The sequence below is a fragment of the Pelecanus crispus genome, chromosome 15 (assembly GCF_030463565.1).
Source record: "Pelecanus crispus isolate bPelCri1 chromosome 15, bPelCri1.pri, whole genome shotgun sequence".
In the NCBI taxonomy this organism is placed as follows: Eukaryota; Metazoa; Chordata; class Aves; order Pelecaniformes; family Pelecanidae; genus Pelecanus; species Pelecanus crispus.
This window is the reverse complement of record NC_134657.1, coordinates 1,485,198-1,622,063: the sequence shown is the minus strand read 5'-3', so window position 1 is coordinate 1,622,063 and position 136,866 is coordinate 1,485,198. Positions and strand designations below refer to the sequence as shown.

At 52.9% G+C, this 136,866-nt stretch overlaps 7 protein-coding genes across 10 annotated transcripts; 4 read left to right on the top strand and 3 right to left on the bottom strand.

Annotated features, from left to right (window-relative positions):
* Positions 1-45,768: 45,768 nt before the first annotated feature.
* PPIH (peptidylprolyl isomerase H) lies at positions 45,769-63,134 on the top strand. Of its 3 annotated transcripts, none has more exons than XM_075721676.1 (10): positions 45,769-45,846; positions 46,366-46,430; positions 47,046-47,069; positions 47,574-47,618; positions 48,056-48,098; positions 48,259-48,351; positions 50,447-50,534; positions 51,337-51,377; positions 52,678-52,766; positions 63,102-63,134. In XM_075721676.1, the coding sequence occupies exons 1-9, from the start codon at positions 45,781-45,783 to the stop codon at positions 52,744-52,746; spliced, it is 534 nt and encodes a 177-aa protein (XP_075577791.1). In that variant the 5' UTR covers positions 45,769-45,780; the 3' UTR covers positions 52,747-52,766; positions 63,102-63,134. The 3 variants fall into 3 exon arrangements, with proteins under 3 accessions (XP_075577791.1, XP_075577789.1, XP_075577792.1); XM_075721674.1 differs by lacking the exon at positions 63,102-63,134 and adding an exon at positions 54,373-54,500; XM_075721677.1 differs by lacking the exons at positions 51,337-51,377; positions 63,102-63,134 and having other exon boundaries at positions 52,678-52,749.
* YBX1 (Y-box binding protein 1) lies at positions 58,951-69,144 on the top strand. The gene is made up of 8 exons (XM_075721661.1): positions 58,951-59,107; positions 59,461-59,524; positions 63,102-63,135; positions 65,502-65,591; positions 65,817-66,119; positions 66,534-66,616; positions 66,724-66,989; positions 68,775-69,144. Exons 1-7 carry the CDS (start codon positions 58,951-58,953, stop codon positions 66,956-66,958), a joined length of 966 nt encoding a protein of 321 aa, XP_075577776.1. The 3' UTR covers positions 66,959-66,989; positions 68,775-69,144.
* Positions 69,145-71,521: 2,377 nt separating this feature from the next.
* On the bottom strand, positions 71,522-74,287 carry LOC104027867 (claudin-16). The gene is made up of 5 exons (XM_009478732.1): positions 74,174-74,287; positions 73,743-73,845; positions 72,534-72,698; positions 72,190-72,381; positions 71,522-71,613 (listed from the first exon to the last, which is right to left on the bottom strand). Exons 1-5 carry the CDS (start codon positions 74,285-74,287, stop codon positions 71,522-71,524), a joined length of 666 nt encoding a protein of 221 aa, XP_009477007.1.
* A 4,813-nt stretch (positions 74,288-79,100) lies between these two features.
* Positions 79,101-83,193, bottom strand: CLDN19 (claudin 19). Its single transcript, XM_075721670.1, has 5 exons — positions 82,971-83,193; positions 81,347-81,511; positions 81,120-81,207; positions 80,525-80,671; positions 79,101-79,152 (listed from the first exon to the last, which is right to left on the bottom strand). Exons 1-5 carry the CDS (start codon positions 83,191-83,193, stop codon positions 79,101-79,103), a joined length of 675 nt encoding a protein of 224 aa, XP_075577785.1.
* A 2,603-nt stretch (positions 83,194-85,796) lies between these two features.
* On the bottom strand, positions 85,797-93,343 carry P3H1 (prolyl 3-hydroxylase 1). The gene is made up of 15 exons (XM_075721651.1): positions 92,822-93,343; positions 92,192-92,344; positions 91,791-91,980; positions 91,164-91,295; positions 89,473-89,612; positions 88,648-88,737; positions 88,487-88,539; positions 87,991-88,112; positions 87,702-87,829; positions 87,500-87,595; positions 87,218-87,368; positions 86,593-86,710; positions 86,308-86,383; positions 86,001-86,141; positions 85,797-85,922 (listed from the first exon to the last, which is right to left on the bottom strand). The coding sequence occupies exons 1-15, from the start codon at positions 93,341-93,343 to the stop codon at positions 85,797-85,799; spliced, it is 2,238 nt and encodes a 745-aa protein (XP_075577766.1).
* Positions 93,344-93,572: 229 nt separating this feature from the next.
* Positions 93,573-96,923, top strand: C15H1orf50 (chromosome 15 C1orf50 homolog). The gene is made up of 4 exons (XM_075721673.1): positions 93,573-93,707; positions 94,598-94,684; positions 95,801-95,932; positions 96,429-96,923. Exons 1-4 carry the CDS (start codon positions 93,573-93,575, stop codon positions 96,609-96,611), a joined length of 537 nt encoding a protein of 178 aa, XP_075577788.1. The 3' UTR covers positions 96,612-96,923.
* A 4,388-nt stretch (positions 96,924-101,311) lies between these two features.
* On the top strand, positions 101,312-129,954 carry CDC42 (cell division cycle 42). Of its 2 annotated transcripts, none has more exons than XM_075721671.1 (6): positions 101,312-101,349; positions 114,757-114,898; positions 119,757-119,829; positions 122,377-122,486; positions 122,594-122,791; positions 128,537-129,954. In XM_075721671.1, exons 2-6 carry the CDS (start codon positions 114,794-114,796, stop codon positions 128,624-128,626), a joined length of 576 nt encoding a protein of 191 aa, XP_075577786.1. In that variant the 5' UTR covers positions 101,312-101,349; positions 114,757-114,793; the 3' UTR covers positions 128,627-129,954. The 2 variants fall into 2 exon arrangements, with proteins under 2 accessions (XP_075577786.1, XP_075577787.1); XM_075721672.1 differs by lacking the exon at positions 101,312-101,349 and adding an exon at positions 101,830-101,866.
* Positions 129,955-136,866: the final 6,912 nt, after the last annotated feature.

Sequence of the window (136,866 nt, the reverse complement as noted above, 5' to 3'; positions counted from 1 at the left end):
TGCCCTCTAGGGAAACAAGAAATGTCATCTCTTGATGAAGAGGGCTGTCTCCCAGCACATCAAGAAAGGCGAAGCACCAGCAGTCCCAACTCTCTCATCCTGTCCTCATAGGAGAGGTGCTCCAGCCCCCTGACCGTCTTTGTGGTCCTCCTCTGGACCCGCCTGAGCAGCTCCTTGTCTTTCTTATGCTGGGGACCCCAGAGCTGAACGCAGTACTCCAGGTGGGCTCTCACCAGAGACGAGTAGAGGGGCAGAATCACCTCCTTCCACCACGCTGCTTTTGCTGCAGCCCACGAGACGGTTGGCTTTCTGCGCTGCGAGCGCACATTGCCGCCTCATGTGCAGCTTTTCATCCGCCAGTACCCCCACGTCCTTCCCCGCAGGGCTGCTCTCAAGACACTCATCCCCCAGCCTCTCGCCATGTTTGGGATTGCCCCGACCCAGGTGCAGCGCCTGGCGTTTGGCCTTGTTGAGCTTCAGGACGTTCTCACGGGCCCAGCTGCCTAGCCTGAAAAGGTCCCTCTGGATGGCATCCCTTCCCTCTACGCTATCAGCCACACCACTCAGCTGGGCGTCACCCGCGCACGTCCTGCGGGCGCGCTCAGTCTCACTGTCCGCGTCCCCGAGCAAGAGCTTAAATAACACTCGTCCCAGTACGGACCCCTGAGGGACACCACTCGTCACTGGCCTCCGCCCACACACACATCGAGCTGTTGACCGCAGCTCTTGCAGTGCGACCATCCATGCGATTCCGGATCCACCTGTCCTGGTTTCAGCTGGCACAGAGTTAATTCCCTTCCAAGGAGCTGGCACAGTGCTCTCTTTTGGATTTAGCGTGACAATAGCCTGGATAACACGCTGATGCTTTAGTTGTTGCTCAGCAGTGCTTACACTAGGCAAGGACTTTTCAGCTTCTCATGCCCTGCCAGCGAGAAGCTGGCAGGGGGCACAGCCAAGACAGCCGACCCAAACTGCCCAAAGGGACGCTCCAGACCATATGACGGCACGCTCAGTATAGAAGCTGGGGGGCAGCGATCGCTGCTTGGGGACTGGCTGGGCAAAAACCCCCCAAAATCTCCTGCAATTCCAACAAAAGCAGGACAGAACTGGTCAGTGCTCACCTCGCCTCTTTTCCTACTTTGTCGGCCTCGCGGGTAAAGGCGTCACTCACCTTTTGGTCCTGGGCGGTCTTGTTCTGCACATCTCCCAGCTGCTGACGGAGTGAAAGCTTTTCACTTTGCAGCTGCGCCAGTTGTTCCTGCAGCCCTTCTGCCTTCTTGATGGCATCTTTTCTCTCTTGATCTTCCTTAAGGTGTTGAGCATGCTGCTCCTTTGCCTGCCTCCGGGCCTGACGTAACTCTCTTTCGGCCGTATCTAAAGACCATGCCTTTTCCCAGAGGGCTTCTTTCAGATGCTCCACTTCCCTTTCCAGCCTGCTAGCTTTTCTTTCGGCTTCGCTCAGCTGCTGAGACAAGCGCGCGTTGCTTTCTTGCATCTTTGACATGCACTCATACACACAAAGCCATCGGTCATAGTCTCTCTGAAACGTTTGCGCATCGACACTTTGTGATGGCTGATGGCTTCCAGGGCTCACGTGGGGAGGGGATGAATCCGACCCTGCTGTCGGCATTCGGGCTCTGACGTCTTCCGCCTGTTCAAAGTTAAAGAACACAAACTGACAAAACTTGGGAAAGGAGCTCAAAACAGGAGATAGCGGCAGCATTTCGTATAACCAGAAGAGGACTGTCACCAACTTGACGTCACATTAGAACAGAGTTTGCCACAGCTCTGCAGTAGACGGCCTTCGTGGAAAAGCCTTATTTTGCTTTAGCGTGCAATAGAGTCCTAGAACGAAGACTCTAAATTAAACTCTTTGCTTTTACATACCTTCCCCCCAGAGCTTTGGCTCTCCCTGAGGGCTTCTAGGCGCAGCTCATCCCGGCCCTCCGGACAGAGCTCATCGCCACCGCCACCGCTGCTCCCAGAGGACACGGGCCCCTCCCGTGCCCTCCTGCTCCGCAGGAAACGCCAGATCCTCTTCATGGCCCGCCGGAAAAGGGCACTGCACCACCTCGCCTCGCCTCTCCCCGGGGGAGCAGTGGCAGGCAGGACTTGGTGGGCGCTGCCGGGAGCCTGCTGCGAACTCAGGAGCCGAGCCCTGAGGAGCGGCAGGGCACAGGCAGCTGCCTACGGGCTGAGCTGCCACCAGCAGCACCGGCACCACCAGCAGCAGTAGCACCAGCACCAGCAGCACCACCAGCACAGTGCCAGCAGCACCACCAGCACCAGCAGCACGACCACCACCAGCAGCACCACCAGCACCAGCAGTGGTAGCACCACCACCACCACCACCAGCACCACCAGCACAGTGCCAGCAGCACCACCAGCACCAGCAGCGGTAGCACCAGCACCACCACCAGCAGCACCACCAGCACCAGCAGCACCACCAGCACCAGCAGCAGTAGCACCAGCACCAGCACCAACACCAGCACCAGCAGCACACTGCCAGCACAGCACCAGCAGCACCAGCAGGTACTGTGTGTGCAGGGCCTGTGCCAGCAGCCCACGTCTAGTGAACGCCTGTGCTGACATCATGAACGGCTCCGTGATGTCATAAGGCGCTGGGGGCTGCACGCGGCTGGGGACACGGCGCAGGGGCCCGCGTGCTCACAACCTCTCTGCGCTCACATGGCCAAGGGAAACAGCCCCTGGCGCGCTGTGTCCAGGGGCACGGGGTTGCCCAAGGCCACCTCTCCAAGGCTCCCACCTCCTGGCACGCTCTGCGGACCCAGCGTCCTCCGCTCCTCTCCCGGCTCCTCCGCAGCGCTCGCCTGCGTGGGAGACGGATGGGCCGGGCAGAGCAGGCTCTCGCCAGCAAGGCTCCCTGGAAGCACAGGCCACGCTGGCTGGACACCCCCATGTGCCTTTTTGGGGCACCTTCCTGGGCTCTCGGTGTGCGTTTTGGGGCAGCCTGGACCCCTTGCGCTGCCTCCCTCCGCACCCCTGGAGCCCTGGCTGTGCCTTTGAGGGCACCTCAAGCGCCCCGGGGCCATTTCAGGACGCCCCTACGTCTTGCTTTGCTTGCTGCGCTGCCCAGTCCCCCTGAGCGTGCCTTTCGGTGCACCCTGGAGCCCTCTGTTTGTCTGTCAGAGGGCCGCCCCACACCGCTCAGTGTCCATTTTGGGGTGCCCTGAGACCCTTGGTCAGCCTTTTGGGCTTCCCCTGCACGGGTCATTTTGATGCTGCCTTTTGATGCTCCCGTCACCCGTGGCTGTGCCTTTCGGGGTGCCCCAGTTCCCTGCCTGGGACTCTCAGTGACATACAGGGCAACTCAATTGGTGTGCCATTCGGGATGCCGAGAGCCCCTAAGGATGCCTTTCTGAGCAGCCCAAGGCCCCTCACTGCGCGTTTAACTTGAAACATTCTGATACGGATTTTGTGGCCCTCAGCGTGGCAGATGAACGTATGCTGGTGAAACCCACGCAGCCTGATGTGGAGAATGGCTGCTGTGTGAGAGAATACGTGCAGCTCGTTCAGACGCTTGGCAGCCATGCCAAGGACCAATATTCCCTGCTGCTGGAAGGGAAGAGTTTGCCCGTGGCTATCAATTGCCTCCCCGTCTTCTTGCTTCAGAAAGATTAAAACTGTGACAGAAACAACCCGTCTCTTCAGCTACGTGTGAGGATGCACACCGAACAGCTCTCTTGGTTTCCTTCAGCAGACCCCTACGCCAAGGAAACATTTCTATGCGTTTACCGGGGCGGCTGGCTCCTTAGGGACTCTGTTTCTCCAAGACCAGCAAGATTGCTTGTGATTATGCTTTCGCATAGCCAGCCTGGACAGCACTGGCTAGCTATTTTCCTGGCACAGCAGAAGGGCGTGGAGTTTTGCGATGGTCACAAAACCATACGAGTGTGACTCTCTGTCATCCCCAGAGCGGAGCGCCCGCAGCCTTCCCCTTCCCCTGCCGGCACTCGGGAAGCCTGGGTTCCGCTCAGAGGGCACAGCCGTGCCCTTCCTTCCCCTCTTGGGAGCACTCAGAGCATCTCCATTCCCCACCGGGTCCATTCACCTCTCCTCTATGACCCTGGCTGCAGGCTCTGAGCCCCCCCTTTCCCCTCACTTCCTGCACACATCCCCTTCGGTCCCATCCGTGGCATTCAGGTGCCCCCCTTCCCCTCCTGGGGGGCTCACAGGCCCTTCCTTCCCTCCAGGCACGCTTAGATGGCCTCCTCAATTCCCATCCCCGTGTGCTCGCATGCTCTTCCTGCGCCTTGCTGGGCACTGCCCTCCCCTCCTCTCCCCTGCCCGCATGCCCGCATCTCCTCTCCTCCCTCCGCGCTGCTCAGCTCCCACTTTGGGCAAGACCGGGCTCAGCTGCGTGTGCACGCTCACTCCGAGGGGTGCTGGGCACGGGTGGCACTCTGCACACGGGTTGCTTTTGCCTGAGGATGGGCCAGCGCACGGGATCGTCAACTGCCCGTCCTTTGCAAACCCATGCCAACGAGCGTCCCTCCGGGCACAGGTTGGTCACCACAGCTGGGAGCAGGCCCCCGGCATCTTTATTTGGCAAGTCCAGGTGCAACACGGCCTTTGGAAAGGCCCCACTCCGCTAGGGGCTCTGCTGCTGCAGAGGAGGCAGCACGGGCAGCAAGAGTGGGAGCTCCAGCACCAACACGCCTTCGCTGGGCCCCGCCACGGCCAACCTTGGGGCTTCGCCGGGCCCCTCAGGCTTTGCCCCTCACTGCTGGGGTGCAGGTCTGCGTGGTGCGGCTTGGCCGTACCGCGCACACGTCCCACGTGCTGCGGGACTGGCCTCGTGCTTTTCGCTGGGGTCGTGGAGCGGCATCTTCTTCACAGCGCTAAGCGGGAAGCAAAAGCTGTTCGGCTGGAGGTACAGAGAGGAGGGCAGAGAGCTCCTGTCCACCAGCTCTGGTCCGGGAGGCTTTCTGTGCTCTCTGAGGCAGCCCCCGCTCCACAGGACCTGGCCCGTCAGCTCGGGCCGTCTCTCGAGTGAGAAAGAGACAGCAGTGGGAATTCTTCCGATGGGAGAACAGCCCTGAACACTGCCCCACGCTCTCTGCCTGGTCATTACAGCCTGCCCGCAGGGCTAGGGAAGACTCCAAAGAAGAAAGCCCATGTTCTTCTTTGTCTCGAGCAGGGCTTTGCTTTTGCTCTCCCTTCACGCAAAAGTTGCTCTCTGGCAAAGCTGTCCACGGCAGTATCCTTCTGGGGCCATTTTTCTGCTTCCTAAGCTGCGGGAGGAATAAAGGGCAGGGAGAGGGGTGGGCACACATCAGGGCCTGAGTGAGGAAGGACGAGGAAAGCAGCCCCACCTTCTTCATCAGCAGCTCATGGCGATAGCACTCCGACACGCTGTCCCAAATCTTTGCGATCTCTGCGGAAGAAGAGATCTGCCAAGCCAGCAGATGCAGGCATCATCCGACACCACTGCCTCCTCCCTGAAATCACCCATGCAGGAACTGGCCTGCAGAGCTGAGTGTTAGCTGTGTCCCCATGAGAAGACCTCCCGTGCTGGGGTCAGAGGCTGAAGTCTGGATTTGCGGCCTCCTTGTCAGTGTGCGGTGGAGACGGAGAGGATGGGGATGAGCTGGGAGCCGGGACTCAGCAAATGAAAGAGGGTCCCACGTGCAATCAGCCAAAGGTAAAGCGTTAAGTGTTACACGCGTGCACGCAAGGGCTCTTCCCTCCCGGGAGATGCAGTGGGAGCCAGCGGGGGACACGGGGAAGGGAGACTGCAGAGGGAGTCCCGTCACGGTCTGCATCATGCTGCACGTACTCCCTGAGCACCTTCAACAGCCACAGGACCCTCCTCTACAGAAGTCCTGCCCCTCAGCGCATCAGCAGCTCCCCCTCCATTTGGTGCCATCACAAAACTCTTACCTAAGAGTGGCTTCCACTATCTACCCGCAAAAGAGGTGAGCAGTTGAGCTTTTGTGCTACCGTCGACCACCCCCTGGATGCGCCTTTCCGTGCACCCCAAGGCATCCTGGGGGCTCTGGGGGCATCCTGAGCCCATGATGTGCATTTTGGCGTGCCTTGAACCCTCGGCGTGCCTCTCGCTGCATGCCCACACCCCTGGGTGCGCCTTTTTGTGATCCCCAGATGCCTGGCTGTGCCTCTTGAGAATCACAGGATCAGTTAGGTTGGAGAAGACCCTTAAGATCGTCGCGTCCAACCGGAAACCTGACGCTGCCAAGTCCACCACTGGACCGCGTCCCTAAGCACCACACCTACACATCTCTTAAATACCTCCAGGGACGGGGACTCAACCCCTTCCCTGGGCAGCCTGTTCCAAATCTTGATAACCCTTCTGGGGAAGAAATTTGTCCTAATTTGTCCTAATATCCAACGTAGACCTCCCCTGGCGCAACTTGAGGATGTTCCCTCTCCTCCTATCACTTGTTACTTGGGAAAGGAGACTGACACCCACCTCGCTGCCACCTCCTTTCAGGTACTTGTAGAGAGCGAGAAGGTCTCCCCCAGCCTCCTTTTCTCCAGGCTGAACAACCCCCGTTCCCTCAGCTGCTCCTCATAGGGCTTTGGGCCCGGCCACCCAGCCAGTTCTTTGCCCAGCAAAGAGTGCGCCCGTCCACGCCATGAGCAGGCAGTTTCCCCAGGAGAATGCTGGGCGAAATGGTGTCAAAGGCCTTACTAAAGTCTAGGTAGACAACAGCCACAGCCTTTCCCTCGTCCACCAACGGGGTCACCTTGTCGCAGAAGGAGATGAGGGTAGTGAAGCAGGACCTGCCTTTCACCAAGGAGAAAGACAAAGGAGAAGAAAAGCCTCAGCTCAAGGCCATCTCCGCTCAGGAGGCTCCTCCTTTCCTCTTACAAGGATTTGAATTAGAACCCGCGTTGCCTATCGTTGCGCTTTCCTGCTTCGGGTTGCCTACCGTTAGATGCTTTCCAAGTTCAGGTTGCTGTTTACCGTCACTAAAGTGTTTAATTGATCGTTTGCTGTCGCTTCACCTTAATTTAGCCCAAGGGAATCACAGAACCCCCACCATCCTCTCTGGAAAGCCCACTTCGCGTCGTGACACCAGCCACTACACCTTGCTGAGCCTGACGCTGCGGTGGCTCACGAAGGGAAGGCGACGGGAAAGCACGGGAGATCGGCGTAGACAAAGACTTTTCACAAACTTTTCCCGACCACGTGTCGTCTACCGCTTTAATAATTGTTCCTCCGAGCATCATGCTTGGTCAGCGTTGCCCTGGGAGGGGACAGCCTCCCAGGCATTTACACTTGGCGGACGAGCAGGAATTGTCCAGGGAGAATCCTCAGCAGATCCAGTTTCACGTTCACCAGTGACTGGGAGAGAAAAAGCAAGATCCGATGTTACTTCGACAGCAGACCTAGCCCACCAAGTCCATGGACAGCAACCAACTGTGGCCGGACACTGTAAAGGCCTGGAGAGATTGAAGCCCACCAGAGGAAACAAAGGATGAAAGGCACACGCGCAAAGGAAGAGCAAAGACTTTCCATGTTTGACCATCGGGCAAGTAGCTTTCCAAAGCCCGCGAAGGAAAGCCCAGAGGCTGCGCACATCAACTAAACCCACGGAAAAACCATCTGGCAAATGGCATCTGCCTACGCTTCAGACCCCGCAGGCCTCTTTGCCTGCAAGTGCCCCGTTTTCCTAGGAAGTTCAAAACTGGGCTTCGATGGAGCACAAGTTTTTCCACCAGCTTCTGCATTCCTCCTGACCAAAAGACAGGATCGTCTGTCTTTGAACAGGCAAAGCTTCTCTGTCGAAGCCAGGCCAAGGAAATCTCCCAGCACAGCACAGAGCCATCCTTCCCGGGTGGACAGAGAGAGAGAGAACTTGTCCTGCCAAAACACGTCCTCTCTACGCCCACCGTATTCAGACAAAGCCTCAAAAGCAAATCAGCCATTTGGGACCTCGGGACTCCAGAGGAACGCTTGCCATGCCGTAGCTTCGGTTCTTCTCTGCAGAACTGGCCACGTGTTTTGGGTTTCCACCTAACAGGGCCTGCTCTATGCCGCGCAGCAGAAGCAAGGAACTTCTTTCTCCTCGTTCCACGTGGCCAGGAATTACATAGAAAAGACTTCCACTCGTTCGGTATCACAGCCAAAACCCAAGCGCAATCCCTAACCCGCCTGACCATTCAAGAATCACATCCGGAGCCGCTTACCTGAGCCCGACGGCTTTCTGCTCTCTCCCCTGCTCTGGCTCAGACTCTTTTCCTTGCTACTGAAGAGTCCGTGCTGCTGCTTCTGGGGGCTTCTAGCACTGGCTTCTGCTAGCATCTCATCAGCCCTGTGAAAAAGGCAGGAGCGTGCAAGAACGACTGTTGCTCATACTGGCACAAAGTTGTGCCCCAAGCGTCACAGTGCACGGTTGCACTTATGCGTGTAGACTGCCGAGCCACCCGAGCGTACTGCTTCTCAGGCTGCCAAGCAACCAGCCTCTCTTGTGGCTTTGTAGGACCTTTGCTAGAGGGTAGTAAGGACTCGGGGCTCTTTCCCTCCTCCCAGCGTAAACTCAAACCGAAGACGCGCCGTCGTAACGGCAGCCAAATGGAGTATTTTTGCCTCACGGGCTCCTGTTCTGTCCCCTCTGCCTTTTCAAGCGTGTCTATCCGAAGATGGAGGGTAAGAGCAGCAGCAACGAAGCTCCTCTTTTCCACCAGACGTGCAGGAAGAGGAGGTGGCCACAGAAAAGCCTTAAAGGAAAACTAACTAAAAAGCATCCTCCAGGCAGGCCTGGTGAGTTTTGTTACTTCAGGGTCAGTAAAGGGAAAGGAAAAGAGGTCTCCGTAATGGGAGAGCCCAAGCTGTACTCTTGGCAGAAGTACACTGCCTCGAAGGTGCACACACCGTGCTGACCAGATCCAAGAAAGGGTCGTGGGACGGAAAAGCCGCCACGAAAAGGGCCACATGGTATTACGTGGGGAAATAAAGACGACGTTTGGACTTACTTTTGTGATTTGTTTGCGAGGCATCTTCTAATTTCCATGCTCACCAAATGACGCTTTTCGGAGCTTTTGATTTCTGCCTGCGCACCGGCCAGTTGCAGCGTGCTCTCCTCCTGCACGCGCCGTGCTCTCTCCAGCTCCAATTCCAGAGTTCTAATTCTCTGCTCCAGAAGTTTTCTCCCAGCGGCCTCGGTGGCGTTGCTCTCTTCTATTCTGGCTTGAGCGGCTGCCTGTGTCTAAAGCAGAAGATGCAACTTCAAGAAACAGGAAGAAAAAGACAATGCCCACCCCTCTCAAAACACCTGCTCCTTCTGCCCTTTTTATATGAAAGCTAGCGTTAAGGAGCCTACAAGGCTATCCGGACGAGGATGAGGAAAAGGCTGCATATATTTCACGCACGTGGGTCCCACCACACACACAGAAGCACTTTGACGCAGCCTTTGGCAGCTCCCCAGCTTCCCCACACGAAAGCCAAACCCACAGCGCTAACACAGCCGGCCAGATGCCCAAGACAAAACACCTAAAACCCGTGACCGCAACCACAAACGAACGCAACGCCCACACAGATACAAACGGTACATAACCTGACCTGCAAAGGCACGCTCAGATACTGCTTCTCTCTCATTTCTTCTTGCGCTCGCTGCTCCCACAGTTTTCCATAAAGTGCTGCCGTGGTGTCTCCCAGCCCAGGAGTCACCAAGCGATGGGACAGAAGAGCCACCAGCCCTCGCAGCTCCCGGTTTGTAGCTTCGAGCTGCAGAGATTCTGAGGACTCCAACTCCAGCTGTACGGAGAGTTTGCGCACCTGTATGCGGGGAAAAAACATTCGGCCTTGAGCAGAGGGGTCTAAAATCCCTGTGAAACTCAATCAAGCGTATGGCTTCCTACATACTAACTCCCACGTTTACGGACTCTGTCTACCTTGGCCTTAGCCTTGTCCAAGTCCTCTTGCAAGCGGGAGTTTTCTTGCTTCAGGTAATCGCATTGGCGCATAGAACATTTCAGCGAAGTTTCTGCTGTCCACTGCTTCCCGAAAGCATCGGCGAGCTCTCCTTGCAGCTGTGCCACTGCCCTCTAGGGAAACAAGAAATGTCATCTCTTGATGAAGAGGGCTGTCTCCCAGCACATCAAGAAAGGCGAAGCACCAGCAGTCCCAACTCTCTCATCCTGTCCTCATAGGAGAGGTGCTCCAGCCCCCTGACCGTCTTTGTGGTCCTCCTCTGGACCCGCCTGAGCAGCTCCTTGTCTTTCTTATGCTGGGGACCCCAGAGCTGAACGCAGTACTCCAGGTGGGCTCTCACCAGAGACGAGTAGAGGGGCAGAATCACCTCCTTCCACCACGCTGCTTTTGCTGCAGCCCACGAGACGGTTGGCTTTCTGCGCTGCGAGCGCACATTGCCGCCTCATGTGCAGCTTTTCATCCGCCAGTACCCCCACGTCCTTCCCCGCAGGGCTGCTCTCAAGACACTCATCCCCCAGCCTCTCGCCATGTTTGGGATTGCCCCGACCCAGGTGCAGCGCCTGGCGTTTGGCCTTGTTGAGCTTCAGGACGTTCTCACGGGCCCAGCTGCCTAGCCTGAAAAGGTCCCTCTGGATGGCATCCCTTCCCTCTATGCTATCAGCCACACCACTCAGCTGGGCGTCACCCGCGCACGTCCTGCGGGCGCGCTCAGTCTCACTGTCCGCGTCCCCGAGCAAGAGCTTAAATAACACTCGTCCCAGTACGGACCCCTGAGGGACACCACTCGTCACTGGCCTCCGCCCACACACACATCGAGCTGTTGACCGCAGCTCTTGCAGTGCGACCATCCATGCGATTCCGGATCCACCTGTCCTGGTTTCAGCTGGCACAGAGTTAATTCCCTTCCAAGGAGCTGGCACAGTGCTCTCTTTTGGATTTAGCGTGACAATAGCCTGGATAACACGCTGATGCTTTAGTTGTTGCTCAGCAGTGCTTACACTAGGCAAGGACTTTTCAGCTTCTCATGCCCTGCCAGCGAGAAGCTGGCAGGGGGCACAGCCAAGACAGCCGACCCAAACTGCCCAAAGGGACGCTCCAGACCATATGACGGCACGCTCAGTATAGAAGCTGGGGGCAGCGATCGCTGCTTGGGGACTGGCTGGGCAAAAACCCCCCAAAATCTCCTGCAATTCCAACAAAAGCAGGACAGAACTGGTCAGTGCTCACCTCGCCTCTTTTCCTACTTTGTCGGCCTCGCGGGTAAAGGCGTCACTCACCTTTTGGTCCTGGGCGGTCTTGTTCTGCACATCTCCCAGCTGCTGACGGAGTGAAAGCTTTTCACTTTGCAGCTGCGCCAGTTGTTCCTGCAGCCCTTCTGCCTTCTTGATGGCATCTTTTCTCTCTTGATCTTCCTTAAGGTGTTGAGCATGCTGCTCCTTTGCCTGCCTCCGGGCCTGACGTAACTCTCTTTCGGCCGTATCTAAAGACCATGCCTTTTCCCAGAGGGCTTCTTTCAGATGCTCCACTTCCCTTTCCAGCCTGCTAGCTTTTCTTTCGGCTTCGCTCAGCTGCTGAGACAAGCGCGCGTTGCTTTCTTGCATCTTTGACATGCACTCATACACACAAAGCCATCGGTCATAGTCTCTCTGAAACGTTTGCGCATCGACACTTTGTGATGGCTGATGGCTTCCAGGGCTCACGTGGGGAGGGGATGAATCCGACCCTGCTGTCGGCATTCGGGCTCCGACGTCTTCCGCCTGTTCAAAGTTAAAGAACACAAACTGACAAAACTTGGGAAAGGAGCTCAAAACAGGAGATAGCGGCAGCATTTCGTATAACCAGAAGAGGACTGTCACCAACTTGACGTCACATTAGAACAGAGTTTGCCACAGCTCTGCAGTAGACGGCCTTCGTGGAAAAGCCTTATTTTGCTTTAGCGTGCAATAGAGTCCTAGAACGAAGACTCTAAATTAAACTCTTTGCTTTTACATACCTTCCCCCCAGAGCTTTGGCTCTCCCTGAGGGCTTCTAGGCGCAGCTCATCCCGGCCCTCCGGACAGAGCTCATCGCCACCGCCACCGCTGCTCCCAGAGGACACGGGCCCCTCCCGTGCCCTCCTGCTCCGCAGGAAACGCCAGATCCTCTTCATGGCCCGCCGGAAAAGGGCACTGCACCACCTCGCCTCGCCTCTCCCCGGGGGAGCAGTGGCAGGCAGGACTTGGTGGGCGCTGCCGGGAGCCTGCTGCGAACTCAGGAGCCGAGCCCTGAGGAGCGGCAGGGCACAGGCAGCTGCCTACGGGCTGAGCTGCCACCAGCAGCACCGGCACCACCAGCAGCAGTAGCACCAGCACCAGCAGCACCACCAGCACAGTGCCAGCAGCACCACCAGCACCAGCAGCACGACCACCACCAGCAGCACCACCAGCACCAGCAGTGGTAGCACCACCACCACCACCACCAGCACCACCAGCACAGTGCCAGCAGCACCACCAGCACCAGCAGCGGTAGCACCAGCACCACCACCAGCAGCACCACCAGCACCAGCAGCACCACCAGCACCAGCAGCAGTAGCACCAGCACCAGCACCAACACCAGCACCAGCAGCACACTGCCAGCACAGCACCAGCAGCACCAGCAGGTACTGTGTGTGCAGGGCCTGTGCCAGCAGCCCACGTCTAGTGAACGCCTGTGCTGACATCATGAACGGCTCCGTGATGTCATAAGGCGCTGGGGGCTGCACGCGGCTGGGGACACGGCGCAGGGGCCCGCGTGCTCACAACCTCTCTGCGCTCACATGGCCAAGGGAAACAGCCCCTGGCGCGCTGTGTCCAGGGGCACGGGGTTGCCCAAGGCCACCTCTCCAAGGCTCCCACCTCCTGGCACGCTCTGCGGACCCAGCGTCCTCCGCTCCTCTCCCGGCTCCTCCGCAGCGCTCGCCTGCGTGGGAGACGGATGGGCCGGGCAGAGCAGGCTCTCGCCAGCAAGGCTCCCTGGAAGCACAGGCCACGCTGGCTGGACACCCCCATGTGCCTTTTTGGGGCACCTTCCTGGGCTCTCGGTGTGCGTTTTTGGGCAGCCTGGACCCCTTGCGCTGCCTCCCTCCGCACCCCTGGAGCCCTGGCTGTGCCTTTGAGGGCACCTCAAGCGCCCCGGGGCCATTTCAGGACGCCCCTACGTCTTGCTTTGCTTGCTGCGCTGCCCAGTCCCCCTGAGCGTGCCTTTCGGTGCACCCTGGAGCCCTCTGTTTGTCTGTCAGAGGGCCGCCCCACACCGCTCAGTGTCCATTTTGGGGTGCCCTGAGACCCTTGGTCAGCCTTTTGGGCTTCCCCTGCACGGGTCATTTTGATGCTGCCTTTTGATGCTCCCGTCACCCGTGGCTGTGCCTTTCGGGGTGCCCCAGTTCCCTGCCTGGGACTCTCAGTGACATACAGGGCAACTCAATTGGTGTGCCATTCGGGATGCCGAGAGCCCCTAAGGATGCCTTTCTGAGCAGCCCAAGGCCCCTCGCTGCGCGTTTAACTTGAAACATTCTGATACGGATTTTGTGGCCCTCAGCGTGGCAGATGAACGTATGCTGGTGAAACCCACGCAGCCTGATGTGGAGAATGGCTGCTGTGTGAGAGAATACGTGCAGCTCGTTCAGACGCTTGGCAGCCATGCCAAGGACCAATATTCCCTGCTGCTGGAAGGGAAGAGTTTGCCCGTGGCTATCAATTGCCTCCCCGTCTTCTTGCTTCAGAAAGATTAAAACTGTGACAGAAACAACCCGTCTCTTCAGCTACGTGTGAGGATGCACACCGAACAGCTCTCTTGGTTTCCTTCAGCAGACCCCTACGCCAAGGAAACATTTCTATGCGTTTACCGGGGCGGCTGGCTCCTTAGGGACTCTGTTTCTCCAAGACCAGCAAGATTGCTTGTGATTATGCTTTCGCATAGCCAGCCTGGACAGCACTGGCTAGCTATTTTCCTGGCACAGCAGAAGGGCGTGGAGTTTTGCGATGGTCACAAAACCATACGAGTGTGACTCTCTGTCATCCCCAGAGCGGAGCGCCCGCAGCCTTCCCCTTCCCCTGCCGGCACTCGGGAAGCCTGGGTTCCGCTCAGAGGGCACAGCCGTGCCCTTCCTTCCCCTCTTGGGAGCACTCAGAGCATCTCCATTCCCCACCGGGTCCATTCACCTCTCCTCTATGACCCTGGCTGCAGGCTCTGAGCCCCCCCTTTCCCCTCACTTCCTGCACACATCCCCTTCGGTCCCATCCGTGGCATTCAGGTGCCCCCCTTCCCCTCCTGGGGGGCTCACAGGCCCTTCCTTCCCTCCAGGCACGCTTAGATGGCCTCCTCAATTCCCATCCCCGTGTGCTCGCATGCTCTTCCTGCGCCTTGCTGGGCACTGCCCTCCCCTCCTCTCCCCTGCCCGCATGCCCGCATCTCCTCTCCTCCCTCCGCGCTGCTCAGCTCCCACTTTGGGCAAGACCGGGCTCAGCTGCGTGTGCACGCTCACTCCGAGGGGTGCTGGGCACGGGTGGCACTCTGCACACGGGTTGCTTTTGCCTGAGGATGGGCCAGCGCACGGGATCGTCAACTGCCCGTCCTTTGCAAACCCATGCCAACGAGCGTCCCTCCGGGCACAGGTTGGTCACCACAGCTGGGAGCAGGCCCCCGGCATCTTTATTTGGCAAGTCCAGGTGCAACACGGCCTTTGGAAAGGCCCCACTCCGCTAGGGGCTCTGCTGCTGCAGAGGAGGCAGCACGGGCAGCAAGAGTGGGAGCTCCAGCACCAACACGCCTTCGCTGGGCCCCGCCACGGCCAACCTTGGGGCTTCGCCGGGCCCCTCAGGCTTTGCCCCTCACTGCTGGGGTGCAGGTCTGCGTGGTGCGGCTTGGCCGTACCGCGCACACGTCCCACGTGCTGCGGGACTGGCCTCGTGCTTTTCGCTGGGGTCGTGGAGCGGCATCTTCTTCACAGCGCTAAGCGGGAAGCAAAAGCTGTTCGGCTGGAGGTACAGAGAGGAGGGCAGAGAGCTCCTGTCCACCAGCTCTGGTCCGGGAGGCTTTCTGTGCTCTCTGAGGCAGCCCCCGCTCCACAGGACCTGGCCCGTCAGCTCGGGCCGTCTCTCGAGTGAGAAAGAGACAGCAGTGGGAATTCTTCCGATGGGAGAACAGCCCTGAACACTGCCCCACGCTCTCTGCCTGGTCATTACAGCCTGCCCGCAGGGCTAGGGAAGACTCCAAAGAAGAAAGCCCATGTTCTTCTTTGTCTCGAGCAGGGCTTTGCTTTTGCTCTCCCTTCACGCAAAAGTTGCTCTCTGGCAAAGCTGTCCACGGCAGTATCCTTCTGGGGCCATTTTTCTGCTTCCTAAGCTGCGGGAGGAATAAAGGGCAGGGAGAGGGGTGGGCACACATCAGGGCCTGAGTGAGGAAGGACGAGGAAAGCAGCCCCACCTTCTTCATCAGCAGCTCATGGCGATAGCACTCCGACACGCTGTCCCAAATCTTTGCGATCTCTGCGGAAGAAGAGATCTGCCAAGCCAGCAGATGCAGGCATCATCCGACACCACTGCCTCCTCCCTGAAATCACCCATGCAGGAACTGGCCTGCAGAGCTGAGTGTTAGCTGTGTCCCCATGAGAAGACCTCCCGTGCTGGGGTCAGAGGCTGAAGTCTGGATTTGCGGCCTCCTTGTCAGTGTGCGGTGGAGACGGAGAGGATGGGGATGAGCTGGGAGCCGGGACTCAGCAAATGAAAGAGGGTCCCACGTGCAATCAGCCAAAGGTAAAGCGTTAAGTGTTACACGCGTGCACGCAAGGGCTCTTCCCTCCCGGGAGATGCAGTGGGAGCCAGCGGGGGACACGGGGAAGGGAGACTGCAGAGGGAGTCCCGTCACGGTCTGCATCATGCTGCACGTACTCCCTGAGCACCTTCAACAGCCACAGGACCCTCCTCTACAGAAGTCCTGCCCCTCAGCGCATCAGCAGCTCCCCCTCCATTTGGTGCCATCACAAAACTCTTACCTAAGAGTGGCTTCCACTATCTACCCGCAAAAGAGGTGAGCAGTTGAGCTTTTGTGCTACCGTCGACCACCCCCTGGATGCGCCTTTCCGTGCACCCCAAGGCATCCTGGGGGCTCTGGGGGCATCCTGAGCCCATGATGTGCATTTTGGCGTGCCTTGAACCCTCGGCGTGCCTCTCGCTGCATGCCCACACCCCTGGGTGCGCCTTTTTGTGATCCCCAGATGCCTGGCTGTGCCTCTTGAGAATCACAGGATCAGTTAGGTTGGAGAAGACCCTTAAGATCGTCGCGTCCAACCGGAAACCTGACGCTGCCAAGTCCACCACTGGACCGCGTCCCTAAGCACCACACCTACACATCTCTTAAATACCTCCAGGGACGGGGACTCAACCCCTTCCCTGGGCAGCCTGTTCCAAATCTTGATAACCCTTCTGGGGAAGAAATTTGTCCTAATTTGTCCTAATATCCAACGTAGACCTCCCCTGGCGCAACTTGAGGATGTTCCCTCTCCTCCTATCACTTGTTACTTGGGAAAGGAGACTGACACCCACCTCGCTGCCACCTCCTTTCAGGTACTTGTAGAGAGCGAGAAGGTCTCCCCCAGCCTCCTTTTCTCCAGGCTGAACAACCCCCGTTCCCTCAGCTGCTCCTCATAGGGCTTTGGGCCCGGCCACCCAGCCAGTTCTTTGCCCAGCAAAGAGTGCGCCCGTCCACGCCATGAGCAGGCAGTTTCCCCAGGAGAATGCTGGGCGAAATGGTGTCAAAGGCCTTACTAAAGTCTAGGTAGACAACAGCCACAGCCTTTCCCTCGTCCACCAACGGGGTCACCTTGTCGCAGAAGGAGATGAGGGTAGTGAAGCAGGACCTGCCTTTCACCAAGGAGAAAGACAAAGGAGAAGAAAAGCCTCAGCTCAAGGCCATCTCCGCTCAGGAGGCTCCTCCTTTCCTCTTACAAGGATTTGAATTAGAACCCGCGTTGCCTATCGTTGCGCTTTCCTGCTTCGGGTTGCCTACCGTTAGATGCTTTCCAAGTTCAGGTTGCTGTTTACCGTCACTAAAGTGTTTAATTGATCGTTTGCTGTCGCTTCACCTTAATTTAGCCCAAGGGAATCACAGAACCCCCACCATCCTCTCTGGAAAGCCCACTTCGCGTCGTGACACCAGCCACTACACCTTGCTGAGCCCGACGCTGCGGTGGCTCACGAAGGGAAGGCGACGGGAAAGCACGGGAGATCGGCGTAGACAAAGACTTTTCACAAACTTTTCCCGACCACGTGTCGTCTACCGCTTTAATAATTGTTCCTCCGAGCATCATGCTTGGTCAGCGTTGCCCTGGGAGGGGACAGCCTCCCAGGCATTTACACTTGGCGGAAGAGCAGGAATTGTCCAGGGAGAATCCTCAGCAGATCCAGTTTCACGTTCACCAGTGACTGGGAGAGAAAAAGCAAGATCCGATGTTACTTCGACAGCAGACCTAGCCCACCAAGTCCATGGACAGCAACCAACTGTGGCCGGACACTGTAAAGGCCTGGAGAGATTGAAGCCCACCAGAGGAAACAAAGGATGAAAGGCACACGCGCAAAGGAAGAGCAAAGACTTTCCATGTTTGACCATCGGGCAAGTAGCTTTCCAAAGCCCGCGAAGGAAAGCCCAGAGGCTGCGCACATCAACTAAACCCACGGAAAAACCATCTGGCAAATGGCATCTGCCTACGCTTCAGACCCCGCAGGCCTCTTTGCCTGCAAGTGCCCCGTTTTCCTAGGAAGTTCAAAACTGGGCTTCGATGGAGCACAAGTTTTTCCACCAGCTTCTGCATTCCTCCTGACCAAAAGACAGGATCGTCTGTCTTTGAACAGGCAAAGCTTCTCTGTCGAAGCCAGGCCAAGGAAATCTCCCAGCACAGCACAGAGCCATCCTTCCCGGGTGGACAGAGAGAGAGAGAACTTGTCCTGCCAAAACACGTCCTCTCTACGCCCACCGTATTCAGACAAAGCCTCAAAAGCAAATCAGCCATTTGGGACCTCGGGACTCCAGAGGAACGCTTGCCATGCCGTAGCTTCGGTTCTTCTCTGCAGAACTGGCCACGTGTTTTGGGTTTCCACCTAACAGGGCCTGCTCTATGCCGCGCAGCAGAAGCAAGGAATTTCTTTCTCCTCGTTCCACGTGGCCAGGAATTACATAGAAAAGACTTCCACTCGTTCGGTATCACAGCCAAAACCCAAGCGCAATCCCTAACCCGCCTGACCATTCAAGAATCACATCCGGAGCCGCTTACCTGAGCCCGACGGCTTTCTGCTCTCTCCCCTGCTCTGGCTCAGACTCTTTTCCTTGCTACTGAAGAGTCCGTGCTGCTGCTTCTGGGGGCTTCTAGCACTGGCTTCTGCTAGCATCTCATCAGCCCTGTGAAAAAGGCAGGAGCGTGCAAGAACGACTGTTGCTCATACTGGCACAAAGTTGTGCCCCAAGCGTCACAGTGCACGGTTGCACTTATGCGTGTAGACTGCCGAGCCACCCGAGCGTACTGCTTCTCAGGCTGCCAAGCAACCAGCCTCTCTTGTGGCTTTGTAGGACCTTTGCTAGAGGGTAGTAAGGACTCGGGGCTCTTTCCCTCCTCCCAGTGTAAACTCAAACCGAAGACGCGCCGTCATATGGAGTATTTTTGTACTAAAATGGAGTATTTTGTACTAAAATGGAGTATTTTTGTAATAAATGGAGTATTTTTGCCTCACGGGCTCCTGTTCTGTCCCCTCTGCCTTTTCAAGCGTGTCTATCCGAAGATGGAGGGTAAGAGCAGCAGCAACGAAGCTCCTCTTTTCCACCAGACGTGCAGGAAGAGGAGGTGGCCACAGAAAAGCCTTAAAGGAAAACTAACTAAAAAGCATCCTCCAGGCAGGCCTGGTGAGTTTTGTTACTTCAGGGTCAGTAAAGGGAAAGGAAAAGAGGTCTCCGTAATGGGAGAGCCCAAGCTGTACTCTTGGCAGAAGTACGCTGCCTCAAAGGTGCACACACCGTGCTGACCAGATCCAAGAAAGGGTCGTGGGACGGAAAAGCCGCCACGAAAAGGGCCACATGGTATTACGTGGGGAAATAAAGACGAAGTTTGGACTTACTTTTGTAATTTGTTTGCGAGGCATCTTCTAATTTCCATGCTCACCAAATAACGCTTTTCGGAGCTTTTGATTTCTGCCTGCGCACCGGCCAGTTGCAGCGTGATCTCCTCCTGCACGCGCCGTGCTCTCTCCAGCTCCAATTCCAGAGTTCTAATTCTCTGCTCCAGAAGTTTTCTCCCAGCGGCCTCGGTGGCGTTGCTCTCTTCTATTCTGGCTTGAGCGGCTGCCTGTGTCTAAAGCAGAAGATGCAACTTCAAGAAACAGGAAGAAAAAGACAATGCCCACCCCTCTCAAAACACCTGCTCCTTCTGCCCTTTTTATATGAAAGCTAGCGTTAAGGAGCCTACAAGGCTATCCGGACGAGGATGAGGAAAAGGCTGCATATATTTCACGCACGTGGGTCCCACCACACACACAGAAGCACTTTGACGCAGCCTTTGGCAGCTCCCCAGCTTCCCCACACGAAAGCCAAACCCACAGCGCTAACACAGCCGGCCAGATGCCCAAGACAAAACACCTAAAACCCGTGACCGCAACCACAAACGAACGCAACGCCCACACAGATACAAACGGTACATAACCTGACCTGCAAAGGCACGCTCAGATACTGCTTCTCTCTCATTTCTTCTTGCGCTCGCTGCTCCCACAGTTTTCCATGAAGCGCTGCCGTGGTGTCTCCCAGCCCAGGAGTCACCAAGCGATGGGACAGAAGAGCCACCAGCCCTCGCAGCTCCCGGTTTGTAGCTTCGAGCTGCAGAGATTTTGGGGACTCCAACTCCAGCTGTACGGAGAGTTCGCGCACCTGTATGCGGGGAAAAAACATTCGGCCTTGAGCAGAGGGGTCTAAAATCCCTGTGAAACTCAATCAAGTGTATGGCTTCCTACATACTAACTCCCACGTTTACGGACTCTGTCTACCTTGGCCTTAGCCTTGTCCAAGTCCTCTTGCAAGCGGGAGTTTTCTTGCTTCAGGTAATCGCATTGGCGCATAGAACATTTCAGCGAAGTTTCTGCTGTCCACTGCTTCCCGAAAGCATCGGCGAGCTCTCCTTGCAGCTGTGCCACTGCCCTCTAGGGAAACAAGAAATGTCATCTCTTGATGAAGAGGGCTGTCTCCCAGCACATCAAGAAAGGCGAAGCACCAGCAGTCCCAACTCTCTCATCCTGTCCTCATAGGAGAGGTGCTCCAGCCCCCTGACCGTCTTTGTGGTCCTCCTCTGGACCCGCCTGAGCAGCTCCTTGTCTTTCTTATGCTGGGGACCCCAGAGCTGAACGCAGTACTCCAGGTGGGCTCTCACCAGAGACGAGTAGAGGGGCAGAATCACCTCCTTCCACCACGCTGCTTTTGCTGCAGCCCACGAGACGGTTGGCTTTCTGCGCTGCGAGCGCACATTGCCGCCTCATGTGCAGCTTTTCATCCGCCAGTACCCCCATGTCCTTCCCCGCAGGGCTGCTCTCAAGACACTCATCCCCCAGCCTCTCGCCATGTTTGGGATTGCCCCGACCCAGGTGCAGCGCCTGGCGTTTGGCCTTGTTGAGCTTCAGGACGTTCTCACGGGCCCAGCTGCCTAGCCTGAAAAGGTCCCTCTGGATGGCATCCCTTCCCTCTACGCTATCAGCCACACCACTCAGCTGGGCGTCACCCGCGCACATCCTGTGGGCGCGCTCAGTCTCACTGTCCGCGTCCCCGAGCAAGAGCTTAAATAACACTCGTCCCAGTACGGACCCCTGAGGGACACCACTCGTCACTGGCCTCCGCCCACACACACATCGAGCTGTTGACCGCAGCTCTTGCAGTGCGACCATCCATGCGATTCCGGATCCACCTGTCCTGGTTTCAGCTGGCACAGAGTTAATTCCCTTCCAAGGAGCTGGCACAGTGCTCTCTTTTGGATTTAGCGTGACAATAGCCTGGATAACACGCTGATGCTTTAGTTGTTGCTCAGCAGTGCTTACACTAGGCAAGGACTTTTCAGCTTCTCATGCCCTGCCAGCGAGAAGCTGGCAGGGGGCACAGCCAAGACAGCCGACCCAAACTGCCCAAAGGGACGCTCCAGACCATGTGACGGCACGCTCAGTATAGAAGCTGGGGGGCAGCGATCGCTGCTTGGGGACTGGCTGGGCAAAAACCCCCCAAAATCTCCTGCAATTCCAACAAAAGCAGGACAGAACTGGTCAGTGCTCACCTCACCTCTTTTCCTACTTTGTCGGCCTCGCGGGTAAAGGCGTCACTCACCTTTTGGTCCTGGGCGGTCTTGTTCTGCACATCTCCCAGCTGCTGACGGAGTGAAAGCTTTTCACTTTGCAGCTGCGCCAGTTGTTCCTGCAGCCCTTCTGCCTTCTTGATGGCATCTTTTCTCTCTTGATCTTCCTTAAGGTGTTGAGCATGCTGCTCCTTTGCCTGCCTCCGGGCCTGACGTAACTCTCTTTCGGCCGTATCTAAAGACCATGCCTTTTCCCAGAGGGCTTCTTTCAGATGCTCCACTTCCCTTTCCAGCCTGCTAGCTTTTCTTTCGGCTTTGCTCAGCTGCTGAGACAAGCGCGCGTTGCTTTCTTGCATCTTTGACATGCACTCATACACACAAAGCCATCGGTCATAGTCTCTCTGAAACGTTTGCGCATCGACACTTTGTGATGGCTGATGGCTTCCAGGGCTCACGTGGGGAGGGGATGAATCCGACCCTGCTGTCGGCATTCGGGCTCTGACGTCTTCCGCCTGTTCAAAGTTAAAGAACACAAACTGACAAAACTTGGGAAAGGAGCTCAAAACAGGAGATAGCGGCAGCATTTCGTATAACCAGAAGAGGACTGTCACCAACTTGACGTCACATTAGAACAGAGTTTGCCACAGCTCTGCAGTAGACGGCCTTCGTGGAAAAGCCTTATTTTGCTTTAGCGTGCAATAGAGTCCTAGAACGAAGACTCTAAATTAAACTCTTTGCTTTTACATACCTTCCCCCCAGAGCTTTGGCTCTCCCTGAGGGCTTCTAGGCGCAGCTCATCCCGGCCCTCCGGACAGAGCTCATCGCCACCGCCACCGCTGCTCCCAGAGGACACGGGCCCCTCCCGTGCCCTCCTGCTCCGCAGGAAACGCCAGATCCTCTTCATGGCCCGCCGGAAAAGGGCACTGCACCACCTCGCCTCGCCTCTCCCCGGGGGAGCAGTGGCAGGCAGGACTTGGTGGGCGCTGCCGGGAGCCTGCTGCGAACTCAGGAGCCGAGCCCTGAGGAGCGGCAGGGCACAGGCAGCTGCCTACGGGCTGAGCTGCCACCAGCAGCACCGGCACCACCAGCAGCAGTAGCACCAGCACCAGCAGCACCACCAGCACAGTGCCAGCAGCACCACCAGCACCAGCAGCACGACCACCACCAGCAGCACCACCAGCACCAGCAGTGGTAGCACCACCACCACCACCACCAGCACCACCAGCACAGTGCCAGCAGCACCACCAGCACCAGCAGCGGTAGCACCAGCACCACCACCAGCAGCACCACCAGCACCAGCAGCACCACCAGCACCAGCAGCAGTAGCACCAGCACCAGCACCAACACCAGCACCAGCAGCACACTGCCAGCACAGCACCAGCAGCACCAGCAGGTACTGTGTGTGCAGGGCCTGTGCCAGCAGCCCACGTCTAGTGAACGCCTGTGCTGACATCATGAACGGCTCCGTGATGTCATAAGGCGCTGGGGGCTGCACGCGGCTGGGGACACGGCGCAGGGGCCCGCGTGCTCACAACCTCTCTGCGCTCACATGGCCAAGGGAAACAGCCCCTGGCGCGCTGTGTCCAGGGGCACGGGGTTGCCCAAGGCCACCTCTCCAAGGCTCCCACCTCCTGGCACGCTCTGCGGACCCAGCGTCCTCCGCTCCTCTCCCGGCTCCTCCGCAGCGCTCGCCTGCGTGGGAGACGGATGGGCCGGGCAGAGCAGGCTCTCGCCAGCAAGGCTCCCTGGAAGCACAGGCCACGCTGGCTGGACACCCCCATGTGCCTTTTTGGGGCACCTTCCTGGGCTCTCGGTGTGCGTTTTTGGGCAGCCTGGACCCCTTGCGCTGCCTCCCTCCGCACCCCTGGAGCCCTGGCTGTGCCTTTGAGGGCACCTCAAGCGCCCCGGGGCCATTTCAGGACGCCCCTACGTCTTGCTTTGCTTGCTGCGCTGCCCAGTCCCCCTGAGCGTGCCTTTCGGTGCACCCTGGAGCCCTCTGTTTGTCTGTCAGAGGGCCGCCCCACACCGCTCAGTGTCCATTTTGGGGTGCCCTGAGACCCTTGGTCAGCCTTTTGGGCTTCCCCTGCACGGGTCATTTTGATGCTGCCTTTTGATGCTCCCGTCACCCGTGGCTGTGCCTTTCGGGGTGCCCCAGTTCCCTGCCTGGGACTCTCAGTGACATACAGGGCAACTCAATTGGTGTGCCATTCGGGATGCCGAGAGCCCCTAAGGATGCCTTTCTGAGCAGCCCAAGGCCCCTCGCTGCGCGTTTAACTTGAAACATTCTGATACGGATTTTGTGGCCCTCAGCGTGGCAGATGAACGTATGCTGGTGAAACCCACGCAGCCTGATGTGGAGAATGGCTGCTGTGTGAGAGAATACGTGCAGCTCGTTCAGACGCTTGGCAGCCATGCCAAGGACCAATATTCCCTGCTGCTGGAAGGGAAGAGTTTGCCCGTGGCTATCAATTGCCTCCCCGTCTTCTTGCTTCAGAAAGATTAAAACTGTGACAGAAACAACCCGTCTCTTCAGCTACGTGTGAGGATGCACACCGAACAGCTCTCTTGGTTTCCTTCAGCAGACCCCTACGCCAAGGAAACATTTCTATGCGTTTACCGGGGCGGCTGGCTCCTTAGGGACTCTGTTTCTCCAAGACCAGCAAGATTGCTTGTGATTATGCTTTCGCATAGCCAGCCTGGACAGCACTGGCTAGCTATTTTCCTGGCACAGCAGAAGGGCGTGGAGTTTTGCGATGGTCACAAAACCATACGAGTGTGACTCTCTGTCATCCCCAGAGCGGAGCGCCCGCAGCCTTCCCCTTCCCCTGCCGGCACTCGGGAAGCCTGGGTTCCGCTCAGAGGGCACAGCCGTGCCCTTCCTTCCCCTCTTGGGAGCACTCAGAGCATCTCCATTCCCCACCGGGTCCATTCACCTCTCCTCTATGACCCTGGCTGCAGGCTCTGAGCCCCCCCTTTCCCCTCACTTCCTGCACACATCCCCTTCGGTCCCATCCGTGGCATTCAGGTGCCCCCCTTCCCCTCCTGGGGGGCTCACAGGCCCTTCCTTCCCTCCAGGCACGCTTAGATGGCCTCCTCAATTCCCATCCCCGTGTGCTCGCATGCTCTTCCTGCGCCTTGCTGGGCACTGCCCTCCCCTCCTCTCCCCTGCCCGCATGCCCGCATCTCCTCTCCTCCCTCCGCGCTGCTCAGCTCCCACTTTGGGCAAGACCGGGCTCAGCTGCGTGTGCACGCTCACTCCGAGGGGTGCTGGGCACGGGTGGCACTCTGCACACGGGTTGCTTTTGCCTGAGGATGGGCCAGCGCACGGGATCGTCAACTGCCCGTCCTTTGCAAACCCATGCCAACGAGCGTCCCTCCGGGCACAGGTTGGTCACCACAGCTGGGAGCAGGCCCCCGGCATCTTTATTTGGCAAGTCCAGGTGCAACACGGCCTTTGGAAAGGCCCCACTCCGCTAGGGGCTCTGCTGCTGCAGAGGAGGCAGCACGGGCAGCAAGAGTGGGAGCTCCAGCACCAACACGCCTTCGCTGGGCCCCGCCACGGCCAACCTTGGGGCTTCGCCGGGCCCCTCAGGCTTTGCCCCTCACTGCTGGGGTGCAGGTCTGCGTGGTGCGGCTTGGCCGTACCGCGCACACGTCCCACGTGCTGCGGGACTGGCCTCGTGCTTTTCGCTGGGGTCGTGGAGCGGCATCTTCTTCACAGCGCTAAGCGGGAAGCAAAAGCTGTTCGGCTGGAGGTACAGAGAGGAGGGCAGAGAGCTCCTGTCCACCAGCTCTGGTCCGGGAGGCTTTCTGTGCTCTCTGAGGCAGCCCCCGCTCCACAGGACCTGGCCCGTCAGCTCGGGCCGTCTCTCGAGTGAGAAAGAGACAGCAGTGGGAATTCTTCCGATGGGAGAACAGCCCTGAACACTGCCCCACGCTCTCTGCCTGGTCATTACAGCCTGCCCGCAGGGCTAGGGAAGACTCCAAAGAAGAAAGCCCATGTTCTTCTTTGTCTCGAGCAGGGCTTTGCTTTTGCTCTCCCTTCACGCAAAAGTTGCTCTCTGGCAAAGCTGTCCACGGCAGTATCCTTCTGGGGCCATTTTTCTGCTTCCTAAGCTGCGGGAGGAATAAAGGGCAGGGAGAGGGGTGGGCACACATCAGGGCCTGAGTGAGGAAGGACGAGGAAAGCAGCCCCACCTTCTTCATCAGCAGCTCATGGCGATAGCACTCCGACACGCTGTCCCAAATCTTTGCGATCTCTGCGGAAGAAGAGATCTGCCAAGCCAGCAGATGCAGGCATCATCCGACACCACTGCCTCCTCCCTGAAATCACCCATGCAGGAACTGGCCTGCAGAGCTGAGTGTTAGCTGTGTCCCCATGAGAAGACCTCCCGTGCTGGGGTCAGAGGCTGAAGTCTGGATTTGCGGCCTCCTTGTCAGTGTGCGGTGGAGACGGAGAGGATGGGGATGAGCTGGGAGCCGGGACTCAGCAAATGAAAGAGGGTCCCACGTGCAATCAGCCAAAGGTAAAGCGTTAAGTGTTACACGCGTGCACGCAAGGGCTCTTCCCTCCCGGGAGATGCAGTGGGAGCCAGCGGGGGACACGGGGAAGGGAGACTGCAGAGGGAGTCCCGTCACGGTCTGCATCATGCTGCACGTACTCCCTGAGCACCTTCAACAGCCACAGGACCCTCCTCTACAGAAGTCCTGCCCCTCAGCGCATCAGCAGCTCCCCCTCCATTTGGTGCCATCACAAAACTCTTACCTAAGAGTGGCTTCCACTATCTACCCGCAAAAGAGGTGAGCAGTTGAGCTTTTGTGCTACCGTCGACCACCCCCTGGATGCGCCTTTCCGTGCACCCCAAGGCATCCTGGGGGCTCTGGGGGCATCCTGAGCCCATGATGTGCATTTTGGCGTGCCTTGAACCCTCGGCGTGCCTCTCGCTGCATGCCCACACCCCTGGGTGCGCCTTTTTGTGATCCCCAGATGCCTGGCTGTGCCTCTTGAGAATCACAGGATCAGTTAGGTTGGAGAAGACCCTTAAGATCGTCGCGTCCAACCGGAAACCTGACGCTGCCAAGTCCACCACTGGACCGCGTCCCTAAGCACCACACCTACACATCTCTTAAATACCTCCAGGGACGGGGACTCAACCCCTTCCCTGGGCAGCCTGTTCCAAATCTTGATAACCCTTCTGGGGAAGAAATTTGTCCTAATTTGTCCTAATATCCAACGTAGACCTCCCCTGGCGCAACTTGAGGATGTTCCCTCTCCTCCTATCACTTGTTACTTGGGAAAGGAGACTGACACCCACCTCGCTGCCACCTCCTTTCAGGTACTTGTAGAGAGCGAGAAGGTCTCCCCCAGCCTCCTTTTCTCCAGGCTGAACAACCCCCGTTCCCTCAGCTGCTCCTCATAGGGCTTTGGGCCCGGCCACCCAGCCAGTTCTTTGCCCAGCAAAGAGTGCGCCCGTCCACGCCATGAGCAGGCAGTTTCCCCAGGAGAATGCTGGGCGAAATGGTGTCAAAGGCCTTACTAAAGTCTAGGTAGACAACAGCCACAGCCTTTCCCTCGTCCACCAACGGGGTCACCTTGTCGCAGAAGGAGATGAGGGTAGTGAAGCAGGACCTGCCTTTCACCAAGGAGAAAGACAAAGGAGAAGAAAAGCCTCAGCTCAAGGCCATCTCCGCTCAGGAGGCTCCTCCTTTCCTCTTACAAGGATTTGAATTAGAACCCACGTTGCCTATCGTTGCGCTTTCCTGCTTCGGGTTGCCTACCGTTAGATGCTTTCCAAGTTCAGGTTGCTGTTTACCGTCACTAAAGTGTTTAATCGATCGCTTGCTGTCGCTTCACCTTAATTTAGCCCAAGGGAATCACAGAACCCCCACCATCCTCTCTGGACAGCCCACTTCGCGTCGTGACACCAGCCACTACACCTTGCTGAGCCCGACGCTGCGGTGGCTCACGAAGGGAAGGCGACGGGAAAGCACGGGAGATCGGCGTAGACAAAGACTTTTCACAAACTTTTCCCGACCACGTGTCGTCTACCGCTTTAATAATTGTTCCTCCGAGCATCATGCTTGGTCAGCGTTGCCCTGGGAGGGGACAGCCTCCCAGGCATTTACACTTGGCGGACGAGCAGGAATTGTCCAGGGAGAATCCTCAGCAGATCCAGTTTCACGTTCACCAGTGACTGGGAGAGAAAAAGCAAGATCCGATGTTACTTCGACAGCAGACCTAGCCCACCAAGTCCATGGACAGCAACCAACTGTGGCCGGACACTGTAAAGGCCTGGAGAGATTGAAGCCCACCAGAGGAAACAAAGGATGAAAGGCACACGCGCAAAGGAAGAGCAAAGACTTTCCATGTTTGACCATCGGGCAAGTAGCTTTCCAAAGCCCGCGAAGGAAAGCCCAGAGGCTGCGCACATCAACTAAACCCACGGAAAAACCATCTGGCAAATGGCATCTGCCTACGCTTCAGACCCCGCAGGCCTCTTTGCCTGCAAGTGCCCCGTTTTCCTAGGAAGTTCAAAACTGGGCTTCGATGGAGCACAAGTTTTTCCACCAGCTTCTGCATTCCTCCTGACCAAAAGACAGGATCGTCTGTCTTTGAACAGGCAAAGCTTCTCTGTCGAAGCCAGGCCAAGGAAATCTCCCAGCACAGCACAGAGCCATCCTTCCCGGGTGGACAGAGAGAGAGAGAACTTGTCCTGCCAAAACACGTCCTCTCTACGCCCACCGTATTCAGACAAAGCCTCAAAAGCAAATCAGCCATTTGGGACCTCGGGACTCCAGAGGAACGCTTGCCATGCCGTAGCTTCGGTTCTTCTCTGCAGAACTGGCCACGTGTTTTGGGTTTCCACCTAACAGGGCCTGCTCTATGCCGCGCAGCAGAAGCAAGGAATTTCTTTCTCCTCGTTCCACGTGGCCAGGAATTACATAGAAAAGACTTCCACTCGTTCGGTATCACAGCCAAAACCCAAGCGCAATCCCTAACCCGCCTGACCATTCAAGAATCACATCCGGAGCCGCTTACCTGAGCCCGACGGCTTTCTGCTCTCTCCCCTGCTCTGGCTCAGACTCTTTTCCTTGCTACTGAAGAGTCCGTGCTGCTGCTTCTGGGGGCTTCTAGCACTGGCTTCTGCTAGCATCTCATCAGCCCTGTGAAAAAGGCAGGAGCGTGCAAGAACGACTGTTGCTCATACTGGCACAAAGTTGTGCCCCAAGCGTCACAGTGCACGGTTGCACTTATGCGTGTAGACTGCCGAGCCACCCGAGCGTACTGCTTCTCAGGCTGCCAAGCAACCAGCCTCTCTTGTGGCTTTGTAGGACCTTTGCTAGAGGGTAGTAAGGACTCGGGGCTCTTTCCCTCCTCCCAGTGTAAACTCAAACCGAAGACGCGCCGTCAAATGGAGTATTTTTGTACTAAAATGGAGTATTTTGTACTAAAATGGAGTATTTTTGTAATAAATGGAGTATTTTTGCCTCACGGGCTCCTGTTCTGTCCCCTCTGCCTTTTCAAGCGTGTCTATCCGAAGATGGAGGGTAAGAGCAGCAGCAACGAAGCTCCTCTTTTCCACCAGACGTGCAGGAAGAGGAGGTGGCCACAGAAAAGCCTTAAAGGAAAACTAACTAAAAAGCATCCTCCAGGCAGGCCTGGTGAGTTTTGTTACTTCAGGGTCAGTAAAGGGAAAGGAAAAGAGGTCTCCGTAATGGGAGAGCCCAAGCTGTACTCTTGGCAGAAGTACGCTGCCTCAAAGGTGCACACACCGTGCTGACCAGATCCAAGAAAGGGTCGTGGGACGGAAAAGCCGCCACGAAAAGGGCCACATGGTATTACGTGGGGAAATAAAGACGAAGTTTGGACTTACTTTTGTAATTTGTTTGCGAGGCATCTTCTAATTTCCATGCTCACCAAATAACGCTTTTCGGAGCTTTTGATTTCTGCCTGCGCACCGGCCAGTTGCAGCGTGATCTCCTCCTGCACGCGCCGTGCTCTCTCCAGCTCCAATTCCAGAGTTCTAATTCTCTGCTCCAGAAGTTTTCTCCCAGCGGCCTCGGTGGCGTTGCTCTCTTCTATTCTGGCTTGAGCGGCTGCCTGTGTCTAAAGCAGAAGATGCAACTTCAAGAAACAGGAAGAAAAAGACAATGCCCACCCCTCTCAAAACACCTGCTCCTTCTGCCCTTTTTATATGAAAGCTAGCGTTAAGGAGCCTACAAGGCTATCCGGACGAGGATGAGGAAAAGGCTGCATATATTTCACGCACGTGGGTCCCACCACACACACAGAAGCACTTTGACGCAGCCTTTGGCAGCTCCCCAGCTTCCCCACACGAAAGCCAAACCCACAGCGCTAACACAGCCGGCCAGATGCCCAAGACAAAACACCTAAAACCCGTGACCGCAACCACAAACGAACGCAACGCCCACACAGATACAAACGGTACATAACCTGACCTGCAAAGGCACGCTCAGATACTGCTTCTCTCTCATTTCTTCTTGCGCTCGCTGCTCCCACAGTTTTCCATGAAGCGCTGCCGTGGTGTCTCCCAGCCCAGGAGTCACCAAGCGATGGGACAGAAGAGCCACCAGCCCTCGCAGCTCCCGGTTTGTAGCTTCGAGCTGCAGAGATTTTGGGGACTCCAACTCCAGCTGTACGGAGAGTTCGCGCACCTGTATGCGGGGAAAAAACATTCGGCCTTGAGCAGAGGGGTCTAAAATCCCTGTGAAACTCAATCAAGTGTATGGCTTCCTACATACTAACTCCCACGTTTACGGACTCTGTCTACCTTGGCCTTAGCCTTGTCCAAGTCCTCTTGCAAGCGGGAGTTTTCTTGCTTCAGGTAATCGCATTGGCGCATAGAACATTTCAGCGAAGTTTCTGCTGTCCACTGCTTCCCGAAAGCATCGGCGAGCTCTCCTTGCAGCTGTGCCACTGCCCTCTAGGGAAACAAGAAATGTCATCTCTTGATGAAGAGGGCTGTCTCCCAGCACATCAAGAAAGGCGAAGCACCAGCAGTCCCAACTCTCTCATCCTGTCCTCATAGGAGAGGTGCTCCAGCCCCCTGACCGTCTTTGTGGTCCTCCTCTGGACCCGCCTGAGCAGCTCCTTGTCTTTCTTATGCTGGGGACCCCAGAGCTGAACGCAGTACTCCAGGTGGGCTCTCACCAGAGACGAGTAGAGGGGCAGAATCACCTCCTTCCACCACGCTGCTTTTGCTGCAGCCCACGAGACGGTTGGCTTTCTGCGCTGCGAGCGCACATTGCCGCCTCATGTGCAGCTTTTCATCCGCCAGTACCCCCATGTCCTTCCCCGCAGGGCTGCTCTCAAGACACTCATCCCCCAGCCTCTCGCCATGTTTGGGATTGCCCCGACCCAGGTGCAGCGCCTGGCGTTTGGCCTTGTTGAGCTTCAGGACGTTCTCACGGGCCCAGCTGCCTAGCCTGAAAAGGTCCCTCTGGATGGCATCCCTTCCCTCTACGCTATCAGCCACACCACTCAGCTGGGCGTCACCCGCGCACATCCTGTGGGCGCGCTCAGTCTCACTGTCCGCGTCCCCGAGCAAGAGCTTAAATAACACTCGTCCCAGTACGGACCCCTGAGGGACACCACTCGTCACTGGCCTCCGCCCACACACACATCGAGCTGTTGACCGCAGCTCTTGCAGTGCGACCATCCATGCGATTCCGGATCCACCTGTCCTGGTTTCAGCTGGCACAGAGTTAATTCCCTTCCAAGGAGCTGGCACAGTGCTCTCTTTTGGATTTAGCGTGACAATAGCCTGGATAACACGCTGATGCTTTAGTTGTTGCTCAGCAGTGCTTACACTAGGCAAGGACTTTTCAGCTTCTCATGCCCTGCCAGCGAGAAGCTGGCAGGGGGCACAGCCAAGACAGCCGACCCAAACTGCCCAAAGGGACGCTCCAGACCATGTGACGGCACGCTCAGTATAGAAGCTGGGGGGCAGCGATCGCTGCTTGGGGACTGGCTGGGCAAAAACCCCCCAAAATCTCCTGCAATTCCAACAAAAGCAGGACAGAACTGGTCAGTGCTCACCTCGCCTCTTTTCCTACTTTGTCGGCCTCGCGGGTAAAGGCGTCACTCACCTTTTGGTCCTGGGCGGTCTTGTTCTGCACATCTCCCAGCTGCTGACGGAGTGAAAGCTTTTCACTTTGCAGCTGCGCCAGTTGTTCCTGCAGCCCTTCTGCCTTCTTGATGGCATCTTTTCTCTCTTGATCTTCCTTAAGGTGTTGAGCATGCTGCTCCTTTGCCTGCCTCCGGGCCTGACGTAACTCTCTTTCGGCCGTATCTAAAGACCATGCCTTTTCCCAGAGGGCTTCTTTCAGATGCTCCACTTCCCTTTCCAGCCTGCTAGCTTTTCTTTCGGCTTTGCTCAGCTGCTGAGACAAGCGCGCGTTGCTTTCTTGCATCTTTGACATGCACTCATACACACAAAGCCATCGGTCATAGTCTCTCTGAAACGTTTGCGCATCGACACTTTGTGATGGCTGATGGCTTCCAGGGCTCACGTGGGGAGGGGATGAATCCGACCCTGCTGTCGGCATTCGGGCTCTGACGTCTTCCGCCTGTTCAAAGTTAAAGAACACAAACTGACAAAACTTGGGAAAGGAGCTCAAAACAGGAGATAGCGGCAGCATTTCGTATAACCAGAAGAGGACTGTCACCAACTTGACGTCACATTAGAACAGAGTTTGCCACAGCTCTGCAGTAGACGGCCTTCGTGGAAAAGCCTTATTTTGCTTTAGCGTGCAATAGAGTCCTAGAACGAAGACTCTAAATTAAACTCTTTGCTTTTACATACCTTCCCCCCAGAGCTTTGGCTCTCCCTGAGGGCTTCTAGGCGCAGCTCATCCCGGCCCTCCGGACAGAGCTCATCGCCACCGCCACCGCTGCTCCCAGAGGACACGGGCCCCTCCCGTGCCCTCCTGCTCCGCAGGAAACGCCAGATCCTCTTCATGGCCCGCCGGAAAAGGGCACTGCACCACCTCGCCTCGCCTCTCCCCGGGGGAGCAGTGGCAGGCAGGACTTGGTGGGCGCTGCCGGGAGCCTGCTGCGAACTCAGGAGCCGAGCCCTGAGGAGCGGCAGGGCACAGGCAGCTGCCTACGGGCTGAGCTGCCACCAGCAGCACCGGCACCACCAGCAGCAGTAGCACCAGCACCAGCAGCACCACCAGCACAGTGCCAGCAGCACCACCAGCACCAGCAGCACGACCACCACCAGCAGCACCACCAGCACCAGCAGTGGTAGCACCACCACCACCACCACCAGCACCACCAGCACAGTGCCAGCAGCACCACCAGCACCAGCAGCGGTAGCACCAGCACCACCACCAGCAGCACCACCAGCACCAGCAGCACCACCAGCACCAGCAGCAGTAGCACCAGCACCAGCACCAACACCAGCACCAGCAGCACACTGCCAGCACAGCACCAGCAGCACCAGCAGGTACTGTGTGTGCAGGGCCTGTGCCAGCAGCCCACGTCTAGTGAACGCCTGTGCTGACATCATGAACGGCTCCGTGATGTCATAAGGCGCTGGGGGCTGCACGCGGCTGGGGACACGGCGCAGGGGCCCGCGTGCTCACAACCTCTCTGCGCTCACATGGCCAAGGGAAACAGCCCCTGGCGCGCTGTGTCCAGGGGCACGGGGTTGCCCAAGGCCACCTCTCCAAGGCTCCCACCTCCTGGCACGCTCTGCGGACCCAGCGTCCTCCGCTCCTCTCCCGGCTCCTCCGCAGCGCTCGCCTGCGTGGGAGACGGATGGGCCGGGCAGAGCAGGCTCTCGCCAGCAAGGCTCCCTGGAAGCACAGGCCACGCTGGCTGGACACCCCCATGTGCCTTTTTGGGGCACCTTCCTGGGCTCTCGGTGTGCGTTTTTGGGCAGCCTGGACCCCTTGCGCTGCCTCCCTCCGCACCCCTGGAGCCCTGGCTGTGCCTTTGAGGGCACCTCAAGCGCCCCGGGGCCATTTCAGGACGCCCCTACGTCTTGCTTTGCTTGCTGCGCTGCCCAGTCCCCCTGAGCGTGCCTTTCGGTGCACCCTGGAGCCCTCTGTTTGTCTGTCAGAGGGCCGCCCCACACCGCTCAGTGTCCATTTTGGGGTGCCCTGAGACCCTTGGTCAGCCTTTTGGGCTTCCCCTGCACGGGTCATTTTGATGCTGCCTTTTGATGCTCCCGTCACCCGTGGCTGTGCCTTTCGGGGTGCCCCAGTTCCCTGCCTGGGACTCTCAGTGACATACAGGGCAACTCAATTGGTGTGCCATTCGGGATGCCGAGAGCCCCTAAGGATGCCTTTCTGAGCAGCCCAAGGCCCCTCGCTGCGCGTTTAACTTGAAACATTCTGATACGGATTTTGTGGCCCTCAGCGTGGCAGATGAACGTATGCTGGTGAAACCCACGCAGCCTGATGTGGAGAATGGCTGCTGTGTGAGAGAATACGTGCAGCTCGTTCAGACGCTTGGCAGCCATGCCAAGGACCAATATTCCCTGCTGCTGGAAGGGAAGAGTTTGCCCGTGGCTATCAATTGCCTCCCCGTCTTCTTGCTTCAGAAAGATTAAAACTGTGACAGAAACAACCCGTCTCTTCAGCTACGTGTGAGGATGCACACCGAACAGCTCTCTTGGTTTCCTTCAGCAGACCCCTACGCCAAGGAAACATTTCTATGCGTTTACCGGGGCGGCTGGCTCCTTAGGGACTCTGTTTCTCCAAGACCAGCAAGATTGCTTGTGATTATGCTTTCGCATAGCCAGCCTGGACAGCACTGGCTAGCTATTTTCCTGGCACAGCAGAAGGGCGTGGAGTTTTGCGATGGTCACAAAACCATACGAGTGTGACTCTCTGTCATCCCCAGAGCGGAGCGCCCGCAGCCTTCCCCTTCCCCTGCCGGCACTCGGGAAGCCTGGGTTCCGCTCAGAGGGCACAGCCGTGCCCTTCCTTCCCCTCTTGGGAGCACTCAGAGCATCTCCATTCCCCACCGGGTCCATTCACCTCTCCTCTATGACCCTGGCTGCAGGCTCTGAGCCCCCCCTTTCCCCTCACTTCCTGCACACATCCCCTTCGGTCCCATCCGTGGCATTCAGGTGCCCCCCTTCCCCTCCTGGGGGGCTCACAGGCCCTTCCTTCCCTCCAGGCACGCTTAGATGGCCTCCTCAATTCCCATCCCTGTGTGCTCGCATGCTCTTCCTGCGCCTTGCTGGGCACTGCCCTCCCCTCCTCTCCCCTGCCCGCATGCCCGCATCTCCTCTCCTCCCTCCGCGCTGCTCAGCTCCCACTTTGGGCAAGACCGGGCTCAGCTGCGTGTGCACGCTCACTCCGAGGGGTGCTGGGCACGGGTGGCACTCTGCACACGGGTTGCTTTTGCCTGAGGATGGGCCAGCGCACGGGATCGTCAACTGCCCGTCCTTTGCAAAGCCATGCCAACGAGCGTCCCTCCGGGCACAGGTTGGTCACCACAGCTGGGAGCAGGCCCCCGGCATCTTTATTTGGCAAGTCCAGGTGCAACACGGCCTTTGGAAAGGCCCCACTCCGCTAGGGGCTCTGCTGCTGCAGAGGAGGCAGCACGGGCAGCAAGAGTGGGAGCTCCAGCACCAACACGCCTTCGCTGGGCCCCGCCACGGCCAACCTTGGGGCTTCGCCGGGCCCCTCAGGCTTTGCCCCTCACTGCTGGGGTGCAGGTCTGCGTGGTGCGGCTTGGCCGTACCGCGCACACGTCCCACGTGCTGCGGGACTGGCCTCGTGCTTTTCGCTGGGGTCGTGGAGCGGCATCTTCTTCACAGCGCTAAGTGGGAAGCAAAAGCTGTTCGGCTGGAGGTACAGAGAGGAGGGCAGAGAGCTCCTGTCCACCAGCTCTGGTCCGGGAGGCTTTCTGTGCTCTCTGAGGCAGCCCCCGCTCCACAGGACCTGGCCCGTCAGCTCGGGCCGTCTCTCGAGTGAGAAAGAGACAGCAGTGGGAATTCTTCCGATGGGAGAACAGCCCTGAACACTGCCCCACGCTCTCTGCCTGGTCATTACAGCCTGCCCGCAGGGCTAGGGAAGACTCCAAAGAAGAAAGCCCATGTTCTTCTTTGTCTCGAGCAGGGCTTTGCTTTTGCTCTCCCTTCACGCAAAAGTTGCTCTCTGGCAAAGCTGTCCACGGCAGTATCCTTCTGGGGCCATTTTTCTGCTTCCTAAGCTGCGGGAGGAATAAAGGGCAGGGAGAGGGGTGGGCACACATCAGGGCCTGAGTGAGGAAGGACGAGGAAAGCAGCCCCACCTTCTTCATCAGCAGCTCATGGCGATAGCACTCCGACACGCTGTCCCAAATCTTTGCGATCTCTGCGGAAGAAGAGATCTGCCAAGCCAGCAGATGCAGGCATCATCCGACACCACTGCCTCCTCCCTGAAATCACCCATGCAGGAACTGGCCTGCAGAGCTGAGTGTTAGCTGTGTCCCCATGAGAAGACCTCCCGTGCTGGGGTCAGAGGCTGAAGTCTGGATTTGCGGCCTCCTTGTCAGTGTGCGGTGGAGACGGAGAGGATGGGGATGAGCTGGGAGCCGGGACTCAGCAAATGAAAGAGGGTCCCACGTGCAATCAGCCAAAGGTAAAGCGTTAAGTGTTACACGCGTGCACGCAAGGGCTCTTCCCTCCCGGGAGATGCAGTGGGAGCCAGCGGGGGACACGGGGAAGGGAGACTGCAGAGGGAGTCCCGTCACGGTCTGCATCATGCTGCACGTACTCCCTGAGCACCTTCAACAGCCACAGGACCCTCCTCTACAGAAGTCCTGCCCCTCAGCGCATCAGCAGCTCCCCCTCCATTTGGTGCCATCACAAAACTCTTACCTAAGAGTGGCTTCCACTATCTACCCGCAAAAGAGGTGAGCAGTTGAGCTTTTGTGCTACCGTCGACCACCCCCTGGATGCGCCTTTCCGTGCACCCCAAGGCATCCTGGGGGCTCTGGGGGCATCCTGAGCCCATGATGTGCATTTTGGCGTGCCTTGAACCCTCGGCGTGCCTCTCGCTGCATGCCCACACCCCTGGGTGCGCCTTTTTGTGATCCCCAGATGCCTGGCTGTGCCTCTTGAGAATCACAGGATCAGTTAGGTTGGAGAAGACCCTTAAGATCGTCGCGTCCAACCGGAAACCTGACGCTGCCAAGTCCACCACTGGACCGCGTCCCTAAGCACCACACCTACACATCTCTTAAATACCTCCAGGGACGGGGACTCAACCCCTTCCCTGGGCAGCCTGTTCCAAATCTTGATAACCCTTCTGGGGAAGAAATTTGTCCTAATTTGTCCTAATATCCAACGTAGACCTCCCCTGGCGCAACTTGAGGATGTTCCCTCTCCTCCTATCACTTGTTACTTGGGAAAGGAGACTGACACCCACCTCGCTGCCACCTCCTTTCAGGTACTTGTAGAGAGCGAGAAGGTCTCCCCCAGCCTCCTTTTCTCCAGGCTGAACAACCCCCGTTCCCTCAGCTGCTCCTCATAGGGCTTTGGGCCCGGCCACCCAGCCAGTTCTTTGCCCAGCAAAGAGTGCGCCCGTCCACGCCATGAGCAGGCAGTTTCCCCAGGAGAATGCTGGGCGAAATGGTGTCAAAGGCCTTACTAAAGTCTAGGTAGACAACAGCCACAGCCTTTCCCTCGTCCACCAACGGGGTCACCTTGTCGCAGAAGGAGATGAGGGTAGTGAAGCAGGACCTGCCTTTCACCAAGGAGAAAGACAAAGGAGAAGAAAAGCCTCAGCTCAAGGCCATCTCCGCTCAGGAGGCTCCTCCTTTCCTCTTACAAGGATTTGAATTAGAACCCACGTTGCCTATCGTTGCGCTTTCCTGCTTCGGGTTGCCTACCGTTAGATGCTTTCCAAGTTCAGGTTGCTGTTTACCGTCACTAAAGTGTTTAATCGATCGCTTGCTGTCGCTTCACCTTAATTTAGCCCAAGGGAATCACAGAACCCCCACCATCCTCTCTGGACAGCCCACTTCGCGTCGTGACACCAGCCACTACACCTTGCTGAGCCCGACGCTGCGGTGGCTCACGAAGGGAAGGCGACGGGAAAGCACGGGAGATCGGCGTAGACAAAGACTTTTCACAAACTTTTCCCGACCACGTGTCGTCTACCGCTTTAATAATTGTTCCTCCGAGCATCATGCTTGGTCAGCGTTGCCCTGGGAGGGGACAGCCTCCCAGGCATTTACACTTGGCGGACGAGCAGGAATTGTCCAGGGAGAATCCTCAGCAGATCCAGTTTCACGTTCACCAGTGACTGGGAGAGAAAAAGCAAGATCCGATGTTACTTCGACAGCAGACCTAGCCCACCAAGTCCATGGACAGCAACCAACTGTGGCCGGACACTGTAAAGGCCTGGAGAGATTGAAGCCCACCAGAGGAAACAAAGGATGAAAGGCACACGCGCAAAGGAAGAGCAAAGACTTTCCATGTTTGACCATCGGGCAAGTAGCTTTCCAAAGCCCGCGAAGGAAAGCCCAGAGGCTGCGCACATCAACTAAACCCACGGAAAAACCATCTGGCAAATGGCATCTGCCTACGCTTCAGACCCCGCAGGCCTCTTTGCCTGCAAGTGCCCCGTTTTCCTAGGAAGTTCAAAACTGGGCTTCGATGGAGCACAAGTTTTTCCACCAGCTTCTGCATTCCTCCTGACCAAAAGACAGGATCGTCTGTCTTTGAACAGGCAAAGCTTCTCTGTCGAAGCCAGGCCAAGGAAATCTCCCAGCACAGCACAGAGCCATCCTTCCCGGGTGGACAGAGAGAGAGAGAACTTGTCCTGCCAAAACACGTCCTCTCTACGCCCACCGTATTCAGACAAAGCCTCAAAAGCAAATCAGCCATTTGGGACCTCGGGACTCCAGAGGAACGCTTGCCATGCCGTAGCTTCGGTTCTTCTCTGCAGAACTGGCCACGTGTTTTGGGTTTCCACCTAACAGGGCCTGCTCTATGCCGCGCAGCAGAAGCAAGGAACTTCTTTCTCCTCGTTCCACGTGGCCAGGAATTACATAGAAAAGACTTCCACTCGTTCGGTATCACAGCCAAAACCCAAGCGCAATCCCTAACCCGCCTGACCATTCAAGAATCACATCCGGAGCCGCTTACCTGAGCCCGACGGCTTTCTGCTCTCTCCCCTGCTCTGGCTCAGACTCTTTTCCTTGCTACTGAAGAGTCCGTGCTGCTGCTTCTGGGGGCTTCTAGCACTGGCTTCTGCTAGCATCTCATCAGCCCTGTGAAAAAGGCAGGAGCGTGCAAGAACGACTGTTGCTCATACTGGCACAAAGTTGTGCCCCAAGCGTCACAGTGCACGGTTGCACTTATGCGCGTAGACTGCCGAGCCACCCGAGCGTACTGCTTCTCAGGCTGCCAAGCAACCAGCCTCTCTTGTGGCTTTGTAGGACCTTTGCTAGAGGGTAGTAAGGACTCGGGGCTCTTTCCCTCCTCCCAGTGTAAACTCAAACCGAAGACGCGCCGTCGTAACGGCAGCCAAATGGAGTATTTTTGCCTCACGGGCTCCTGTTCTGTCCCCTCTGCCTTTTCAAGCGTGTCTATCCGAAGATGGAGGGTAAGAGCAGCAGCAACGAAGCTCCTCTTTTCCACCAGACGTGCAGGAAGAGGAGGTGGCCACAGAAAAGCCTTAAAGGAAAACTAACTAAAAAGCATCCTCCAGGCAGGCCTGGTGAGTTTTGTTACTTCAGGGTCAGTAAAGGGAAAGGAAAAGAGGTCTCCGTAATGGGAGAGCCCAAGCTGTACTCTTGGCAGAAGTACGCTGCCTCAAAGGTGCACACACCGTGCTGACCAGATCCAAGAAAGGGTCGTGGGACGGAAAAGCCGCCACGAAAAGGGCCACATGGTATTACGTGGGGAAATAAAGACGACGTTTGGACTTACTTTTGTAATTTGTTTGCGAGGCATCTTCTAATTTCCATGCTCACCAAATAACGCTTTTCGGAGCTTTTGATTTCTGCCTGCGCACCGGCCAGTTGCAGCGTGATCTCCTCCTGCACGCGCCGTGCTCTCTCCAGCTCCAATTCCAGAGTTCTAATTCTCTGCTCCAGAAGTTTTCTCCCAGCGGCCTCGGTGGCGTTGCTCTCTTCTATTCTGGCTTGAGCGGCTGCCTGTGTCTAAAGCAGAAGATGCAACTTCAAGAAACAGGAAGAAAAAGACAATGCCCACCCCTCTCAAAACACCTGCTCCTTCTGCCCTTTTTATATGAAAGCTAGCGTTAAGGAGCCTACAAGGCTATCCGGACGAGGATGAGGAAAAGGCTGCATATATTTCACGCACGTGGGTCCCACCACACACACAGAAGCACTTTGACGCAGCCTTTGGCAGCTCCCCAGCTTCCCCACACGAAAGCCAAACCCACAGCGCTAACACAGCCGGCCAGATGCCCAAGACAAAACACCTAAAACCCGTGACCGCAACCACAAACGAACGCAACGCCCACACAGATACAAACGGTACATAACCTGACCTGCAAAGGCACGCTCAGATACTGCTTCTCTCTCATTTCTTCTTGCGCTCGCTGCTCCCACAGTTTTCCATGAAGCGCTGCCGTGGTGTCTCCCAGCCCAGGAGTCACCAAGCGATGGGACAGAAGAGCCGCCACCAGCCCTCGCAGCTCCCGGTTTGTAGCTTCGAGCTGCAGAGATTTTGGGGACTCCAACTCCAGCTGTACGGAGAGTTCGCGCACCTGTATGCGGGGAAAAAACATTCGGCCTTGAGCAGAGGGGTCTAAAATCCCTGTGAAACTCAATCAAGCGTATGGCTTCCTACATACTAACTCCCACGTTTACGGACTCTGTCTACCTTGGCCTTAGCCTTGTCCAAGTCCTCTTGCAAGCGGGAGTTTTCTTGCTTCAGGTAATCGCATTGGCGCATAGAACATTTCAGCGAAGTTTCTGCTGTCCACTGCTTCCCGAAAGCATCGGCGAGCTCTCCTTGCAGCTGTGCCACTGCCCTCTAGGGAAACAAGAAATGTCATCTCTTGATGAAGAGGGCTGTCTCCCAGCACATCAAGAAAGGCGAAGCACCAGCAGTCCCAACTCTCTCATCCTGTCCTCATAGGAGAGGTGCTCCAGCCCCCTGACCGTCTTTGTGGTCCTCCTCTGGACCCGCCTGAGCAGCTCCTTGTCTTTCTTATGCTGGGGACCCCAGAGCTGAACGCAGTACTCCAGGTGGGCTCTCACCAGAGACGAGTAGAGGGGCAGAATCACCTCCTTCCACCACGCTGCTTTTGCTGCAGCCCACGAGACGGTTGGCTTTCTGCGCTGCGAGCGCACATTGCCGCCTCATGTGCAGCTTTTCATCCGCCAGTACCCCCACGTCCTTCCCCGCAGGGCTGCTCTCAAGACACTCATCCCCCAGCCTCTCGCCATGTTTGGGATTGCCCCGACCCAGGTGCAGCGCCTGGCGTTTGGCCTTGTTGAGCTTCAGGACGTTCTCACGGGCCCAGCTGCCTAGCCTGAAAAGGTCCCTCTGGATGGCATCCCTTCCCTCTATGCTATCAGCCACACCACTCAGCTGGGCGTCACCCGCGCACGTCCTGCGGGCGCGCTCAGTCTCACTGTCCGCGTCCCCGAGCAAGAGCTTAAATAACACTCGTCCCAGTACGGACCCCTGAGGGACACCACTCGTCACTGGCCTCCGCCCACACACACATCGAGCTGTTGACCGCAGCTCTTGCAGTGCGACCATCCATGCGATTCCGGATCCACCTGTCCTGGTTTCAGCTGGCACAGAGTTAATTCCCTTCCAAGGAGCTGGCACAGTGCTCTCTTTTGGATTTAGCGTGACAATAGCCTGGATAACACGCTGATGCTTTAGTTGTTGCTCAGCAGTGCTTACACTAGGCAAGGACTTTTCAGCTTCTCATGCCCTGCCAGCGAGAAGCTGGCAGGGGGCACAGCCAAGACAGCCGACCCAAACTGCCCAAAGGGACGCTCCAGACCATGTGACGGCACGCTCAGTATAGAAGCTGGGGGGCAGCGATCGCTGCTTGGGGACTGGCTGGGCAAAAACCCCCCAAAATCTCCTGCAATTCCAACAAAAGCAGGACAGAACTGGTCAGTGCTCACCTCACCTCTTTTCCTACTTTGTCGGCCTCGCGGGTAAAGGCATCACTCACCTTTTGGTCCTGGGCGGTCTTGTTCTGCACATCTCCCAGCTGCTGACGGAGTGAAAGCTTTTCACTTTGCAGCTGCGCCAGTTGTTCCTGCAGCCCTTCTGCCTTCTTGATGGCATCTTTTCTCTCTTGATCTTCCTTAAGGTGTTGAGCATGCTGCTCCTTTGCCTGCCTCCGGGCCTGACGTAACTCTCTTTTGGCCGTATCTAAAGACGATGCCTTTTCCCAGAGGGCTTCTTTCAGATGCTCCACTTCCCTTTCCAGCCTGCTAGCTTTTCTTTCGGCTTTGCTCAGCTGCTGAGACAAGCGCGCGTTGCTTTCTCGCATCTTTGACATGCACCCATACACACAAAGCCATCGGTCATAGTCTCTCTGAAACGTTTGCACATCGACACTTTGTGATGGCTGATGGCTTCCAGGGCTCACGTGGGGAGGGGATGAATCCGACCCTGCTGTCGGCATTCGGGCTCTGACGTCTTCCGCCTGTTCAAAGTTAAAGAACACAAACTGACAAAACTTGGGAAAGGAGCTCAAAACAGGAGATAGCGGCAGCATTTCGTATAACCAGAAGAGGACTGTCACCAACTTGATGTCACATTAGAACAGAGTTTGCCACAGCTCTGCAGTAGACGGCCTTCGTGGAAAAGCCTTATTTTGCTTTAGCGTGCAATAGAGTCCTAGAACGAAGACTCTAAATTAAACTCTTTGCTTTTACATACCTTCCCCCCAGAGCTTTGGCTCTCCCTGAGGGCTTCTAGGCGCAGCTCATCCCGGCCCTCCGGACAGAGCTCATCGCCACCGCCACCGCTGCTCCCAGAGGACACGGGCCCCTCCCGTGCCCTCCTGCTCCGCAGGAAACGCCAGATCCTCTTCATGGCCCGCCGGAAAAGGGCACTGCACCACCTCGCCTCGCCTCTCCCCGGGGGAGCAGTGGCAGGCAGGACTTGGTGGGCGCTGCCGGGAGCCTGCTGCAAACTCAGGAGCCGAGCCCTGAGGAGCGGCAGGGCACAGGCAGCTGCCTACGGGCTGAGCTGCCACCAGCAGCACCGGCACCACCAGCAGCAGTAGCACCAGCACCAGCAGCACCACCAGCACAGTGCCAGCAGCACCACCAGCACCAGCAGCACGACCACCACCAGCAGCACCACCAGCACAGTGCCAGCAGCACCACCAGCACCAGCAGTGGTAGCACCACCACCACCACCACCAGCACCACCAGCACAGTGCCAGCAGCACCACCAGCACCAGCAGCGGTAGCACCAGCACCACCACCAGCAGCACCACCAGCACCAGCAGCACCACCAGCAGTAGCACCAGCACCGGCACCAACACCAGCACCAGCAGCACACTGCCAGCACAGCACCAGCAGCACCAGCAGGTACTGTGTGTGCGGGGCCTGTGCCAGCAGCCCACGTCTAGTGAACGCCTGTGCTGACATCATGAACGGCTCCGTGATGTCATAAGGCGCTGGGGGCTGCACGCGGCTGGGGACACGGGCCGACGCGGCGCAGGGGCCCGCGTGCTCACAACCTCTCTGCGCCCACATGGCCAAGGGAAACAGCCCCTGGCGCGCTGTGTCCAGGGGCACGGGGTTGCCCAAGGCCACCTCTCCAAGGCTCCCACCTCCTGGCACGCTCTGCGGACCCAGCGTCCTCCGCTCCTCTCCCGGCTCCTCCGCAGCGCTCACCTGCGTGGGAGACGGATGGGCCGGGCAGAGCAGGCTCTCGCCAGCAAGGCTCCCTGGAAGCACAGGCCACGCTGGCTGGACACCCCCATGTGCCTTTTTGGGGCACCTTCCTGGGCTCTCGGTGTGCGTTTTGGGGCAGCCTGGACCCCTTGCGCTGCCTCCCTCCGCACCCCTCGAGCCCTGGCTGTGCCTGTTGGGCCTCCCCACACCCCTCAATGTGCCTTTCATGCTGCATGGTATCTCGCAATGTAATTTTCAGTGTGTCACAGTGTCACAATGAAAACTAGGCTGCCCGGAGAGGACCATGGAGGTTCTGTGATTCCCTTGGGCTAAATTAAGGTGAAACGACACTAAACAATCGATTAAACACTTTATTGACAGTAAAGACCAACGTGAACTTGTAAAGCATAACAGTAGGCAACCCAAAGTGGGAAAGCACAACGATAGACAACGTGGGTTCTAATTCAAATACTTATAAGAGGAAAGGAAAAGGAAGAAAGATGGGAGAGAGAGAGGGAGATCACCACGCTTGGATCCCGTGATGCCGATGGTAAACGCGGCAGTCATCCGGTGGTGGGTGCGCTGCTCTCGGAGTGCAGAGCCTCTGGCTGCGCTGGCAGCACCAGCACCGGGCGGGAGAGGCCGGTCTGGAGCAGCAGCAGCAGCGTAGGGTGCTCTGGTGGTGGGGGTGCACATGTGGCTCCTTGAAGTTGCATCTTTTAATAGGTCAGTCCCCCCGCCTCTAGTCTTGCCACCCTTGAGGCTTGTTCCAGAATGTTCTTCATCTTCTGCACAGGTGCCACTTTGGGGGTGTGGTTGCGAGGGGTCTTCCAGGTTGTCGTGAGCCTCTTTGTCAAACGAACTCCACATGACCTTCAGCCATCAGAAGGTGGAACTGCGCATCGTCTGATATGCCTCCCGGCGCCGCGCCAATCGGCTCCTCACCTGTGGTGCTATGCAGACCCAAATCTACCACTACGGAATCACAGAATGCTTTGGGTGGGAAGGGACCTTTAGAGCTCATCCAGCCCAACCCCTGCAGTGACAGGGACAGCTTTAACCAGACCAGGGTGCTCACAGCCCCGTCCAACCTGGCCTGGGATGTTTCCATGGATGGGGCCTCCACTGCCTCTCTGGGCAACCTGTGCCAGTGCTTCACCACCCTCATTGTAAAAAAATGTCTTTCTTATGTCTAGTCTAAATCTATTCTTCTTTAGTTTAAATCCATTACTCCTTGTCCTGTCACAACAGGCCTTGCTAAAAAGATTGCCCCCATCCTTCCTACAGGCCCCCTTTCAGTACTGAAAGGCCGCAATAAGGTCTCCCCGCAGCCTTATCTTCTCCAGGCTGAACAACCCTGACTCTCCCAGCCTGTCCTCGTAGGAGAGGGGCTCCAGTCCTTGGATCGTTTTTGTGGCCCTAAGTCTCTACGGAGACCTTAACTTGTCTCTATACAGACCTTAACTTGTCCCACCACAATGTTTGAGACATTAACTCTTTCAGTCTCTCACACACAGACCCCTGGATGTGCCTTTTGGCTCCTCCCCCCACCCCACAGCGTGCATGTCAGCATTGCCTGAGCTTCACATTGTGCATTTTAGTGCATCCTCAGACCCCTCGCTGTGCCTTTGGCTGCCCCAGACCCCTGGGTATGCCTTTTGGGGCACCCTGAACAGCTTTACGTGTATTTCAGGGTGTCCCATTCTCACAGGGTGTGTGTTTCAGGGCATCTCCAGACCCCCGCACGTGCCTTTCTGGTGACTGGACCCATCTGTGCACCTTTCCAGACACCTCTGATAAGCTTGTCCCTGAGGCATGGCTTTCAGGAAGCAGGAAGGCAGGCACAGCCACAAGTACCATGGAAAACCTGCCCAAGGTCATGGCTTTGACCCAGTGCAAAGGATTTAGAGGCAGCACTGAAAATGCGCCAAACATACAGGGAGAAGAGCATTAGGTAGGGTCCTCGTCTTACCCATGTCTCGGAGCAGGTCTTTGAAGAACCTCATGACCGCCCTCCTTCCTTCATGGCACAGCAGGATGCCAAAGCTCTTGAATAAAAAGTGGAAGTCCTTGCCTTCGATCAAGGCCCACACAATGACTTTCCTGGTCACCTTGATGCACGTCAAGACTTTCTCCTCATGTGCCACTTGCCAGAGCCCATGAAAATCTCAATCCGGTGATTGGAGAGTTCATCTCTACCCTCTGCACTGCAGTATGTCTGCACAAATGGAGGAGGAGGCATGCTTGAAAACCAGGCCCCGAGTCCTACGGAAGCACGGCCCTGCCAAGCTTCCCAGGAGAGCCCCAGTGCCAGGGAACCATCTTGGAGGGCGCAGGCAGGGGCTTCCCCGGCGGGGCCGGCACCAAGGGATGGAGAGCAGCAGCCCAGCCCTGGAAATAAGGGCTTTGCTTCTGGGAAGCTCAGAGCTGTCCATGGGGAGTAAAGGCTACCCGCGGATAACCAGGATAACGCCAGCACGCTACACGCCTTCTGACGCCTCTCTGACACCCTCCCGGCGTCGCCTGCTGTCACAGGCCGGTCAGTGTGGCAGGACGGGCTCCAGGGACGGCTGGGACCGCGGACAAAATATTCCTGGGTCACCCGCTCCCGGCTGCCCCCTGCTGCTCCCCGCTGCTCCGCGCCGCCTCGCCTCCCGCTGCCACTTCCGCTTCCGGTGCCACCTTTCCGCTTCCGGGAGAGGCGCCGTAATGGCGGTGCTGGCGTCCAACCCCAACAATCCCGTGGTCTTCTTCGATGTCACCATCGGCGGGCAGGTGGGCGAGGGGGTTGCTGCTGCTGCCGCCGCCCCGGCCCCGGCCCCGGCCCCGGCCCCGGCCCCGGCCCCGGCCCCGGGAGCTGCGCGGCGGAGGCTGGGGCCGGGCCGGAGGCTGCGGGGGAGCACCGGGGGCACCCAGGGGTGCACGCAGCTGGGGGGGGGAGGGGGGTTTGCAGGACTGGGGGGCTGCAGGGGTTAATTGGGGGTGTAGGAGCGCAAAGGGGGGGGGTACGCTGGGGGGGGTAGGGGTTCATTGTGGGGCGTGCGGGGGTGCTGCCGAAAGCACTCGCAGGAGAGCGTCGGGGGGCTGTAGGGTTACAGGGGTGCATTGGAAAGGGCTCGCAGCAGTGCTGCAGGGGAGGGGTGTACGGGTGCGGGCTTGCATTAGGAGGGGGCTTGCAGGGATCGTGGGGTGCAGCAGGAGGTTGAATTTGGGGGAGTCCCCCAGGCACTGAGGCAGGTAGGCTGGTGTGTATGAGTGCAGCCCAGAAGGCTGACCTGGCCACCGTCCCCGCAGGAGGTCGGCCGCATGAAGATTGAGCTGTTCGCAGACGTTGTACCCAAAACAGCAGAGAACTTCAGGTAAGGAGCAGCTAGCATTCCTGCAGCTCAGCCTGGACCCGGGCTGCGAAGGCTTGACGGTGCAGGAATGTCTCTGGTGCAGAATGACTACCTGCCCCCCAGCACCTGCTTTGCTCCTCTCTCCGCTCCCAGAGAGATGTGACTGTGCGGCATGTTGATCCCTCAGGGGAGCCCATCTGGCTGGAAGGTGAAGGCCTCCAGTCCCTCTCTGCTCCCTCTGTGGAGCTTCTGATACACTCGGTGCATTTATAAAAGGTAGTACTTTAATGTCATGTTGGAGTTCTCTGCCACTGGCTGAGGGATGTACCACTTGGACATCCCACTTCCATAGGGGAAACGAAATACCCTGTTCTCTGGGAAACACAGTGCGTGGTCCACGTTCAGTGTCTTACAACCTCCCTGTTAAATATCTGACCTCCTGAACTGCCGAAAGTGCAGAAGTCTGTTTTGAAAGGGACGTGGGGAGGAGTTACTGCCCGTTCCCGTTTCATTGGGGATATCCCTGATGCAGTAAGGGAAGTCCTGCACAACAGTTGGTGCATGTTCGCTGAATGCAGTCCTCTGTGTCCTCGGAGTTCAAATGTGGCTCACACTCTGCTCTTTTTTGTTTTCCAGGCAGTTTTGTACGGGTGAATTCAGGTAAGTGGGTTATACCGTCCTTTTAAGTAGTCTGCTCGGAGAAACAGGGCTGGGTGAGTAGGGAGAAGGCTCAGTTGGAAGTTTTTCTTACTATACCAGTACAAAATGAAAGAAAATCTGATGAAATTGTGACAGGCTCGGTCAGTCGCAGAGATGGCAGACTTTCCCTTTTAGGCATGACTTTGTTCATGCTGAGGTTGCTCTAAAAAGCCCTGTCTGCAAATCCCACCTGCTCGTGCTGCAAATTGCAGTGGGATCCTGTTAAGAAGATGGGATAGATGTTGTAGGGAACCAGGTCATTTAACGTGCAGAGCCCACTTGAGGTTTCCCTTGGCCCCTGATAGCACCAGCTCAGAGCCAGGCCCTAGCAGGTGGGTTGGCTGGTTGTATATTAAGGCAGCTACTAACGTATAGGGCGACCCTTTGGGACTCTGAACTGCTGGGAGGGTTTTGTGTTGGGATATGCAGTAAGTTGCAATGATTTTCCTTTTTATTTCCTTGCAGGAAAGATGGTGTCCCTATAGGTTATAAAGGAAGCACTTTCCACAGGTAATTCATCTGCTTTTGTTTAGGCACTTAAAATAGCAGTCTGAGCTAGATGTGGTTTTGAGACCTGCCTCAAGGCATTATTGGTCTGGGAGGCTTTTGTAGGTCATGGCTAATACCGTCCTTCTGTAGCTTTGGGGGATTTGGGGGTGCTGTCAGATGTGTATGCTGGGGTCACGCTGATCCCCTGTTCCTGGTGCGCCAGATCAGAGATCATTTTCTGGGATCTGTCACCTCATCGCTATCCCTGGGCGAACAGCAATGGGTCCCAAATCACCTGATAGCAACCAGTTGTTAATATTTGGTTTAGATTTTGGACTGTAGCATTCATAGACCCCGATAACTTTTGTTGTGCTGCAAGGCAGAACTCCTTTTTACCACATATTAAGCTTCTTGAGGCATTTGTCTACTGAGAACTAAATATTGATTTACTTCTTTAGGGTAATAAAGGATTTCATGATCCAAGGAGGTGACTTTGTAAACGTATGTACTTCTATATTCCTTTTGTTGTTTGAGTTTAACCCTTTAATACTTTTGCTTGGGGATTTTAAATTTAATTTTTAATTAAATTTAATTTTAATTTAAATTGTAGCAACTGCTACAGAACAAATGCTGTGGTTGACTGGGCACCTCTCTCACACAGGGAGACGGCACTGGAGTAGCCAGTATATATAGGGGTCCTTTTGCAGATGAAAACTTCAAGCTGAAACACTCTGCTCCTGGCCTGCTCTCTATGGTGAGTATAAAATAATGACATTATAAGACTAAAAAGCTTTTGGTACTTTCTCTGTGCCCTTTTCCTAAGTGTATAAATTATTTGCCAGGCAACGGAAATCTCCACCATTGGATACAAGGTGTGAAAGACCTGCTTTGTAACTGCTGGTCAGAAGGCTACTCATGGGTTAATGTGTTGAGTAACACAAAAGTCCTGATTCTGTAGCATCGTTTCATTTTTACCTGTTGGAGTGCTGGGGCAGGCTTTGTTTGATCAGCTTTCAGAATAGCTTGATTCTTAACAGTTTTCATATGGTCCCTGATACTGTTATCAAACACTGACCTCAGCAAAGATGAAACAAAGAGATTTGGGAGTTTCAAAACCATAGCAGCATTACCATGGTATCTTTTATAACATACGCTTCCTGTTCGACATTGTAGGAAAAGCTGCAACCATTGCATGTTGTCTGTGTTGTGGTTTAGCCCCAGCCAGCAACTCAGCACCATGCAGCCACTGGCTCACTCCCCCTGCCTTGGTGGGATGGGGGAGAGAATCGGAGGAGTAAGAGTGAGAAACACCCCTGGGTTGAGATAAGAACAGTTTAAGAATTGAAATAAAGTAAAACAGTAATGATGATAACAATATAATAATGATAATAACAATAATAATATCCAAAGCAAGTGATGCACAATGCAATTGTTCACCACCTGCCAACCGATACCCAGACAGTTCCCGAGCAGCGATCGCTGCTCCCCGGCCAACCCCCCCAGTTTCTATACTGAGCATGACGTCATATGGTATGGAATAGCCCTTTGGGCAGTTTGCATCAACTGTTCTGGCTGCGCCCCCTCCCTGTTTCTTGTGCACCTGGCAGAGCATGGGAAGCTGAAAAGTTCTTGACTAGCATAAGCAGTACTTAGACTGATGGTTTAGTTGCTTTTGTTATCAGCATTCTTCTCATCCTAAATCCAAAACACAGCACTATGCCTGCTACTAGGAAGAAAATTAACTTTATCCCAGCCAAAACCAGGACAGTCTGGTAGGAACAATACACTGACTTTTGCAATAGAAAGCAAGTGGAGCCAGTGCTTCAGCACATTCTTATCCACAGCTGCTTCTTCCCCAGCTCTTTCAGCTGCCCTGCCCTTAAAACCACTTGCTTTGTGCATTTACCATTTGGATTAATTATTCATCCAGTTCAAAACATGGCCCAAAAAGAGGTGTCACGGCACAGCTAAGCAGTGTACTGTAGTGTGGGAGAAGGGATCCCATGCTGGTATTACCAGCTTTGTGTTAAAGTGGCATGGCTCTGGAGTCGTTCTGCTGGGCCAAACAGTGGTGCATCCCAGCTGGATCCTTCTGAAGCTGGCTAGCGATAAGTAAAAGGTCCAGCATGACTGTGTCCTGTGCAGTCCTGGCGCTGCAAAACTTGCCCAGTTCACTTGCCAGCACAGAAACATGCTTTAGTACCTCCTGGTTGTCAAAAAAGCTTTGAAAAATTGAAACAGACCTAAAGTGTTGCAGAGGTGTTTTCTTAGCGGAGCGCAAATGCTCTGGGTGTTGTTGCACTTGGGTGTGAATTAAATTTCACATCTGCATGACAACATTCCTGTGAACCCTGTGCCAGTATGATAATTATCTTTCTCATCCTGATCATCAGAACAGACACCTGGGTTTTTTTTTATTCTGAGGAAACCTTACAAATAGCAGAAATCAGCTTCTTTTTTTCTGCCCTCGTTCCTGGCTTTCAGTTTTCCCCAGGACAATACTGCAGTAGTAAGTACTCATTGACAAAAATTTTAGCCTTTTTTCAGGAGCACGCTCTGATTTCAACAGTCTTGTGCTGAATGTGCCTTTGTAGAAGTATAATAAAAAGTTGGCAGCATGGCTCTTGCACACACTGACACGACCAGACTTGGTGGCGTGCCACGTCCCAGCACAGGGTGCTCTCCTGCAGATGTATATCTTGCTTCCTTTGGTTTGTGTAGCAATAAGCTAAAAATAAGCTAGGCTGGGTCTAGAGCAACATCTCTTTCCTATGGGAGATGCATCTGTCTTCAGTTTTGGGAAGTCCTAATTTGTACACTTTTCATATTTTGGCGTTCTCAACCCCCAGGCAAACAGCGGTCCAAGTACCAACGGCTGTCAGTTTTTCATTACATGCTCCAAATGTGACTGGTTGGATGGAAAACACGTTGTGTTTGGTGAGTACCTGCAGCAGAGGCATGGCATACCAGCTCACAGATGCTCCCTGTGGCACAGCTGCTAAAATGAACAGCCATGGAATGCTTGTTCTTCCCCCCTCGCTTGTGCTAGCGGAGATATCTGTGCAGCCAGCTGCTGAGATGGATTGGTGTTGCAATGAAGCATTTTTTTCCCAGGTTAGCTTTAATCCAGATCAGTTCCTTGATCAGTGTATCGTGTTACTACATAAATCCTTGTGCCAGTGCAGAAGGGACGGACAGATGAGTGAAAGGATACCTTTCTTCTCCACTGTCAGAGAGCACTGAGCTTTCAGCAGAGTTTTTAGATAGTAATTCTATGAAACCACATCTGCTACCTTTTCACATACTGCCACTTGAGCTGTAGGATTTCAAGGCCAGCCTTTAAGCTGATGTCCTACTTAGTACTTCCTCCAATTCTTAAGTAACACTGATATCATTCATTGTTGGTTTTGCATCATTACAAAGATTGTGTTGATACAGAGGTAGTTCATACTGTATTTTAGCACAGCTGGTGGCGGTAGGTCTCAAAACCTAGATTTCTACACATGCCACCCTTGCGAAGGGAAAATGCACTTAATCTGTTCTGAATGTGGAAAATGTGTTAAGAGGGATTGTTTCCTTTATCGGTTTAGAGATCAGTAACAAACTCTGAAGTGCCCGATAGCTATATACTGCACAAGGCAGTGTTCAGGAGGAACAAAAACGCATGTACCTGTGATGAGTGCTGGGGAGCAAAGGTGAAAACTGGCTGTATTGAAGTGGATACATTTTCTCATTCTAGGTAAAATTGTCGATGGGCTGTTGGTCATGAGAAAAATTGAAGTAAGTTGAATTTGCCTATTTCTCTGTGAATGTCCATGTTGGAAAGTCACGTAGAAGATTAACAAGGGTTGTTCTGTTCTCTCCTGCTGTCTGTTTACAGGATACCAGGGAATACCAGTGTTGATAACTGGTATTATTGGTTGTCATCATTATAAAATAGCAGGAAATCTGTTGAGGCAAAGGCTGTCATATAGATTGACTTTAGAAATGCTGTGCTCTCGTGGTTGCTGGTTAGTCTTTGAGCGGGGATTGTGTTCTTGCGGCTTTATTTGCAATGCTTTGCATTTGTTCAGGAAGCTGAATTGAAAAGCTGTTCCATCAGCAACTCAGACAAGAGTGTAAAGCAGATCACTTCTGTGCCATTGCCTGGGATTATTTAGTGGATGCTAAATCATCAGTTCTGCTGATCCGTGATCAGCATGTTTAATAAGAAAAATTAAACTAATCTTCTGATGGGCTTCCAGAAGCTGAAGATAAATACGCTCAGGGGTGGTGGTTGCTACCAACGTTGTGACTGGGTGTCACGGCAGGATAATGAGTAGATTTAAAAAACAGCAGTGAGTTCTTCAAGATAGCTGACACTAACTTCATGGCACATGCATGGGATAATGTGCACAAGGGCCTCTGCCATCAGTGAATCAAAAAAGTGGGGTGTAAACAGAGCTGACAAGTGTTAGGTATTGAGAAAAAGTCGCATGCAAGGAACTGTACAGCATGATATAATCCGCATGTTGCTAGCCCTCTTCACCGAAAGCACTGCTGGAGGGGTTGTGGTGTGCCTGCTTTGTGCATCGCTGCAGTGAGGGGCAAATTAAAGGAAATAAGTAAGAGACCCATGAAAGAGCAGCTGAGTCCAGCAGAACGAGAGGTTGAGAATGAGGGTTGCTTTGTGACTCTCTCTTATTTGGATTCCCCTTCTGTACAAATACAAGCTTGCTTTGCACGTTGCAGCTGTAATTAGTAACTTTAAATATTTAAGCCAGAGTAGCCTCAAGTGACATGATGCCTGCTGTATCTCATGAGGAGCTCTCCAGTTTTTGCTCTGTTCCTTCCCTCCCATTCAGAGGATCAGGGTCTGGTCTGTATCCCAAACCTCCGCGCACAGAGAGAGTTCACTGGCTTATGGCTGGGTCCATTGCCAAAATGCATGACGGTGCTTCTGTGTTACTCTGAGCTGTGTCCAGATTGCCCTGTTCCTGATGTTGCACAGACACCTCTTAACCAGCCTTCAAGTGCCTGTCCCTCACTGGATTCGCTGTGCTTTTAAAATGTTTAACATCATATATTTGTTTGTCCCCAGAATGTGCCTACGGGTCCAAATAACAAACCCAAGCTGCCAGTTGTGATCTCTCAGTGTGGGGAAATGTAAAGCAATGAAACAGAAATGTGGTAAGTCTCAGTCTTCACAGGCACACAGTGCAATTGAACTGTGGGCTGCTCTGCTCCTTACTTTTCTCTTGACTTATTTTCACATTCATTTGAGTCTGCAGAGAGCTGATTCAGCTCAATGAAACACCAGAAAATGCCTCTCTAACAGTGTTAGTTTTTTGCCAGCTGAACTGGCTCCCCTTCGAGCTGCACCAACACCAAAGGCAGTGCTGGAGGGATAAGATTTTGCAGCTGCAGTCGAGGGGAAGATGGGGTTGTGGGAGCTGTGCCTTGGCTTGGGTTAGTCTGCCTTGGCTTTAGGAACCAGTGGATGAAAGGGAACTGCAGCTGGAATCCAGCTGGTATTAACCCAGACAGTCTGGGGGAGTGGGAGGCTTCACTTCGACCTGCAGGTTGGTGAACTCTCTGCTGCAGAAAGCAGAGAGCATCCATGTGTGGGGCCAGCAGGGATCAAGAAAAGGAGAAAGAGAGGACTTGAGCCTCCTTGCTCAGTACAGCCATAGGACTGCCACCACTGAAGGGCCAAGGAATTATCATGTTACATAGTCTTACCTTAACTCAAAAAAATACCGCTGTCCTCACCTGAAGGGAGGCATTTCCAGCATTTACTATTATTCAGGTTTCATTTTGGTTAAACCAATAGGCTCAAGACAGAGCTCAGGCTAATGTACAGTATTCTGTTACCATTTGTCCGCCCACTTCACTGTAAAAAACACAAGCATTTAAACAAATCTGTCTAGATTTCAATGTGTCAGGCTGCAGCTTGTCAAAAATCTGCTGTATTAGCCTTTTGGTTGCTGATTTTTCAAATTTCAGCAGGCAGGCAGGCACTGACAAAAGCAAATCCCCACAATTTTTGACCTTCCATTAAATGATTTCCAAAGACATCTGGAATTACCCACGAAGGCGCATCCCTGCTTCCATAATAAAGTCTTTCAGATCTGCAGACTCTAGGGAGCTCCTCCTATTTGCTGAAGTGACAGCAGGGAATGTAATAATTCCTTCATTTCCCCGGTACTTCCGGTGGCATTTATAGGTTTTTGAAGATAGGGACAACCTTGTTAACGGCTTTCTTGCAGATGGGCAGACCTGTGCTGATGGGTCGGGTCCCCTTTAGGGTTGTCCTCAGGCCCAGACTTGTCAATTTGGACTTGTCAGTTTGGAGTACATGATCTCTGGCCATCATCCCACTTGAAACTGGAAGCTTTTCATTTCTAGGTATGAGGCTGGTGCCACCTTGCTTACTTCTCAGCCAGGTCTTGGAAACTGCCTTTCTGCACCCTGCTGTGTCTCAGCTGCCTGTAGACAAGAATGGCATTCGTCTTGCCCAGCTTCAGACAGCTAAATCCATCACTTGTCAGGATGCTTTAAAATCAGCCGGGAGAAACAGGCACTGTTGGTTTTAAGCAGATGCCTGGCATGGAGACCCAGGAGGACTCCTGGGTTCTCTAGCTCAGGTTTGACGTGAGCTGGTGCACGCAGCAAGTAACGCTCGCTTGAATATCGCTGTAGCAGCGCCCAGCGTCACTGCACAGTCCTGCTGTTGCAGGATGAGTTGGGAATGGCTGTCTGGCATTTCAGACCTGTTTCTTCTCCTTTGTTTCAGTGCTCCTTCGCCAGTGGTTAGGCCTGTGCTGGCTCCGTGCAGTTCCAACTCCAGCCAGTTCCCCCCACTGCCCCAGTCCTCTCCGCGGGCCAGATCTGCGCTCTTGACATTCTTCTGAAATTATTTAATAATTGGCATCTATCTTTTTTTTTTTTTTTACATTTTGAAATGTAAATAAAGAATTTTGTTAAATATGTGTGCGGTGCACATCAGTTAACATGCTTGGGAACAGATTCTTCAGGTGAGAAGGGCTACAGCATCTTTAGCAACATGCTGGTTCAGTAGGGAATGTTTACTGTGTGTGGTATGGAGGGGTATTGCTGCTGGGCATTTGCAAAACGGGAAAGAAGGGGTGAAAGGAGCATGGCAGGGCCATGCTCCACCAGCTCCTTTACTCAGCAGGTAAATAAGTTTGCCTGGCAGAGAGGTTCTTGGCATCTTGGGAATCTCCAGAACCTTTCTATGTGCAGCCTTATTGAAGCACAAGAAATTGGTATGGCACAGACTTCCATCACCGTGAGTTTGCTGGGCTCTGAGGCGAGTTACATTGTAAACGAGCGTTTGTAAAACCTTCTCTGGCACATTGCAGCATGGGCCCATCGGGCTGTTACGTGCCACGGGTGTTAGAGGAATTCACCTGGGTGCTACAGGGGTGTTAGAGCAGGGCTGTGGGCTGGGAAGCAGAGAATTATTATGCTGTAGGTGTAGAAATTAGGGTTCCTTGTCCTGCATGGTTACAAAGAGCGCAGCTGAGGCTGCAGGTTGGTGGAAAAACTGACTTTCTTCTCCCAGAATCGGGTTGCAAGCTCACCTACCTGCTGGGCGACAGGAAAGCACCCCTCACGAGGGCTGGGCTACCGTGTGAGTTTTCTCATCTGGCAGACTAAACACAAAGGAGTTGGGACAAAGGCTGTTCTGTCACGCGCAGGCGCTTCATCCCATCTGGATACGTCCCATCGCTCCTTGGGCAGCAGGAGCATATTGTGCGGGGCTGTCTTGGGGAGGCGGTCTGTGTGCTTAGCTGGTGCGTCACCCAGTGCTAGATGGCAATTGCTGATGTACTGGAGGACAGATCCTGCAGGCATGCTTTGGTGTGCTCTTTTATCTCATGGCTGTTTAAAGTCCTTGAAGCAGGCTCTGGCTGTCAGGATTTCCCGGTCTCCATTGCACAGCTGCTGAGGACACTCATGCTCACTTCTCTCCAGCCTGAGGCATCTCACCTTCTTGTACCTGCAGAACATCAGGTGATGAAAGAAACACAAAGCATGCCATCCCTTTCCTCTCCTGGCCCAAAAAGACTTTGCAGAGGGCTCTTCCCTGTGAGATGAGGGTGGAAAATTCCCAATAGGGAGGAGAAAACCAGACCCGGATGATAGCTGTGAGATAGAGGCGACCAAGAAGAGAAAAACTCAGCTGCTGGTCCTGCTCAGGAGACGTGTCCAGATGGCCCTTCCCTCTGGGGTTTAGGCAGGAGCTCTGCTCCAGCCGGCTCGAGGGAGCTCTGCTTGCCAGCTGCAGTGCTGACGTTTGCAGTTCTGGCTGCAGGTACCCAAACTCACTGTACCTTTTCAACCAGGGAAACCAGCTTATTTCTGGGTCCACCCAGCAGCACTGTCTCAGCCTGATGTATTTATGTCAGTGCAATCAGCTGGTCTCGCTTCCTGCATAGCAGGGGTCATAGAGCTTCCCCAAATTAATTAACAGCAGCAAATCCATTACAGCCTCTTTGAAAGATGTTCCAGTGGCTAATTATATCCTGTTATGTTTCTCTTTGACGCTGAATGTGCAGAGTTTCAGCTTTACAGCTTATGTATCTTGCTGTTCCTTATCTGCTGGCTGAAAGTTTTCTCAAAGACCACATTTTTGGGTTTAATTCCCCAATGATGAAGTCCCCCTTCAGTGACACTGTGTGTAACAGGTCCTGGAATCTCGTGCTGTAGAGCAGATGATGGGTCTTCTCTCTCGGAGCTCCAGCATCTTCCTCCAGCTGTGGATCCTGCAACTGGAGACAGCATTTCTGATTGCCTTGTTATTCATCTGAGGATCAGATTAGCCTCTGGGCCCTGCAGCATTGCCCCCCCAAAAGACGTTGTTAGCTGTTGAGTGGCCCGCATTTTCTTCTGTAGGTGCATGGCCCTGATATCCTCACAGGCTTCATCACTGAGATTTGAAGTTTTCTCCCCAATTTTCTCCCTCTAGGGTCTCTTGTGTGGTGGATTCCCTATTTACCATTATATGTTAAGATTTTTCAATTGACTTACTGAGCATCATGCAATTTTGATCTCATTCTAGTTTCTTCATCAAGGTCAGAATTCTGATGCAGATCCCTTGCGGGACTGCATTGTTGCTTTAAAGATCTTTCCTTCGTTAGGTGAGTTGGAGATCTCATGGAGGAGTTACGACGATAGCTTGACAAGACCCGTGTCCATAAACCCACATTGGTTGTTGTGGTGGGCTGACCTTGGCCCCATCCAAGCCCCTCACCTGGCCATGGTGTAATGTGGGGAACTGGCATCTATTCTTCACGTGGGGATGGGGAAATCCGCAGTGATTTGTGTGTGATGCTGGAAGGGCTGATCCCAAGGGGATACACATTGTTTGCAGAGATGGTGGAGTGATGGGTCAGTTCCCAAGACCTTCTTGGTGGTTGCTGGTGACCTTTCCCTCCTCTTATGTGGGAGGAGTGACACACCCAAGGGCAGGGCTGTGAATCTGTGGCCACCAACCACATTTTTCAAGTGCCCAAGGAAAATAACTTGGTGGACAAGAACACTGGGTTTCCCCTGGACCTTCCCTGTAATCCAGCAGAGATCTTGGATCTCTCCGAGCCGCTGAAAGGTGAAGACATAGGGGATAGAGGCACAGAAGGAGGTGAAAGGTGATCGTTAGAGAAGGGCTCCGTCAAGATAAAGAACTCAGCAGCGATGCTCTCCCGACTGCCTGGGTGGGGAGAAGGGCTGAGGGTAAGGGGGGCTGCCCCACGGTCTCCCCCCATCCGGGGGCAGAGAAGCTCCGCTGGGAAGGAAGGATGGGATGCTGAGGGAAGGGCTCATTAATGACAAGACCTTTAAGAGACCTCTGACCCGGGGCTACGGCCTGGCTCTCAAATGGCTCAATTAGGAGGCATTTATCTGGAGTAACCGCCCGGGCAGGTGCCACCAAAGCAGCTCCCTGGGGAGCAACGCGCACCCGGGCAGAGGGCGCAGAGCCACCGCCGCGCTGCGCTCCCCCGGCGTGGAGCGGCCCCGGGAGCCCCTCCGCCGGCTCCCGGCCTTCTGCGGGCGAGGCCCCGGGCCCTTCCCCGGCTGCCTGCCCGGGGGGCTCACCGGGGGGGCTCGGCCCGGCTGCCTGCCCGGGGGGCTCACCGGGGGGTTCACCGGGGGGCTCGGCCCGGCTGCCTGCCCGGGGGGCTCACCGGGGGGGCTCGGCCCGGCCCGGCTGCCTGCCCGGGGGGCTCACCGGGGGGGCTCGGCCCGGCTGCCTGCCCGGGGGGCTCACCGGGGGGCTCGGCCCGGCTGCCTGCGCCCGGGGGGCTCACCGGGGGGGCTCGGCCCGGCTGCCTGCCCGGGGGGCTCACCGGGGGGTTCACCGGGGGGCTCGGCCCGGCTGCCTGCCCGGGGGGTCAGACCAGGCCCCCCCCGGCGCTTCCCGCGCCCCTGCGGCACTCGGGCCAGCTCGCTGCCCGCCGGCGCGGCCCTCCCCGCAGCCCGCCGGTGCCCGGGGCGGCTGCGCTGCTTTGACTGCACCCAACTGCGCTATTTTAAGCGGCTCCGCCATGTCTCCGGGTCCGTCAGTTCCCACCGTTAATTACCGCTCCCAGGCTCCTTCCTTCTGCTCATTACTGTTCTGAATGGGAGCCGGGAGCGCCGGGGCTGCGCCCCAGGCCTCGTAACGGGGTGGGAGGCGGCGGCCGCCCGCACGATCGCTCTGCCCCGTGCTTCCTTAAAGCGAGGGGAAACGCCGCCGGCGCGCCCGTCGGGCCGAGTCCCGGTAACGGCGGGGCGGCCGCTGAGCGCGGGGAAAGGGACCGGGAAAGGGACCGGGAGGGGCCGGGGCCGCGGCGCTGCCGGGGGGGGGGGGGGGGGGGGCGACCCCGCGCGCTGCCGCCACATGCTCGCCCGCACTTCCCCGGTCGGGCCCGCTGGAGGCGGGAGCGGCGGCGGCGGCCAATCAGAGTGCGGGGCGGGGACTCCGCGTAGGCCGGTAAGAAAAGAGAGCCTGGCAGCCGCCGTCGGAGCAGCCAATGGGCACGCGCTCCTGAGGAAAGGCAGCTGCCGCCGCCAATAGGCGTTCCGCGAGGGGCGGTGGCCGGGAGGGGACGAGCCAACGGGCTCGCTGGCCGCTTAACGGGCGGGCCGAACGGCGAATAGGGCCGCGCGCGGGCGGGGCGCGCGGGGTGGCTAGCCGGTGCGGGCCGCCATTGTGGCCAGTTCGATCGGTATCGGGAGCGGAGAGCGGAGCTCAGCGAGCCCGGAGCAGGGAGCAGCCCCCCCACGGCCGGCCTCAGTCACCATCACACCGCGGGAGGCGGCGCAAACAGCCAGTCACCACCACCGTCCGCACCGAACAGCCGCCGCCATGAGCAGCGAGGCCGAGACCCAGCCGCCCGCCGCCCCCGTCCCCGCGGCGGCTCCCGCCGCCCCCGCCGACTCTAAGCCTAACGGCGGCACCGGGAACGGGGGCAGCGGCCTGGCCTCGGCGGCGCCTCCCGCCGGCGGGGACAAGAAGGTCATCGGTGAGGGGGGGGGGGGGGGTCCGCGGCGGTTGGGAGGCCTCGGCGGCGGCGCGAGCCCCCCCCCCCCCCCCCCCCCCCCCGCCCGCCATCGCTGAGGGGCGGCGCGCGCTGCCGCCTCCTCCTCCCGGCGCGCTCGCGGCGGCCGTTGGGCGCCCTCCTCCACCTCCTCCTCCTCCTCCTCTTCTCCTTCCTCCTCCTCCCGCGCGCGCCGCCGGGCCCCGCGTGTCGGCGGGTGGGGGCGGGGCGGCTCAAAATGTCCGCCACGCGGGGCCTTTGTGTGCGCCGCCCCGCCACGTGCCGCCCTGACGCCGCCGCCTCTCCCCCCCCCCCCCCCCCCCCCCCGCTTCCCACAGCAACGAAGGTTTTGGGAACAGTGAAATGGTTCAACGTGAGGAACGGTTACGGCTTCATCAACAGGTGAGGGCCGGGGCCGCGGGGCGGGGGGCGGCGGGGGCGGGGGGGCGGCGGGGCCGCCCTGCCCGGCTGACACTTGGCGGAAGAAACCGGTCGGATGCGTCCTGCCCCCGTCCCAGGAGCTCCTGCCCCCTCGGGTTTTATTGGCTTGGCTTCTTAGTGCTCGGAGCTTGGCCTTGCTCTCTCGCTGAATTTATTTCCACGGGGATATTTCTTGCGTTCAGTTTTTTTTAATTTACAGCGGGTTGGGGTTTTCTTGCTCTTCAGGCTCCCCTAGCTGTTAGCGTGCACAAGATGCTGGTTCAAACTCCCGCATGGAGTTCGGGCGCATCGAGGCGAGCAAAAATTGCTTTGAGCGCTTGGTAGTTAAAAGCGTGCTCTCCTGAGGTAATCCTAAATACACGGGGGAAATGGGCAAAATTCAGATGTCTTTTATATCGCGAGACTGCAGTGTATAAAGGGGTCTCAAGAAACAAGTGCCTGGAAGATTCTTTTTATGACAGTAGAAGATCCTTTTAATGACAGTAGTCGATTTTAAAGAAAAATTTGAACACTTCAGGAGTTGTGTAAATACTTAAAATAGGCCTGTTGGTGAAGCTATCCACTAGTAGAGGAGTCCTGGAATTGCACTGCAAACTAGTTCTGGAAAAAATGGGAAATTCTGGAGGGCCTCCCTGTGGGATGTTTTGTAGAGGCCATGTTTCAAAGAACTGTTCCCCTTCACACGCCTCGTACCTCAAACCCACTGTTTCAGAATCTGACAGAAAACTTGGGAATCCTTCTTCAGGGAAGCAAGTGTAGATACTGGTGCTTTTATTGGGCCTTTTATTTAGATTTCTTTCAAATACTTTTCTAACTGTTACCTTATGACCCAATCTTAAGTGTCTGCCAAGCTCCTTAGTTGGTTTTGTGTCTGCGACTTTAAAAACTTGTCTCTGAGTCTGCCCAGTTTGCATTCTTCATGTAGGTTTTAATGTTAAATGTCATAGTCCTCGGTGCTGTAAAGTTCAGCGTCTTTGGCTTTCATAAATGCCTATAAAGTCATAGGCCACAAACTCTACCTCTAGGGAAGGCTTTTTTCCTGTTTCCTTCAGTAGTGGAAATGCTCAGTGATGTGAGTCAAGCAAGGAAGCAGCAGCAGCTAGTTAAGACATCCAAATGGCTTCCCCAGTCATTAATTTGGCAGCTCTTTAATCCCTGGGGTTGCCATTTTTAACGAGAAACCCAGCATGATCTTGTGTTATCAAGAGATTAGAGCTGCAGCCTGAGAACCGAACTGGAGGACATTTCCTCAACTCTGGAATCTTTCTGGCTTGCTGCAAGGGAAACTTTGTGGGAGCTCCTGCCCTTGCTTGTCTTTGCTTCAGCTGGGTCTGCTTGCAGCTAAAATTAGCTTTGGAACTAAAATTTAGCTTTGATGTAGGTGCACGTTAACTTCAAATATCTCCTCTGTTTTTTTGAATGTTAAAAATGCATATCTGTTCTGAAATATTAGTTTGAATTCTGAGTACCTGTCATTGTTTCTCACAGTTGTCAAAATAATAAATGGATGTGCAGGCCACTGACTTGGTCTTCTTACCGTAATTGGAGCTGCACGTTGATATCTGGCTTTGTATTTAGCTCTCTACCGGACTTAACAATGGCGTTTTCTTAATCTGTCTGCTTGTCTGATTCTTTTTTTTTTTTTTTTTTTAAATTTTGGGTGTTAAAGGTGTTGAGGGGAGAATCATTTAGTGCAAAGATCAGCTAAAGGGCTTGTTAGGCCTTCAGAGTGGGTGTTTCCCTTGAACCATTTCAAATTTTCTTTGACAAAGTGTTTGCTATTACTATTGCACCATCCAGGCAGCAGCAGGCTTGCTGCTTCTAGATGTGCTTGCTGGAAAATGCCATCAGGAATCACACAGCAGGCACCGGGCTTCAAATTGACCAGTAAATTTTTTTCACTAATGATATATATACACCTTGAGCTGTATTTGTGTAACTGAGTTATTTGTTGATCTAAAACTCCAGTGTCCTCCTCAATGGAAATTGCATTTTCAGAAGGACTTTAAAAACAAGCATCTGGTATGGTTGTCCAAAATCAAACCTGGGCAAGAGCGTAGAGTGTCCACGCTTGCAGAGCACAGGTGATGAGCACTTCCTACCACCAATTTTCAGTTGAGAGTGAAGGAATGTGCTAAGCTTTTTTTTTTTTTTAAACTGAAAACCTGTTACTGGATTCTTCTGAAGGTTTTCAGCTTCTGGAGCATCTGGTAAGAGATCTTGCATTGCGAAGGAGAAAGTATTTAAGCTCAGGCTTTGCAAGGGCTTCTGGATGTGGATGCTGCATTGTGAGGCCTTGGAGATAAGTTGCCTCATGATGATCGGACTGGCTCCGCTTTGTTTGCCTTTTGACTACCTTTTTCCAGTAACCTTTGAGGCTTGCAGCCATCAATTCCATGAGGAAACAAGGTGACTTATTTTTACTGGTGCTACCTGACAGAATAGCCGTAGCTCAGACTGAGTTTTTGGAAGAGTCTTAATTAAGTTATCCTCATGTTTCAAAGCCAGGGGTGAGGAACACTTGGCTTTATCTTTTTTTTTTTTTTTTAAAAAAAAAAAATCTTCATTCTGTTACCCATACCTGTAGGCTCTGCAGTTCTGAGCACGTTTTCATGCAAGCTTGCTTTGCAACATCTTTAACCAGTCATTCTAGGAAATAAAAGCCACTTTGCTATTGATTCAAACTGTTCCACAGACTAATGAAACTAATACCGCAGTGAGGTTCGGTTGGTACGATGTGAGCTTGGATGTATGGCTCTAAGGTTGTTATGAGTGGTGGAAACGGCACCTAGAGCGCTCAAGCCAGCGCGGAGGCTGTTTTGGCTGTGCCTCTTAATTGCAGAACAGAAACTTTTCTGACTTCTGTTGGTATTGTGGTTGTCCAGCCTCACTCGGCGTGGTAATTGTGGAAACTGTATCACGATCACACTGAAGGATGCTTTTGGATTTGTGTAGTACAGACTTGAGCTGTTTCCTGTTTCTTGTGAGGAAAGAAATGCAAGCTCTTCCCTCTCTGTGCTCACAAATGCAACTCAAATAACCCTGCTGCTTTCAGTGGTCAGCTAGTGTTGTTACTCCTTAAATGAAGGAGGCATCAAGGCTGAGAGGATGTAACTGGAGAGATCATGCAAGGCTTGAGCAGTGATATCACAGCTCGTTTCAAAGATTGCGATAGCCCATCTCCCACGCAGACCCATGTCAGAAGTGACTCTCGGGTGTTCTTTCTTCAGGCATCTCCATTGGTGGACTGCAAAGGGTAGAGGGGCGGGCAGGAGAGGGGAAGAATGCTTTCGCAGGCAACTTGCTGGACTTCAACCTGTGCTCTGAACCTTGCACAGGCTATCTGACAATCTCTTCCCTTCAGGCAGTAAGCTAGTAGGTGACTGGTTGAGAGTAGGTTGAGGAGCAAGGGTGATGCTGGAAGCCAGTTGTCTTGACAGTTCCCTGTTTTGTCCCCTCCCCAAACAATTGAATTTGTAAACTGGGCTAATTTAGTGTGCATTTTGTACATGAATTTCAATTTCCTGTTGTCTTGCAGGAATGACACCAAGGAAGATGTGTTTGTCCATCAGGTAAGACTTCCTTGAAACTGAAACATGCTACCTCTCTGAAGCTTGCTGTGCATGACCTATGTAAGTAGGACTGCAGTTGTGAAAGAGCCTTGCATTTTCCAAGAACTGTTACTTGAACACAAACAACTGTTTCTCACTATGGGATTGCAAGTAGAGCCTGCTTGTCCTTGCGGGTTTTGCATATCCACATACATCCGTCATGAGGACATGAGATACGTGGGGTTGAGCAGGCTGGTACTGTCCAGTGATGAAAATTGCACCAGCTGCAAGTATGCTCTGTTGACTCGGGGATAACTGTCTGAAGTCCAGTTAAGTTGCCTTGTGGATTCATATATAGTTATATGAATATATACCTACATATATGAATCCACAAGGCAACTTAACTGGACTTCAAACAGTTAGCATATGGAAATAAGGTTAAATGAAAAGCTTGCAGCAGGGAGAGAAATTAATTGGGCTGTAATAGGGATGAAGTGCCAGTGAAGTTTTGTGTGGTTTTGTTTTTGGTTTTTTTTTTTTTGTAGGCAAAACTTTTATGGAATTTATGGTTCCAGGCTTTCAGTGAAAGCCTGAAAACATTTTAGTAGATACTTTTTCAATTAAACCGATATGTACACTTAAATACATGTAAATCTCTGGAAACTAGACCAGAGTGAGACTGCACACCACACCTGCAGTTTATTTTGTGGAGCAGGTCGGCCTTAGTTGAGTCCTTTGTGTCTGGTTTGTAAGTCTCTGTGATTGACTCTGTGGTGTGTTGTGTTTTTTTTTCTTTCTACCCTGTCTGTCTTAGGATCTCTTGTTGTGAAGCAGCCCACAAAGAGTTCTTAGTGGAGCATGGCTTACTTCTGGCATTTAGGAGTCCATGGATTGTTCTTTTGTTTTGAGTTAGGGATACACTGCTGATGTTGTAAACAAAGCGGGGAAAAAGTAACCCCTGGAAAGTGTTTTGACTTGAGTTTGATTTGCCATCTCTCAGCTTCTTGCTTGTGCTATGTCTGAATTAACCTGCTATTGAAATGTAGAGGCTTTTGTTTATAAAAGGTTATCCTGTAATGGGCAGTGGAGAAAGGCCAAGCGACTCTGCCGTGTTTCTGTGTACTGAGGCAGGAATATACACCCTGAAGGAAAGCTTTCAGACTTTACTACTCAATTTGCAAGTAGGGTAACCTGTAACTGACCTTGACTTACAAGTCAGATTTCAGGACTTGTCATGTAACTACTGTCTATTTTGGCAGGGATTTGTTTTAATGTAATAATTTTCATGAGAAAACAACTTAAGGGGTCTAATCTGAAAGAAATCAGGTTGTTTTAGGAGTTACAGCTGTGTATGCTTTTTCCCGTGCCCGTTACCAAGCTTGGGTCTCATGAAGAGCTGTTACTCAGCTACTGTTGTAGTAAGGTTTCCTGTCTTTCCCTAAAACCAGTGCTTTATAGGCTGAGGCTTGTGGGCACATTTTTCCATAGATTTTGTTCCATTTAGGGAAAAAAATCTAGTCAAATTCTGTTGCTGGTATTTTTTTGTAAAGTCGTTACACTTGTATTACTGTTCAGTTAAAGTGTTTGATAAGCAGAATGTGGCTGAGAGTGGTGCATACTGAGTATTAACTCATCTGTCAAAAATGTAATCCACTGCTGAATAGCACAGAAAATTCAGTGTTTTCTAGTAACATCATTTAACATGCAGGTACCGATACAAAGGCTTGTCTGGTGCTGACACCTTGGAAGGGATAATCCTTGGTGCATAATAAATGGCTAGAGTAGATTTGTGATTAATTGGTAAATACTGTGGCTGAAGTGATGGTATAGGAAGCCTCAGAGAAAGAAATCTCTTGATTTATGGCCATTGATGTGTTTATATAGCTTGGGACAGCCTCCTTTGCATGTAGGCTACTTTCTGCACACTGTGGTGGTGTGGGAAAGGCTAGAGGGCTGGAAATCTGAGTGAATGATTGGAAAGGCTTATATACTGGTGTACATACTTCAGAGGAATGTATAGATGCTATGGGGGTGTTTAATGCTAAACTCCAGTTAGGAATACTATGGCCAGTTCGTATTGTGGGGTTTTTTTTGTTTGTTTTCAAACTGCTGCTTCAGCCAGCAGGCAGCTTGTTGACAGATGTTTCTAGTCAGCTGCTACACATTTCAGATGGGCCAGAACTATAGTAATACAGGTAAATTTTATGGCTTCCTGGATTTTCACGGTGTTTTAATTGCTTTTTTCAGCAGTACAGGTCTTCCTCCTAAGATATTAGATACTCAGATTCCTTAATCTTTAAAGGAAAAAAACACAAAGTCTTCAGATATGCTAAGTAGTGTTCTCACGCTGTGCCTGTAAATGTAATTCTGCAATGTTATGTTGTTAGACTGCCATAAAGAAGAATAACCCCAGGAAGTACCTCCGCAGCGTAGGAGATGGAGAGACCGTGGAGTTTGATGTGGTTGAGGGAGAAAAGGTAAACATGTCTCTCGCGCGTTAGAGTATGCATGGAAAACTTGATCTGCAGGCTTTGGTGTGGTGCCTGTGGTTTGAGTCGATGCCTGGTGGCATCCAAGGAGATGAATGGTTTTTCACTGCTTTACAATGCGGATGTAAATCGTTGCTCAGTACTGAATTATGTTACGCTATAACTGATTTGATGCCGACTGTTTACCTACCTGATGCTGTCCCTGCTCTTTAGGGTGCGGAGGCAGCTAATGTTACAGGTCCTGGTGGAGTTCCAGTGCAAGGCAGTAAATACGCAGCAGACCGTAACCATTACAGACGATATCCACGTCGTAGGGGTCCTCCACGCAACTACCAGCAAAACTACCAGAATAGTGAGAGTGGGGAAAAGAACGAAGGAGCAGAGAACATACCAGAAGGTCAAGCCCAGCAACGCCGTCCCTACCGCAGGCGGCGGTACCCACCTTACTATATGCGTAGGCCCTACGGGCGTCGACCACAATATTCCAACCCTCCCGTGCAGGGAGAGATAGTGGAGGTAATGTTTGCTTAAAGCATGGTGCTAAACTGGCTTGATTGTTTTGGAGCAGGGTGGTGGGACGCAGCTTTTTGCCACTTTTTATAGATACTCAAGATGGTTTTGGTAAGGTTTGGCAGTAAGATGAAACAAGGGAGCAGATGTCGATAAGTGGAAGGTCTTTAATGTTACAGCTTTTAAAAAATGGAGTGTGTTTGAATTTGTGGTAACTTCCTATACGATTAACCGGAAGAAACACAAATTGTAATGGTGCGTACTCTTGTGCCCTAGGACCTCTGCCCGCCTTGCTGTACACCACAGGCTTAACCTGGCAGCCCCCTTACAGCCATCTTCCTCGCGGCTTGACTGGTTGTGGTGTTAAGAGGCTGGTTTTTTGCATGTGGCTAAGACGGTTTGTTGCCTAATGTCTTGCAGGGTGCTGACAACCAGGGTGCAGGAGAACAAGGCAGACCAGTCAGGCAGAACATGTATCGAGGGTATAGACCACGATTTCGCAGGTATGCTGCAGATCAACTCTTTTTTTTTAAACCTTGCCTTTTAGCAACAGAGACAGAACATGGCGGCGGTCAGATGCTGCATTGTTAAAGCCTAGCTTGACTTTCAGGGGTCCTCCTCGTCAAAGACAGCCTAGAGAGGATGGGAACGAAGAAGATAAGGAGAACCAAGGGGATGAGACCCAAAGTCAGCAGCCACCTCAACGTCGGTACCGCCGTAACTTCAACTACCGACGCAGACGCCCAGAGAACCCTAAACCACAAGATGGCAAAGAGACGAAGACAGCCGAACCACCAGCTGAGAACACGTCCGCTCCCGAGGCCGAGCAGGGCGGGGCTGAGTAAATACCGGCTTACCATCTCTACCATCATCCGGGTGCGTGTCCGGAGGTTCTTGAGGATATGATTTGATGAGTGGCTTTTTTCTCTTTTGACGCTTTCCTTTAATTTTTGCCTTAAAAGCTTTGGACTAGTCTTGCTCATATGTGTTGTAACCAAACTGGCTGCACTTGTGAGCGTGCTCGCCAACATCTGCAAAACCAAACTGTGAGACTTTGCTGTACAAATGCCGATGAATTGGGAGGACTCGGTTACCGGGCTTTTAATTTGCATTGATGGAGTCACTGCCCAGAATACTGTTAATCTTAAAATCTTGGCTGTGCTCAGTAGTTCAGGCTTACAGCAGTCTTTGTCCACCCAGAAATAGTAATTCCAAGCAGCGCTGGTATAGTGACTTGAAAGTGGCTGGGAGAAACGGGCGCTGGGACTTAGTCAGCTCTGTAAGCGTCCGAGCTTTCATCTCTCGGTCCCGAAGGGGAAGTGAATAGCATTAAGACCTCTGAGCATTAATTTCTAGAAAGTTGATGCGGAATTTGCAGGAGTGTCTCAGTAGCAGCTCTTTATCTAAACAAAAAAGGGCTGGAAAAACTGGTAGAGATGGTGCTTTTTATGGAGCATCCAGGGTGCCCGTGGTTGAAGTACTACGGTGCTGGAGTGGCTTGCTGCTTGGGAGGGTTGCGTAAAGGCTGATGTTAAAACATTACTCTCATTGCAAGGTAGGCCGGCTGTGATTCGGAACTACTTTGGTGCTGTCTTCTAATGGAGAGTTTTGCTAATCTGGGAATATTTTCATTGCTATGTCTTGTTCTGCTTTTTTCTGGCACCTTCCTTGTCTGTTCTTCATCTCTCTTCCTCTGTATTTCCTCTCACCCACGCTCATATCCCATTCCTATTGTGCCTCACTCATCACTTGTTGCCTGGAGGGCAGGCAAATGGAAAGACGGATTTAGCCTCTGGTGGGAGCGGTAACGCATGGTCATGTTAATGGGATGAACGGGGGATGCAGGAGTTGGGCATGGCTGGTAGCTTGGTGTCAGCAGCAGCTGCAGGCCTGTCCCAGCTGTGAGAACTCAGGGACTTGTTCTCCGCAGGCTGGGATGCTGCTGGATTTGTCGTGCAGATGGATTACTCGATACCTCTTCAGGCCTCGCTGCAGCGTTTTCTGCGCGCTTGATGTGAAACTTTGTTTTATCCTGGTGTTCACAGTTACCAGCTGCTGGATGAGTTCTTAGTATCACGGGCTTCAGAGAAACCCCAAGATGACCCTTGGTTGCTCTCTGTCTGTTGATAGTATTGGAGAATAGAGGTTGTGGTTTCTGTGGTCTGGGCTTACTGCTGCCACTCTGTGGGGCACGGGTAGAAATCTGCTCTTCGGCCATCTTCTGAAGACCTTCAGTTGTCCTCGTGCCTTCCCGGGGGTCAGCTTGGAGTTTCCCAGCTCCGTTTCCACACCTGGTCCCTCGGCGCTGTGTGTGTCTGCAGAGCCCGGCGCGAGCAGCTCTCCCCAGGAGGCTGCTGTGGGGAGAGGTGTAGATGGGATTTCTTTGCATGTTTAAATTCGGTGTCTTCTCTTTCTGGAGTCCTCTGTGTCACTTTTGCATGGAAGATGGCAGTTTTGGTCACTGAGAGTGGGCTGATGGAGTGTAGTGGGCTAATTAAAGAGCTGTAGTTGGTAAAGTTTGTTTGTTTTTTTTTTTTTCCTGTGTGCATGAAAGCTCAGTGAGAACTTATGAATCACAGGTGAGTCTTGGTAGACAAAATGCCTGTGTAACCCTCTGACACCTGCCTGATCATCCTTTTTTTTTTTTTCTCTCTTTTTCAGTTTAGTCATCAAAGAAAAGACTGAAGAAATGAAGAAGAAAAGAAAACGAAATTCCAGCAATAAGAAATGAACAAAAGAATTGGAACGGAAGACCTTAAGTGCTTGCTTTTTGCTGCTGACCAGATTCCTAGAACTATCTGCATTATCTATGCAGCATGGGGTTTTTATTATTTTTATGTAAAAGAAGTCTCCTTTTGGAAACGATAAACACGTTTTTTAAAAGCCTGTTTTTTCTCAATATACCTTAAAAGGTTTTTAAATTGTTTCATATCTGGTCAAGTTGAGATTTTTAAGAACCTCATTTTTAATTTGTATGAAATATACACCTGATTTTTTCAAGCCAAACTGCAAGCATCTGTTAATAAAGGTCTTAAAGAATTACCTTGTGTGCCTGGTTGTTTTAAACCCACTTTTGCATGAAAGTTAAGTGTTCATGAAAGCTTTGGTGAAAAAAATGACTATTTCTTCATACAGGCTGTTGGGGTAAAAAATGAAAAAATTCAAGTTTTAAAAAAAAGAAAAGAAAATTAAAAAGTAATTGAGCCCTACTGCAATGGCGTGGAAAGGCTCTCGGAGGGTGACGAGGGGAGGTGCTTGGTGTCAGCCTGGTGTGTTTCTGAGAGCTGTTTGCTGGAGCAGCTCAGCTGTGTCCCCGCTGGAGTACGGCCCCCACAAAGCTGAGGTGATGTTGAGGGTGCTAAAAAGAAAAAAAAAACCAGAACTTATCACTGGAGACGTGCAGAGCACAACTGCTCTGACTTCTCACAATGCAGATGTGGTGTCTTTACAGCTGAGTCACTGCAAGAGATGCTGGTGCGGGAAGGGGAATCTAGGGAAAACCAGGGGAAAATGCAGGTTCCCAGCTGGGTTTGAAATCCAGAGCCTCCAGCAGCGGCCTGCTGCATGCGCGGGCTCAGCTCTGTGTGGGCCGCTTCCTGCAGAGCCCAGGCTGCTGCCTGGAAGCCTTTTCTGGTGGTGACGGGCTCCTTGTGTCCCTGCGGTGGCCAGCCACGCAGTCCGCTGTCACCGGGGCGTGACAGAGCTGAGCCGCACCTCGACCAGCTCTCGCTGTGCTTGCACCTTGGGCTGGGTGCCGGGCGGCTCCCGCAGCACCGCAGCCATTTCTCCTCCTGGTCGCTGCTCGCTCAGCCTCAGCCAGCCCCGTGGCTCGCGGTGCTCTGTAAGGCCAGGTATAAATGTCCCAATGCAACCGCATGGTTGTCTGATGGCAGATTTTGAGACCTTTCCTTTCTAGGCGCTAACGAGCTCTACGCTTGCTTGCTCTTTTTAATCTGTTTCCTGTGTGCTCAAGTGCCAGCCGTTAACAGCCCGTGCATTTTGGTTTTGCCCTCTGAACACCTTCCAACATGCTCCTGACTGCCCGCCCTCTAAGATGTGTTGGCTGCAAGCTGCCCGTCCCTTGGATGACAGACATCTTGCTGTTTAGCAGCAAACTGCCCGTCGTGCTCTTCATTTCTGTCACACAGCTTTAGTGATCGGATTTCTTCATTTCTCAGGTCCCCAGGGCGTTGCTTTAAGCAATGCTAACGATAGCGCCAGGCTTGCTCCTGTGCTGCAGGGCACGGCAGTTGGCCAGTGGTGTTTCTGCATAGGACCCGAAGTGGGAGCGGCAATAAAACAAGAGGTTTGCTGCCTTTTGGCTTTGCGTGAGGTTAGAAATGATCTATGCCCTGGGCACAGGTGCCTTGGGAGGTGCCCTCGCAACTCTTCTGGTTTGGGGGGTGTAGGCGTTTCGCAGCCTGCCAAGGCTACAAAAGCGCTACTGCGAGTCTCTTCTGCGTGTTCCCGCCGCAGGGACGGACTGTAGCCCTGCGGCAACACCTGCTTGGGCCAGGGGCTCGGTCTGCTGCCTTTCGGGGTCGCAAAGCCCCTGCCAGCGAGCCTTCCACCTGGCTTCCCTGTGCCATGATGGTTTCTGTGGGCTAAGCTTTGGGTGAGAAGTAAGGGGTAAGGGCAAAGACAGCAGCTGGCGTTTGCGGGTGGAGCTGTTGGTAGTTTGGGGCTCTGGTTTGTTTTCATAGTGGTTTGCAAGTGAAGAAGGATAGTAATTCACTTGGAAAACAGAATACCCTTTTCGTGTGGACTTAAAAACCCAATTTTGCAGGTAGAGCCACCTCTGTTAGGCTTCAGACTGACTCACCTTGCGCCTGACATGTATGGCTACCGAGTTCCTCCACTGATAACCCCACAATAACGACAAATGCTCCAGGCTACTGGCTTTACCCAGTTTTTAAATGCAAACCTTGTGCTGCCAAATTTCTGAGCACAGGGGCGGTTTCCGGCAGGCGGGTGCATGAGTGATCAGGGCCACCAGCCACGGGGAGTCAGTGTTGCTCTGTGCAGAATTCCACTAAATTCCTCCAAAGCAACGGCTGAGCAATGTTGGCTGAGCAATGTCGGAGGAGCTCCTTTGTCCTCAGTGTCCCAACAGCTTCCCCAGGGAACTTGGGGGCATGTTCTCTTAAAGCAACACTTTTCAGGGCTTTATTTTTGTGAAACCTGTCTGGAAGTGGGAAAAAAAGCCTCCTCTGTGGATAACTTCTGCTTTTTTGCAGCCACTGAAGCTGCAGCTCGCATGGACCCTGCATCGGAGCCTTAAAGCAATTGTAGAGATGTCCCGGTGTAGGTGAGGGTGCTTTAATGGGGTCAGGCTGTGTGGGGAGAGCATCCCACAGGGGGAAAGCATTTCCACCCGGAAAGTTGGGTGCAGGAGGTGCTGCTGCCCGTCACACGCGGGAGTCCATGGCGTACATCTTGCTGGTGGCTGTTTGGCCCCTGGGCTGGGGAAGCCTCTGGGGTTGCCAGCGGCTGCTGGGGTCTGCCAGGAAAGAGTTGGAATTGTGTCATGGCCAGCGCTAGCAGGGGAGCTCAGGGGGTGCCACAGCATGGGGACATGGCAGGAGAAATGAACCAGGACAGCCAGCGCTGTGGGGTCGCCTTCCACCCGGTGGGCATAAGGGCTGGAGGTGGTGCCTGGCGAGGCATCACCTTCCCCACCTCCCTGATGGTGGGATGGCCGGATTTCCACCGGCACGTCCTTGTGGCCACTGGCTCAGGCTTTGGCTGGTGACAGCGATACAGCTCCAGCACAGCCACCGCTTTGGGTAGACGTCAACACGCCTTCACCAGGACCTCGAGGTCCCACATACATGGATGGAGCATTTCTGCACCCCTTCCGTGCACTTACGGGGTCCTCACTCAGCCCAGTCCCGCCTGGCATGACCCAGCCTCCCCAGCCAAGGTGCACAGCCCAGCTGCGAAGGGGGTCCCCTTGATTTCGCTGGATCCTTGCAAGAAGTGCCTGCACCCTCTGAGCTGATCCTTCACCCCATGTATATCCCTGTGGGGCAAAAAGCTACTTAAGGTGGGATGGGTTGGGACAGGGCAGACCGACCTGCGCAGGCATAGAGGCAGCAGGTCAGCAGGATGGATGCCACGAAGCAGCCCGTCGAGCCAGCCATCCCCAGCCAGCACGACCACCCAAAGTCGTAGTGGACTCCCAGGAATATATTGTGTGACACCAGCATGGCTCTCTCCATGTAGACATCCACCGCATACCACACGGAGCCCACAAGACCCAGGATGCCTAGGAGGAAGAGAGCCAGTTAAAAAAGAGCCATACAACCCCCCTGTGCTCACCAAGACCCCTCTGAGGGGGTGTCCCTAGCTCCTGACATCTCCCCAGCTGCCTGTGAGCCACAAGGTCCATCTGCCCCCTGAGCTCTCCCAGCCACGCACTCCCGATGCTGAGGATGACACCAGCCCCGTAGCACATCTTCAGTTTGACACGAGGCTCTTCCTTGAGGAACTTGATGCAGTCAAGCCCAAGGAGCAACATAGCCAAAGCCAAGCCAGCCAGGAGGTCCGCTGTGATCAGCAGGGTCCGTGTCACCACAATCTTCACTGGGCAGGGAAGGAAAAAAACAAAACCAGAAAGGGGACTGAGGAACGGTCAAAGGAACTGGTCTCTCCATTCCCAATTGCTGCCTGTGTCCCTGCTAGAGTCATCCAGCTCACCAGTGGGCACATCCACAGGAGATACCTGCACTGGGACCCACCAAGCCCATGCCTGCCATGTGCTGCAGGCAAGGTGCTCATGAGGCTCATCTGAAACCTTGCAACAGGACTTAATAAGCCTGTTATTAGACCAGCTCAAGAAACCAAACAACTTAAGGTGCAGCAGTCAGCACCTGGGATGTGGTCACCTACTCAAGACTTTCTTGCACAGGCTTGGACAGAAGCTGCTGCTGTCCAGACTGTCTGTTTTTTCCTCCAAGTTGTGTAGCTGGAGTTTTGAACAGCAAATGTCAACATACCAGTGGAAAATATGACAGCTGGCACGGTTTGCATCACCAGCTGTGTGCAAGGTGACTTCTCCCTACAAAGCTTTTTCCCCAGAGCATCACAAGAGCCCGACTTAGTCCATGCGGACTTCTTGTTCCCTTCCCCACTGCCCAAATCTGTCTTGCCCCCATGTCATCACCCTATATGAGGGTTCTTCTGTGCAGGGCCTGATGTGCCCTGCATGGGCCAGGAGAAGTCTCCATACCACAAGATCACTGTCTGTGAACTGATGACACAAGTCCTTGGCCATGGGAATGGTCCTCACCCCCGCATGCAACATCAGTGGGGTTGCAAATCCCACCATGCAATGCGGGGTAGAAGCTGCACGTGGGCTCTGGGTGCCAAAACACCTTTGTTGTGAGGTGGCACAGCTTCATGACCTCTCTCCTGCTTGGTGATCCCCATGGCAGATCTGGCTGGCCCACAGGTTGCTGTCCAAGCCATGTTGATGGGGCAGGAGACCAAGAGAAGCCCTGGGCCTGCATTGCTAACTGATGAAGGTCAGCCCTTTGCAACGAGGATCATTTTCTCGAAAAGGGAAGAGGGGGAAAAACTCTTAGTGTGAACTTAAAAAATGCCTCCAGGCCAGCCATGCCAGCTTACCTGGATGGTCTGCCAAAATGGAGTCATACTGGTCACAGGTCCTGACTCCATCCTGCATGTTGGTGACACACTCCCTCCAAAGCCCCCGGCATTTGTGACTTACCTGGAAGCAAGAGAAAGACACTCAAGCAAAAAGCACCAAAAAGCACCCCAGCTCCAGGGATATCACAGCCCAGCAAGGCAGATCTTCAGGCTCTCACCACCACAACCGGACAGGTCCTGGTGACTCCCTACCCATGCCTTGGTCTCTGTCTCCTCCTTCTGCTCCAGCATTTCTCTGTCTCTCTAATCCTCCAACTCATGCAGAAAGCAGTGGTTTTGTCCCACCATGTCCCCCTTCCAAGCCCATGGAGACATGGTGCAACCCCATGGATGTCAAGGTACCCACCTTGCTCCCAGCTGCTAACCTTGAAGATGGTTGCTTTGCTCACCTCCAAGCTGTCATCAGCGTTCACCATCCAGCAGTCGGTGCATGTGGCAAGGAGCAGGAAGAGGGTTGAGAGAAGAGCAAGACCAAACGCCATCATCTGCAAGGCTGCACTCATGGGGTTGCCTGCAAGGGCACAGAGACGTCTGTGGCCTCTGCTCTGGCCACTTCCCAGATGCCAAAGTGCCACCTAGGCCAGGGTGTCCTCTGGACCCCTGTGAGTCACCTGGGGCCCATCTCATGGTCCTCAGTGCTGCCAAATGCTCTAGTACCCTCAGCTGAGGTTGGGCCATCAGGTTTGCATGTAGACAGGGCCTTTGTACATACATCAATTTTGCAGTGGAAGATGTACCCATATCGGGTTGCTCTCTAGATGTCCTCTCTTCCAAATAGACCATCTGAAGTTGCCAACCATTAGTACTTGCCCTTTGGGAATCAAGAGCTGCTGGAAAATGTCAAACAACTACTGTTGTCAAAGCCTGTGATCTGAGCATGCGTCTCGATATCCTGAGGTTTTCTTGATGCCTCCATCCCCACATCCATGTGATTCAGTGGGACGATCACCTGCCTTTTCTTGCCTTTTTTTTTTTTGAAGAAAAGCAATGAAGTATTGAAATATCCAGGCAGGAGCACAAACAAGTGTCCCATGGAGATGTCCTAATCTCAAGTGACAAGCCCAAAGAAAGCATCTCCCATTTCAGAGGTGGATGATGGCTGCTGGGGCTTGATGTGGGTGCCCTTGGGCGCTGCCAGGGCTTTCCAAAGACCAGAGGAGATGTGACCATCGGTTTTCCATCCTTGTCAGAGATGGACTTTGCAGAGAGGGGAGCTGTGCCCAATGTATGGAGCAGAGGACATTTTATCTCCACAGCCTGGCCATGAATCCTGCTTTGCTGTGTTTTGCAACTCAAGGTGCTAAATATTTTAGCGCCTGAAGTTGCAACCACTGCGACAGCCCTTTGGGCAGAGGGGGTCCCATGAGTGGGTTAATTAATGAGACCGGATGGGTCTCTGAGCTGCGTGGGTTAATTATCTTAGGGTGATGACTCTTCACCATGGCAGGGTTTGTGACCTTGAGCCAGATGCTGCCCACCCTGGCATGGCACAGGCTTCCCCGTGGGGAGAGGTGGGAAGGAGGGTCACGGTCCCCTCACCCTGTGTGCAAGATCTCCCACCACATCCCCTCTTGGGACGTCGCTGGGAGCAGAGGTACCACTCACCCCGTCTCTTTGAGCATTTCCATCAGCTGCACTCTGAGAGTGTAAGTTTTTAACAGACAGCCTCTTAGACCTCAATTTACAGTAGTTTTTTAATTTCCCAGGCTCCCTTCTGAGCTAACTCTCCATAACCTTATTTTTTTCCACAAGACCCTGGCTGTTTTGGAGCCTTTGAAGAAAATCTGTTCAGTCATTTGAGTTATATGAGCAAGAAAAAAAAAAAAAAGAAAAGAAAGAAATCCTTAACCCCGGCAAAAACCAGCTCTGAACCCTGTTAGCAATAAAAAGGGGCTTTTGCGGGGAGGAGTGTTACCTTCACCGCAGGCTCATCCTCGCTGGGGTGGGATGATGGCAACTGCTCTTTGCTGCCGATGACTGGGGCTGGGGACGTGGGTCTTGATGGCTTTCAAGTGCCGATGGGATTTGATCCCAACCCACCAGTTGGAGTCGGGGAAATGCAACGCCTGCCGGAGCCTGTGCTGGGCTATTTAAGGTTTTTCCAAGGCACGTCAGCTGGGCTTTGTGCTCCAAGGCGTGATGGGCATCCCTGCGGCTAAAACGGTAATAGGTTGGAAATGGAGCCTCCCCAAAAAAATATCACGTGGAGGAACCTGTGGGAACCCGCTGGGAACACTCCCTAGGTGGGGGACTCTGTGTCCCGGGCGAATATCCCACATTTTTAATTAGACCTTTAAATTACTGCCTAGGAGTGAGTGGCCTAAGATATGTTGGGTCGCCAGGACTGGCGCAAGAGAGTCAGAGGGGTGGAGGTGGCTGGAGAAAGAAGCTAAAATGCAAGGAGGATAATTAAAACCCTTTGGCCAGGCATGCAGCCAATAATTAAGACACTTTTTTTTTTTTTTTTTTTTATTAAGTGGAAAACAAGTGATGACCACTGCAGTGGTTATGGCTCAGATAACATGCCTGGTCAGCCTCCGAGGAGGGCTTTGTGACCCTGGATAGCGGTACCCCCAGCTGCCTGGCGCTTGGAGCTGCCCTAACATCTGCAGGTTTGTCCCCTGATCCCCTACTCTTTGGAAAAAGATCGCTTTTGCTCTCGCTTTCTCCCAGAGCATCGTGATGCAGCACCCTCTGAGCATCCCTGGGATCAGCTGTGCCCCATGGCGCTCAGTCAGCGCTACACCCTCGCTCCTAGACCCATGGAAAACACATCCGTATTTCCATTTCACAGGTTATATTTAAGAGATGCACTTGGGTTTTTTAGGTTTGTTTTGGGTTGGGTTTTTTTCCTCTAGATAATCCTCTGCAGCGCTGAACTGTGGGGATTTTGGCAACGCACCGGGGTCTTGGCAAATCCTCGAGCTTCAGCCCCGCGGAGGCACCCAGGTGCTTGATGTGTGCAACTGCTGTGGCTTTATTTTGGGTTATCCTGTTTTCCTGGGATTTCAGCACATGGCAGGTCCAACGCTTGGGCATTAGTACTGAAAACATCCAGATGGTTTTGTGTATCTTCATTTTCTAACATTTACAGCTCAGGAGTTTATGGTACTTGGGCATCCATGACATGAAATTCTGGTGTGATCCCAACAATACAAAACTGCAGCTGCATGCCTTGGTGACACCTATAAAATGTTTTTTTTTTTTTTTTTTTAAATTTTCTGCGCATGTAAAAAGTCAGTTTATACATCAAACTAATCTGCCTTGTTGACTCTCAGTTGAAACCTCTTGGGGGGTTGAAAAGATGCAGGCAGAGAGGCAGATCTGTCAGTAGTTGAATATGAAGATCATTTCCCTGGTTAATGAAGGTGAAAATCAGATCTTGTGTCCCACTACATTTGTAAAACCCATGTATTAAAAAAATGGTGCTGACAGGAGACCCAAATCTTTGTGTTTTGGCACATGTTGTGCAGCACAAACCTGCATGGCTGGAAGAAAAAAAAAAAAGAGATAAAGATATTTGCTTTGATGGGACCATCTCATAGAGGTGGAGAGGACTCTGTAGGTGCCTGTGGGATAGGCCAACAAATAAAAATGAATAAAAATGAATAAAACCACCATTGAATAAAACCAGTCACAGCTCAGAGGCATGAGAAAAGCCCCTCTGTGTGCGGACCGGCTGTGGGGCCCCGGCCAAGGACAGCACTGCTGCAGAAACATCTTCATGCTAAATATAACAAAGGGCACTGGAATGGATTTTTAAATTATTTTAATTTTTTTTTAAGAAAAAAGGTGATTTTTTTTCCCCTACTCTATTATTTACATGGAATTTCAGTGCAATGTCAATTTGGTGAGATTTGCTGTGATCTTGGCATCTGGGGGGGCATTTTTGCTTTTCCCTCATTTCTGTCTATTTAAAAATGAATATTAGTTCACAGGGTTTTGGATACAAGCAAGAGGTATGACCAGAAACCTAAATATTGTTCCTCACACCAGTTTTATTAAATAAAATAAGTGTGCTGGGGAGGAAAAAAACATGGTTTAGCTCAGATGCGATGTGGACGGAGGCAGATCCCACGCATCGCAGCAAGCCCAGCATCCCGTTCCCATATTTTATCCCGCTTTGCCCTGTGCAAGAGATGCGAGGGATTGTCTGGAGGACAGCGGGGGCCTTTATACCCCCGACCACGTTGTCACTGCTCAGCTATTTTCCCACCCCCCACTTTGATGCGCTTCCAGCCCGGGTGTCCATCCCCAGGAAGCCCTCGGGTGACCCGCGGAGATGTCACGGGAGCCACCAAGGACCCCAAATCCTTGCGTTTGGAGATGGGATGGGGTGTATTTGCGGACCAGGTGCCACGGGCAGGATGAGGATGCTGAGATAAGACACTGCCCGTGCAAGAACCTGGCTGGAAAGCATCATCCCGCAGGGAAAACCAGGCACAGCATCACGGGGCGGGGGGTCCTGCCCCTCCGCAGGGCAAGCAAAAATCAGCTTAAATTAGCAAAGTGCCTAATTGGGCACAAGCCAGCCCTGAATTCATGGAAATTGGGAGAAAATAAGGGAGAGCCCAGCTCCGAGGGTGCACAGAGGGGCAACAGGAGGAGGCTGCTGGTGGCCTCGGGAAGGGCCCTGCAGAGGGACCAAGCGGTGGCTGCAAGCACCAAGTGCTGGGTGCAATCCTGCTGCATGGACATTGGGGCTTTTCCATGGGTTTAGCCTTAAATTAAGCAATTTTTAAGGCCACATCCCCTCCTTCGAGAGCGACACATGGCAAAAGACTTGAGATATTTGGCTAGCACCTGCCCTGGAGGGCAAAAAACGTTCAGCATGGGGGAGAATCTCCTGCCTGGGCCATGCTGCAGAAGCTGCTTCGACCCAGCAAAGGAGTCCCTTGCACAGGACTGGCCCGGATTTGGAAGGGGGGAGAACAAAGAGACGATTTTAGCAAGATGCCCCTGATGGGAAATACTTTAATACCACTGAGTCACAATTTTTAGTACAAACAATCAGCAAAAAAATGCATTTAAAAATCCCAGCCGGTCCCATTCCCACGGCCACGCAGCCCATAGAAAAGTTAATGCAATTTTATATTAAAAGAATAAAAACATTCTTCTACACAACGCCGTGCTCTTGATATAAAAACGCTTTTTTGATTGTTTGTTTTGGTTTGGTTTTTGGTCTTTTTTTCTTTTTTTTTTGAAAGCGCGAGTTTCCTTTTCAATCCTCACTGCAGTAGCTTTTGGTGTGTATTTTTGGAGTTGAACCCCGTCAGCTGGGTTCAGCCAACCAAGCACCTGATGGGTGACGACAGCCTATAAGCACTGCTCTCCCCTGATGGGTGAAGAAGACATTTTTACAGGGGGTCTGCAATTTAAAAGAGAAAGAGGGCTGTTAGTCCCGTGTGAGAGAAATCACCCCCCCCAGGGCTGAAATCACATCGCTTCCCCTCCAGCGCGGACCAGGGCCCAAAGCAGCGCGTGAGCATAAAATAAAATAGAGGAAAATGAAATATAAAAGAGGAAAATGAAATTTTAAAAATCAGCTACTTCAGCTAATTGCAATTAAAAAATAATAATAAAAAATACATAATCAAGCTCTCTGGATCATTTCCACTGTTCTTTCCCACAGGTTAGCTGGCATAGCACATGCGACATGGATGGACGGATGGAGGTACAGGGGGTTGGGGGGATTCACGGCTGAAATTGGAGCTGCGGCGTTTGCAGAGCAGTTAGTAGCAGTCCAGACGAGGTACAAGGAGGTGGAGGCAATTAGCACGCCGGCGTTTGAAGACTTCACCGCCCGCTCCAGGGGATCCTGTCGGGGGAAGAGGGATTTGGACACAGCGGGGAGGCATCAGAATTCACAGGTCTGTCCATCTGCTACCTGAAATAGCCGTGCTGGGCGCCAAAAATAAAAACAAACCACTGCTTTGTGTTCAAAGCCCCCTTTTTGCCTGCTTTAATTTGCCCAATGCCATTTATTCTTCTGCTTAACACGGCCACATACTTGTGCCTGGTGAGAAATAAGCCCAGAGCAGATTTTAGCTGGCAGAGCTCAGCTGGAGCACCAGCAAACGGGTGGTTTCTAATTCCTCATCTGCGCAAATCAAGAATAAATAATAGTATAAAAAAAATGTTGCTTTTGGGTAGCAACAAGCCGGGGGACTGCTTGCACCCTGGAAGCCTCCCTCTGCCAAAAGCAGGGCGCAGGAACGCTCAAACCCCAGGCTGGGCTGGCTCTGATGGAGGTGGGCAGCAGCTCCATCCCGGGAAAACCAAGTGCCGGCTTCGCTCCTGGCTTGCTCCCGAAAAAAAAGGGCCGCAGGATGCGGGGGTGGGGGGGGATCGCAGCACAAAGCGCTTCTGTGCGGCGCACCCCCGCAGGACCGGCGTCGTGCCCCCGCGGGACCGGCATCGCCCTGCTGCTGCCGTCGCCCCGTGGCATCCACGTGACGGACGGACGCGGTCCAGCCACCCACGGTCCCGGCCACCCCAGGGAAGCCAACGCACCCGGCCGGGAGGAGCCTGACGAGGATGGATACGGGAGCTATAACCCCCCAAAGCCCCTATTTTAGAGGATGGCGCTGCAAACGACGCTGCAACCTGGAAGATGAGGAGAAAGGGACTCATGGGGCATCCAGGGACCAGGCAGGGTGGGAGCGCGGGGGTCTTGCCTGTTTTTGGGAGGGGAGGGAGGCGCTGGGCGGCAGGAGGGCAAGGTTAAGGATCAGACGTACTCCCGAGCTGTGGAAGGCTGCGACTGCCGGTAGTACTGCTGTCCTCGCCGCTCCTTGGCGGGGCAGGAGCAGCACAGGAGGGAGCCCCCCAGCACGGTGAGGCTGGCGGCCCCCCAGCCGATGAAGAGAGCCGAGCCGAATTCGTATCTGCGGCGAGAGAGAAAGGGGAGCATCAGGGAGGGGGGCAGAAAAGACAGAGGTGCAAATTGAGATGACGACCTCATGGACGCAAGGATGCTGAGGCTACGGGTGACCCTGAACCAGATGTTGGTTCTTTTTCTCGCTGGCCATCCCCGTCTGTCACGTTGGCCGGCTCCGGCTGCTAGGTTTCCCCGTGCTTTAATCCTCCCTTGGGCTGAAACTCCACACGAGCACTCTTACTCTGTCCCAGTGCAAAGTCGGCGGTGGACCGACTAAAGCTTTAGCATCGGGGAGATCTGCAACATGGCAGCCGACAGGGTGGCGTAGGTCCTGCCCCGCGTGGCACATCTGCCTACGACCCCGCGCGTTGCCAAAACCGGCAAGGGAAGGTCCTTTGGGAAGCGCAGGGAGAAGCTGGGATTCAGATAGAGCGTCCCCCGAGCTGGGCTCTTACCTGGCATTGATGGGGACGGTGCTCTCTCTGAAGAACTCGTAGGTCACCCGTGTCGCGTACAAGGACACAGCGGCCAATGTGCACAGACCTGGATGTCAAACGTTGAACATCAGCAACCCCGAGCCTATCAGCACACCAGCTCCTCACCCTTTCTTCCACCAAACAGCTTGTAAAAGCTGTTTGAGGTCGTCTACATCGCAGAGGCGCAAGGGCTGGAGTTGCCTTACCAGAGAGGATGAAGAGGACACCACCGGCAACAGCGATGCGGCTCTTGGTAACGGGATCCTCTTCGCCAACTTTGGTGCATTTCATGCCCACCACGCTCACAATGATGCCGAAGAAGCCCAGGAGGAGTGAAATCACCATGAGAGCCCGGGAGGTCTGGATGTGAACTGCAAGGGAGTGGGGGGGGGGAAGAAAAGCCGCTTGCTTTCAGCCACAGCCGGTCTCTCGGCCACAGCCGGTCTCTCCGAAAGCAAGGTCACCTCGTCCCATGCTGGGGATGAACCTGTCCTTAACCCCGTCCTCACTGCGTGGCTCCTGTGTCACCCCTTCCGCACAGGGCTGGTGGGGAGACCTCAACTCAGGGCACCGCTCCCAGTGCCTTCCCTGACCTCGCTCCCTGCCACACTCATCCTCGCCATGATTTCCTGGGCTGGGAAACACCTTCCCCACAGCGGCAGCACGGTTCCCAAATGCCACAAGGGTGACGCACAGCCCCGGTGGCTGTGATGTCCCCATGGGGCACTGTCAGTCCCCAAATGTGAAGCCCACCCTGGAGCTCAAACCCACAGGGGCCTGGGGGGGTCTCAGACAGGCAAAGGGGCTCAGACCCACGGGGACAAGTGGGGTGGGGGGTTGGGGACCAGGAGGGGCTCAGACCCACGGGGTGGAGGGGGGAGGCGTGAGCCCACGTTGTGGCTCAGATCAGTGGAGGGGTAAAGGGGGCTCAAACCCTTTTGCGGGGGGGCTCAGGCGCATTAGAGGGGCTCAGACCCATGGCTGGGGGCCCTCAGACCTGCCGAGGCCTCAGCCCACGGGAGGGGCCAGGGGAGCTCAGCCCCACGGGGGCACCCAGGCACCGAGAGGGTACAGACCTGTTGGGGGGGGGGGCGGTCAAACCCAGACGGGCTGAGACCCACGGGAGGCTGACCCCAACCCACAGAGGGGTTCAGAGCCGTATCAGGGAGGGGGGCAAACCCACGGAGCGGCTCAGACCCATGTCGGGGGGGGTCAAACCCATAAGAGGGGCTCAGACCCATATGGGAGGGGGGTGTCAAGCCCACAGAGGGGCTCAGACCCATATGGGGGGGGTCAAGCCTGCCGAGGGGCTCAGACCCATATCGGGGGGGGTCAAACCCATAAGAGGGGCTCAGACCCATATGGGGGGGGGTTGTCAAGCCCACAGAGGGGCTCAGACCCATATCAGGGGGAGTCAAGCCCGCCGAGGGGCTCAGACCCATATGGGGGGGGTCAAGCCTGCCGAGGGGCTCAGGCCCATATCGGGGGGGTCAAGCCCGCAGAGGGGCTCAGGCCCATATCGGGGGGGGTCAAGCCCGCAGAGGGGCTCAGGCCCGTATCGGGGGGGGTCAAGCCCGCAGAGGGGCTCAGACCCATATGGGGGGGGGGTCAAGCCCGCAGAGGGGCTCAGACCCATATGGGGGGGGGGGGTCAAGCCCGCAGAGGGGCTCAGGCCCATATCCGGGGGGGGTCAAGCCCGCAGAGGGGCTCAGACCTGCAGGGCGCCAGGGCAGCTCAGACGCACCGGGGAGCTCAGAGCCCCGGAGCGGGGGTCTCTCCCACGGAAGGCAGCGGGGCGCGTCCCCGCGGGGCCCCGGCCCCCGTACCCACCGTCGAGGGAGAGCAGCGAGTCGTGCAGGCGGCACTGGACCTGCCCGGTGCTCTGCGCGGCGCAGCTCATCCACAGCCCCTCGTGGAGCCCCACGGCCGTGATGATGGCGTCCCCGGCGTACGAGCTCTGCCTCCACTGCGGCAGCGCGGCCGCCGCCAGCGCCGCCACCCACCCGCCCAGCGCCGCCAGGTACCCGGCCAGCTCCCGCGCCCCGCCGCCCATCGCCGCCGCCTCCCGCCGGCCCGCGCCGCGCCAACCCCGCCGGGGCCACGCCCCGCCACGCCCGGCCACGCCCCGCCACGCCCCGCCGAGATGGGGGGGCTGGGAGGAGGGAAATGGGAGGGGGGGGAGGGAGGGGGGGGCTGTGGGGGCATCGGGGGGTGGGGGTTGGGGTCCTGGGGGGGGAGATTTGGGGCCTTTGGGGGAGATTTGGGTTGGGGGGATTGGGGTCCCGGGGGGATTTGGGTACTGGGGGGGGGGGGACTGGGGTCCGAGGGGGGGAGATTTGGGGCCTTTGGGGGAGATTTGGGTCGTGGGCATTGGGGTCTTGGGGGGATTTGGGTGCTGGGGGGGGATTGGGGTCTGAGGGGGGGGGGAGATTTGGGGCCTTTGGGGGAGATTTGGATTGGGGGGATTGGGGGTCCCGGGGGGATTTGGGTGCTGGGGGGGGATTGGGGTCCGAGGAGGGGAGATTGGGGTCCTGGGGGGGGAGATTTGGGTTGGGGGGATTGGGGTCTTGGGGGGATTTGGGTACTGGGGGGGACTGGGGTCCGAGGGGGGGAGATTGGGGTCCTGGGGGGGGAGATGGTGGGGGGGAGATTTGGGTCCGTGGGAAGGAAGGGTCCGGGGGAGGAGGGAAGATCTGGGGACTTGGGGGGGAGATTTGGGTTGGGGGGGAGATTTGGGTTGGGGGGGGGAAGATTTGGGTACTGGGGGGGATTTGGGTACTGGGGGGCAGATTAGGGTCTGGTGGGGGGGAGATTTGGGTCGGGGGGGGGAAATATGGGGCCTGGAAGGGGGAGATTGGGGTCCTGGGGGAGAGGGGATTTGGGTCTAGGGGGGGGATTTGGGGCCAGGGGGTAGATTTGAGTCCTGGAGGGGAAGAATTGGGTCTTAGGGGGGAGATTTGTGTTGGGGTGGGGTGGAGATTTGGGTCCGGGGGAGATTTGGGTACTGGGGGGCAGATTTGGGGCCCGGGGGTGGGACTTGGGGCCAGGGAGGGGAAAGATTTGGGCTAGGGGGTCAGATTTGGGGCCGGGGGGGAGATTTGGGTCTAGTGGAGGGAAAGATTTGGGGTCGGGGAGAGGGGATCTGAGTCTGGAGGGAAAGATTTGTGTCTGAGGGGGGGTGAATTGGGGCTGGGGGAGAGATCTGAGTCCTGGAGGGGAAGAATTGGGGCTTGGGGGGGAGATTTGGGGCATGAGTGGAGATTTGGGTCCTAGGGGGGAGATTTGGGTCTTGACAGAGATGGGGACCCCCCCCAGCAACAGTGGAGGGAGATGGGAAAATGGGGGTCCCCAAGGCAGGCAGGGAGGGGGGCTAGGGCAGGTGGGCCCCCCCATCCATGACCCCTTGCACTCTGCCGGGGCCAGGACCCCCCTCCAGCCGCAGAGGCCCCGGGGGTGGCTCCAGGAATTCGGCACGGGAGCGGGGAAGGGGGTCATGCCCCCCACGCCGCCAGGCCTGACCCTCGCCTCTCCGCGGGGGGGATCCGGGCACGCCACCGCGGCACCAACAAGAGCCGGCATTGACGGCGGCGTCCCCCCCGCAGGAGGGGGACACGGGGGGTGCAGGGGGGACGCGTGCCACCGCCCCGGTGACACCAAGCAAGTGGCAGCCCCAGGACCTGGCAATCGTTAACCGCCCTGGCCTCATCAGCAGTCTGCTCACGCGCTCGGCCCGCCGGGGTCGGACACCGGGACGGTGGGCAACCACCCGCGGGACCATCCGGTCATCCTGGAGAAACCGTCCCCAGAACCCCCCTCTCCCACCCCAAGGCCACACAGGACCTGCCCTACGCCCTCTCCAAATATTATGGGGGTGCCCGGCTCCAGTGGCGTGGGGCAGGATTTATTTACTCACATTCCCTGGATGGTTATGGTAATGGCCGTGGCCGGACACCCACGGGAACAATTTGATGCCCTGTTCCGGGGGTGCCATGGTGCTCAATGTCCTTCTTGTTCGAGGACGGTTCCCTCCTCCCCAAAATCGTGGGTCCCTTCCCACGCTGCAGGAGCGGGGTCCAGGGGATGCTGCGGGGCTTACGTAGGGGTTGCAGCACCCACGGGATCTGCTTGCCCCTCAAAAGTCCCCCTTGTCTCCAAAAAATGCCTTCCTGGGGTTGCATCGCTGCAAAACCCTCGGGTAAATGTTTGCAAGGAGGGAAGGATGCGTCCCAACACCGGACAACAGCCAAGGGGGAGCGGGGGGACAGCAGCTTCCAGCCCCCCACTCAGCAAGCAACAGCTTAGAAAAACCCACCTTTATTCACCCATTTTCTGCAGAAGGCACTTAAATAGCCGCTGTTCAGCCGAGCGGAAAGGCACGTGTCTGCTACCGTGGCACCGGGTCCTCACCCCTAAAAGACCATCCCTCCCTTGTCCCCCGTGTCAACCCCCCCCAGAGTCTCCGTGACACCCCTAGGTCAGCTCTGCAGGGGGGATGCTGGACGCCGCAGGGGTGGTGCAGGGCATCCCCCAATTCCCCATCCCACGTCGGCCGGGGGCAGAGGGGGATCCCGTCCGGCAGCCCCCGGGCTGAGCAGCCTGAAGCTGCAACGCTGGTGCTGCTGGTCCTGGCAGGGACGTCCTGGTCCCCATGGGACGTCACAGCTCGTCCTTGCCCACCGCAATGGCAGCTGGTGGTTCCTGCTCCAGCTCCGTCTCCCGCAGCAAATCCCCCTCTTCTGTGCCGAAAAGCATCTTCACCAGGTCGTCCGCCTGCACGCGCTCCTGTGGTGCAGACCCACGGGGATAAGTGTGGCCATCGTCCCCCCTAAAAACCCACCCGCTGCCGCGGAGGGAGCTTACCCGCTCACTGTGCCGAGGGTCCAGGGTGAACCAGAGGGCGATGGCGCAGCGTTGGCCCTTGGTCACGGCTTTCACCCCGTGGGGATTCTCCGAGCCGGAGGAGAAGCCCACGGCACGGCCGCACTGCGGCTGAACCTCCGCCTGCAACGGATGGGAGACCCTGGTGAGGATGCACCCGGTGGGTGAGGGGGCGAGTTGGTCCCCCCCAACCCAAGTTCATCCCTTGCAGTGGCACAGGGGATGGGGCCGGCAGGCAGGAGCTGGGTTCGGTGCTGCACGTGGATCCTCAAGGAGCTGAGCTACTTACAGTCTCGGTCTTGGCATCCAGCTCGGTGAAGTAGAAAGCTCCTCCTTCAAAGTCCCCGTTGAGGTAGAGGATGGCACTAAAGGAAGCAGGGGACAAGTGGAGGTGGTGACCATCACCCCAGGCCACAGCTCCAGCAACTGGGAGCTCCCCCAACACCATGACAAGAGCCAGAGGCAGGAGAGCCCAGGTTGGGTTGCCCTCCCACACTGCTCCTCCCAACCCAGGTGCCACCAAGCTATGGTGCCCTCAGGTGGGGAAGCTCTGGCTGACAGACACCACTGCTACCTGTAGTCCCGGAAGGTGTAGGCTGGAGGTTCCTTCACGCACACCAGGGCCTCTGCGTTGAGGATGCAGTTGTCCACGTGCACCTCGTGGCTGTTGTCACTCCGGCCTTCTTGCTTCTCTAGGGTGGAGCAAGACCTGGCACGTCAGGACCCCTTTGTCCCTGCAGGACCAGGATCTGTCCCCAAGCGCCACGTGCTCGGAGGTGACAAGAAAGTCACCTGTAGCCTAAAGCCCTTCCACTCGCTGGAGCGTGGACCATGAGAGGCCATTCCGGTGGCGCAAGCCTCCGCTGACTCGTCCCGTGGCATCTCTATGGCCCTCCAGACACAGCCTCTCCCAGCACCCGACCCCAAATGCCTCCAAGTGCTGAAATCCCGTAGGGCAAGAAGCCACCTGCCCCACTGGAGGCAACCAGCAGAGCTGCTCATCTTCCCAAACCCGGCTTAGGGACAAGCTCTCCACACGTTCTTTTTGGGAAAGGAAGCAGGTTAGGGAGCAGCAAGGAGGTCTCCAAGGAAAGGGCCAAGACCTGACCACCCCAGCTGTTGGAGGGGACCCAGACAGGACAAGAGGCTGAAGAAGACTTGCTTCTCCTCGGCTTGTACTCCTCCGAGGCCATGCTCACCATCAATGGCTGTGCGGCACACCAGGTGGGAGTAGGAGAAGTGGAGCGGGACCTCCAGGCGGAAGTAGGACTCCATCATGTGCCGCACCTTCTCCGTCACATTGTAGTAGAGGTAGGCGCTCTGCAGGGGCACCTTGCCCTCCTGGCCCAGCTGCGGGGGATGGACAGGACATAGGCTCAGCCCCAGGCAGGTCGGGCAAGCACGGGCAGCTGCCTGCCTTCAAACCCCACTTCCCTGATCTCCACAGCCTGCTTCTCCCCCCTCCCCACAGCCACCCTAACCTTGAGGGCCTTGAGGACAGTCACGCCGTAAAAGGTCTCGCTGGGGGTGTGAGGAGAAGTCTTCCCACGATAGCCGTCCCCGGCTGAGGCAGCGGCCTGCAAAACCCAACTGGCGTTACCGGTCTGACTTCTGAGCCGCAGGACGGGACCCTTCAGCACCCCCTGCCCCATCCCTGCCCGCTCCTCCCGTCCCTGCGCTCACGTTGGTGAGTCTCTGCAGCTCCCGGCACTCCTCGGCAGAAAGGACCCCGTCCACCACGACGCGCTGGGAGCCGTTCAGGGTCTTGGAGTTCATGGTGACACTGGCTCCTTCGTACACCAAGGAGCCACCTGTGGCACAAACAGGATCAGGAGGACACAGGGATGGGTGCCACCTGGGGTGCAGTGCTGGGGGAAGCTGTGGTCCTGCCACCACCCACGTGGAGGGACCGTTAGCTGGCCGCAGGGGACATGCAGGTCCCCATCCCACCTCCCCTCCCAGCCCCCCGCACCTTCTCGGATGAACTTGCTCATATCGGCAGACTCCTTGGCCTTCTCCTCCACCAGCGTCTCGATCTCCTTCATGAGGTTGCCGATCTCCTCTGAGATGCGCGCTGCCGTCTCCCGCTCCACCCTGGGCACGTGGCAGCCATCAGCTCCACCGCCCAACTGTCCCCGTGTTGGGAACGAGGGGCACCAGGACAAGGGTGGGACAAGTTGTCTCCAGCAGCCAGTGACAAAGCCCAAGGCTGGAGAGAGTCATCTCAACTCATCCCTCACCCTGAGCTGCTTGGGATGACCTACCCATCCCCATCACCCCAAGGGCCGGTGGGAAGCAAAGTTCTGCCCTCCATCAGCCTCTTCCAGCCCCAACACCAAATAACTGCCCTGGCAGCAGCTCCATGGCCATGGCCTTTGGCCCAAACCCCATGGAGGAAGAGGGGTACGGTACATCCCTTTGGTGCCCCCGTTGGGTAGGCTTGGCCATCAGCTTGGGAGAGCACTCACTTTTGTTTTTCTTGCAGCCTTTTTGGTATCACCTCTTCAGGAGTCCACGTGTCCTGCAGCAAGAACAACAACAGGAGCTAGATGAGGATCTGGCTGGGACGCAGACCCCTCATCCTCTTCCCATCTAGCCACCATGTCCAGCCTGGTCCAGCACCACTCACCGGGTCCACAAAGGGGATGCCGAAGACATCGTAGCTGAAGAAGAGCAGCTCCTTCTCCATCAGGCTTCGCTGGCGGTACGCCTGGATCTCCTGTAGCGAGGGGCAGAGGGACGGGGTGAGGGCACGGCACGAGGGCTCTGGAAAGACCCCGAGGAAGGGCAGGAGGATGCTGGGTTTACATCATTCCCGCGGTCCTTGCTCCAGACCCGCAGCCCTGGTTTCCCAGTCCCTCTGGCAGCCGGGAAGCAAGTGGCTTTCCCCATCCTGCATGAACTTCCCTGTCCCGTGCAGATGAGCCCTGGGGAGAGGACGGGGGAGACAGAGGCACAGGCATGTCCCTCCTGCAGGAAGCTCTTGAGAAACAGATTCCCTTCCCTGCTTCACCTGACACGGGGCAGGGACCTCTATCCCTGCCTACCACCACCCAGGCAGCGCCCGAGCATCCAGACCCAGCTATTTTGAAGCCAAATCCTCTCCTTTTTAAGCAATTTCACTTCAGTTGTGGAAGGCTGTAGCAGAGGTGGGCTCAGATCGTCTCCAGAAGTCTGTCCGTCTGGCTCTCACAGACCTCTCCCACAAGAACTGGTCCATTTGTGCAAGCCATCAAGCCCTCACTTGGCCAAAGATACTTTGTCAGTGACGTTTTTCAGTCTCTCAGCTATTTTCCAGCTTGTTTGGTCTTGCATCCATCCATTCCTGTCCGCCTTGCCACTGAAGGGTGGCTGGACCAGAGCAGATCCATCCACAGCAGGCCCCAAAACCTCTGCAAAGGTCCCCAGAGAGGGAAGATATCCCTGCAACGTCTCATCCCAGCCAGTCGCTCACCTCTCGGGGTTGGATGGGTCCTGCCAGCTTTTCCCCCAGGACGGCTGTGTAATAGGCCAAATTCTGGTTCATCACCTCGTCGTTTGGGTAGAAGAGCAAATAGGTTTTGGCGCATTCAATGGCTTTTTTGTAATTCCCATCTGCAAAGAGAAATGGGGCTGTTACAGCACATCCACGAGCATCAGAGAGCAAAGACAGATATGGAGGAGAAACAAGAGAGAAAGTCCTTGTTGTTCTCCAAAGGGTCTCCCATGTAGGGCAGATACCCTGGAGCAAAGACAACTGCTGCCACAAAGGCAAAATTAAGAGTCTGAGGTGCTCTCCTGCCTCCAGAAACCATCTCACCAGAAATCAGGGCCACTGCTTGTGTAGTTTTCTCACTTGTAAAACATCTTGAAGTCTATTTCCAGGCAGCAAGACCCAACCATTTCCAGGCTAACCTGCAATTTTCAGCCACTTAAGCACCCTGACCCACTTTCATGCAAAGGATTGCAGCCTTTCAATCTTGGACTTCAGGATTTTTTTCCTTCTTTTGGAGAAATTTGCACAGAAAGAGTTTAGATTTTTCTAAGGAGGTGAATAAAAAATAAAACAAAAATCATGTGTATTTGCCTGGGTGGTAACGAACTGTTCTGGGGGGGGGTGCCTCTGTGGTTTGGAGCAAGAGGTGGATAGCTGGCAGAAGAAAAAAAAAAAAAGCTTCTCTAGGCTGTTATTTCACTTGGAAAGCAAAGCTGCCTGGGAACTGAGCATCTAAAGTGACATGGAGGGTTCTTGCAACCAGGCGCAGGAAGACCCAGCTCTCCTGTGGCACATTTCGGGCTGGAGGAGCGGGCTGCATGAACCTCATGAAGATCAACACGGTCAAGTGGAAGGTCCTGTACCAGTATCAGTACAGGCTGGGGAATGGATGGGTTTAGAGCAGCACTGTGGAGAAGGACTTGGAGATACTGGTGGACAAAAAATGGACCATGAGCCGGCAACGTGTGCTTGCAGCCCAGAAAGCCAGTCATATCCTGGGCTGCATCACAAGAAGCATGGCCAGCAGGTCAGAGGAGGTGATGCTCCCCTTCTACTCCACTCTCATGAGATCCCACCTGGAGTACTGCATCCAGCTCTGGGGTCCACAGCACAAGAAGGCCATGGACCTGTTAGAGCGGGTGCAGAGTTGGGCCACAAAAATGATCCGAGGGCTGGAGCACCTCTCCTATGAGGCCAGGCTGAGAGAGTTGGGGTTGTTCAGCCTGGAGAAGAGAAGGCTCCGGGAAGACCTTGCAGCCTTTCCATATATAAAGGGGGCTTACAAGAAAGACAGAGACAACTTTTTACCAAGGCTTATAGTTACAGGACAAGGGGCAATGGTTTTAAACTGAAAGAGGGTAGGTTTAGGTTGGCCGTAAGGAGGAAATTTTTTATGATGAGGGTGGTGAGACACTGGAACAGGTTGCCCAGAGAAGATGTGGATACCCTATGACTGGAAAAGTTCAAGGTCAGGTTGGACGGGGCTCTGAGCAACCTGATCTAGTGCAAGGTGTCCCTGCATCTTGGGTTGGAGTAGGTGATCTTTGAAGGTCCCTTCCCAGCCCAAACCATTCTGTGACCCTATGATTTCAGCCCGTGAAGAATGGTCCATGCAGAGCACGATGTCCAGCGCCGACGGCCAACAGAAGATGGGGCAACGAGCTGCTTACTGTTGTAGTAGGCAAACTGCAGGTAGTTGAAGTGCGAGGGCAGGAAATCCTCCAAGGGCTTCTCCCGGCCAGGCTGGGAGGCCAGCTCCGTAACGCAGCCCTGCTTGCAGCTTAGCACCTGCATGTAGTGATCTGGTGGAGAAAAACCGTGTGTCACTGTACATGGTGGCCCAAGGGGTGGTGGACAGGACCCTGGGGGCCTCCACTCCAACCTCGTGCTCGCAGCAGGGCTGTTGATGGCTTTTCAGTGGTGGAAACCCCCAAGGATGGTGGTTGCCGACCTCTGTGTGACTGGGGCAGTGCTGCTCTCTGGGGAAGGAATGACCATCCTCAGCCTCCCACCCTTGGGAGGGTCTTGGTGTCTTGGTGACCCTCCGCTGGTCACTCTCCTGTTTCTCCACATCCCTCTGGAATTTGGGGGCTTCCTGGACATGACCCCCAGTGCTGAGTGCAAGTAAACACCTCGTGCCACTTAATGGCCATGCTCCTCCTAGCGAAACCTAGGATGGGGTTTGTCCTCTGTGGGGACCCAGCACCCCCAAGGTCTTTGGGCACCCCTTTGGGGATTACCACCCCCCAAGATTGTCCCAAATTCTTGAGATGGGATGCAGCACACGCAGCTCCCACCTGTGATGGCCTGGTAAAGGTCCGCGTTGTACTCCAGGTAGTTGTAGCCCTCGTAGTCGTAGGGTCCCTCGCAGAGCGCGCGGCACTCGGTGTCTGCCACAAAATACTCCTCCAGCGCCTTCTCCAGGTGCAGGATGGCGGCGGCCGGCTGCTCCTCCGTGTAAAACCGGACGCCCAGCCGAAACTCACTCTGCGGGGGGATGAGAAATGATGGGGGTGGCTCAACGCCCCGCTCCCTGTGACGGAGCACCCGGGGTGCCTTGTCCCCACGGGATGGACCTCACAGCACCAAGGTGGCATCTCATGAGCTTGCCGAGCCAACAGCCGTGGTGCGACCTCCACAGGTCCAGCCGCGGATGGGTGTTTTGGGAGGGGTTGCCCAAGGTGTGTGGGGGTCTCACCAGGTGGGGTTTGGCCTCCAGGTCAGTGAAGTCGTCCTCGCGGACGCCTGCCATGGCTTGGTAGTACTCCAGGTTCTGCCTCATCTCCTGGTGCCCAGGGTTGGCCATGAAGAAGGTGTGTGCCGCCGCCGCCGCCTGCGCCGGCCGGTTCATCTGGGCCGAACGGGGTGGGTGAGACAGCGCCCGCCCCACGGCGCGGACCCCCTGTGGGCTGCGGAGGAGACGCCGGTCCCCGGGGCATGGCGGTGGCCGGGGGGTCCCGCAGCCGGGATGGAGGGCGGTGACGGGGGCGGCTCCGGCGAGCTCCGACGTGGCACTTGGGGGGGGGCAGCGGAGGGACTGGCAGGGCCCGGGGCCGTCGTCCCACACCCCCCACCCCAGCGGAGCGGACAGCCGGACCCCTCCCGGGTCCCGGGCCACCCCCGCTCCGGGATCGCCCCCCTCTCGGTCCCCCGTCCCCCCTGTCCCCCCCCCCCGTGCCGGGATCCCTCCGGGCATTCCCCCTCGGCTCGGACCCCCCCGCACCGGGACACCGGGACACCCCTTCCCTTCCCGTGGTCGCTGCCGGTCCCGCCGCCCCCGGACCCCCCCCCCCCCCCGCCCCCTCCGGTCCCGCCGCCGGTCCCGCACCTTGAAATAGGCGACCTGGAGGTAGTTGTAGGGGCTGCGCTTGCTGAACTCGCGGTCCAGCTCCTCGCCCAGGCGGTAGCGGGAGGGCGCGGCGGGCCCGCAGCCCCGCAGGCAGGCGGCGCGGCGGAGCAGCCCTCGGAAGAAGAGCAGGTCGCGGAGCACCGGTTCGGGCTGGGGCTCGGCCCCCTCCGCCGGTCCGGCCGTGGCGTTGGCGCAGCGCAGGCGGCACCGCACCAAGCGGGAGCGCACGGCCGCCCGGGCCCGCAGCGCCCGCTCCATCTGCAGCACCACGGCGGGCCAGTCTCCCCGAGTGTACGCCTCGGCGCCGGCGGCGAACAGAGCGTCCGGGGGCTGGGCCGGCAGCGGGGGCTCGGCCGGTGCCGGTACCGATCCCGATCCCGATCCCGATCCCGATCCCGATCCCGATCCCGATCCCGGCCCCGGCCCCGGCCCCGGCCCCGGCGGCGTGGCCGCCCGCGCCAGCAGCACCGGCAGCAGCAGCGGCAGCGGCAGCAGCGCCATGGCCGAGCCTCGGGGCCGCGCCCGCGCGCGCCCCGCCCCGCCCCGCGCCCGCGGACGCCCCGCCCCCGAACCGGGCACCGGGGAGCGCCCCGCCCCGCCCCGCCCGTCTGGCCCCGCCCCGCCCCGCCCGACGACCAATCAGCGCCCGCAGCCGCCGCGCCTGTAGCCCCGCCCCGCGGCGGAAGCTCCGCCTCGCTGGGCGGAAGGGGCGGGGCCTGGCGGGCCGGTAATGGCGGCGGAGGGCGGCGCGGAGCCCGGCGGCGGGGGCGGCCTGGGCCTGGCGCTGGTGGAGGGCAGCGCGGGCCGCGCCGCCCGCGTCGGGGACCCCGGCGACCTGGTGGCCCTGGCCCGGCAGGTGCAGCAGGTGAGGGCCGGGCCCCGGCCCCGGGGCGGGACCGCGCGGGTCCCCGGCGTCCCGCTCCCTGCGGGCGCTCGCCAGGGCCTCCTCAGCCGCCGGCGGCCCTGGTGCCTCCCGGCGCGTCCCGCTGCTCTCCGGCGGCCTCCCGGCGTGTCCCGCGGTGCCTGCCACCGTACCCCACTGTGCCCTCCCACTGTGCCCCGGTGCTTTCCCGCGTTCCCCAGTGGGCCACGCTATTTATGCCTCCGGTGCCTCCCGTCGCAGCTCGGTAACTCCCAGAACACCCCAGTGTGCCCTGCTGCCTCCCAGTATGTCCCACTGCCTTTGGTCCCCCCAGTGTGTCCAGGTGCATCCTACCGCCTGCTCTCCCAGTCCATCCCAGTACCCTCTAATATGTCCTAATCCCCTTTCAGTGCCTCCCAGTCCATCCCGGTGCCTCCTGATATGTCCTACTGCCCCTCCTAGTGCCTCCCAGTCCATCCCACTGCCTCCCAGCATGTTCTGCTGTCCCCCCAGTGGCACCTAGTACATTTTACTGCCTTCCAGTACTATGTCCTAGTCCAGTCCCCCAGAGCTTCTCAGTCCACCCAGCCCACCTAAATGCTTCCCTGTAAGTCCAACTGCCTCCCAGTGTGCCCTACTGCCCGCTTCCACTGCCACCCAGCATGTCCAGGCACCCCCAGTGCCTGGTCCCTGCTCCACAGCTGGCACCCCACGGTCCAGGGGTGCCACGGCTGCCCCCAGCTGCATGCAGGGCAGCTCCTGCACCATCCACAGCCCCGTTAAAGCCTCGAGCGAGGCCCCGACTACCACTTCTCCAGCGCACATCCAGCATGGTGAGGTCCGAAGGGCCGTGGCTCTTCCCCATCCTGACAAACCTTTGTTCTTTCTCGCAGGCGGACGACTTCATCCGAGCGAACGCCTGCAATAAATTGACTGTCATCGCCGAGCAGATCCGGTACTTGCAGGAGCAGGCTAGGAAGGTGAGGACATGTCTGTGAGCTGGGCAGAAGGCTTGTTGCCTTGTGCTTGCGAGGGGATGGAGATTAGCATCTGTCTTAACTGCCAGACATTCGCGAAGAGCTGTGGCCTGGATATGAATCTTGGCCAGAAGCCAAGTAGAGAAGATTCAGTGGGAAAATAATGAGGGTTTATTGTCTGGTATCAGCTGGGGATGGGGGAGGGTTGTTTTTGGTGCTTTCCCCGAGTCCTCTGCACATCAGGGAGGACTTCTGTTAAGGCAGAGCAGCGAGGGTGTCTAGTCAGAAGCAGCTCAGGTGTCAGGAAGGACAGAGAGATGACTCTGGTTTTGGGACAGATGACTCCTGTCACTGTAGCGTGTGTGCTGTGCCCCTGGAGGACTCGGCACAGTGGGGTGATGACGTGGCCCTGGCTGGATCTGAGCCCCTGGGAGAAGATGAGCTGTTACCTGATGACAGGCTTGGCTTTCCAGCTTGTCCCAGCTCATTTGCTGCAGCAGTGGCTCCGGCAGCAAGCCTGGCGGGGCTTGGCTGTCCTCTTCAATTCAGACTTCACCCTTGGGGGTGAAATCTTGGAGCCTGATTGGGAAGGATCTGCCAGTCACTGCGGCTGGCCCACTGCCATCAAGGCCACTACGTCATATAATCGTTAACTGGTGGAGCCGGAGCTGTGGAGCAGTCAGCTGGTGGAGCTGGGGAGATGAATTCCCTTTTGTTTGCTGTCCCTTCCCTTGGGGACCGCAGCAGGGAAGCCCCCAGGGTCCAGCAGCTGTGTACAGAGATGAGGAATGAGTCCAGCACTTGGTGGAGTCAGGCACAGAGGGGAACCTGGGGCTGTGGTGAAGAGGTCCTTGTTGCTTGGAGGTATCTCCACCTCTGTGGAGGGGTGCGGGAGCTCTGAGGTCCAGCTGACAGGGGAAACTTGGAGAAAACTATCTCTTTGGAAGCGCCTCCTTCCTGGGGCGAGTAAAGATGTGCCGCGTGAAGCCAGACATGCGCCAGGGAGGATGAGGCCTCGCGAGCGGTGTGTCAAGTGATGTATCTCGGGCTCTGGCTGAGAGGCAATAGCGTGCTTTCGTTTTATTTCAAGTGTGGAAATCTTAAATTTCTTTTTTTTAGGTCTTGGATGAAGCTAACAGAGATGCTGATCTGCACCACGTGGCCTGTAACCTCGTGAAGAAGCCAGGAAACATCTACTACATGTACAGGCGGGAGAGTGGCCAGCGATACTTCTCCATCCTGTCTCCCAAGGTGGGTGGTAACAGCCCCTGAGGAAGCAGGGCGGGGAAAAAACCACGTTTCTGGTGCTTGGGCACTTCTGGACCTCAGACAAAAGCAACAACTTGATGGAGGCATTTGTTGGCTCCTGCTCAGCTGGCGTTTGTCCTTGGTCTGAGTTACTGGTGGGCGTGGTCTTGGAGGTGTCCTCCTTCCAGGCCACGTGTTTTCTTACACGCGGGGTGAAGGCTTCAGAGCAAAGCACCGAGCACGTAGAGGAGCTCTGTGCAGGTCAGGGAGATCTTGTATCCCCAAGTCTCCCCACATCAGCAGCACTGTAGCTTGACGTGGTCTTAGACTCAGCCTAGTTGAGCCTTTCTTTAGGTTAGAAAATGGGATGGTCACGTAGCTGGGACTGCTTCAAAGGTGGTGGGGCTATCCGGCATGGGCAGAGGTTGGGCTGGGGGACAGCACAGCCCAGCCCTAAGGGTAACTGAGCAGCGATGTGAATCTCTCCTTTCTCTTCCAGGAATGGGGGACCAGTCCCCACGAATTTCTTGGTGCCTATAAGCTCCAGCACGACATGTCCTGGACTCCATTTGAGGACATTGAGAGACGAGATGCTGAAATAAACATCCTGGATAAGCTGCTGAGCCGGCAGGCAGCGCTGCCCCCCTGTACAGAGCCCAACTTCCAGGGCCTCACCAAGTGACACAAGTGACGGTACGGGACGCCCTGCGCAGAGTCCCTGCGTGAGGACATGCAGTGCTTGCATGCTGTCAAAGGCAGAGCAAGGAAAGAGACCAAGAAACAAAAATGCTGATGGCGCCAGTACTTGCTCTGTGCTTTAACGAGACTTAATTCTGCATTCAGTCTTACTGGATTTTCTAGTAATTGAGTAATTTATTTCTTTGACTTATGCCAAGCTGTAGCGAGAGGCAGATAATATCAGGTGGAGGCAATTCCAAGAGGGCTTGGGGCAAAAAGCAAAAATGCTTGGGGCAGATGTGATAATGCTATAAAATATGTCCTACCTGTCTGGCTCTGGTGTACCTCACTGTGACGACCTGCAGCAGGTACTGATTTCAGGGCTGCATTTTGCCCCTCGTTAAAATGTTGCTATTTAGGAAGCTCTGTGGCCTGGGGAGAGCGGTTGAAACCCTGCACAGAAAGGGCTGTTGTGACCTGAGTCTGCTGGTCCAAACCCCTGAGTCTTGCCACACGGGGTGACCTGGAACTTTCTCCTCTGGAAAGGGTGTCCTCAAAAGTGCCGTGCAGGCTTCAGGTGCTCCTCAGAAGGTGGGTGTTTCACAGTCCTCACGTGTTCCCCTTGGCTTTGAGGAGCTCGCCTGCTCTGCAAGGAGCCGAGGTGGGAATGTACTGATGGAGAAGGGGATGTCCAGGTTGGATCCCGGCATGTAACATCGGATCTGGTTGGATCCTCCCATGACTTGTTCACCACCCTGAGACGACAAGGTAGTGTGACCTTAGGCACTGCTCAAGGCGTTGCGTGTGCACACTGGCCTTAGCCTCCTCCTCCTCTGGCGACGTGTGAAGGCTGCGGACCGTTTGGGGAAGGGGAATTGTGACCCCGGGGTCTGGGCCCACCAATGGTGGAGGTGGTGCTTCTTGGTGGAGCCCAGCCGCAAGTGTGGTTGGGCTCCACCAAGAAGCACCACCTCCACCCACATTTGCAGTTGAGCTCTCCTCACTTCCGAGGTGGTGATGGAAGACTGGTGTCTTCTGTTCCCCATGGCACGGCCTTGGGTGCAGCAGTCGCTCACCTTCCTGGGGCCTTGTTCCAGGTGGTCACTCAGCTCCAAGTGACCTTCCCTGCCATTACCTCATCTCTCCTTAACCACTGCCGAGGAAGACACCGCTGCCTTCAGCTCTGCTGGGTGATGCCTGACTCAGTTCGGGGCTGAGTCTGTGCGTCAGGCTTGGATCAGTTCATGCATATGCTCTCAAAATAATCTTTAACTCCTTTAAACTCCCTTGTTCCCTTTCTAGCATTGATTTGTTTGTCTCACACCGAGTCCCCAGAGTGTCCTGCTCCTCCTGGCCCTCGCCTGCAGCTGGGAGGGGTTTGGGTGCCCCACTGGAGTCCTGTGGAGGAGGAGGATGCAGCACCGTGTTTTCCCAGGTCACCCTCGATTCGTGCATCTCCATCTCGATGTCTGAACCTACTGCTTCGGGTTAGATGCTACAGAGACTCTGCCGAGGGGAGGGAGGACCTCTTTGCATTCCCAAGAGACCCTTAGGGACCAGCACCATCACTGGGTCTTGCCATCGCTACAGTTTATTCCCCCTTCGGCAGGGCACAGCCTCTCCTCCGGCCTCCAGTCTCCCTCTCTTCTGGCCCCCATGCCCCTGGCACACCCTGGGAGTTGCCCTGAGAGATGCTCGGGGCTGCTGGCAGCACCGATTCCCCATGGGAAGAGCCGTTCCCTGCTGGGATGGGAGCTTTGAGGCAGCTCTCTGGCAGCTCAGGAGGTTTTTTTGTCCTAGATTTTCTTCTCCCAGCTCTCCCAGATGCAGTAGCTCATCCCCATCCCGGCGTGGTTGAGCCTGCGGTTGGCAGAGCCCGGCTCCTCGGAGTCGATGCATGACATTTCAAGCACCTTTTCCCAGCTCGCCCTCCCTCACTTGGAGCACAAGGGCAGATTAAAAGCAATGTATTATTAGACCAGGGTATAATTAATTCCTTATCGAGTCACAAGTGTCTAATTTGATGGGTTTTTTTCCCTGCTTGTTTCATCGCCCCGGGTCTTATTTTACTGCATGTTATTAAATCTTAACTCGGAAGGGAGGAAGTTAATTACTGCATGGGCTTTGCCATGGTGCTAATTACAGCAACATCAGAGATCTTCACATGTGTTGATTTATGCTCCTCTGGGAAAAGGGGATTCCTGCCCCAGTTTTATCTCTGTTTCCCATCATTAAAATCTGTGCGATGACATGCGTGAGGGGATCAGGGTGATGTCTGCAGACCTCCGTAGCTTGTGATTCTGCGCCTTGGCCTTTGGTGGGATTTCACATGTGCTTTCCTAGATGTCCAGCAAACACCTCTGACCCTCCATACCCTGTGACTCCCTGGTGTCCTGCAGTTCCTCTGGGTGCTGGCAAGTTGTTTTCTTGGATTTGCCCCAAAAAAGCAAAACTGCTATGGATGTAGCTTTGTAGGAAAATATACAGAAGGTATCGAGAGGTAAGACGTGGAGATGGTGGGCTCATGCTCAATGCTCTCTGCACTGCGGGAAGCAGGGATGTGGCTGCCGAATGGTCCTGCTGTGGAGCAGGGAGGCGATGCCGGAAAGGGGGAACCATTCCCCCAAAACACTGTCTGGTTCCCCTGAAACAGCTCGCCCAGTGTTGCCATCTCGGCTGTTTTTTGCTCTAATTAAACCCAAAGAGCTGAGGCAACATCAGAAATACTGGAAGGTGCTGCTGCAGAGCTGAGCAACCCATCCCATGGAAAATGGGCGAGGGTGGAGCGCTGGTGGCAGAAAGATGAGCTGGAGCCCCCTCCAACGCGAGGATGAGTTTCGGAGAACTGAGGAGGTGGTGCTCGGTGGAGGATTCCCCGAGTCCCTTGGGGCTCACGATCTCATCTGCTCCGCTCAGCCTCTACCGAGCCGTTGCCGTTACAGGTTTTTGGCTCGACAGGGCAGGGATTTAATCCAAAAATCAGCTGGGAAGAGTCAGCGGGACGCAGTGCAGGAAGGCAGAGGTTGTCAGCAGATGATGTATGGGCCACATCTCGCTCCTATGTGTTTTTCAAGCATTTCATTTAGATGAGCGTGTGCCCTCTGCTTTGCTTAGAGGAACAGCCATGTAAGTAAGGAGCGAGCGAGGCAGAACCGGAGGCTGCAGGCTCGCAGCTGCTGTTCCCTGCTGTGGTACATAATGCATTTCCCGGATAAAAAGGTTAAAAATCAGCTGTTTCCTGCAAGACTTCATTTCCATTCATGGTTTCACTTTGAAAATTCATTTTGAAAATATTCCTCTCCCTTTTGTGGGCACTCAGGGCAGCAGTGAACCCTGTCTGAAGGCAACGGCTCGCTCTGAAATCCCCAGGGATGGACAGTATTTGCAGGAGAAGACAGAGATGTGCTTCTGACACCATTAACGGTGGGCAGAGTGGTTTTTGCTCCATCTTTGGATGTGCAGATAAACCGGGGCTCGTTTAAAAGGGATGGCAGAAAGATGCTCTTAACGTCTGATCCTCTCCTGGATGCTCCCCAAGGGCCAACATTCGCTGACTCTTAGGGCTGCCGTGAGCCGCCTTGTCTTCTTCTGGTCCTGAGAGATCGATTTATTAACGACTCGATGGCACGAACGATAACCGAGTGAGGGAAAACATCTCTCCCATCTGCTAAAATTGCAGGAAGCACCGAATGAGGGCCAGGCACTGCAGGCCTTAAAGATATAGATAAGACACAGATATTAAAAAAAGATATTTAAAAAGATATAGAGCATTTTTTTCAGCCTTTTCAGATGGTTTTCAACTGCCCGCAACAGGGATTTTTAACCACAGGCTTTCTGCTGCTTCCACGTCACCTTTTTGAGCTGTGCTACAAGACCAGCAGGTCTTCCTTGCTTTTAAAAATTGAATTAACTCTAAAATTTTCTGTTTCAGGCCAGATTTTGGCTCCTGCTTTTCAAACTGGCAGCACCCATAGCTTTTATTCTTGCGCTCTTGTTCCTGAAGGGTAGTTTTTATTTTATTTGGGGGGTTTAGGGGGATTTGGTTATAACCCCCCCAAATGCCTGCTGCACGGTGGGGCCGTCTCCCGGCCAGGAGGGGTCTCCCAACAAGGAGAGTTGCCGCTCCTTGGCCCTTTTTGTTTCGGCTTCAGCTCCAGGCAGGAGAAAAAAACAGGAAGAAAAAAACTGAGGGAATTTGGAAATGGTGATGCAGGGGTGCACGTGCACCCTGTAGCAGAGTCTTCGTGCCCTCCGTGTGCTCCTGCAGCGCCTAGGGCGCAGGCAGGGGGTGCAGGTGCAGGGTCCCGCATCCCCCGGGGTGCAGGCAGGGGGTGCAGGTGCAGCATGGGGGTCCCGCAGCCCCCGGGGTGCAGGCGGGGCGGTGCAGGGTGCGGGGTCCCGCATCCCCCGGGGTGCAGCCAGGGGGTGCCGGTGCAGGGTGCAGGGTCCCGCATCCCCCGGGGTGCAGGCGGGGTCTCCCCGCGGGCGGACGGGGCTCCCCGGGTGCTCTCCTCCCCTCCCCCCGCGGCCGTGCAGCTCCCTGCGGGCAGCGGCGCGCGCTCCCGGCGCGCGGCCGCGGTGGGGCGGGGCGCGGCGCGGCCTGCAGGGGGCGCTGCTCGGCCGGCCCGCCCCGCCCCGCCCCGCCCGGCGTGCGCTGCGCGGTGACGTCACGGCAGTGTGCCCCTGCGCCTCAGCCGAGGAGACCCCGCAGCGAGCTGCCAACGCCCGGCGGAGACTCTGAGGTGAGCGGGCACGGAGCCGCCGCGGCCCCCGCCGCGCCCACCCACCGCCTCGGCCCCGCCGTCCGGCCCGGCACCCCCGCCGTGCGGGAGCCGCCCTCCCGCGGCCCGTGAGTGCGGGGCCTCCCCGGGCAGCTGCCGGCGGGCGGGGGCTGGGGCGGGGGGGGCCCTTCCCGACGCCGCGGGGGGGGGGTGCGGGCCTGCGCGGTGCCCCCCCACCCCCCACCCCCCCGGTGCCCGCGGTGCGGGGCTCGGCCTTGGCCTTGGCGGGGTCGGGCCTGCCCGGGGCGGCGGTGCCGGGCCGCCGCCTCCTCCCCTCCCCCGCTTCCTGGCGCGGCGGGCGGGGGCCGGACCCTCGGCCTCGGGAGCGGCCGCAGGAAGCGCTCCCGGCCCGGGCGCATCGGCCGTCGCGGGAGCCGGGCCTCGCTGCGCCTTGGTTCCCCCCGGGGCTGTGGGGGGAAGAGCCCCGAGGGCCGGCTGGTGCTTGGGGGGCTGCGGGCGGGCGCTCTGCTGCTTCCAGGTGAGCGACGCCGGGCACCGTCGCGGCGCCGAGCCGCAGCGGGGCTGCAGGCACTGAGGAAGGCTTAGCTTAAGCTGCATGCGCTGCAAAAACTCAGTTCCTGCATGAGGAGGAGCTGGGAGGCGCTTCTTGTCTGTTGCCTCCCTAGGTGCGAGGTCCTTGGCTCGCCCGGAGACCCTCCTGCAGCTGCCGTTGCACGGTGCCAGTGGTGTCGCTGGTTTTGGCTGGGGTAGGAGCCCGTGCTGCTTCGAGGGCCGCTGTTGACGTGCGTTTCTTTTTCTCCTTTGAAATCTCATCAAGATGCGTATGCTACAGCTGCGTGTCACCTAGCTGTGTTTTAAAGGTTTTTTTAGTGATCTGGACACAGTAGCGTTTTCTCCTACAAGCGTGTAGAACTTGGAGCTGGTGGCAACAGTGGGACACACTGGTATCGCCAGGTAGCTGTGAACATAACAACCGGCGTTGTGAAACCTGTGCTTAATGAAGAATTGCAAAATGGTCAGAATTCCTGTTGCCCTGTCTGTGTGGGTACTGCAACCGGTGGAGCTGGAGCAGCTTTGCTCCCCGCTTTTGACAAAAGCATGGGGAAGATGAGGCCTTAATGAGGAGGCCATGTTAGATGACAAGTGTGTAGCCAGAAGTAGTTCGGTCTGGCCATCTGTGGTTGTCTTTGTCTCGTGTTCATCTGTGCTGCTTCTCTCCTAGCAAAGGAGGTGCTAGCTGTCTTTATTCAGAGTGTTAAATCACAGTGCCCCAAACGTTGGTGTGTTGGTTGTTTTTTTTTTTTTTTTTTTTTTTTTTGAAGGGTATTTATATTTAAAACCTGGATCAAGCTCCTCATATGGCTGTTTGGAATAACTCAGTAGAGCACGCAAAGCTTCTCTCTTTTGGTTAGCAAAAGGGTCTTATGCAAAACCAACTTTAGATAGAAAGCCTTTGTATTCAGCTAGCTATACGTGGAGAATTTGTTGCTCTGCTTTGTAAATTCATCCTTCTCGTTAGTGTAGGATGATGGGGAAGGCAGGATAGGCAAGTGTGTATTTGAAACAGGTCTTATGGACACACATAAGACTTGAATCAGTATATTGCTGACTGTAGAAATGGTTCTGTGTTTAAACTGTTCACTTTTATGCTTCGGTAACAATGAGGAAAAGGATTTTTAAGCCTTGGCAGGGAATAAAAACGACTGCAATGCAAGATAAAACATGTTTGCAGTTTGGTAACATGTTCTAGGCAGAAATTTTAATCGTTAGATTTGCATACTTTGAACTTGGTTATTCATGACCTGTGACTGATGCTCTTAGTTCATTATATACCCTGCTTTGGGTGTATTTGTTTGCCTGAAATGGATGGCCAGCTTTGGGAAGTTTTTTGTGTTTTCACTGTTACATAGAAATGTTCTGGAAGTCCTAGAGTGGCTGGAGTATCTAAAATGGAAACTGTAGATCTTCTACTAAAAGAACAATAGTAAAAAGAAATGGAGCCCCTCTGAAACTCCTAGGGACTTCCCTGATGAGTGTGCCACTGTGCTTTTCTTGCTTTCCTGTAAAGCGTATGAAAGGCCAAGGCAGTGTGAAGTTGACCGCTAATCTTGATGTAAAAGTTCCTTCTGGTTAAAATGCAGCTGTAGTACTAAAATAAATTTCCAAGTCTTATGAGCATAGACAGCTGGACATCTTAATTAAAATCTCTTCAACAGCTATCTGTTACCCTACAAGCTTCAAAGTTAATACAGCATATTGATGCAGCTGGGTTCCAACTCTGCTTCTGGCTCCTGAGAACTTGTACAATAAGTGAATATGCATCGTTGACGTGGAGGTGTGTGTAATCTGTTTTACACTAATGTGGGTGCTCCCAGCTTTTAGAAGTCATCTATGGGCTTGGGTATCTTGGCCCTCTCTTTCCTCTGCCTGCCTTTTGTGGTCAGCTGAGCTTTCATGCTGTCATTGGGCTCGATCGCTTGAATGAATTTGTGATCTGTGCTTTTGGAGTAATAGCTTGTAAGGAGGAATTGTAAGGGGGATGTAGATGTCCTTGCTCTTGAGGCTTCGTTCCTGAGGAAAGGACAACACCTTTTTTCTGTAGAAGATGAAGGTGCTGTGAAATTAAATGGAAGGGAAATTGGTTTCTGGCACTCCAGGTAGCAAGAAGCTCTCTTTACAGCACGCTGAGTGGATAGACTTCTGCCTTGGCTTCTGTCACCCCATTATGCTAAATGCAGGTGAAAACCCACCTGCTTTCAGTATTTAATATATGACAAATAATGTGTTGACTAGATAAGCTTTTATGCTGAAGTTTTAAAGAAATTTAAATTATCTTTACACTTCTGCAGCCTATCATCATTTTGCTAGGTGGCTTCCTTCAAGCCCTGTTTAAAACAGCTGACACCATACTAGCTGAGGGTATCTGTCGGAAGGGATTACCCCTGGGAGTGGCAGGTAAAACCCTTCCACCAGAGGATCTCCTAGGGCTAAAGCCTGGCACAAAGTTGTCCCTCCCTGAGTATGTGTGGCCATCCATATGTGGTGGTTAGCTGGCTCTTGCAGCCCCCGCGGCGTCTTTATGATGGTGTGCAGGTAAATGCCCAAGACAAGTGGAAAAAAAGGCATTAAGGCAAGATACTCCCAGCTTCTGGTGGTGGATCCTTTAGATTGGCGTTGGGTGGAAGAACTGGCTTTGTTTATCCAGTCCTGGGTATGCAGTAAACTGGAAATAGTGCATATGAGAAGCAGAGTTTCAGTGTCGCTGTCATGTAGTTGATTTTTGTAATCTTCCCTTCGAGTTTTGGAGAGTGACTTCTGTTCTAAAGAGTTTTAAAACTTCAAAATACTGTTTGGCCTGTTTTCTCATCAGTAAAGCAGCCGTCCTTTTCTTGAGATGTATAGACTTTTCTTCTAAACAAGTAACATTCTTTATAAAGAGGAAACAAAGAGTTTGCAAAAGCTTTTAAACCTGTTGTTCTGTTTTAAGCTCATGTGCCGTTAATTTACCCCCTTACTTTTGAATGTTATGGCGTGATTCCTAGCATGAGAGTTGTTCCGTGCGCTGTTCTTGTCTCACGAAAAACCAAAACAAAACCTTTTTTAATAAAGTAACGCAGGGGCTTCCTTTAAGCCTTTCTGTCTGGAGGTGGTGTGCAGATACCGCCCTCATCCTCATCTGTGCGAAGGTGTTTCTGCGTGGTATCAGTGCGTGTTTTCTAAGCGTAGACCAAACTATGGCAGGGTGAAGGTTTTTACCAAGTTAATACAGTGTTAGAGCAGACCTTAAACTGTGTGGTGGAACGGGACCAGTCTAGGCCCAGAGGCAGACTGCCGGGTACAGCGGGAGACGATCGCTGTCACTTGTGGTGCCAGACTTGCAGCAATAGCTAAGGCTGCCAGAATTGTCTTGGTTTGTAATAAGCTGTTTTGAATTGCTCAGCTCTTCTCAAGTTGAAAGATGCTGTGCTGTGTTTTTGGCCAATGGTGAGTGTTCTGTTTTAGGGGGAGGAAAAAAAAAAAAAAAAAACACTAAAAATGCTTCTGCAGCTTTGGATGTAAGGAAGAAAGGCATCTGCCACTTCATCAGCTGGTGTAGCTGTGTGTGTTGGGCCAGCTGCGGTTGGTAAACAGCTGAATGGGAAAGGGCTGCTTGTGGGAGGGCTGTGTTCTGGGCTTGGGTTTGACAGCAGGCATGCTCTGGTTGTGGTTCACCTTGGTGCGTTTGAGCAGTTAGCTCGAGTTTAGTGATACTTTTTCCTTTAGTGCTTGTGAAGTGTTGCTGAGCTAAAGGCTTAGTTCCTCTTGGAAAGATCGTCGTCTTCCATGTCCTGGAGCAGGGGCTGTTACTTCTTCTTGAGCGTCTTCTGCGTTTACCTGCCGCTGAGGAGCTGCCAGTTGCCCAGGAGGCTCCCGGTCCTGCTGCCTCGGCCACCGTCGTGGCACTGCGGCTGGCTTGTCTTCTGCTGTGCGAGGGAGGGTGTTCCAGCTGCTCTGGTTCCCTCCTCTGCTTAGGTGAGTGCAGGGCAACCTCTCCTGCTGCAGTCCTGGTGTTAGCAAGCTTTCCAGCTGCTTCCTTAGTTTTAATAGAAACACCAAGGTAGCTCAGTAGCTGGGAAAAGTCTCTTTGGGGAATGTTTTTTTAATAAAGCTTCATCTCTTTGGTCCTCAGACAGTATGTTGCTACTCGGCCTGAGCTATCCCACCTGAACACACTGCTTCCTCAAGGCACCCTTCACGCTGTGTGCATGGAGCACATGCAACTGTCCCCTTTCCCGAGCGTAACAGGAATGAGGAGCGGTCTGTTGCAACTGGTGTGCATGCAGGGTGCTTCCCATTATGCAAAAATATGCCTCAAAATAGAGGAACTTCTGCCAGTCTGTTTTATCACTCTTAAATGAAGTTGACCATGGGTGTGGGGGGAGAAATGTCAAGGGTAGCATGTGCCATGATTTGGTAGTATGTGTAAATAGGAGTATAGGTGCAGCTCGTATTTTTAAATATTAACACTATGAGACTAAGGTAGTAAAGATAGAGGGTTTTTTTTTAATGTGGTATTAAAATACCGGACAGGATTTTGTTACACGGTAGAGCAAAGCAGCTTCCTGTAGAGCATGAAAGTGAAGAGTAATAACGTAAGATTAAAATGCCTTTGACAGAAAAGGACTTAATGTAAGCCCACATACTTCCCAGTGTTTAATCTGGGGCAGGCTTTCCCAGTGTTGATGGCTGGTTTTGACAGTGTAACCTTTACCAGGATGATAACAGAGAAGTTGGCACTTTTGCTTTTTTCTGGTGAGTTTGTGATAAAGTTAAGGTAGCTGTTTTGAGCTGCGGAGTGGGGTAGACTGGCAGTGCCGGTGCCGAGGCAGGTGGGCAGATGTGGGCATGTTTGCACCACAGCGTAACTGGTGTGGCAGTGAAGAGCCCACAGTGTCATCCTCTGGCTGCCCAGGCTGCATGGGCAGCTGTCTTGTTCTGAACTTAGCACTAAAATGGGATGGCATGGCTTTCCCCTTCTTTTTTTTTGAAGTTACAGAACTTGAACATGTTGGTAGTTTAGGTTCAGGCTTTTAAAATTCCCCCACCCAGCTGTCTTCACTTCCTATCTTGTGTATGTCTCTGCTTTACCAGTTTGTCATGAGGAACCTTTATGAAAATGTGCAAAGTAGTTGTCAATTCTTACATAATTAGAGAAAGAAATTTGCATTAAGTGTAGAAAATATCAGTTGCTCTCAGTTGCATTTTGAGAAGAGACCTCTTACTTCTTCCTTGGTAATTCACAGTAGCTTGTCCAGAAATGGGTGCTTCAAAACCACAGAGGTGTTGGGACACACGGGCTCTGTCGAGTGGCAGACTTAGGGATGCTCCAGGATCCCAGACGCATACTTTATCTCGAACAGGGATTCCCATAATGATAGCAAATTTTGTGGGTTTCAAGAACAACATCAGCCTGAGAGCTCAGTTAGGTCTGTCGTGGAGCCGGTCCAGCTACGTCGGTGATGGCGATCCCGTGCCTCTTTATAGAGTTTGCTTTTGTGGGCCTGTCTAAAACATTTCCCGTTCTTGCATCCGACACCAGGTTGAGACTGTGGATGTGGGCAGGCGTGCGAGACAGAGCCTGCCAGTGTGCTCTGCTCCCGTGAGTGTCTTCAACTTCAGATTGAGACCCACCGGCTGCAGATCTGGATCTTTACCCAAATTCTTGTGTTCGTCTTGACACCAACTTGAAGTGCAACTGAGCTTTTTTGGCCATGTGTCTCATAATTAAACACCTTCCCTATAAACCAAATAGCACCGCTGTTTTTTGGAGATAGTTCTCCCTTGCAGAGTGCCAGTTCTGAGACAGGATTTAAAGGGTTGTCTGACTCGTTAGCGGCAGTTAAACAAACAGCGCTTAAAAAGAAGAATGTCTTTTTCAAGATCCTGAACTGATGTGATACAAGACTGTTTCTTCAGTCTGTCCCTTCTGCTTTTTGCAGGTTTTGCCTTGGACTTCATGATTTGCCTTGTTCTAAGGGAGTGCAGCTCCTGTGCTGGTTTGTAGTTTGACAGCCTTTCTAAGCTCTGTTTAAGAAACTAAATACGCAGGCCTTAAGCTCAGTTTGGAACCTTTGGGAGCGAATGCATGTCTGTACATAGCTTGTGTATATAGCTGTACGTAGCCTGCGGCAGTCTGAGCTTGGGGAAGACAGGCGGGTGATCTTGGGCACCAGGTGGTTTAGAGCATAACATATTCTTTTAAATTTCATTTACCATGTTACTAGCATAGAAGTGGCAGATGTGTTTAGTTCTGGGGTGAGGTCTCCGTGAAGAAGATGATTCCTAGCAGGCTGAAAGGTGGGCTTGGGGCTGTAAGATTCAGGTAACTTCTGTAAATGGCTGCTGTACACCTGCGGAGGAGAACACTGGCTGTGGTAATACTGCTCTTGAAACCAGTTTTGCCTTCTCTGCCAGTTAGTCTTTCTGGAGTTCGGCTCTTAATCAGAGAGCGGCTTCTGTTGGTGTTCTGCATCGCGGGTTTGCGACAGTGTCAGTGCACCAGGAGGTCCAAGGTCTTTCAACTCTACGGTTGACAGCTGAACTTGTGCGGTCTTTTCATTAGTGGTTTGTCATCTTTGCAGAGAGCTGGTGCGTTGTATGCAGCGATCTCTGCGACGAAGTGTTTGCTGTGCCAGGTTTGTAATACAGGCATGCAATTGGTACCTTCTCCATGTAATGCTGGTAGGTATCTCTGGTGGGGAAAACCTGATTGCTTGGATCGTAGCAGCTGATTATCTCTCTTTGGTGCCCCCGATTTGGGAGGCTTGTCGCTTTGAAAAGTAGAAGTGTTAGTTTGTAGTAGGGATAGAGGAGATGGCAGAGGGGAAGGACCTTGAAATGGTAGGGCAAGGGTGCTGTGAAATGGATGTGATTAATCCAGGAACAAATTGTCAAATACATTTCTAAATAAATTGTTTGTTTTTAATAAGATACGAAATGAAAGTAGTGTGGAAGGGTAAAAGTGGTTAACAGAGATCCTGAGTAAAATCCTGTGAATATTCCTTTCATCGTGGACTCCTGAGTGCTTTGACCCCACAGGAGTTAGATGAATAACCTGTTTACTGTAAAATTACGTTGTTTGGGGGGGGGGGGGGGGGGAAGTCTCTGTTTCCAGAAATGGCTCTGTTTTCCTGCACTGTGGAGCAGGCTCTCAAGCAGGATCTGGAAGCCGTGACGGACTGGTTAAGCTTCGACCCACGAGTTAATGGTGTGTACTGAAGAGCACCGTGAAATGGTTCTCGGTCATCAGCCGGCAGTTGCTCGCAGCAGGCTGCATTTGGCCGGTACCTGTGATGAAATGGCAGCGGTTTCAGTCCTGCCTGAAAGAGGAAGTCGTCGTGCTGCCAGGGCTCGGCAGGAAACTAATGCAGGATGTGTAGACAGATTTGACAGCTTGGTTTCCTTTGGCTGGGAGAATGTACACATTTTAACCTGAAAACAGACTTCAGTAGCTTAAAAATAAATCTTAGCAAGCTTGAAGGGTTGTGGTTTCTGCATCAAATTGCTTGTATGGCAAGAGTGAAGGCAAGATCGCGCAGGTTCTTGCCTCTTGGTTTGGGAGGGAACACTGATTGTGTACGAAGACCCACAGAATTTCACTTAATTCTTCACAGTCAGTAGTTCGTATTGGTGCTAGAATATGTTGCAACTACTCTGCATTACAGGCAGTTTTTAAAACTAAGGAGCTCCCACAGTAACACCACATTTCATGTGCTTGCCATTAAAATGGGAAAATTAGGCTTGCACAAGAGGGGTTGTAGCCATCGGTGCATTTGGGACAGCGTTTCTTGCAACTTGTGGTTAGTAAATGGGAACCTGCCATAGGCACCATGGATTTCTTCAACCTTTTGTGATCTGTCAGTGTCTTCTAGTGTGTGTACAGGCCTCTGTGGAGAAAGTGCGGAATTGCAAATTTTCCTTTGCGCTGGGAAGGGTTACCTACAACATCCCACTGGTGACTTGAGTTAACTGTTCATTGCAATGCTTGCATCTGTGGCCGCTTTTGGGGGTTAATCCTAAACGCAGATCAGCTGTCTTTCATAGTTTTATGAAAGTGTAACTGAGCTTCAAGGCAAAATTCTGTAAAATGGGTCTATTCAGTCTGGAATAGGACCATCTGATGAATTTGACAATGTTTACAGGCTTTGTAATACACAGTTTCCAGGATGCTAGATCCTAGTTTTCCAGGATACTGTTGAGTTCTGTGAAAACCCTCTGGTGTGATCTCATGCTGAACAGGTTAAAATCCAACGAATATTAGAAGTATCATCAGTTAACATGTACTTTACCGAAGCACTGAAGTTTTTGATTACAATATAGAGAGGCTTGAGAAATTAAATCAGTTCAATGCTGTGGTTTTTTTTAAGAAGTCTTTAGATCTTGTTGAACAGAACGAAGTCATATTGACTTGCGGTACATTCCCAGTCTTTATCAGCTTTCCTCTCTGGGCTTAGCCAGATGGCTCACGATTACATGGCTCAGAATCCACTTACTGCACTCAAACTGGGATGACTTCAGTGCTTTCCAGTCTGGCTTTCCAGTCTGTTTTAATTCCCTCAGATACTTAAAACTACTTGGAGTGTTTTCTGGTCCTGCTGGGTGTTGTATATGTAGACTTCCTTCCTAATAAGGCTACTTTGGAGGGGGAACAAACCCAAATCCCTTGTAACTTCTTTGTTCCTCCCTCCCTTGGTGTTGCACTCTGGGGGTGAGTTATTCTCTAGTTGTATCTCATATTGGACTACATTACTTTTAAACCACAAGTCAATGATGTATGTGTCTTTAAAGCTTTTTGTATGGAATAGTAGGTCCCAGGATAGTGCATCTAAGCTTCCTAAAAATGAGCTTGTTTTCAGCTGTGTCCTGTGCACCTCTTAGAAGTGGAAAATGTAAAGTAGCTCATCCAGCTAATCTAGAAAGCCTACTAATCCAAGTAAAATAACTTATTCAACAACTCCACTTTCCCACTGGTAAGACTTTGGAGGCCTATGCTTAAGGCTGTAAATCTGTTTAAAACTTAGGCTATCTTGTTTTGGTATTTATATGTATCCATTAAAAAAAAATAAAAGGGTGAGGGCATTGCTTTACCTAAAGATGTGCTTGAATGCGTTTTGGTCCTTTAAAGATGTAATCCTGAAGTGTCGATTTGGGGGGGTGGCAATTAAACAACTGTGTGAGAGAAGCGGTAGTCGCTTGGTACATAGAGAACTTGCAGTGGGCCAGTTCAATGTTTTTCATGGTAAATTTTGTTAATTTCTTCCTTTAGAAAGAAAAAAAAAAACAATAAAACAACCCCACCTCCGGCTTTTCTGGGTCCCCTGTTGTGCAGTTCAGGTTCTGCTTTATTGCTCCAGAGTGTGGCCTCGGGTTATTTGCACTTTGTTTTGTTCCCACTGCCAGAAAGCTTAAAGGATCCGGTCACCTGGTAGGAAAAGGTGGCGAGTAGTTTGAGTTCAGAGCCTTTGCCTCGCACTCACACCCGGCGTAGGGTCGGACATGCTTGAATCGGTGATGTAGATCATACCAGCCTTGGGAATTTAAGTGAATTCGAGGTGCAGGGTGAGGGTGAGCAGTGCTTTTATGGGAAATACTCTTAACTTGAACTGCTGGTGTTCTCTACTGTGCAAGGGTAATTATGTAGATAAAGTTGCTCGCTCACTGCAAGAGTCAGTTGCAGGAATAACGCAGTCTGCGAGCACAGCATGTGTGTACAGCTTGTGCTTCGTCTTAGCAGGAGTCTTTGACCTGAGCCCTTACCGGAGTACAGCAGCTTCTCTTCCACAGCCAGTGTGGGGACCTGGCTGTGTCTGAGGACAGGAAAGAAGAGGAGATTTGCAGTACACTCGTGATCTGATGTGCTTTCTGATACTGTGGTTTCATTTTGTTGCTTGCTGGATGCTCTCTGGAGTAATGAGTTTTAAAGAGTAACACTAAACATGTCCCTTCTTTTTTTTTTTTTTTACAAGGGTGTCTGAGCTTTTCTTGTATGAGTGCATATACAGAACTTTAAGATTTATAGGTAATCATGGATTGGTATGCTGCCGCGAGCGTAGGAAGTACTTCAGAGTCTGGATTTTTCCTCTAGCGTGCTTTCCAGGTTCTGGAGAGGCTGTCTTGAAGCACATGTGTAACCTGCAAGTTATGGGTAAACAAGAAAATACAAATGATTGGGGCAAGAGGGTAGAAGAGGAGGTAGAGCAGGAAGGGAGGGGAGGAATACAGAATGGGGGAGGGCAAGGTGGAAAGCGGGGTTAGGTTTCTCTAAAGGGGTGGCTGCACGCTGCTGTTCAGCTGGAGGTGGATGTGCTCATCCTCTTGCGATAGCCCTTGGGGTGAGCAAGGACAGCTGGAGCAGAGATTTCCTGAGTCTGGGTGGGCAGTGTAATGAATTCCAGTTGAAATTGAAAAAGCACACAAGAATTGGCTGGGAAAGGCAGTGTGGAGCATCGTTTTGTACTTCATTTATTAGCTCTGAAAGGAATTCATGAAGGCTGCTACCTGTGCTGTGCAGCGAGACAGCTGAGTGGCTGTGTTTGGGTGAATCCCAAAGCAAAAGGCAGATGATGGTGCCTTGTTGCATGGATAAGGCTGGCGAGCTAGCGAGGCGTGCTGGTAATTTAGGCTGGTTTTAGTTGGAGTGTGCTTAAACCTGTTTTGATGTGTTTTCTGTTTAAAATCTACTTAAGTGACTCATCCCTTTCCACCTTTGTTTTGAGCATGAAGCCTTTCTTAATTTGGGACTGAGCTGCTCTGTTCCATTGCCTGCTTTCTTTGCGGTGACTTTTTTTATTCTAAAACGTGACTTTTTCTCTGTGATCAGTGCCGCCAGCGTGGCAAGGCAGAGCTATGAGAGCACCTTAGCAGTCGAGGCAATACTGACTATTATTAGGTATAAACAGTTGAGCTGACCTGAACACAGAAGATGTCTTTTGAAATGGAAACGATTGCTTTGTTCTTCTGAGTAAATGCGTGTTTGCTTCAGGGCCAAATTTCAGAGCTTTTTATAGTATTAATGAAGGGCCTGTTGATAGGGCTTCCCTGTGCATACTGCTGATCGTCCTGTGTGAAACTGAAGTCTGCTGCATAAATCAACAGATTCTATTTTGATATTGAAATACGGCACCAAGTAGAGGACTGGTGATAACGCCTGATGCCTACGCAAATCTTTTGTCTCCGTGTATGTTGAAAGAAGATGTATGGATAGCAGCGTTGTGAGCGCGTGATATACCAGATGCTGGCTGATGTCTTGTTCTGAGAAAGAGTCTTTGCTGCCATTTCCTAAAATTGACTGCTTGTGGATCTCTCTGTGGCTTGTGGGAACGGTGGTGATTAGTATTCCCCTACAAGTACTGTTTTTTAGGAGCTTTTGAGGATGTTTATTATGAAGGTAGCTGGCTCTGCCTAAATCTTTGAGCATCCCTGCCATGTCTGAAGAAAAGCTAGCCGTACGAGGTTTGTTTTGAGTCGTTAGCAATGACCTTTCCTTGCAAGCGTGACGATGTGATGTGCAGTATCAAATCATGTTGCTAGCTGTGACCAGAGCACTCAAAAACCTGGAATTGCACTGTATTTCTTCCAGACCACTCTGAGAGGTGAAATCCCCCAGGACGTGCCTGAACATAGTTCAGTAGGGATCAATTCATGTTTTTTAATGCAGTTACCCAGAACTGAGAGCCATGGCAACATCCTTGCTAGGCTAAAGCATTGCCACCATTCTGAGGGTAAATTTGCTGCAATGGCTGTCTCCTCTTCTCCCCCCCACACCCTGGCAGGGGGTAGCTTGGTTTGCAAGTCTTTGCTGCTGTAAATAAAAGTACTTGCAATAATTTGGAAATGTTGAAAGTCAGTGGGAGCTTTGCCACTAGGCTGCTGTGGTCAGGATTTCACACCTGTATGGGAATGAATGGCCAGAGGCCTGGTACTTTTCTAATTTAAGTAATATATTAATGAAGGGCAGCTGTGTCTGGCACAGGAGGTAGCTAAATAATATTTGGAGGAGGTATTGATAGCAAATATTGACTTAGTTTATGTGCTAAAGTCTGTGCTTGGTCAGTGTTGAAGTAGCTGGGTGCATCACGATTTTGTACTGTCTGGAGAGTAGTAAGATTCCTTGGGCACCGGATGCCCTGCTGAGCTGCTCGGTGCTGTTAGCCACTTCAAAGTGGGGATAAAGGTACATGTTAGGTAGCAACTTTAACCAAAAGATTGTAGAACTGTACTTAGGCTTTCAAAAAAAAAAAATACTGAAAAAGGCAGGGGGAGGACAAATTAATCATGTTTACTTCTGTCTCTACCTGCTTATTTTTATCCCATAAACTAGTTTCAAAGCTCATACTGCTGTTTCTGCTGCGCTTCCTTTACTGAAGCATTCTCCAGAGGGAAGATGCCTTGGGAGGCATGTGTGTTACTTGGCAGCTATCAAGACCCAAGCTTACACTTTCAGCTTTCAGTGCATCTGAGGCTGGATGCTTCCATGCATTAAAAGCAGTCTGGAAAGGCCTTAACACCTTTTTTTCCTCACTTGTAGGTAACTAGGAAAAAATCACAGTGAATTTACCCAGTCCTTCTTCCCAATGTAGAAAAGTGACCATGTCAAGTATAGTCTTAGGTGGTGTTTGGCAATTGTATGCGGTGGGAGGGGGCTGGCTGTAGGCAGGAGGTATTTGCAGTTTATGAAAATCAGCAGCTTCCTATCTTGTGTGTGTGATGGAGAGAACTCATCTACCAACTCATCTAGGAATGTCTCATTTTCAGATCCCGTACGTGCTGTTGGTAGTTTGGGCTCCAGTCGAAGCTCATCAATGACATGTACTGCTATCTAGTGAGGATGAGAAACATCTAAATATGTGTATCTTTTTTTTCTTCCAGGTTCTCACTGGAGTTGATATTCTAGTAGACTTCAGCTATGCAGACGATCAAGTGTGTAGTCGTGGGTGATGGTGCTGTTGGTAAAACCTGTCTCTTAATTTCTTACACAACAAATAAATTCCCATCGGAATATGTACCAACGGTAAGTGAGAGAATGGCTCCAGTTGTTCTTTGGGCATGGTGGGGTAGGGCAGCATGAGTTTCCTTCCTAACTAACCTTTGTGGCATGCATGCCCTAATACTTGTTCTTATAGCCTGCTTTCCTGTTGGAGACTGACTAATACATTGTGGAAAAGTAATGATCAGTGTGTTTGGTACACTGCTGCTACCTGTCTTTCGCATTACCTGGTAGTGCTGGGATGCCTTTCCTGTATCTGGCCTGTTCTGTTTGGCCACTAGCTGGATTCTGTGAACAAGATTATTTGCAGTTGTTAGGGCTGCTAAGCGGAGAGCAAGCTGCAGGAACACCTGCTCTCCAGCATGCTCTCTCAGTTCTTGCCACATCTTCATTTTTTGGGAAAGTAGTATTTTATGTTGCAAGAATAGTCAGTGACTACAGTTAACACTTTCTGATGCTCGTTTTTGCTTTGCAACTCTGAAAAATCCAGAGGTCGTGCAGCGAACTATGGAGTGTGGCTAGCTGTTTCTCACATGCTTAGCTGAAGTCATGTTTGGATCTAGACTGCCCAGTCTCATTCATTTGTACTTCCAAACACTTGTCAGCTTTGTGTGTAGTCCTTGACTATTTCTGAGTAACCATTTTGAGTCTTAACAGGCTCAGTTTTCTGAGATACTGAATTCCTTGGCTTATCTAAAGATCAGGTTGAGAGCAGTTCACTGACTGCCTGCAAGGAAGATGTGTGTTAGCTTTCTAATAGAAAAGTACTTTTCTTGTTAATGTTGCATATGCAAGGTCAGTGTGCTGATGCTGAGGTGGTTCAGTTTTTTAGTGAGGTTGCTGCAAGAGACTTTGATATCTGGATGCTCTTTTTATTAGTTTTCTCTGTTACGGACCTGAAAAGGACGACTTCGATGCATACACAAGTTGAAGAGTTTATCCAGATACCTCAAACAAATTTAGATCTGGAAATGCATCGCAAAGCGGTTGAATGCCTGTTGGTGAAAGGGTCAATGATCTTTTCTGTGATTATGAAGCAACTTAAAAGAACAGATAACTCCTCTGAGTTGCCGGGTAGCTCCTGCCTGATAGCTCTGTCAGAATAGCTGCTTCTTTCTGAAAATGTCCTCTCTTTGTGGACAAGAAGCTGCAGTGAACTTCATTGCCTCTTTTTGAGGTGTTGGCTCACTGTCCAAAGATCTTCAACATTTGAGGTTTGTTAGCAATAGGACAGAATTCCACAGAAGGAAAATGTTTGTGTTCAGTTGTAGATTTGGAACTAAAGATGAAAGGACTCCCAAACCCAAGAGTGCTCAGGTTGGATGCAGTGACTCCTGTTAGGAACCTAAGAGTTGTGCTGTAGGCTTGGAGACCCAAGTTCAGCCTCTCTCATGGAGATCCTCTCATTATGGACCGGTAGAGAAGAAGTTGTGTTTGCAACTGTTTAGCCATTCTCAAGTTTTTGAGAGTGGTGCCAGGTATGCTGGTGTGATGCTTCGAGGACAGCCCCATCACATGCTGAACCTGTGGAAGTCTGCTTGCCCTGTTTAAGCTATTCCTTATGGTCAAGACCATATGAAAAGTGGTCAGTGAGTTCAGGCAGTGAGTGTTTCCATACTTAGCCTTAGTGAAGTGACCCTTAGTTATGTTGAAAAATGTTACAGTCTTAAAAATGTGTATTTTGAAACCTTGTGAGTTTGTCTGCCATCCTGCAGATGGTAGTACTCTCTACAAATCCTTGCTAACAAGCAATATGGAAAAGCTACTCAAAGAAACAAAGTTACTTGCTGGTAAAGTGTGTTCAAGGTGTGCTAGGGCTCATTTATAGTGCCTTTTAAAACTGTCCCCTGTTTCCAGAATATTTACCTCTTAACTCCATGGCTTGAGGAGCTTGCTGTTCTGGGGATATCACAGGCCTATTCCTAATTCTGTGTATGGCCTAGAGGTGTATTTCAAACTCTGGAAAGTGGTAAGTAACCTCTGATATTCTGGCTAATGCTCTTAGTAATGAACAAGCAAAGAAATACAACAGATAGCATTGTTCCCAAAACGAAAGCCAGCTGTCTGAGAGTCGGCAAGCCTTAATATCCCCAGAATGTTTGTGGCTGAATAAGGACCCTCGGGTGAAGTGGGCAGGGCTCAAACTGCTTAACAAAAATGTTTAAGCAGGAAAATAACCTGGAGATAAATTTCTGATTTTGAGAACCTGCTAAATAATACTGCTGGTAGCTCAGGGCCAGTGTGCCTGCAAACACTGGGAATCCAGCTGCGGCAGCTACTGCAAAGTCTCTCTTGAGAGGAAGGCGGCACCCTTCTTCCTTGAGGGTGTCCAGTGGTACAGGGCACAAAGCAGTTAGCACCTCTACCTCCTGCTTTAGCAAATCAGCAGCAGTCTGGCATCAAACTGCGCTGCTCTGCATGTGCAGGCACCGGAGCGGCTGGTGTAAGCTGCCGGCGCTGTTGCCCTGTGTAGCTTTACTTGTGCAGCAGCGTGGCCAGAACATCAATGGAGAATGCACCAGTTCCAACTAATAGATTAGGTTTTTTCCCACTTGGCTCTGTGTTTTGCAGCTCTTTCTCTTTTTTGAGGATATTTCTCAGTGGGAGATGGGTTTCATACTGGTACTGCACATGGTTTGTCACCTGCATGTTTTTGATGTCATTGCCATTCTCAAAAAAGGCAGCAAGGGGCGTGTTCGTGGAAAGGCACTGGCAACTTTTGGGTAGTGGCAGATCAGGTGTGAGTCCGGTAACACAAAAGCTCATGCCACGTGCTGTAGCGGGCTGTCTGGCAGTGGCAGAAATTGAAACTTCTTGTTGGGCTAATTGTTGCTCTGGTTTTTAGCCTGTTTGGCACAACTGAGGATGAAATTGTCTGTGGATTATGCTGTAAGGCTGTAGTTGCCAGGTTTGTTGGAAGGCTATCCTTCTAACCCTGGCCTCCTTAGGGCTGAACCCCAGACCTTTTCAATAGTGGCTGTACAAAAAACTTTCAAAAAAAATCCCATTTTGCAGATAGGGAGCTTAAAAAAACCAAACAAAAAACCCAACAAACAAAATGAGAGGTAAAATGCATGCTAATCCTTCTAAAGGGCGGCTACAAGTAGTACTATCAACTTGCTGTTCACTGGGCAAAAATGAGGGGATGGCTTTGGGGAATTAAGCTGCTGACCATCTTCTGACATGTGAAAGAACAAATGCTGTGACCTTCAATGCAGAGCATTCCGGTTTCTTGTTCTGTACGTAGCAATAGATGAGTTCCCATCATGACCTGTCCTTTGGAGTCTTGAAGTTGCAGTCATTGCATATCGATACACCCTGTGAAGTGCCTTCCACCTTTCTCCAGCAGGAAGATCTTATTTGTAGCCGAAGGCTTTCTGGGGTGTTCAGTAAGGCAAACTCAGTGCAATGTGTAAAGGATTGTGCTGCAGGTAATGGAGATGAGTGTTTAAATCTCTTGCGGTACTTTAAAAACTTGAATGCTAATCCAGAATAGTGTAAGAGGTGGACTTCTGCTTCTAGCTGATGTTCCTGGGGATACGCAGCATGCTGTGGCTGTAGCCGCTTTCTCAGATGCTGCGAGTTGTGACAAGTTGAAAAATTAGTGTGGTGTCAGGTATTGCTTTAACCAGGATAGTCAGGTGGAAAGGAGATAGATCTGACCTCTTGGAAGTTCAGCTTTGAAGTGCTGTCTCACTGGTCTTATCTCAATTTTTAGTGGGATTTTTTTTCAAGGACCTAAGCTCTTACTAATGCCCTGTTAATAGATGCATGTGACTGCTTATTTCTCCACATCCCTCCCTCCTCGCTTCCATGAAAAGCTTTTGGGATGACTGCTGGCCTCTTTAATGTTGGGGCTTACTTCAGCTGTGGGAGCTGCTCAGACTTAGTTCTGTGTTGAAGCAGAGCTTCCCTATTCTTACTCAGAGATCTCAACTGTCTCTGAGTAACCTTGCAGCACAGTACGCAGGGACAAGTTGGGGTTTTTTGCAGTGGGAAGGATTTTTTGCCAAAGGTACTTTCTGAAATACTGTCTATTGCGGTTCTGAAGATAAAACAATTATTGAAATTAAGGGTGCTGACCTCAGACAGTATACTCCTTAATGCTGAGTATGCGGGTGTTGAAGGAGAAGGCTTTGGGTAGGTCCTCATACTCAGTTGTGTTGTAAACAAGTTACTGGGGGAAGCATTTTTGGTAGTTAGCTACCCCGTGTAGCAGGTCTGCCCTTGAGGACAGGACTGTTGTGCCAGATGCTGTACAGAGACAATATAACTTGGTCTTCTGGAGCTAGATTCTCCATTTAGATTGAGAGTGAATTTGACACAGACTGATTTTGACCAGCGATACTGCTTCCTCCAAAGGTGGAGGATCAGTTCCTGTTGAAAAGATGGACCTGTATTGAATTCCCTAGATGTTCAGAAAGATGAACTTCAGAGGAGTTGGGTCCTGTGAGAAGCCTTGTAGCTCTGTGCCCTGAAGGGCAGGGCTGAAGTTTACCAGTTGTCTTTGTGAGGATGTGTTTACTGTGCTAGACCAAGTGTGAAGGTTGAAATTTCTGTGGCAGTGTGGGAAACCTGCAATTACAGGCAAGAGCTGTTTTAAGTGTTTTGTTCAGCGGCTTTTACTCTGGTACATGCAGTGGTGTACCTAGTGTGCCTGTGCTTTGGAAACCTCATGGAAACAGCTCTTGCGTCCCTCTCCCAAATTGAATTGTCCTCTTAACAGCCTTAATGGTAATAGCATTGTAAGCCTAATGGCTTCTGTTATCTTGTGCAGATGACTCTTGTACAAATTGGAGGTGGTCTGGCAAGGGGAGTAGGACAATTGTTTGAAAGATGGCTTGTTCACACCCTCTTAAATGTGTTTCTCTTTTCTTACCAGGTTTTTGATAACTATGCTGTAACAGTGATGATTGGAGGAGAGCCTTACACCCTAGGCCTCTTTGATACTGCAGGTGAGAAATCACGTGCTTGTGTCATTGTAACTGCCCAAGATTTAGCTGAGGTGGTGCTGAACGTGAAGATGTACAGTTGTTTAATGAAAGGGAAAAATCTTGATTCTTCTCTCCTGACCTTTGGGGAGTTGCTAAATTGAGTTTATTTAAAAAAAATAAAACAAAACAAACCCCCAAAACCAAACCAAGAAAACCTTCCACTTTTAGAGCTGCTTGAAGCTTGTCACCTGGTGTCACAAAATCAAACTTTCACTTCTAATCAAGGTGACACCTGAAGGATAAGGGGTTTCTGTGTTTTTAAACAAAATTAAAGGAGAAAATTGTGTTGAATAAAATATGTGGATTGTATGTGTTTTTTGTTTAGTAAATAGCCTATTTTTTGACCAAATGTCAAGACAGAATGACGAACATTAGAACATCTTAGGGGTGTGTGTGGCATGTGTCTGCGTTCTTAACATGGATGAAGTCAGGATGTTGTGTGGAGCTTCAGAAGCCCTCTCATTGTGTCCTTTTTTGAAATTAAAAATAAATCTGCAGGCTTCTTTGTTTATGGTTATTAGACTGTATCTGTTTCTGGATGGAGAAATGTACAATGATTGAACAGCTACACACATTGCTTTGCACGTGTGAGAATTTAGCAAGAAAGGGTAGAAACTGGGTCAACTGCTAGTTACTCAGTCCCCAGCCCATAACAGTACCAAAGTGGTGCGGCAGCACCTGGTATTGTAAACTCTCCTTCAACAGAGTCCTTCCAGAGAGCTTCCTTGATAAGCTGTTACCTAAAATTGTCTTGATAGAACTTAATCTGGCTGTTTCCAGCTGTATTCTCATGTAAGACATCATTAGCGTCTTATTTGATTAATGAAATGATCTTATGCTTCCAATTAAACACTGTAACTTCAGTTTGATCTTCACATTCTTCTCCCCAGTGTGATTTGTGTGTTAGTTACTGCAAACTCCCTAGTTCATGCGTAAGGGGAAGAGAAGCTCCTTCCTGGCACCGGTGTGTAGGCTGCTGTAGGGACCAGTACTTAGATGGCTCTTCACTATTATTCTGGTCCCTGCATGGGTAAAAGCTGTGTTAGGTCCTTCTCTGCCTGTTTTCCTGCTGAGGTCCCCTGGGTTCAGGCCTCTGGAAACTGGTGCCTGTGTAGATATGCATATCCATGTCCTGTCTATCAACATGAGTGCAGTAATCCATCTAGTAATTCTGAAAACTTACCCAGTGGCTTTAGTGCATGTAAGTGACTCCATGCACTTGGGAATATAAAGGCTTTCCTTTTGGAGCTGGGCTTCTGAAGTGTGAGACTTTTGTTCTTTAAAGGTCACCTGCTTTTTGCTAAATAGTAGCCAGCGCAAGTTACAGAACTTAACAATGGATAAACCCCCTATTACTAGCTGTCAAATTAAAAAAAAAGTCTTTGTTTTGAACTTGTGCTATGAAGACAGAGCTTTTTGGAGTAGTCTGTTAATTGCAACAAGGTATTTTGGTTAGTGCTTAGCTCCTCTTTGTCCAGCCAAGCATGATAGCTGTAACAAGCTGTTTAGACCTCCGTCTTGAAACTGTAGATCTTCCTCTACTGAGATGTCACAGAATCATAGAATGGTTTGGGTTGGAAGGGACCTTAAAGATCATCTAGTTCCAGCCCCCCTGCCATGGGCATGTCCCGGCTGTTGAGTCATCTCCTTCAGGATCTCAAAGCTCTTTGTCCTGTGTGATAGGCAAGAGAGCATCAGTTGAAAAGTGAGGCATTTTGAACAAGTGTCCCTGATTTGGATGCCAGCAAGTACAGCAGCTCCTGTAGTGCCAGTTTTCTTTTCTAAAAACAATGCTATTGAACTGAGCAGGAGGAAGCTTAAGAATGAGCTCAGGCAGGTCAGGCTGGTGGGTCAGTGCTACTGGTGCCCTGCAGAGACTGCCTGCTCCCTTACGGACCCAAAGGGAAGAGCCTGGCTTCTGAAGCACAGCCTGCACTGGGACTTCGGTGCGTTTTTAGGGGATGCTGCTGGATGGCCTGAACATGCTCACCTCTAACAGCAGCATCCTCCTCTTACTGCTTGGAGGACACTTCGCTAAGTGTTCTCAAGTGTAAGTCAGAATGTACTAGTGAACAAAACTGCCTTTTTTTCTCTCCAAACGGCAGGGTTTTTGCAGGGTAATGAAATTTGATGGCATCATACTTTCAATGAATTGACTAGGTGCAGAAGACCTCATCTATAACCAGATCCATGTTCTGCAACTTTTCATTATAACTGAGGAAAGAAAGCGTTATGCAGTCTGAGGGTGTTTGATCTAAAAATTTACTAGAGCGTATTCCTATCGGACTTCCCAGCTCTTAAGCAGCTTGTTGTTACATAGCAACTGAATGAATTCTGTGTCTGAAAACTAGGATCTTTTAAGGTTTGGGTTCAGGGCATGTGTATTTGCTTAAGAGTTAGGATTAATCACAATAATGCTATTGTGCTGGAATATGGATTCTAACCACCTGTAAAGGGCAGTATTTCATTGTCTGTGTCTAATACTGTGTTAATTTTCTCCTCTTCTAGGTCAGGAAGACTATGATAGATTACGACCCCTCAGCTATCCACAGACAGATGTATTTCTGGTCTGTTTTTCAGTGGTGTCCCCTTCTTCATTTGAAAATGTGAAAGAAAAGGTTGGTCGAACTCTGCCTAAAAAGGGAGCTGCTGCAGTGATTTCAGAAACACGTGAGGAGTTATCTTAGGAGGTTTGTAACAAATATTGTCTCTTCTCTGTCTTTAGTGGGTACCTGAAATTACTCACCACTGTCCAAAGACTCCTTTCCTGCTTGTTGGGACCCAAATTGATCTAAGAGATGATCCCTCAACAATTGAGAAACTTGCCAAGAACAAGCAGAAGCCCATAACTCCAGAGACGGCTGAAAAACTGGCCCGGGACCTGAAGGCCGTCAAATACGTGGAATGCTCTGCACTTACGCAGGTGAGGGTCTTTGACCATATTTGCTTGCTTGTATTCCATGCTTTTTTTCAGTTATGGGGGGAAAACCAGCTCAATATGGATGTGAAAGGATATGAACTCTGTTTCTGCTGGTGACATAGTAGCTTTCTCTTTGTCCTGTTGTTCAAAGGCACAAGGAGTTGGCAGTGGTAGAAAGAAAATCAGCCTGTGAAGAGTAGGCATAGTGTAGAGGGGTGATGGAGGAGGATGTGCGTGCTGTGTTTCCTTTTGTGTTGGAGGAAAATAACTATTGAAAGCTTAGAAGGTGTGTTACGGACAATAAGTGGGTTAGGACACAGAATGCAGCTCACTACTGAAAAGAAAAAAAAGAAAAAACCTCTCAGAAAAGTCAGTTCTGGTACTTCTAAGACTAGAAGCCTTCACAGTTGTGAGAGCTTCTTTCTCTTCCTGTGGAGTTGGTGGTGAGCTATGTTTCCTGTGTCTGCCTTAAGATGGAAGTTCTGTTGAAACAAAAAATAACTGAAATAGTTCTTAAGACATAAACGTGGTGATGTTGTGTGAACTAGCTTGTGAAAATGAATCTGAAGCCAACTAAAATAGCTGATTTGAGGCCAGGAAACCTCATTATCCTTTCCCTTTAAGTTAGGAATACTGGGGTGGGGTGGATGGGAGCCATCGGCTGGCTAGCTGGTGTGTTGCCTGCACTCTGGATGCCCAGGAACTTGTGTTTCTACTTGTGTGCCTACTCTTGCAGAACTGACTTACAACTCTTTAACAATTTCCTTAATGCTACTCTGTAAAGAATTTGTCCCTGCCTGATGTGCATGGAACTGGGGGTGCACAGTATCAAGTCCCTCACTCCTTTCAGTTTTGTTGTGCATTCATCTCTAGTATCTTGAGCACAAAGCTTTATTGCTAAACTTTATGAAGTTCTGCTTATCTTGCACCTTTTGCCCAGATTGCATGTTGACTCTTCCATTTGGGATCCTGAGACTCTCTTTTTTGTAACAAAGCTTTGCCTGAGTGTTTGCTGAGGAGGAGGAGGAGGCTTTTGATGGAATTGTGCAGGACACGGGCACTGGAGGTGTTGTGGCGAGGCACGCTGCAGTTCATCCTGGGAATCCCTGGTCAAAAGGTGGTCTTGGCTGTACTTGCTTACTGTCCACATGCGAGCTGAGGGTTATTTTTGCTTGAGCTGTAATTCTCTTAGATCCGTTCAGTCCCGAAACACCATTTTAGATGGTGTCTGGCATATCCTGAATGCTGCTAACTAGGCTGTAGAACCTGCTAGTTGGTTAAATACCTACCAGGACTTGTCTTGTATTGCTCACTGAGACCCTTTCCTGTGTAGCTTTAAACTTGCCTTGTTTAGTCTGTTCAGATTGCATAGGAACACTTGGAATTACCAGAGTAAGAGTTGACATGGTTAAAAATTTCAGCGTTTATCCATTCTTTTTATTTCCAGATAGATAAACTGTATCTGTTGCAGAGAACAGCTTTATGCACTTGGAAGCTCAGCCTGAATTTTTTCAGAGCACTAGTGCTTGTATATCTGTTGATGGTTTTAGGAATCAAGAGTAACCTGGGAGGAGGGTTCAGAAGCCTTCTCACCTGGAAGACTAGTTGGTTTGCATCTGCTCTATTCTTCTTCCTTCATTTGTTGTTGACTCTCCTCACAAAACACCTTTTTCTCAGTCTGTCAGGAATAGCTGCCAAACAGAAATGTAGATTATCTGCAAAGGGCTGTTTGAAGTTCCCGGCAGGGATCTAGCTGGCAGCTTGCTAAACACAGAAGTCAGCTGGCTTTCCTAGTCAGGAGGGTTGTTTTCCTACCTGCAAAGCAGTGTTGTAGTAGCTGGTTTCAACTGCAGCCTGACTCAGCTGGGTAGGTCAGTCCCTCTTTACCTTGGCTTCTGTCTACACGGTTCACCTCAGCAGTCTAGGGTGGTTTTTTCCTTCCCAACTAATTTACAAATGATGTTGACACCACAGTAGCAAGTCATCATAAAATCATGGAGCCAGAGCATGGGTTTTTCTTTCCTGGGAGGAAGATTTTGCTTGTCTGTGTTGAAGAGTTGATGTTCTGAAAGTACTAAGTGAGTTGTAAGAGGCTGAGTTTCTGAGTCTTGTGTAAAGACAGAATACCTTCTCTGCCCTGAGTGTGGATGACTGGAGTGCTGAGCAGTCGGTTCTGTCCCCCCTGTCCTCAGGTTGTGGAATCCCTTTTTGTGATGAAGGCACTTTCAATGTCTGTCTTCAGCCTTTCTCTACAAAATAGTACCCAATACCACTGTAAAAAGTGGATAACGCTTTGCTCTTAGGAAAGGATGACTGACAAACAGATTACGACCAAAACGATTGTTGCTTCTGTTATGCTTGCGAGTTAAATGTCTGAGTGGACTTTCTGAAGCTCAATGCTAAGTACTTAACACAAGGCAGAACTTGGAGTTCAGTTCCTTTTTTCCCCCTGGTGCTGGGTTGACAGTTTTGACACAGTCAAATTTATAAAGGGGCAAAGGGAGACCTTCATGTTGTTACTCTTGTATCATCCAGGCTTATAACCCCAGTGCCATTTTGACAACAATTTTGTCCCTGTTCTTTTTCTTTTTTCTCCTCTTCCCTTATCCCGGTTTTTTGCTGGGTCCTTCAAAACAAATCCCAAATTCTGTTCTCTTGAACAAATTAATTTCTCCTGTGCAACAGGAAAACAAGAGGAGTCCCCCAGTAGGAGAATTAAGGAAGCATGTTTTCTTGACTCTTGCCCTGCCTGGGTTTTTAATCTATCCAACAGTACATAATTGAGTTTATACTACAGCCTTATTCTCACAGAGAAAGAAAATCTAATTAGTACTCAGACTTCACTTAGGCATTATTTATTTGAAGTCTGTAGCTCTTTTGTCAGCCTGGGTCGCAACTCATTTAAAAAACCAAAAAGTTGCTGGGGAGGATGTACAGAATGATTGTACATGGTAATTTCCTTAACTTCTGTTCTTTCAAGTATAATCTTGCATGTAACTTAAATGTTTCCAGATGGAATTGTCTTGGAGATCTCCCATGTATGTGCTTCAGTAAAACAAGATTAAAGACCTTCTAAAAGGGATATATCCAGTCTAACCTGTGAGGGAGAAACCAGTTCCATTTGAATTTAAAAAAACCTTAATCTTGCAAAGACTACAATTGTTTACAGGAAGTAGTTTAAGCTTTTCTGTTTGTCTTTAGCTGGAATAAAGCAGTACTTCTGAGTTTATGAAGGTTGCACTCATGACAGTAGATTTAGGCGAGTCCAGTTAGCATAAACTGAGCCAGGTTTCACTTCTGGTGTTATGTGTAACTTGGCGGAGTTGCGTGGGAGTAGTAACACACTGCAGTGTTCCTGTTGTGCTTACAGCAAATGCAACGCATGCTTCGTGCTCCGGTGTAATCCCTGCAGACTCCTTGCAGCTCTGTGACCGCTTGTCTGGTGTTGGATCTCAGTTATTCTGATCCTAACACCGTTCTGTCTTCCCGTGACTTGAGTTGGTTATACTTGCTTTGGTAACTAAACTGAATAACTGAAACGCACTATTTCCATGCTGGTTCTCAATGTCAAAGTATCAGCACTGGTAAGGTATTGCATCACTTCTTAAAAGACTGATAGCTGATGTCCGACGATGACGGTGGCTTACCAGAGAGGTGCTGCTTCGATCCCAGGTCCTGTTTTCCCAGCCACCTGGAGATCTTCAGTTATTCAGGGGCTGAATTCACAAAGCAGAGGAGCTGTCTGGAGCCTTTGCTCTGGACTCGCTGGCGTAGGTCAGAGCAGTAAGTCTGTGCATCTGAGGTGCTTGCTTATCCGCAGTGGGTGACTACGAAAGGTTTACCTGACCTTTTGGATCCCTGTGGTGGGGCAAGCTGTGTTTATTCCCCTGTAAACTCCCTACGTGTATATTCAGCAGTTAAGTGGAAATCACCATCTTTTGTGAGGCCCCTCCCACCCCCGTGTTCTTGCCAGTTGCTGCTGTGTTTGTGCCTCTGCCCTTCTGGGCATTCATTTTGTCCAACTCTGTCACACAGTCTGTCTGTCTCTGACATTGACTCCTGGGTCATCTAAATGAGATTTCCTCCTGGGATCTACTTTGTTTTTTGCAAAGTAGATCTGTTTACTGCCTCTGTGAATTCAGCCTGGTCTATCCTGAATGCTCTTTGTATCTGCTTGTTTTTCTCTAATCCTCTAACCTGGCTGCTGTTTTTTCTCCTCCCCTCTGTCTTGTAGAGAGGTCTGAAGAATGTGTTTGATGAGGCTATCCTAGCTGCCCTCGAGCCTCCGGAAACTCAGCCCAAAAGGAAGTGCTGTATATTCTAAACTTTCTCCTTCCCCTCTTGCTGCTGCTTCCTCTCTCCCACTACTGTAGAAACCTGGTTAAAAAATGAATAAAACCACCTTGATTGAAAGCTGTTGTGTCTGCTTACCATCTTAGAGCAACCTCTGTATTAGCTCTTGGACTGAAAACAATACTTAAGATCCTTAGTAAAATGTTGTGACTGTGGGACATGAACTGGACTCGCTTAACTCTCTGCTGCTTGGGTTGCCAGATGTGGGTAGCTTTATAATTCAGGCTGTTGGGGAAGGGATCTGGTTACATCGTTATTTAAAGAAAGATCAAAAGACTAAGATGTGATGTTTGATCTTCCTGAATCCAACTGGAAGAAACGATGCGTGTGTTTTCGATTTCTACTTGTGACTCTTGTTAACTGTATTTGCATGACAAAAGTACATGAAATGGTGATCTGCAAGTTATGCTGTAATGTGAAGGGTTTTCTGGTTCTCCTTTGTGCAGTGAGATGTTTTTCTGTTGCTGTTGCTTTGGCTGTCTGTGCTGTAGTGGAGTATTTGTCAGTCCTTGGGGGGAAGGAAATATCAATGTACTTGCTACTGCTTTACGAACTGTTAAAATTCTTGCTTTCACTAACATGGTAGACCTCTTCATTTCAATAATAGATCCTTAAAGCCTGTTACTGTAAGATGTAAAGCTGCTTCTTACTCTCATGCTTCTGATTTTTATTGTTTTAAGGAGAAAACATCAATTGTAGCTTGTCTTTAAATTTTGAAATTAAAAATTGCGGTTGTTTGTATAAATGACTGATGAAGCTTTATTCCGATTTGCACTTCCTGGCTTCAGTTTAACACTTAACGCAATGTACAGTACCTGCTTCGTACTCCTCCCATCTTGACTTCTCTGACACCATGCACAGCTTCTGGGCTCTACCTGGCTGCTTCTAACCGTCGGGTGTTTGGGGCCGAAGCCTGACCAGAGCGTGTGCCGGACCGATTTATCGTTGCATGCTTGCCTTGTCTCTTCTCTCCCCTGACACACGGGTGTCTGCACTGCGCTACCCGCCGTGCTCCGGATCGAGCTCTCCCATTTGAATGCAGCACTTTCTGCTTTGTCATTAGCATGTGAAATGTGTTAGCAGCCAACTAATCATAAAAATTGCCTTAAGGAAATGACTTTGGTACGTGTGTTTTGCTTCTTGTGAAGTATATACTGGTCTGGTCTCAAAGGATTCGCGTTCCTGTCCAGAAAATGGGATGCTGTGCTAGGAACCGCTAACCACAGCAGCACAGCTTGGACAGAGCTGAGCTGAGCAAAGGAGACTCCAGGAGTTGTAGCTGGCAAACCTAAATTTGTCATTAGAGGGGTTTGTCTGCCACTTGGCTTTCTGTGGTTTTGTTTGTGTGAAAACTCAAAAATGAGACTGCCCCTTTCTCTCTTTGCCCCTTTTCAGAAAGGCCTAAAGAATGTATTTGACGAAGCGATATTGGCTGCCCTGGAGCCTCCGGAGCCGAAGAAGACTCGCAGGTGTGTGCTGCTATGAACGTCCCTCCACAGTCCCTTCTGCAAAGCTGGTGTTTGATGTCATACTAAAAGCAATGTTTAAATCAAACTAAAGATACAAATTTTAAAATTTGTTTTCGCAATAATGACAAATGCCCTGCACTCCCATCGCACCCACACGATCCCTGTGTAAGATGAGAATCCCCCAGTGCCCCCTCAGTTCAGTTAACTAGTTAATTTTGAGTAATTATGTATTATCAGAAAACACTGATCAGTACTAGTATTTCATTTTGTTTAGTATCTAAGGTTTTTTTTTTGTTTGTTTGTTTAAAATCCAGGCATGCTTGTGATGACTTTTTCTGTAACAGACTAATTCTAGGCTGTTTTACTGAAGCCTTTGTCCTTTATACCAGTCTGGTAAGACTGGTTCTGGTTTCAAGAACTTCTACGGCTGTTTAGCCAGCCAGCAGCCTGGGTGTGAGCAGACTTTAGTGCTAAAGACAAATACAGGAAAGTAAAATGTCCCAAGCTGGTGCTCCTCTAAGGAGGAGTATGGAAAATGTACCTGCATCTCCTCTGAAGTTGCCTTTTATCTGCTCACCTGGCTTTCCACTGTGCAGGTCATAAATTTCTACCCCATCCTCTAAGTTATGAAGCCTTAGGATTAGGAGAGTTCTTTTCTGTGGATGCACCATCAGACTTGAAACTAGCTTGCCAGTCTCTTCCTTAATCTCAACATCATAAGCTTTTGTCAAGTGATGAAGAAATAACTGCACCTTTTAAAGCATGCCCAACTGATTCAGTTGGCTTTTAACAAATCCATCTTCTGCCAATCCTTAATTATTAGAGAAACACTTACAATGACCAGCATATACACTGCTGTTTGGACACTCTGAAAGGACCTGGTGTATGTTAAGAGGAGTTCTGGAGCTGGCCCTGGTGGTGCATCTCTTACTGGATGGCTTGGCGTCCTTCAGGGAGGGGTGGAAAGACAGACCTGTGTCGGTAGGAAGGAACTGCAGGGAGGGGTTTCTAGTGTTTTGTGTGGCACCATATAGGGACCAGTTAAGGGAATCCCCTTTTTCTGCATTTTGCTCATAAGTAACCTTGAACTTTTAAGATGGGCTCCAGCCCACTGAGGTTTTTGCACAGGGTCTTTACGTAGACTGACTGCAGTGCCAGAGTGAGTTTACCAAAAATATATTTTGGGTTGCAAATTCAAAGTTTTTTAAGACTTAGGGAATCTTCTCCATCTTCCAAAATTCCAATTCTTGTAGACCTCATTAGTGTTGAACCGATGCTTTTTCATGTCTTGAGTTCTTTGTATATGCATTCTTTTCAGATGTATTAAACAAGGTATCTTCACAAGCCTGCCTGAGGGTAGTTATTTCCCTTGCCTCTCTCTTGAGTTTGAAGGACTTGTAAATACAGCTTTTATCCCTTGTAAGCCCCACTCTCCTCCTTGCAAATTAGTTTGGGTCTTTCCTTAATGCTTAATCCTGTCAGTTCACGTCTTCCCTCATCTCTGCTGCTGGCCTCAGTTCTCTCAAGATTGCTCTAATCTTTGATGCAACATCTTTGCTGTCATATCCAACTCTGAGGAGAGGGCGCAGTGGTTCTTAATGAAGGGAATACTCGTTGTTGTGCATGTTCCCAAGTATTAAAAGTTGGCTTTTGAGGCTTATTGGGCTCTTGCACCTCTTCTGTCAAGATGCTAGTCTTTGTGGAAGTTTCCTGTTGTTTCCTGTTCTTGGGCAGATAACAAAAACCCTGAATGGACAAATGACATCATACCTATCTCCTTCCCAAAAATGCACAGGATTTATTACACCTTTTTGTTAATTCTCCAAAGAAACGGTGAAGCCTTACACTGTTGATGCATAATTTGTATTAATTATTAAAACACATTCCAAAGAGCCTCATTAAAGGTCACTTGTTTTAAGAAGCTGACTTGTGGGTGCTGTAATCCAAAAGCTTAGTGTAAAATGCGTGCTTTTCACTTTTCATAGTGATTAGCGCTGCTGTTCAACTTTGCAGTTCAGTTTTTAATTGCTGTCTTCTGTGGGGAGGCTTGGCTGTAGGTCTCTGGCTCCCAGTTGAAAGTACTGCTGGTACTTGTAATGCTGGGTGACAGCTGAGCATTGGTGGCTGCTGCGTGTGCTTACAGCAGACTGAAATGGGCTTCTGCACCTTCTGATAGCTAAACCTAATCCATATGTGTGAAGCTAGCAGCCAGAATGATGACCAAGGGATTGCCTGCATGAAATCAGGCAGGAGACTGCCTCTGGAGTGGAGGGAGAACCCTTTAGGACTTCTGCTTTAAGTAGCAGGGTTACCCTGTCAAGCTTTTTCTGTATTGAATGCATCCTTACATGGGGGTTGCCTATAGCTGTCTGGTCCCTCTGCATATGTTTTCTGGCAGTGACCTGTGCCAGTCCTTTCATGCAGGTCCATTTGGCTAAGCAATAAAGCCTATTCTGTTAAATCAGTGCCATGAGGTTAAACTTGGCTCTGGAGGGAATCCTGGAGGCACTGGATGGTGGAAAAACATCCTTTTCAAGGAGCGGTGCTGCTTCCTTCCTCTCGACGTTGCATTAGCTTTGTAGAAGTCTGGCTGACAGCTCTGTGACTCTGCTAGTAGATAGCTGTCCCAGTGCAGAGGACGAGATGCTGGAGTTGGTTAAACAAGCTCAAACAGCTTGTGGGCTGTTTAACACCGTGCCCTTTTTCTCTGGAGCTCAGTAGTGAGGTCTCCCTCAAGCCGGGTGTGCGAGACGTGCTCTGTGTTGCCAGGTTGTGTGAGCATAAAAGCACCTTGGTGACTGGCTCCCCTCCTGTGCGAAGGCATGCAAAACAGGGGCAAAAGCAGGCAAAACCACCACTTTCTTCCCCTTCTGGGAGTGCCGTTTTCAGCTAGCAGGTTTGAAAGCAAAGGTCTTGGAGGCGGGTGGGAATACTTGGCACTTCCCCTGATGCTAGTGTGGCAAGCTAGTATGCGGTATGGGCTGGGATTGCCTCATGTTGCTGCTTTTACAATAGAGGACTTGCCTATCTGAAGATGCACCTGCAGCTCAGTGTTGTCTTCGCTCTCACCTGTGAGGATTCTTGCGGTACCCATAGTAGCTCACTAGCACAAATAGTACATGAGGCCTGGGCTGGCTGCTTAACCAACTGCTACGTGTGTTAATGGTGTCTCTTGTAAACAGCCAAAAATCTCTGAGGGGAAGGCATCTGAGAATCATACTAAAATTGCTCCAAGGACTGAAGGCTGTATGGAAACTAAAGAGCAGCTTCTTGTTTTAATAGCTGGGACGCACAGCGATTTCTTAATAAAATATTTTGGTTATTCATGTTATTCTTCTATTAAACAGCCACCTACTGTGCACAAGGACTAGGTTAGTGATTTCTGGTTTTTGGTTGGCTCTCATGTGAACCTGTAGTTCCTAATACTAAATCAGTTTTGCTTAAAAGCAGGTCGTGAGCAGAGCTCTTGCTTCTGTTGGCTGCTCTGAACAAGTGGTTCTTGTGTATCTTTAGCAGCTGCTTGTTGTCTCTGAAGCAGGGATCATCCCCTTTCTCTGCCTCAGCTGTGTGTTCCCACACCATCCTTCATGTTGGCTCCCTAAAGCTGTACAGGGAGATGGTTACATCCATTAATTGCACGGAAATGTAACATCTTGCAGGATACTTCCCTGCTGAACTAGTGGACTCTAGTGCCCGTTTTTGTCGTAAAGCTCATACCAAAATGACTGCAAGGGAGAAGGTAGGAGAACCAGATCTGGTGTAGAGGCTTAGGGAGGAGGTGGGAGCGTGCACACAGTCTGACCAGTTCAGCTCTATCAGGTAAACACATGCATGCTGTGGTGACAAATAGCATGAATCAGTTTGCTTTCCCACTGTGCTGTTGTCAACAGAGTTGAAATATGGAAATTGAGGACTATTGGCTAAGTAGGCAAATAGTTAATGTGGAGAAAAGTCCTGCCTGTCTTGTGAGGGACATGCTTGCATGAGAAATCCAAAACAAGAGGTTGGACTCCAGGGTTGATTACTGGTGGGAAGAGTGCTCCAGGGCAGCAGTTACTTTCCCGAGCAGGAGATAACTTTAAGCACACCCTTATGCTCAGTCCCTCCCCTGCTAACTATGAACTAAATCATTAATATGTGGAAATTCCACACTGTGTATAAGCTGATCTAACTAACCCTACTGTTTCTTGTAGCTCCTGATGCAGGCATGGCCTCTGCATGGCTGCTACAACTCAGACTGGTGCTAAGATTGTGTTAAACTAGTGGCTGTATTTTTTTTTTTTCTTCCTCCTCTCCAAGCTTCCCTGTGCTGTGCCATCAGGAATGTGTTGGAGACATGAGCTTTTTCTTGCATTCCCTTGCCTGTTTCCCTGTGGCGCGATGGGAAACTATGTCATGCCTTCGAAGAAATGGTGCTGCTGAACAACAGATGCAGCTGGAGTCATCTTAAGCATTTGGGAGATGGCTTTTTTTCAGAGCGACAGGCTGAGCTCTGCAGCTTTCCCAGGAGCCAGTTCATCTGCTCAGCCATATTCTTTACTCCTTCCCAGTAATGTGCTCGTTCTTGCCGTCAGCGCTGTGCATTATACTTACCTAGGTGTGGCCCTAATTAAAACATGGGTAGGGTATCGTGTAAGGAAAGATGAGCACGTTTGATAAGACCTCTGAGAGAGGAGCTTTTGGGAGCAACTGCATCTTTACCAGCACCACTGAGACACCCCGGCTCCTTAGCAGTTTGTTTCATGGCATTGCCCAGTCTGTGGTGCACCACCGGGCAAACGCTGCCCGTGGCCTGAAAGGCTTTCCAGGCAGTGTGCTATCTCATCTGACCCGGGATGGTCCTCTTCATTGTTTACTCCCTCTGCTTGGGTTATGACTGCCTGCTCGCTCTTTCTTAAGAGGCTCCCAGAAGGGAGATTTGACAAGGTGGAGCTACTTTAGTGCGTTAGGTCAGATCGATGTGCAAGTTGTCCATACTTGCCGTGCTCTATTTCATATCCCAGAGTGTTTTTGGAGTGTGGTAGTTGGATTTGTACTAGGTAAAATTTAAATGGATGTTGTCCTCCAGCAGCTAATGGAGTTCGGGCCTTTGGGACCCAGCTAGAGTTGGTCTGAAGGGCCCCCTGAAAAGCGCGCAGTGTTGCTCTTGGGTATAGTTTCACTTGGCAGAGCTGCTCCTGCCGTCTCTGCTGTTCGCTGCTGTAGACACAGCTAAAAACAGACTGATGATTTTGGCGTGTTCCCAAGAGGCAGCAATGTCCTCTGTTACTTGGCCACCACCTAGGTCTCATTTTGCAGCTGGTAGCAGCTGCCTCCTTATAAAAGCAGACTTGGAGTGGGATTTGCAAGAGCTGTTGTGTCAGCACTGCCCCTGACCCAGCCTTCCTGTTGCCTTAACTTACACGAACCACTCTCTCTCTCACCATGCAGCTATTATATGTGGGGTGCTTCTAGGGTCCTGTGCTGGGGAGGGGCACTGCTTCGCTTTCCCTGGCTGCCCATACTCTGCTTCCTCTGAGAAACATTCCTCGCTGTTGTTCCTCTTCAACTCCTGGTCTCCTGTCTGAGGACTGCAAGTCAGCGTGTGGGTGCCCGGAGACCTTCCTGCTAGTGAGTAGTAAAACAAATAAAGATGATCAAGCATGAAAGAGGAAAGTACTGCTTCAAAAACTGTAAAGAAGGATCATGAAGTGGTTAAACTAAGAATAAATTAGTTCTAGGTGGAGAAAAGAGCAGGTTCTGGCTCCTGGCAGTGTATTTCTGCTGGTTTTGTTACCTTAGTCCCGGTGGTGATCTGTCCCTTTCGTGAGCTGAATCAGTTCCTGAAACCCAGCCCGGGAGAAAAGAAACCATGAGCAGGGAGTCTTGGGTTGGCTGGAGCTCTCCTGTGAACTCCTGCCCTAAATGACTTGTCTAGGATTGCGCAAGAAACTGGTAGCAGGGCACAGGCCTGAGCTCAACCACAAGGTTATCTTAACTAGCGATCCTGCCGTCCCATCATAAACACACTGGCAAGTCCGGGATCTCCTCCCTCTTCTTCCCTTGTAAGCTGGTATCAACCAACCAACTCCTGCTCGCTATAGTGAGGTAAGATAAAAATATTGCTTGTCATGGGCTTTGGACCAGGATAAAAAGCCTGGATTAAAAAAAAATTGGCTTTAGCTTGGACAGAGGAGCCTGGATGAAGGGCAGGGGAGTGAAACTCCTGATGCTGCCGCAGGCCTCCTGTCTGGTTTTGAGGACTCTCTTGGGTATAGATTCTGGTTTTTTGGGGGGGTTTCTTGGGGGTGGGTTTTTTTTTTTTTTTTTACTTAGCCTCATGCTGCTGCCCTCTGCCTGCTTCTCATCTTTGTCAGAGGCTGAGAGTAACAAAAGCCATGTATTTGGCTGATCACTCCTCATCTAGTGGTCCCTGGAAATTAGCAGTCTTTTCCTTACCCCAAGGAGCTCTTGGGCATGAATTGTCAACGTAAGCATCACTGCTAAGGACCAAATCGACACAGACCCTCTGCGATGCATGCGGGCAGGCCTCCGGGATGTGTTGCAGCAGGGAAGAGAGCTTCCCTGAGCTGCTGGCACTCATCTCATCGCACCTGAAGCCCACCTAAAGGGCAGGGAGTGTGTGGTGGGGTGCCTTTTAGTTCCTGTGGGGCAGCAGCTGGGCAGGCGGGTTTCAGAGCTCAGAAATGGAATATTTAACGTGGCCGAGCCCGTAAATGGTTCCGTTTCCAGCTGCCCTCTGCTGGTTTCGGACAGAAGGTCTGAGATGGAAGATCAGCCTGCGTTCCTGACGTCAGCTGCTCGTAAGAGCCTCTGCAGCAAATTGGACCCAGCGCTCTCCGCACCACACCCAGGGAGCTTCCGGAGCTGAGCAACGCTCGGAGCGGGAGCTGGCAGGGTGGGACACGGTGGGCTCAGCTCCAGTAGCACTCCGGGCCTCCTGGATGGCCTGCAGCGGTGCCTGAGTCATGTGTGCTGCTCATAAAGCCTGATGAGGGACTGAACGAGTCGGCTGTAAGGGTCACACAGCTTGGCGTCTGCATGGGAGGTGACTGGATGTTTCAGGGTGAGGTGGTGGAGTACTGGAGCAGGAAAATGCAGGCTAAAGGCCTTACAGCAGCTTCTTCATGGGCTCCCTGATAAGAAATGGGCTTGAGCTCTGAAGCACAGGTTTACTACCACCTTTAATCCCTTGCCATCAGTATTTGTGCTGGGATAAACTACATAAAGGTAAAATTGAACTAGATATTTACTAAGTTCCTGACTTTTAGACTCTATGCATGTGTGAAAATACTTCTCTTAGTTTTGAATTTCCACCTTTTCCTTGGTTTTGAAGAAATCAGGACCCTGCTGAGGGTTGTGTAGTGCAGCCTGGGGTTACTGCCTGCACATACGGGGAGCGTGTGTGCATCTGCTCACTCCTGCTGTGCCTCTGCTTGCTGTGCCTCTCGAGCTCGAGAAGCGCCTGTCTGAAAGATGTAGCTGTAAATGTGCAAGCAAAAAGCCAAAACCTCACAGTACCAGGAACGTACTGGTCCCATTTGTACAGTCGCTGGAGGCACTGGTCGGAGTTGGATGAATCCTGTGCAGATTTGTGTGGCTTATTCCTGCTGGTCTGACCCCGGATATGTCTGCCTGTTGTCTGATGGGCTTGCACTTTCCTGGTAGCAATTACAGCGGGTGAGCTGTAAAAAAACGTAGGGCATCTGCAGGTACTGTGCTGACATCTCGGCAAATGTTGCTTCTGAAAAGTCCAGCTCCTCTCTTTCCTGAATAAAAGTGGTTTCTGCAGAAGTCTGGGATGCTGATGACCTGCCAATGCTCAATGTGTGGGAGGACATCAGCATCTCTTATTTTGGGGTGATGATGCCTACCAAAGCATACCTGTGATTGCGTGGGGAGAGGATTTTTCACATTCACACAGAGGGGAACAGTTACTTTATCCGACATACAGCCCTGGGAAGATGGATGGGTAGTAAGCAGAGTGTTGCATACATCTGCCTTGAATTTAGCATGGGATCTAGAGTCTAGGGTGCTGTCCCTCACATAGATGTGACCTCCCTGTGCTCCCAGTGATGTGGTTACAGCTAGAGGGAGCTTACCCAGGAGAAACTCACAGCTCTTGACCCTTCCTGAACGTTTTGGGAGTATCGGATCCGTGGGGAGGTTCCCTTGCCAAGGGCTGTGGCAGCAGTGAAGCAGGTAGGTATCTTGACCCCTCCTTCACGATGCTCTGCTGGTTTGAAGGAGTTTCTC

What these genes read in the sequence shown, in the direction of transcription:
- C15H1orf50 (XM_075721673.1), top strand. Translation starts at nt 93,573, where the DNA reads ATGGCGGCGGAGGGCGGCGCGGAGCCCGGCGGCGGGGGCGGCCTGGGC. An exon ending in TGGCCCGGCAGGTGCAGCAG is followed by an intron (nt 93,708 to 94,597) that starts GTGAGGGCCGGG and finishes TCTTTCTCGCAG; the next exon opens with GCGGACGACTTCATCCGAGC. An exon ending in TCTCCATCCTGTCTCCCAAG is followed by an intron (nt 95,933 to 96,428) that starts GTGGGTGGTAAC and finishes TTTCTCTTCCAG; the next exon opens with GAATGGGGGACCAGTCCCCA.
- CLDN19 (XM_075721670.1), bottom strand. Translation starts at nt 83,193, where the DNA reads ATGGGCGGCGGGGCGCGGGAGCTGGCCGGGTACCTGGCGGCGCTGGGC. An exon ending in CTCGCTGCTCTCCCTCGACG is followed by an intron (nt 81,512 to 82,970) that starts GTGGGTACGGGG and finishes ACTCCCTTGCAG; the next exon opens with TTCACATCCAGACCTCCCGG. An exon ending in TGTCCTCTTCATCCTCTCTG is followed by an intron (nt 81,208 to 81,346) that starts GTAAGGCAACTC and finishes TTTGACATCCAG; the next exon opens with GTCTGTGCACATTGGCCGCT.
- CDC42 (XM_075721671.1), top strand. Translation starts at nt 114,794, where the DNA reads ATGCAGACGATCAAGTGTGTAGTCGTGGGTGATGGTGCTGTTGGTAAA. An exon ending in CATCGGAATATGTACCAACG is followed by an intron (nt 114,899 to 119,756) that starts GTAAGTGAGAGA and finishes TTTTCTTACCAG; the next exon opens with GTTTTTGATAACTATGCTGT. An exon ending in TTGAAAATGTGAAAGAAAAG is followed by an intron (nt 122,487 to 122,593) that starts GTTGGTCGAACT and finishes CTCTGTCTTTAG; the next exon opens with TGGGTACCTGAAATTACTCA.
- LOC104027867 (XM_009478732.1), bottom strand. Translation starts at nt 74,287, where the DNA reads ATGAGTGCAGCCTTGCAGATGATGGCGTTTGGTCTTGCTCTTCTCTCA. An exon ending in ACGCTGATGACAGCTTGGAG is followed by an intron (nt 73,846 to 74,173) that starts GTGAGCAAAGCA and finishes TCTTGCTTCCAG; the next exon opens with GTAAGTCACAAATGCCGGGG. An exon ending in CATTTTGGCAGACCATCCAG is followed by an intron (nt 72,699 to 73,742) that starts GTAAGCTGGCAT and finishes TTCCCTGCCCAG; the next exon opens with TGAAGATTGTGGTGACACGG.
- YBX1 (XM_075721661.1), top strand. Translation starts at nt 58,951, where the DNA reads ATGAGCAGCGAGGCCGAGACCCAGCCGCCCGCCGCCCCCGTCCCCGCG. An exon ending in ATGTGGTTGAGGGAGAAAAG is followed by an intron (nt 65,592 to 65,816) that starts GTAAACATGTCT and finishes CCTGCTCTTTAG; the next exon opens with GGTGCGGAGGCAGCTAATGT. An exon ending in TGCAGGGAGAGATAGTGGAG is followed by an intron (nt 66,120 to 66,533) that starts GTAATGTTTGCT and finishes AATGTCTTGCAG; the next exon opens with GGTGCTGACAACCAGGGTGC.
- P3H1 (XM_075721651.1), bottom strand. Translation starts at nt 93,343, where the DNA reads ATGGCGCTGCTGCCGCTGCCGCTGCTGCTGCCGGTGCTGCTGGCGCGG. An exon ending in GCAGTTTGCCTACTACAACA is followed by an intron (nt 89,613 to 91,163) that starts GTAAGCAGCTCG and finishes TTCTCTTTGCAG; the next exon opens with ATGGGAATTACAAAAAAGCC. An exon ending in ACCCTCGGCACAGTGAGCGG is followed by an intron (nt 85,923 to 86,000) that starts GTAAGCTCCCTC and finishes TCTGCACCACAG; the next exon opens with GAGCGCGTGCAGGCGGACGA.
- PPIH (XM_075721676.1), top strand. Translation starts at nt 45,781, where the DNA reads ATGGCGGTGCTGGCGTCCAACCCCAACAATCCCGTGGTCTTCTTCGAT. An exon ending in ATGTCACCATCGGCGGGCAG is followed by an intron (nt 45,847 to 46,365) that starts GTGGGCGAGGGG and finishes CCGTCCCCGCAG; the next exon opens with GAGGTCGGCCGCATGAAGAT. An exon ending in TTTTGTACGGGTGAATTCAG is followed by an intron (nt 47,070 to 47,573) that starts GTAAGTGGGTTA and finishes ATTTCCTTGCAG; the next exon opens with GAAAGATGGTGTCCCTATAG.